The 143,636-nt window shown below is 43.1% G+C and overlaps 2 protein-coding genes across 6 annotated transcripts; both read right to left on the bottom strand.

Annotated features, from left to right (window-relative positions):
- Positions 1-52,370: 52,370 nt before the first annotated feature.
- On the bottom strand, positions 52,371-110,677 carry LOC147441829 (nucleotide-sugar uncharacterized transporter 2-like). Of its 5 annotated transcripts, none has more exons than XM_086528223.1 (8): positions 110,521-110,676; positions 75,718-75,971; positions 75,256-75,407; positions 53,989-54,194; positions 53,789-53,882; positions 53,552-53,718; positions 53,298-53,468; positions 52,371-52,985 (listed from the first exon to the last, which is right to left on the bottom strand). In XM_086528223.1, the coding sequence occupies exons 2-8, from the start codon at positions 75,797-75,799 to the stop codon at positions 52,703-52,705; spliced, it is 1,155 nt and encodes a 384-aa protein (XP_086384349.1). In that variant the 5' UTR covers positions 75,800-75,971; positions 110,521-110,676; the 3' UTR covers positions 52,371-52,702. The 5 variants fall into 5 exon arrangements, with proteins under 5 accessions (XP_086384349.1, XP_086384351.1, XP_086384350.1 ...); XM_086528225.1 differs by having other exon boundaries at positions 75,256-75,404; XM_086528224.1 differs by having other exon boundaries at positions 75,718-75,868.
- On the bottom strand, positions 101,052-104,576 carry LOC147441830 (uncharacterized). Its single transcript, XM_086529916.1, has 5 exons — positions 104,391-104,576; positions 103,116-104,324; positions 102,492-103,040; positions 101,477-102,398; positions 101,052-101,416 (listed from the first exon to the last, which is right to left on the bottom strand). Exons 1-5 carry the CDS (start codon positions 104,574-104,576, stop codon positions 101,052-101,054), a joined length of 3,231 nt encoding a protein of 1,076 aa, XP_086386042.1.
- Positions 110,678-143,636: the final 32,959 nt, after the last annotated feature.

Below are 143,636 nucleotides of genomic sequence, written 5' to 3'. Positions count from 1 at the left end.
CAACGTGCAATTTTCAGTGTGTTCATTAACAGCGTTCTCAATGTCAAAAATCAAAAAATGATAATGCTTACTCACCACGTGATTGAATGTCTATCACCAATGCACTTCCTTGCATCAATGACGTTGGACATCTCCTGCACTTAACCTATTGCAAAAGACGACATCCTAGGGAGGATGCGCTTCAAGAAGATTTTGTGCTATTGTGAGGACACCACATTTGGTATACAAATTGATCAAATACTACCAAGCATGACATTGTACCCCCAACAAGACCTGACTAGAAATCTCATTGTAAATTCTGATACCCATATGAAAGTCTTCAAGGTACAAGTATAGGTGAAAATAGCCTACAACTTTTTGGCAATGCTGTTGTTGTGCGCATCCTGCAATCGATGCATTCCAATGCTTTGCATCCACTGAAAACAGCCTAGAGCTTTTTGGCCCTGCTCTTGTTGCTAAATGTAAGCATGACCTTCAAGACAAAAGTATAGGTGATTGAATTTATGGAGATACACTTGCTTTGCATCCGCTAAAAACAATCTCGAGCTTTTTGGCCCTGCTCTTGTTGCGCACGTCCCGCAACCAGTGCATTTCAAGAGGCAACATTTAGCATTCATATCGACCAAGACAATGCCAAAGACTACATCCTTTTTTAATAAAATCTAACTAACAATATAATTGTGAATTTTTGCCCATATCAACATGTTACGTAGAGCCACATACCTTCAAGATGAATACGTAGGTGATTGCATGTGGTGAAAACAAACTAGAGCTTTCTCCTATGGGGCAAATCCCACAATCAGTACATTCCAAGAGTCCACACTCCAGATAGGAAGCTAGAAATAGCCTAGAAGGTTCTGGCACTTCTCATGTTGTGTGTATCCTACGACCACATCATTACAATGCTTCGCATCCATTGAAAATAGCCTAGAGCTTTTTGGCCCTACTCCTATTGCACACATCCCACAATCAGTGATTTCCAAGAGGTGACATTTCGTGATAGTACCATGCATACATATCAACCAAGCACTACCAAGCATGACATCCCTTACCAACAACGTCAAACTAGGTATCTTCTCGTTAATATCTCACCCATGTCAACAGCTTGCATAAGGTCAATAGCCTTCAAGGTGCAAGCATAGGTGAATGCATTTGTAAAAACGCCTTCTGTTTGCATCTGTTTCATGTTGTGTGTATTATGGGACAAGTGCATTCCAATGCTTTGCATCCACTGAAAATATCCTAGAGCTTTCTGGCCCTGCTCTTGTTGCACACATCCCACAATCAGTGCATTCAAAGAGGCGACATTCCTGGCAAGAAGCTCCTCAAGGACTTTTTGTGCTTTGTCAAGCGCACGACATCTGGCATACATATCGCCCAAGGCATTGCCAAGCACCACGTGACTAACAAGATCAATCTCAATTGTTGTGTCCATAAGAGCATCTTGCATAGAGCTACATGCCTTCAAGATGCACGCATAGGTGATTGCATAGGTGATCAACAGACCGTGACTAACAATATCAGTCTCATTTTTTTTGTGTCCATAAGAGCATCTTGCGTAGAGCTATATGCCTTCAAGATGTACGCATACGCGATTGCAATTGGTGTAAACAGACTAGAGTTTTCTCATGTGGAAAATACTACAATCAGTGGATTCCAAGAGTCCACATTGTGCGTAGGAAGTGGAAAACATTCTAGAGCTTTGTGGACCTGCAACCAATGCATTTCGATGCTTTGCTTCTGTTGAAAAGAGCAACCTAGAGACTGCTCTTCTTGCGCACATCCCACAATCAGTGCATTCCAAGAGACAACATTCAGGACAGGAAGTTGCTCGAGCACTTTTTGTGCTTTCTCAATGACATCACATTTGGCATACATCTCGACCAAGACACTGCCAAGCATGACAGCCTCTGGGGCTGCTCTTCTTGCGCACATCCCACAATCAGTGTTGGACAGGAAGCTCATCAAGCACTCCACATTTGGCATACATATTGACCAAGATAGTGCCAAGCACGACATCTTTTTTCAACAGCCTCTGACTAACAATTTAATTGTGAATTTTTGTGCACATATCAACATCTTGTGTAGAGCCACATGCCTTCAAGATGCATGCGTAGGTGATTGCATCTGGAGAGAAGACCTCTCTTTGCATACATATTGAGCAAGACAGTGCTAAGCATGACACCTTTTATCAAGAGCCTCTGACTAACAACATAGTTGTGAATTCTTGTGCAACTGGAAAGAGGCCCTCGCGTCGCATCACCTGAAAACAGCCTAGAGCTTTCTGGCCTGCTCTCGTTTGCGTACATACCGCAATCAGTGCATTCCAATTGTTGTCTTTGCCTATTGCTCCAGAGATGTCGCATGCTTTCAAAAGAAAGGTGAAGGTGAGTCCATCTAGAGAGACTCCCTGCCGTTGCATGCCTTCAAAGCCACAATCTTCAAGATGCATGCATACGTGATTCCATCTGAAGAGAGGTGCAACTGGAAAGAGGCCCTCGCGGCGCATCAGCTGAAAACAGCCTAGAGCTTTTTGGCCTGCTCTTTTTTGCGCACATACCGCAATCAGTGCATTCCAATTGTTGTCTTTGCCTACTGCTGCTCTACATACGGAAACATGGTTGCCCTGCAAAATACCCGAGATAACACAATATCTAGCACAAACGGACAAATCTGCATACCTGGCGATTCCCATAGCACATAACCACGACGTATGCAAATAGAGAGGATAGAGAACGGGAGAGAGCGAGATAGCATGTGCAGACGCACCTTCTAGAGTGGAGTGCTACGCCAACACGGCGAGAGAAAAGAGAGGAGAGGAGAGAAGAATACACAGACACTGGGTGCAATCTCCCCCCGTGCAAGAGTGACCATTTTCCTCTTGCACGTATTTGTTTTATAGATTTCTTGAATGATCAAATGTGAGTACATACTGGCCGGCCAGTTATAAATGGCCAAAGCTCATAAAAGAGCACTTGAATAATAAGATATACAATATATATTGTCATAAAATCTAATATCTAACTAACCCAAATGATTTTCTCATATTAAATTGATCACTTAATGTGGGAGAATAAACGGGAACAAGTGTTAAGATATAGGTATGTGCTTTTAGATCTATCTCAACACGGGGCCAATGTAAAGGGGCCCAAAAGGGAGATGGTCTATCAAAGAGCAAGGCTAACCAATGGAGCATAAGACCTTAGGGTTAGCTTCATTGAAGACCTCCAATAAATGTGTGTAAAAGTCCTTTTGACCTTAAGTAAGCTAGGGCTGAGCTTGAGGTGGGAACCCGGCCCAAACTCGAGGTGCTTGTCCTGCTTGAGGTGCTTGTCATGCTTGAGGTGTTTTTCATGCTTGAGGTGCTTGATTAAGATGCTTGAGGTGCTTGACTGGCTCCATGCTTGAGGTGCTTGACTTGCTGCATGATTAAAGTACTTGAGGTGCCTTGAGAAGCTTGCCTGAGATGCTTGTGGGAACCCCCCCTAGTTCAAATGCTTTGTCATGCTTGGTGAGTAAGGTGCTTGATCACCTAAAAGTCAAAAGCATTCCTACAAGAGGGGGGGCGAGCCCTTTTCCTTAGGGCCTAGAGAGAGAACACCCACTCACACACACAAGGGAAGCCCATCTTGAAGAGGCAGCAAGGATACATGTCAGGCCCCTACCCATGTTACCTTCATGTGTTGCTTGAAGCCTATTGGCTAGGCTTCAAAGGGGTCCAATGATAAATTACATGAATTATCTAATTGTTTTAGCATTTATCAAGTCCTCTCTCTCAAAGGGGAAAGGGGGACACTTGTCCCAAGGCTACCCATGTTGCTTGTAATGGCTCCTGCTTGTGATTGGCTAGGCCTGGAGGGGTCCAATGAGCTTCAGGCATGAGCTACAAGGGGGGGTCGACCCAAGCAAGCTAGGGGGGTGCCTAGGGGGTATACTCACCCACACACACTCACAAGCACTCTCATTGTGTGATATGCAAAGTGCAAGAGCTCCCTCTCCAAGCAAGTAGAGGTTGAGAGCCTACACCAACACTCTTGGCTATGGAGTGCAAATCCAACCAAGAGCCATGCTTCAATGCTTAAGCTTGCCATCTCCTTCTTCTTCATTACTATGCTATTATGTATGCTAGCAACAAGAGTATGATAAGTGAGGAACTAATTCTTTCTCCTACGAAATGTTTCTTCTTCCTCTTCCCTACCCTCATTCCCTGCTAGCTCTCTCCACCTTCGAAGGTGTTTGAGGTCTTGGGACTGAGGCTTGGGATAGTTAAAGCTTTCTTCAAGTTTATGTTATGTTTGTGGTGCATGAAGCCTTCCATCTTCATGGCATCACCTAGGTCACAAGGAACATAAAGACTGTATTGTAACAAGTCTCTCTTTATGGGAGAAATCATAATACAAATGCCTATTGGAGGGGGGACCGGCTCCACATAAATCCGGTCCTCAATTGTTGTCATGTTCTCTAAACTCTCTCTCTTGCAAAAGTATTGTCTATGCCAAGTTAACTAATTGCTATGATTATGTTGCTATCTTCAATTATGTCTACCCGCTATGCTCACAAAATCATTTCTTGTGAGCATAGCGGGTAGACATAATTCGGTCCTCAATTGTTGTCATGTTCTCTAAACTCTCTCTCTTGCAAAAGTATTGTCTATGCCAAGTTAACTAATTGCTATGATTATGTTGCTATCTTCAATTATGTCTACCCGCTATGCTCACAAAATCATTTCTTGAAAGTACTCTCATTAAATTCCGTTATTCTCAAATTGAATAGGCAAATTCCATTACATTGGTATCAGAGCATTTGGTTTCTCTTTTCTTGCTTAAGAAGAGAGGTCCTTAAGTAGCCTATAAATGGTTGATGTTGTTAATTATAATAGAGTAAGTGGAACTGGGATCTAATACCGGTTTTGTTAAGCCCACTATGTGGGGGATGGTGCACACCTCGGGAGCTTTAGACTTAATAATGGAGTCTTTTTAGACTTGCTTACGGCTTTACCATTATTGAGCCATAAGAAGTCCGAAAGGAGCTAGCCCTTGGCAACTCTGCTATGTTAGACCTACTCCTCTACTCTCTATAATTAACCACTTTGAGCCGTGGGTGTAGATACTTAAGAGCCGATTTTCAAAGGCTAAGAGGAGTGGCAACTAAGGTTTTGAATTGCCAAAGCATACACTAAGTACATACATAAAATTTTGTTAACATGGCTGACAATAATCAAGAGAGTAGAATGAACATTGATAGCTTTGATTTTGCACATGAAGGTGCTAATGATGATGCTCCCATGTTTGTGAATTATCTTGTGACTAGGTTGCAACAAGCTATGGGCAACCCTACCTTGCAAGCCGAAGTTACTCAACAACTTCGTGCCTATGGAATTTCCCTTCCTCTCCAAGAGGAGAGAGAGCTTAGGAGGCCTCTTGAAGAGACCCCCAAAAGAAGACTCTATACCATTCGAGAGGAGGAATCCAAAGAGAAAGAAAGCAATGAAAGTCTAAGTTCTTCTGAAGATGTGGCTCCACGAAGAAGGCGGTCTAGACGATCGCCTACTCCTCCCAAGAGGAAAAGAGCAACCCATAGTCCTTCTCCTCATCACTCTCAAAGGCAAGAGAGGAAACAAAGGAAGAAAAGGGCTAGGAAGAGGTCACCCTCTTCTCCTTCTTCTTCACCTTCCTTCTCTTCCGATGAAAGTTATGGCTATTCTCCTAGAGAATACAAGAGGGGAGGGCATCGCAAATCATTTCCTGCATGGCGAAGGTCACAAAAGCTAAAGAAGTTCAAGGAGGGAGGAAAGAGTATCTCTTTTCTCACCTACGATGGCACCTTTGGTGCTACCGACAAAGTGTTGGCCTTCATCCAGCAATTTGATGCGGCCTTTGGGGACGAGGGCTTCACAGAGTCCTCCAAGCTACACCATGTAGCTATGCACTTCCAAAAATCAGCTCGTCAATGGTGGGCTAGGCTTCGTGGCAATGGAGAAGCCCCAAAGACATGGAAAACTCTACGAGTTTCCATCATGAAGCAATTTCTTCCAAGCGATACTAAAGATAAAGTTCTTACCGAATGGCGCGGCTTGAAGCTCCTCTCTCATGAGTCTATCAACAAGTATGTAGATAAGTTTTGGGATTTACATCTCAAAGCTACTGTCTTTCAAAAGATAGACTTTGCCGAGCAAAGACAACAATTCTGTGCGGGATTACCTGAAGAGATGGCCGAATATATCAACTCTCAACGGCCCGGTACTATTACCGAAGTAATCCACCACACCATGGTTGCTTCACGCATCAATTTCCATCAAGGGGCTAGACGTAATGTCAAGCCCATGGAAAACAAAGATAAAAATGATGCAAAGGGGAAATCCAATGCTCAAAATAATTCCCAAGGCACTTCCAACAACAACAACAACAATCGGTCCAAGGAGAAGGGAGTTTACAAAGGTAAAAACAAACTCTCTCCTGAAGATCTTGAAGCTTTTCGCAAGGACCATAAGTGTTTCAAGTGTGGGGAGCAAGGACATGGCTATCGTTCTTGCCCCAAGAAGAATACTCGCAATGAGACTCCTAGGGCTTCCACCATCAAAGCTCCAAAAGAGGATGCTCATTGCAAAGGATCATCACTCTCCTATGCTTGGGGAAAGGTAAGAGAGCATGATGCCTTCATCTTGTTTGACTCTGGCTCTACTCTCAACTTCATATCAATAGAGTTGGCCACCAAGTTGGGCATTCAAGCTTTTGAGATGGGAGATATAGTAACAGCTGATGCAGCTTTCAAGGGACAACAAGCCTCCGTTACTCCCTTGATTGGGAAGTTGAGGCTTCATGTCCAAAGCTATGTCGACAAAGAAGACTTCTTCATCTCTCCCCTCCAACATCAGGATGTTATCCTAGGGGCACCATGGTTTGATCGCATGGCTGCCAACATGAAGTTCCCTGAAAGGAGAATTTACTTCACCTACAAGGGAAAGAACATGTATATAGATGCTAATGAGCGTGGTCGCACTATTCCACTTGTAAATCCTCTTTCTTTTGATAAATCAATGAAGAGCTCAGTTTCTGCGTACATGATTTATGTCAAAGAGTCTCTAAAAGCTAATAATGTTTCATCAAATGAAAATGATAGGAATCAAGAAGAGTTAGACTTGTCTACTTTTCTAAAAGGATTCCAATATGTATTCATCGATGATATCCCTATGGACCTACCTCCAAAACGAGGGGATGATGACCATCGTATTGAGCTCCTTCCAGGAAGCTCACCGCCTAACAAACCTCCTTATCGAGTCTCACAAGCTCAACAAGAGGAGATCATGAGGCAAGTACAAGAGCTAGTAGACAAAGGGATGGTGAGGCCTAGTTCCTCTCCCTTTTGTTCTCCAGTCCTTTTAGTGCAAAAGAAAGATGGTACATACCGTATGTGTGTGGACTATCGAGCACTAAACCATATCACTATCAAAAACAGATTTCCCGTACCTCGGGTAGAAGATCTGTTTGATAAGCTACAAGGCTCTACCTACTTCAGTAGGATTGACCTTAAGAGTGGCTATCATCAAATAAGGATAGTGGATGAGGATATCTTAAAGACCGCGTTTCGCACAACATTTGGTCTTTATGAATATCTAGTCATGCCTTTTGGCTTGACTAATGCACCAGCTACGTTCAATCGTTTGATGGAGAAAATTTTTAGACCATATCGAAAATTCACTGGAGTGTTCTTCGATGATATCATCATCTACTCCAAGTCTTTGGAGGAACATAAGCAACATCTCCAAGTGATTTTTCAAGCCTTGAGGGAGAACAAACTTTTTCTCAACCAAAAGAAAAGTGAATTCTTCCTTCAAGAGATTCAATATCTAGGCCATATTATCTCTCACGATGGTATTCGTATGGATCCATCAAAGTTAGAGGTAATAAAATCATGGCCTAACCCAAGGAATCTACATGAGCTAAGAAGCTTTATTGGTATGTGTGCATACTATAGACGCTTCATAGCAAAATTCTCTCAAGTAGCAGGACCACTACACGACTTAACCAAGAAGAACGTTAAGTTTGTATGGACTGCTAAGGAGCAAAATGCTTTTGAAAAACTCAAAGAGAAGCTTACTTCCCAACCAGTACTCGTGCTTCCGGATCTCTCAAAGCCATTTGAGGTCCAATGTGATGCTTGTGGTGATTGCCTCGGAGCGGTTTTGCTTCAAGAAGGGCATGCCATAGCATATGAGAGTCGAAGGCTCAATGGTGATGAACGAGTCTTGGGCATTTATGAGAAAGAGCTTTTAGCTGTTCTACATGCCCTAGACACATGGAAGCACTACCTATTGGGGACTCCATTTATCCTACGAACCGACCACCAAAGTCTCAAGTATTTCATGACGCAAACCAAGCTTTCCGACAAACAAATGAGGTGGGCAAATTTTCTTTCGCAATTTAATTTCCATATTGCTCACATAGCTGGTAAGCACAATCAAGTTGCCGATGCACTTTCACGACGACCAAAAGTTAATGCGGTGTCTATAGCTACTCACAATGATCTATCCTCTATGATAGATGAGTATGCTACTGACCCTGACTTTAGAGACATAATGTCAGCCCTTGCTTTGGGGAAGAAAGAGGAACCATTCACCTTGCAGGATGGTTATCTTCTCCACGGCAATAGGCTATGTGTTACCCATTCCCTTCGTGAGAAGGTTATGTATGAATCCCATGCTCCTCCATATGCAGGGCATAGAGGTATTCAACCTACTCTCCGAGGAGTAGAGACGTATTTCTATTGGCCTACCATGAAAGTGGACATACAAGAGTATGTTTCAAAATGTGTAGTATGCCAAAAGACCAAGTATGATAGAGGGAAGCAACCTGGATTACTCCAGCCATTGCCTATTCCAAATTCACCATGGGAGAGTATATCCATGGATTTCATCTTTGGATTACCCAAGTCTATCCATGGGAATACAGGAATATGGACAATAGTCGACAGGTTTAGCAAGCAAGCACATTTTATTCCTGTCAAAAAGACTATTAAGGCACATCAAATGGCAACTCTCTTCATATCTCAGATTTTCAAACACCATGGATTACCCACATCCATCGTGTCAGATAGAGATCCTAGAATGACCAGTAATTTCTGGAAAGGTCTCTTTGAAAATCTAGGAACAAGATTGAATTTCTCTTCGGCCTATCACCCACAAACGGATGGCCAAAGTGAGATAGCCAATCTTACGATACTCGATCTACTCAAGACTTATGTTACCGAAGTAGATCAACGCTCACAATGGGAAAAGTATTTACCGCTAGTAGAGTATGCTTACAATAATACTGTACATACTTCTACGGGCAAAGCACCTTTTGAGATCATAGAAGGAAGACCTAAAAGTCCCTTGCTACTGAAAGTACATGGGAAGATCTTCGCCGCCGATGAGTATAGCCGTGACCTACAAGAATCTTTTCAAAAGATTAGGGAGGCTATAGCCATCTCTCAACAAAGGCAAAAAGCTGCTGCTGATAAGCACAGAAGAGCCTTAATGTTCAAAGAAAATGATTGGGTCTTACTCAAGTTTCCTAAGGCTCGATTAAGGCAAACGACGGGCAAAAATCCTACGGGCCATCAAAAGTATTATGCTAAACTAGCAAAAAGATACTATGGTCCTTTCCAAATCTTGAAGCCTATCAATGAGACGGCTTATCAACTCAAGTTGCCCAACCATTGGCTTATACACAATGCCTTTCATGTAAGCTTACTTAAGCCCTACAAAGGAGAGCCACCAATTGAACCAATTATTGAAGACCCTCCCGAAGTTGAAGACCAAGAAGAGGTGCTACAACCCGAAGCTATCCTTCGGCATGAAGACAAGGTACTACGACATGGTAAGATTATCCGACGGTATCTTATTAAGTTCAAAAATTATTCTTTTGAAGATGCTAAATGGATGCAAGGAGTACAACTTAAGGATAGTATGAACCTTGTCAATGCTTACAATGCTACATTAGAGTAAGCAAATGTACAAATTTCTTTTAAATAACTCATGTTTTTGTCTTATATGACTAGTCCTCTTTTTAATTGTGCACAAATTTAACTAGTATCCATGCTTAGAATCATGTTTGTGATGACGACGTCTCTCAAACACCAAGTAGAATTTGTCACTCTACTTTGGGAGAATGAAATGGACTAAAGAGCAGACATGCTTGCGGCAGCTATGTCTCCCAAGCACCAAATGGATTAGTCATCCATCTTGGAAAGATGTCGTAGGGTAAAAAGGGATCCTTTACCCGCTAAGTACGATTGACTAATGACTAAGACTTTATCTCTTCTACCTCATAGTCGAGGACGACTATGATTTCAAGAGAGAGGTAATGTCATAAAATCTAATATCTAACTAACCCAAATGATTTTCTCATATTAAATTGATCACTTAATGTGGGAGAATAAACGGGAACAAGTGTTAAGATATAGGTATGTGCTTTTAGATCTATCTCAACACGGGGCCAATGTAAAGGGGCCCAAAAGGGAGATGGTCTATCAAAGAGCAAGGCTAACCAATGGAGCATAAGACCTTAGGGTTAGCTTCATTGAAGACCTCCAATAAATGTGTGTAAAAGTCCTTTTGACCTTAAGTAAGCTAGGGCTGAGCTTGAGGTGGGAACCCGGCCCAAACTCGAGGTGCTTGTCCTGCTTGAGGTGCTTGTCATGCTTGAGGTGTTTTTCATGCTTGAGGTGCTTGATTAAGATGCTTGAGGTGCTTGACTGGCTCCATGCTTGAGGTGCTTGACTTGCTGCATGATTAAAGTACTTGAGGTGCCTTGAGAAGCTTGCCTGAGATGCTTGTGGGAACCCCCCCTAGTTCAAATGCTTTGTCATGCTTGGTGAGTAAGGTGCTTGATCACCTAAAAGTCAAAAACATTCCTACAAGAGGGGGGGCGAGCCCTTTTCCTAGGGCCTAGAGAGAGAACACCCACTCACACACACAAGGGAAGCCCATCTTGAAGAGGCAGCAATGTGAGTTCCTTATGATTGTTGTTCATAGCTCTCTTGCTAAATTTTGTCATTGCTTGTCAGTTGTTTTTGTATACCATTCTTCGACTCTTTAATGGAGCTTTGTTGTTGTCCTTGAATATAAGAGTTTCTTTTGACAAGCATGTGGAGACTTGCAATTGTTTCTCTCTTTGACAATTGGTATGGGTAGCAATTTTCTTATTGCTGATGGAGAAGGAATATATACAAGAGTATAGTGATGAGTGTTTCTAGATTAAGGTCTACCACCTGGATGACCAAAGTAACCGGTGGGAAAAAAAAGTGCCTTTGGTATAAGATCTTATTGGAGTTGAGCAATTCAACTTGAAGTACCTATTCATGCAAGGTTAGAGCTTGGGAGAAACAAAGGAAAAGTGCCTAATGCAAGTATCAATTATGGGGCACTCTATATGCATGCAAGAATGTTAAACCAAAGCATGCGGTGTGAAAGATGGAGTTGATGGATGCTTGAAGGAATATATGTAGCATAGGTGACATCAAAGGATGATGCAATAACTTCCACATTTCCAAGAAGGGTTTTCAATGTAGAAGCTTCTCAACTCATACCTCACTTTGCTTAGTGCCTGAGTGTCTTTTGTACTTCCTCCTTCTCTTCACCAGACTTAAAATACATAGACTTTGGCTCTTATGCTCACATATACCAGCTTTGAGCGACAGAAACTAAATATGCTCAACTCTTCCAGCTTGAGCAGTACCTAGAATAGCTAAGACTCTTAGACCACATAGAATATTACTTGAAGCTTTGGGACTAACGGCTTGCTCATTTAGTGGCTTAGCTGCTTGACTCTGACTCTTATGCCATGTATTTTTAATGGTGACTTGGACGTACGTGTTCAAGACCAAAAATCCAACTCCATAGGTTCTTGAGATTTAGGTCTCTTTCATTATTTTGGTCTTTGGATGCCACCATTTTTTCCAGTAGGTTGGCATACTTTGACTCCTCTTGATTTATTTGTCGTATGTTGACATTGCTTTGTGAAACAGGTTATATGCTTGTAGAAGGACTGATGGAGCCTTTGTTGTGTCTTCCATGAGAAGTGATTGTAGATGTTTGTGGATACTCTGAGACTGAGTTTTCAATAGCAATTTTGAAACTTACCTTGTTTTTGGTCTCTGTGTGATTGTCTTTTGCATTTGCCCCTTTTGCTCTATGATTTGACTATATTGCTGTTGTAAAAGCCCTGCTTTCATAGTAGGAGACGAGGTATCCATGTGGAGGTTGTATCACCTTTGGTTGTGATTGGCTTCTCTTGGCTCTTGGTTGTGATTGCTTGCCTTTGGGAGGAGCCTTGTGCTACATGACTGATCTTAGTTGTTCCAAGTTGAGCTACTACTTTTGGTAACCATATTTAAGTGATCTTCATAAAATCCTTGTGCTTCAAGTAGCTTGACTGTAATTATCTGCTGCTTTATATGTCTTTGTTGGGTAGCTTGGTAGAAGTATGATTGATATCCATACTTGTCGCATTGCTTGTTTCTTTGAAGGCCTTTCTTTTACTTTTGTGGTGGTTGTTCTTTCTCTTGATTGAGGTGTTTGTCTTCCGTTGATAGCTCGGCTTTCCCTTTGTAGAACTTTTTTCTTGAGGTGAGTAGGTCTAGGCTATTACCTTAGGCTCTTTGGTCCAAACAGTAGTGTTTCCTTGAAAGTAGCTTTGAGTAGTGATTGACTCATTTGATGCTACCTACCCTATTACCTTTGGTTGTTGAGGTTGAACTTGTGACATATCCAAACTGGATCTTTGACTTTGATGTGCTCTTTGGATACTAACACTTGATTGATTCTTTTTGGCTTATTTTTCTGGAGGCTTTGTTGTGATGGAAACTTTAGTCGATAAACTTTTTTCTTAGGTTTCCATTGCATTGTCAATGGCTTGGATTTTGGTGTAGAGGCTGTGTAGGAAGTTTGATGGAGACTTGTTGAAGGTAAATTTGACTTGTGAGGTTGATTTGCTTCAGCATTTGCCTTAGCTTTACCTTTTTTTGCTATGGTTGGTTGTTTCTTTTTTGCACGGATTTGAGATGCTTTTGGGACTATGACTATTGTTGTTATTGAAGCTTTTTGTTGTTGTCAAAAGAAGATGTTCATCCAGCTTTCTTTTAGGACCAAACTCTCTTTGATGCGATGGGAGTTGATTATGTAGAAATGTCCTTGACCTCCTTAGTACTCAGCTTGAGCACAACTTCTACCACGCCAAAGATAGGATTTGGCATTTTAGAACTTGTGTACACTATTTCTTCTAAATCTTTGATTGGTGGCTTTCCCATCATTATCTAAGTGCCATAAGACATTATATTCTTTGTAGCATAAGGATCTATCACAACTGAACATGTAATTTTGAGTCTTGTTTCTCCACATAAGTTGAATTTGATAATTGTAAGAGACAATCAATCTTCTACCTTATCCTTATTCTTCTCTTGATCTTGAGTTCGTTGAACATCTGATGTGGTACTTGGACACACTGCTTCTTCATTTGACTTTGGTTGTGCTTTTTCTAGAGTCATCTTCTTTGAAATAACTATTGTTGATTCTTCAGGTATGTCGATGATGATATATTCTTGTGATTGTTTTTCTTCCTTCACTTGCACTTTTGCATCATGATTTGTGACATAATTGTTTGTCTCACCTTTTTTGTTTTCATACTCACAATTTTCATTAACTTTCTTCAATTCCTTTATCATAAAAAAGGGAGCTATGTCATGGCCTTCTTCATCACAAAATTTCGTAGGTGTTGTTTCATTTATGCACACATCTAGAGTAGCCAGTATCTGATCCTAGCCAAAACGCTCAAACAAATCTTCTAGAAATGGCTCTAGAATGTAGTCTTTGTCCTCCACTGTCTCTCTAAAATGCAATTCTCTCTAAACAGGCTCTCACATTTGTATGCTCCACACATCCAAATATATGCTTTGGGTATGTAACCATGCAGGTATTTGTTTTTCATTGACTGTTGTTGATTCAAAACCCTCTACAAGAGTTTGACTAACATCTATGTAGCTATGGTCTTTGACACTAATCCTTGTCGTAACCCCTTTGTGTCTCAAGTAGATGTGGGCATAGCCCCAATCTTTTACCATTTTAAGTTGTCCCAAGAATGGACATCCCAAAGTGATATCAAAGTTTTTGCTCTTGCCAAAGTCCACTATTGTGAAGATATGTTCATACTCTATCCCGCAAGAGGTTATTATGATATGTTTCAACATACCTACAGGTCTCTCAACATAACCATCTACGAGTTGCAGTTTCATTCTTGTTTTTTTGAGAACTGGTCTTTCCCATTTCTCCCATATCTTTTGGTGGAAATGGCCACTCCATCCCTGCTATCAAGTATAACAATCGTTTTGACTCCTTTGTGCTCCATTGGTAAGGTGGTGTTTCCTTTTCTCCTTCAAAATAATCTCCCACCTTGTTTACATGTACTGGTTTTGCCTTCGGTTTATTGTGTCATTTTACCATTTGATCATCTAAGGGAATATCTTGAAGAGGAATTTTCAATCCCATCTTGTTATCACTATTACTACTTTTGGACCTGTTATCAATCTTATGTTTTATTTTCAAAAACGATTCAAAAGAGGCAATGTAAATAGAACTCTCCTTTACCTACTAGTCTTAGATTTTAAGTGAAAAGCAACCACTTTTATCACTATTACTACTTGGACATTTTATCACTTTTTCTTATGTTTTATTCTCAAAAACCATTCAAAAGAAGAATTGTATATAGAACTCTCCTTTACCTACTATTCTCAGAGTTTAAGTGAAAAAGCAACCACTTCTATTTTTGGGCGTATGCATGAAGAGAGAAAGAGAAACACAAAAACATGTCTGCATGCGCACTTCAATTTTTCGGCAGGAATCAACTTCTTGGCTCTTTACGAGGAAGACGAGTGCTCCGAGAGCATCCTGAGTAGGTGACCTAGAGTTTGACCCCCTTTTCAAACCTATGGAGCCTTCATAATTCTCATCCAAGCAAAGGTGCAGAAGATACACGTTTACTCTCTTTTATGCTAATTTTCTCACTTAATCATGGCATACAGTCTCTTAATTGTGTAGCTCTTGCTCTCTCATCTTTAATACATATTTATCTTATTGTAGTTTATGCTCCATGAGATGAATAAAGAGGCGGAAGGCAAGTACTTGATCATATTGATTGAGGGGGATGGCTGGTACCCTGTATGGTGTTTTGCATTTTGATTCTTGTTTATGTTATTCTCTTTGTATGTTGAATTATTCAAATCAACTGTTTTGTAAATTTATTTTGGTTTAATGAATCAAAGTTGTGTTGAAAGTGTTGGAAATATTTTTGAAACCCAACACGTATTCTCTAGATTTTTGTCCACTTCTCCCCGTAGATGTGGTTTGATTTTCAACAACTCTAAAAGAGTAATCGTGCATTCTATAGGAGTTGACATCGATTTGTGCAAACTTTTAGTGTCCATCACTTTTGGTGTGGCTTTCCATTGAGATGGTACCACTCTAATCTCAGAGTTGGCTTCATGTTCTCCCATATATGATGGTAAAGTCCATAGAGAGTGTGGTTTACTCTCTTTAGATGCTATAGACCCAACATCACCATATAGAGATTGTATATCTCCTTGATAAAACTCATGATTCACGTGGATGTCAATGATAGGTACACACTTGAAAGTTGCACACCATCCTTTTTACTTCGTATTGTTTCCCATAAGGCTTGTGGCCATGTCTCTTCCACTTTCTAAATTGGCATCATCACTTGTGACTTTGAGTCATTTGTGGTATTAGCCACTACCCTTGTATCCAATGGAGTTTCTGTCTTCGACTTCATTTGATTGTTTGTTTCTTTTATGCTCAATTTTTGCATCCCTTTTATGGATCAATACTTGTTTAGGGATGTTTAGTTTTTCTAGCTCCATTAGAGCTTGAGCTGTCTCTATGAGCCTTTTGCACATTTCAAGTCTTTATTTTTCAATCTCAGGATGTGGATATGTCAACCATCATTGCTCTAGAGTTTGGTTGGTATTCAATCTAACCTCAAATGCTTGCAACATAGCATCTAACAACTCTAGAACTTTGTCTGCTAGCACTAATCCTCTTAACAACATCTTATATGATTTTTCTTTCTCCATTGGTTCCCTGTTTTTCTTTTCTTGTTTCAACTTCTCTTTAGTTTGTTGCAACTCGATTTCTAAGGCGGTTTTCTCTTTTAGCCTTTTGTTTTTATCTTGTCACATTTAACCTTCCAAGTTTTTCTTTGAGTTCTCATCCACTGATATGCTCTCAATTTTTGTTTGAACGAGCAGTTTTTGTTCCTCCTCGATAAGTTTGTCTTTGGTAGCTTCTTGAGCTTGAGCTTGAGCTTGAGTCACCACATTTATAGGAACCATGGGTCTACCTTAGATCCGCTCGAAGAAGATAACACTCCTACAACATTCATTATTGCTTTCCCCTTATTATCAAGATTTTTGGGATAGACCGAAAGAACGTGAGTGATTGCACATTCATCACAAAATCCAAAAATTTCTTTACGTTCACCCTTGTGTGGACAACTCCTTGCCCAATGATCACCTCCAAATTTGTAGCATGGTCCTACTTGTTGTGTAATTGGTGGTGTGTCATAAAATCTAATATCTAACTTTACCAAATGATTTTCTCTTATTAAACTGATCATTTAATATGGGAAGATAAAAGGGAACAAGAGTTAGAATAGAGACATGTGCTTCTAAACCTATCTCAGCAGGGGACCAAAAGGAGAGATGGTTGCATCTCAATAGGGGTCCAAAAGGAGATGGTCTACCAAAGAGCAACGTGTAATAAGTGCTTCTAGACTTATATCAACAGTGGACCAAGAGGAGGGATGGTTACATCTCAGTAGGTGTCCAAAAGGAGAAAGCTTATCAAAGAGCAACGTGCATCTAATGGAGCTTAAAAGACCTTAGGGTTAGCTTCATTAAATACCTCCAAAGGTTGTTAAAAGTCCTTTGACCTTATGCAAGCTAGGACTGAGCTTGAGGTGGGAGCCAAAGACTACCCATGTGCTTGAAATGCATGGTCCATGTGATTGGCTAGGGGGAGAGGGGTCCAATGAGCTTCATGCTTGAGCAAAAAGGAGGGCTCGCCCAAAGCAAGCAAGGGGTATGCTGGGGGGGTATACACCTCTCACACACTCATTTTTTTTCAAGTATTCTCACTTGGTGAAAGTGGAGGAACTCCATCTCCTTCTCCAAGCTTGTTGAGAGGTTGAGTGCCTACACCAACACTCTTGGCTATGGAATGCAAATGCAACAAAGAGCCATGCTTCAATGCTTAAGCTTGCTATATTCTCCATCTTCATTACTATGCTATTATGTATGCTAGCAAAAAGAGTGATGATAAGCGAGTAACTATTTCTTTCTCCTATGAAATGTTTCTTCTTCCTCTTCACTACCCTCATTCCCCGCTAGCTCTCTCCACTTTTGAAGGTGTTTGAGGACTTGGGACCGAAGCTTGAAATAGTTAATGCTTTCTACAAAGTTTATGTTATGCTCGTGATGCATGAAGCTTTCCATCTTCATTGCATCACCTAGGTTACAAGGAACACAAAGATTGTATTCTACCAAGTCTTTCTTGATGGGAGAAACTATAATACAAATGGCTATTGGCGGGGGAACCGGCTCCGCATAAATCCGGTCCTCTACAGTTGTCATGTTCTCTAAATTCTCTCTCTTGCAAAAGTATTGTTCATGCCAAGTTAATTAAGGTTAATGGTTATGTTGCTACTGCTAATTAAGTTCACAAAGTAGTCTCATAAAAATGCTCACTCTAATTCTCTTAATTCCGCTATTCTCAAAGTTCATGGGCCATTTCCATTACATTGGTATCAAAGCTATTGGTTTCTCTTTTCTTGCTTAAGAAGAGAGGTCCTTCAGTTGTAGTCTCAAATGTTCTCAAAGTAGTCTCCACTCTAATTCTCTTAATTCCGCTATTCTCAAAGTTCATGGGCCATTTCCATTACATTGGTATCAAAGCTATTGGTTTCTCTTTTCTTGTTTAAGAAGAGAGGTCCTTCAGTTGTCCATGAAAGGTTGGGCCTGTTTATTGCGATAGGGTAAGTGGGACAGGGATCTATTATCTTGGTTGAGAAGGACTTAGTTCGAGGTACACCGTTGGGAACTATAGTCTTAATAATGCCTCTTGGGGCTTGCCTTTGGCTTAACCATTATTGAGCTACTAGCAAGCTCAACAGAAACTATAATCAACCGAGCAATGTTAGACCCTCTCCACTAGTCTTTGAATCAACAGTGTCTAAACCACTGGTGTGGCTGCTTGAGAACTAATTTTCAAAGGTAAAGAAGAATAGCGAGTAAGGTTTATGAGGGTACCAAAGCACAAAGTAACTTTATACATAAGTTTAATTAGCATGGCTGGCAATAACCAAGAGAGTAGAATGAACATTGATAACTTTGATTTTTCACATGAAGGTGCTAATGATGATGCCCCCATGTTTGTTAATTATCTTGTTACTAGGTTGCAACAAAAAGATATGGGCAACCCTGCTTTGCAAGCCGAAGTTACTCAACAACTTCGTTCTTATAGGATTTCCTTTCCTCTCTAAGAGAAGAGAGAGCTTATGGCGCCTCTTGATGAGACTCCAAAAAGAAGACTCTCTCCCATAAGAGAGGAGGAATCCAAAGAACAAGAAAGAAGCGAATCACTAAGTTCCTTTGAAGATGTGGCTCAATGAAGAGGGCGGTCTAGATGGTCACCAACTCCTCCCAAGAGGAAACTGTCAACCCATAGTCCTTCTCCTCATCATTTCGAAAGGAAAGAGAGGAAACAAAGGAGGAAAAGGGCAAGAAAGAGGTCACCCTCTTCTTCTGAACTTCACCTTCCTCCTCTTCCAATGAAAGCTATGGCTATTCTCCTAGAGATACAAGAGGGGGAGGACATCACAAATCTTACCCTGCATGGCGAAGGTCACAAAAGTTCAAAGAGGGAGGAAAGAGCATCTCTTTTCTCACCTATGATGGCACCTTTGGTGCTACCAAGAGACAAAGTATTGGCCTTCATCCAACAATTTGATGCGGCCTTTGGAGACGAGGGCTTCACGGAGTCCTCCAAGCTACGTCATGTAGCTATGCACTTCCAAAAATCTATTTGTCAATGGTGGGATAGCCTTCATGGCAACGGTGAAGCCCCAAAGACATGGAAACTCTACAAGTTTCCATCTGAAGCAATTCATTGCAAGTGATGCAAAGGAAAAAGTGCTTACCAAATGGCGGAGTTTGAAGCTTCTCCCCCATCAGTCTATCCACAAATATATGGACAAGTTTTGGGACTTACATCTCAAGGCTACTGTCTTTCAAAAAATAGACTTTGTCGAGCAAAATAAAATATTATGTGCGGGATTACCTCAAGAAATGGTCAAGTATGTCAACTCCCAATGGCCCGATTCTACCATGGAAGTAATCAACCACTCTATGGTTGCTTCACACATCAATTTCAACAAGGGGCTAAAAGGAATGCCAAGCCCTTGGAAAACAAAGATCAAAATAAAGCAAAGGGGAAGAACAATGCTCAAAATTCTTCCCAAGGCAACTCTATCAACAACAATAAAGCTAAGGAGAAAGGAGTCTACAAGGCAAGAATCGACTTTCTCCTGAGGAGCTAGAGCGTTATCACAAAGATAACCAGTGCTTCAAGTTCGGGGAGCAAGGATAGGCCTATCGTGCCTTCCCCCAAAGAAATGTGCGCATGAGTTTCCTAGAGCCTTTATGTCTGAAGCTCCAAAAAAGAGGATGCTCATTGCCAAGGATATCTCCTTTCCTATGCTTGGAAAAAGATGCAAGAGCATGATGTCTTTATTTTGTTTGACCCTGGTTCAACTCACAACTTCATATCCACGGAGTTGACCACCAAGCTAGTCATACAAGCCCATGAGATGGGAGATACATTGAAAGTCAATGGAGCTATCAAGGGACAAGACACCTCATTACTCCCTTAATTGGAAAATTGAGGCCTCATGTCCAAAGCTATGTGGACAAAGAGGATTTCTTCATCTCCCCTCTCAAACACGAGGATGTTATCATTGGGGCACCATGGTGTAACCGCATGGCTTCCAACATAAAGTTCCTTGAAAGGAGAATCTACTTCACCTACAAGGAAAAGTGCATGCACATAGATGCTAATGAGTTAGGGAACAACATATCCCTGGTAAATATGCTTGCTTTTGATAAGTCCATGAAAAGCTCCACTTCTGCGTATATGATTTTTGTTGGAGAATCTGTAAATGATTCCAATGGTTTCACAAGTAGCAATAAAGGGAATCAAGAGGAATTAGAGTTGTCGAATTTCCTAACTGGATTCCAAGATGTTTTCATTGATGACATCCCTAGTGAGCTACCTCCAAAACGAGGGATGATGACCATGCAATAGAGCTTCTACTAGGACGCTCACCGCCTAACAAGCCTCCTTATCAAGTTTCCTAAGCTCAACAAGAGGAGATCACGAGGCAAGTGCATGATTTGGTGGAAAAAGGGATGGTGAGGCCTAGCTCCTCTCCATTCTGTTCACCATTAGTTTTAGTGCAAAAGAAATACGGCACATATCACATGTGTATCAACTATAGAGAACTAAATAAGATCACTATCAAAAAAAGATTTCATGTGCCAGAGACCACTCAAATTCTTTTGAGGAGTACAAGCGACACCTCCTGGTTATCTCTCAAGATGTGGGAAAGAATAAGCTTTTCATTAATCAAAAGAAAAGTGCATATTTCCTACAAGAGATTCAATATTTAGGTCACATTATCTCTAAAGATGGCACCTGTATGGATCCAACAAAGTTAGAAGTAATAAAAGGATGGCCTAATCCGAGTAATCTACAGGAGATATGAAGCTTTATAGGTATGTGTGCATACTATAGATGCTTCATAGAAAAATTCTTGCTAATAGTACATGACTTAACGAAAAAGAACGTTAAGTATTCATGGACTACAAAAGTGCAAGAATCTTTTGAGAAGCTTATCTCTCAATGTCTGCTCACACTACTAGATCTCTCAAAGCCATTTGAGGTCCAATGTGATGCTTGTGGTGATTATCTTGGAGCTATTTTGCTTCAAGAAGAGCATGCCATAGCATATGAGAGTCAAAGACTCAACTCCGACAAGCGAGTATTGGGCAAATACGAAAAAAAGCTACTAGCTATTCTATATGTCCTAGACACGTGGAAACACTATATCTTGGGGACTCCATTCATCCTATGAATGGATCATAAAGCCTCAAGAACTTCATGATGCAAACCAAGCTCTCCGACAAACAAATGAGGTGGGCAAATTTTCTTTCGCAATCTATATCTCATATTGCTCACATTGCTGACAAGCACAATCAAGTGGCCGATGCACTTTCATGACAACCAAGGGTAAATCTGGTGTCAATATCAACTCACAATGATCTATATTTTTTGATAGGTGAGTATGCTACTGACCGAGACTTTAAGTACGTAATTACAGCCTTTGCAATAGGGAAGAAAAAAGAACCATTCACCTTGAAGGATGGTTATCTTCTAAATGGCAATAGGCTATGTGTTACTCACCCATACAATAAGAAAGTCATGTATGAATCCCATGCTTCTCCTTATGCGGGGCAAATAAGGATTCCATAATCTACTCTTTGAGAGTAGAAATGCATTTATTTTTGCCTATCATGAAAATTAAACATACCATGAAGAGTATGTTTCAAAACGTGTGGTATGCCAAAAGTCAAAATTTGACTGGGGGAAGCAACTTGGATTGTTTCAGTTGATAGGCTTAACAAGAAAACACACTCTATGCCTGTCAAAAAGACTATTAAGGCACATCAAACGACAACCCTCTTCAGATCTCAAAATTTTAACTATCATGGCTTGCCAAAATCCATAGTGTCGAACAAAGATCCTAGAATGACCAGTAATTTTTGGAAGGGTCTCTTTGAGAATCTAGGACGTAGATCAACATTCTCAATGCGAGAAGTACCTTCCTCTTGTAGAGTATGCGTACGATGTCATTGTACATACTTCTATGGGGAAAACTGTAAACACCTTTCGAGGTTAAAGAGGGAAGATCCAAAAGTCCCTTACTACTTAAAGTACATGGGAAGATATTCATTGCTACTGATGAATATAGCGAGACTCACATGAATCTTTTCCAAATATTAAAGAGATTATATCCATCTCATAGCAAAGGCAAAAAGGGCTGCTCTATAAGCACAGAAGAGTCTTAGTCTTTAATGAAAATGATTGGGTCTTGCTAAAATTTCTCAAGGCTCATCTAAGGCATACTACAGGCAAGAATCCTACGGGCCACCAAGAGTATTATGCTAAACTAGCAAAAAGATACTATGGTCCTTTTTAAATTCTTAAGCCAATCAATGAGATGGATTAGTAGTTAAAGTTTTCCAACCATTGGATCATGCACAATGTTTTCCATGAGAGCCTACGTAAGCCTTACAAAGGAGCACCACCAAAAGAAGCAATAGTTGCAGACCCTCCAAAAATTGAAGATCAAGAAGAAGTACTTCAATCTGAGTCCATCCTATGACATGAAGACAAGCTATTAAGAAACGATAAGATTATCTTATTAAGTTAAAGAACTATCCTTTTAAAGATGCTAAATGGATGCAAGGAACCTAGCTTAAGGATAATATGAACCTTGTCAATGCTTACAATGATGCCTTAAAGTAAGCATATGAAATTGCATTTTAAATGAATAATCTTTTTGTCTTATAAGACTAGTTCTCTTTTTATTGTGCACAAATTTAAATAGTATGCATGCTTAGGATCATGTTTGTGGTGATGACGTCTCCCAAATACCAAGTAGAACTAGTCACTCTACTTTGGAAGTACAATATGGACTAAAGAGAAGACATGCTTGCGGCAGCTAAGTCTCCCGAGCACCAAATGGATTAGTCGTCCATTCTGGAATGATGTCGTAGGGTGAAAAGGGATCCTCTACCCGCTAAGAAACATGGACTAATGACTAGGCTTTATCTTCTCTACCTCATAGTCGAGGACGACTATGATTTCAAGAGAGAGGTAATGTCATAAAATATAATATCTAAATTTACCAAATGATTTTCTCATCTTAAATTGATCATTTAATATTGGAAGATAAAAGGGAACAAGTGTTAGAATAGAGAGACATGTGCTTCTAGACTTATCTCAGCAGGGGACCAAAAGGAGAGATGGTTGCATCTCAATAGCAGTCCAAAAGGAGATGGTCTACCAAAGAGCAACGTGTAATAAGTGCTTCTAGACTTATCTCAAAAGGGGACCAAGAGGAGAGATGGTTACATCTCAATAAGTGTCCAAAAGGAGATAGTCTATCAAAGAGAAGCGTGCATCTAATGGAAAGACCTCCAAAGGTTAGCTTCATTAAAGACCTCCAAAGGTTAGTGCTAAAAGTCATTTGACCTTATGCAAGCTAGGGTTGAGCTTGAGGTGGGAACCCAACCTAAGCTTGAGGTGCTTGTCGTACTTGATGACTAAGGTGTTTGAGGTGTTTGTCGTGCTTCATGACTAAGGTGCTTGAGGTGCTTGTCGTGCTTGATGACTAAGGTGCTTGAGGTGCTTGTCATGCTTGATGAGGAAGGTGCTTGAGAAGCTTCCCATGCATGGGGGGTAAGGTGCTTGACTAAAAAAGAGACCCTACAAAGGAGGGGGAAAGCCCCAAAGTTAGGGGAATCTTTGACTTAACCTCCCACTCAACCAAAGGGCTTAGCCACATGGTGTGCTTGAATCCTATTGGCTGGGCTAAAGAGGGGTTCAATGAGCTTCTAGTTCAATTCAACAAATATCTAGATATTTTCAAGCTCTCTCTCTCAAAGGGGTAAGGAGGACACTTGTCCCAAAGACTACCCATGTGCTTGAAATGCATGGTGCATGTGATTGGTTAGGGGGAGAGGGGTCCAATGAGCTTCAGGATTGAGCAAAAAGGAGGGCTTGCCCAAAGCAAACAAGGGGTATGCTAAGAGAGGGGGGGGGGGGGGTATACACCTCTCACACACTCACATATTTTCAAGTATTCTCATTTGGTGAAAGTGGAGGAACTCCATCTCCTTCTCCAAGCTTGTTGAGAGGTTGAGTGCCTACAACAACACTCTTGGCTATGGAATGCAAATCCAACCAAGAGCCATGTTTCAATGCTTAAGCTTGCCATCTTTTCCATCTTCAAGACTATGCTGTTATGTATGCTAGCAAAAAGAGTGATGATAAGTGAGGAACTATTTTGTTCTCCTATGGAACATTTCCTTTTCCTCTTCCCTACCCTCATTCCCCACTAGCTCGCTCCACCTTCGAAGTTGTTTGAGGCCTTGGGACTGAGGCTTGGGATAGTTAATGCTTTCTACAAAGTTTATGTTATGCTCATGATGCATGAAGCTTTCCATCTTCATTGGATCACCTAGGTCACAAGGAACACAAAGATTGTATTGTACCAAGTCTCTCTTGATGGGAGAAATTATAATACAAAATGCCTATTGGAGGGGGGACCTGCTTCACATAAATCCGGTCCTCTACTGTTGTCATGTTATCTAAACTCTCTCTCTTGCAAAAGTATTGTTCATGCCATGTTAATTAAGTATAATGGTTATGTTGCTACCGCTAATTAAGTTCACCCTCTATGTTCTCAAAGTATTCTCATAAAAATGCTCACTCTAATTCTCTTAATTCTGCTATTCTCAAAGTTTATGGGCCATTTCCATTACATGGTGCAGACGATGGTTGTTCTTGTCTGGTAAGGATGGTTTTTGATCCATACTCTTGATTGGCTATGAACATTAAGGTGTTCTCATTTGTGGAATAGTGATTCCTCATGGGTTGTGGAATCCACATAGGATGGTTGCAGTCTCTAACGCCTGGAACAATCCTAGTTTGACCCATTGGGAATCTTGGAGGTGGCAATTGATTCCTTGCCTGAGGTCCATATGGTCTCTCTCGTACATAGTTCTGGCCAAAATCTAGTCTCAAACATCATGCTACTTCATCTACTAGATCATCTAGATTGGACATTGCTTGAGGTTGAGCAACTCGTATCATGTTGGTTTCACTAGAACACAAGGATACATTGCTTATCGTAGTTTTTGCATCCTCTATAACCTGACCACAAGCTTTGCAGTTGTCCACAAGGTACAAAGCTTCTTTTGTGACTTGCTCAAAGGTGTTTCTAGAGTTTCATTTTTTAAGCCCTCTATAAAGAGAATTGACAATTTTTCCTCCTATGGTAACTCTCGTGTGGGACATCTTTCAAGGTATTGTTTGAATCAAAGCAATGCTTCCTTCACCTTTTAATTGTCCTTTTGCTTGAAAGCATAGATCTATGACATCGTGTTGTGCTTGATCCCCCTTTAAGAAAACTCCTCTGCAAATTCTTGTAAGAGTTGTTCAACACTTGAAAAAACCTCTATATTCAATGGCTAGATCCAAGTCAATGCTATCCCTTGCAAGGTTAAGCCAAATCCCTCATATGTGTATGAAAATCAAATACTTGTTCAGTCCTTAACACTTGTTTAAATAGTGACACATGTGCATATGAATCCCTTGACCCATTGTACTTTGTCTTGACACATTTGGCCACTTGAGATGGTCCCAATTGTAGTGGTTCAACCACCAATCTGACCAATTTGTGGTCTCCTGCAAAGTCATGTCTCACTCTCTCTTCTCGTCTCGAAGAAAATCCTAGTGGAATCCTCTCTGATACATGCTTTGGCATCATTTTTGGAAATCTATGTTCAAATTTTAGTCCTATTGACCCCATACCTTTAGTCTCTAAAACATGATTATATTCAAGAGACTCATCAAATCCCATTCTTCCCATAGATTGGGTCTCAACTCCTCGTGTTTGGTTCTCAAAGATCATTGGTGCACTCACACTCGACTAAAAGTATGTAGATATTGGAGTACCCTTGTATATATATCTTTTTAGTTCAAGTGGATCAACAAGTTTGTACGCTTGTCCATACTTATCTACCATCGAAACTTGCACTCCTTGGGCATCGGTATAAGTGAATGCATAGAGGTTCTTATGGTCGATCAGCTCTCTGGCAGTGGATGCTACACACTTGTAAAAGTTATGTTGATCCCCGTTTGTGAACCTATACAAGTCCTCCTGAGTGTAATCCATTAGAGATCTCATGGCTTGTTGGTTTTGATGAATCTCACACTGGGTTTGTTGATCATAGGATGCTTCTCATCTAGGTCTTCATTAATTTTTTCTCTCATATTTCTAGGGACACACATTTGAGTTGAGGTGTATAATGACTGGTGTGGTTTCCAATGAGGTGTATAATGACTTGGAAAAGATCCATGAGCCATTCCTTGTGGTGTGGTGTTGTATGTTTGATACATCTCCATATTTTCTCTCAATCCCACTATCTCCATCAACCATTCCTTGAGGTGTGGTGTTGTATGTTCGATACATCTCCATGTTTTCTTTCAATCTCATTATCAGAGGTACTGCAATATTTTTTGTGGTTTGCATATCTCTAAGTTGAGTAGAAAACCCTGGTGGTGGATGATTTGTCACGGTTAAAGCTCACTCAATACTCTCAAGATAGTCTTTGACAAACCTTCCTTGGCTTAGTGCAACTTATCTCTTTTTGTCCCTAGTCAGGTCTCTCAAAACTTAAAAACAACTGTTGTATTTCCTATTGCTCACAAACTTTTATCCTAGCTTTACCTGACTTAGTTTGGAGTTGTGTATCAAAAGTTAAAGCAATTTTGGTGAACTGCACTTGAAACAACACTCAAAACAGTCTCAAGACTAGGAAACAAGAACTTTTGCTTGTATCTTGGTCTCTAGAGGGACTTTTTAGCTCATGGATTGCAATCAATGACCCCCTGTCAAATTTTGATGGTAGGTAGACCAAGTCATTTATAGGCTCTATATCAATTTTCACCCATCTTGAGGTTAGGGGACATAGATCATGATTCATGTTCCACCACTCTTGGACTTGCTCTCTGGAGAGTTTGTTACACTCTATGACTCCATCTTGAGGTTGGGGGACATGGATCGTGATCCATGTTCCACCACTTCTGGACTTGATCTCTGGAGAGCTTGTTACACTCTATGTCTACAAGCTATATCTCAAGTCTTTTTGGATTTGGAATTTTTTTGATAGGTCAAAAGTCAAGCCTTAAGGTTTGCTCTACGATTTCGAGTTTGTCTTTTTCTTTCTGCCTTTTGACCCAGATGTTACCATATACATGTGGTAGTGATGTGTGTGAACACACTAGGACCGCCGGGGCATTTTTTCCCTCTTTAGGAGGTTTTCCCCCCCGTGCATTGTATATACGCCCATCACTCTATGGCTATCCATCTTTCCATTGCACACTAAGTAATACACTCTTTATTGTGTGCCTTGAGCTTCCTTCGTCTTCTCCAAGCTGTGTGCGTTTCTGTGCAACACTAACGCACGCACGAGCTTCAAAGGTTATGACACCCTTTATGGCTCTAGTTTTTTTGCAAAACTCAAAATGAGAGAACATATGAAAAAAATGCAACATATTTTGTTTTATAAGTCCTCAACATGCTTGGCTGCAACAAAAAACCCCTTGACAGCACATAGAGGACGCATCAATGACTAAGATGGAATTTTGAAGCTTTACTAACATGTTGGAGATGATGCTTGAATGCGGCTAAATTTCAATGAGATCAACGGCCACTTAATGCACAAGCCTTGCACTTGAGTAGTCTCATACAAAGAATGCTTCTTAGCCAACGAATATGATCACATGCCTTGCATGTATCCTAACAAAAGTAAAGTAACATGACCAAGCCTTGGAAATGTGGGTAAATATATTGTACAAATAGCCGTGCTAAATGTGGCAAGCGAGGCTGTTTCATTGCAAAACAAGCTCAAAATTGAGTTAAAAATAAAGAACTTCAATAACCCTCGACCTTGTTACCTGTAGCCTTGAAACTTCTTGCTCATAGCCATCAACCTGTTGTGCCTTCAACATGATGTGTACCCTTGTAGATACATCTTGATTGGAGCACTATGAATTCTCTAAGCACACTCTTTGCTAGAATTCCCTTGGCATGTAACCTTGAAACTCCAAGCTCAAGCCCTTGCTAAAGTCTATTGTGATGCCCAACTACCTTATTGTTTGGTGATGCACAAAAACCAAGCTTTGATAATCTCCATGCCAAACTAAATTCCCATAAGGTTGAATTTCCTACACTGAACTAAATACCCAATCTGACTTGCCTTGCCGATACCATGGTTTTTGCATTCGAGCTTCCATGAACCTCAAACTCTTCATCAAATCTTTCACCTCTATTTGCACAAATGTTGAGCCCGCAATGGGGCACTGTCCTAGGGAAGGGTGCCCAAAATAGGGCACCCTTTTTTTGGCTTGACATTGGCCCAAAGGAAGCTCATTAATGGCATGATATAGACTACTCATAGTGTGCAAGAGGAAGATGAGGCTTGCACAGACCGCGCTATTGTTTTCTTCCCCCCCCTCCAAAAATGTGAAATGGTCAGCACATTGGGGTGCTCCTATTTAGAGTAGGCCTTGTTCATTTTCATGCAAACCATCTCTTTCCCTTGATGTGTGCAATGACCTTGTCGCACATAGCTCCTTGCTTGCCATGGAAGCTTTGATTGAGAGCGGGTACATGCCCATGCAATTCCATGCAAAAATCATGCAAGCTCTCCACAACTCCCTTCTTGCCACATAAAGAAAATTGGCTACTGGTCTCCTTTCAACCATCTCCATATATAGGTTCTAGTCATGCCACCTACCTTCTTTAAGAAACCCTTAAACCTTGTAGCCGCTCCTTGGCCTTGCCTTTAGGATCCTCATTGTGTAACATTGATGGCCTCCTTAATGGTAGAGACTTAAAAAAATTCATTTGTTCAAAGATGGCATCTTCCCAAGGGGAATACGATGTTGAGGAACAAGGGAAGGGGAGTTTACAAATAGTAACAAGAGAACATTGCAATTACAGAGAGAAAACACCAAAAAAAATTTCAATGACTAGAATATAACACAACCATCCAACCTATGAAAGATAGCAATGAGAAGAGGAAGATGGAAACCAAAGAAATTTCATTGTATATCAAACATGAATTCTATTACTCATGCTATTTAAATGAGTGACTCTAGTGTTTAGTCTATTGAGTTGCACTTTTAAGGATGCAACTCCTTTGCAAACATAGCACTTGCTCCTTTAATTCAAAGAGTTGCACATCTATAACAATTTTTTTGTATTTGCTTCCTGATCGTTTTAATGCTTTCTATGGATCTATTGATGAATGTTCAAAGTGGTGAAGCATCTTGCCTATCGTCTCTACATCATTGGCACCACATTTACAAAAGTATCTCTTGAAGTCTCTCCATCATTGCATCCTTCTCTAAAGCCTGTGCTTCTGGGTGTTGTGTCTCTTTATTCTCGTGAGGAGTGGAGGACTCCATCAATGCTGCCAGCAATACAAAGGTTATTAGAAAAAGGAAGTGAAATGAAAGCATCACATTTTGAGTAAACGTTCATGGAGACTTATTTACATTGTTCTAACTAGAAATATTAGTAATTCATCTCCTAGTAAGGAGAGGAATGAAATTGGCGACTAATTCAATGTCATGTTCATCATCGCTATCCTATAACACAATTGTTTCCTTGCCCTTCATGACTACAAGGTCCCACCCACACTATTAGGTCCATTTAATGCTGAGCCAGCTGCATGCACATCTCCATTCGCAACATCCATAACAAACCCTTCATGTGCCACGTCAAAATCAAAGGGTCGGCGCCTTTGATTTTGACGTGGCAATGCAATCGATGTTCCTGCATTCTCTCCATGCTTCACTTGTTCCTTCCCTTTGCAGCCTTGCGCCCCTCCTCCTCTCTGATCACTCACAACACAGGCTCTTTTAGTGAAAAAAACCATAGCTTCCTATCGAACTCTGCTACTCTCCAATTACTGATACAACCACCTCCAATAGCAAACACCACACATTGTGAAGCTGGCCATGAGAAGCGGCATAGCACAAAAATGTAGGCCACATAAAGGGCCTACGTCTATCTCACTGGTGATCTCTATCACCGAGAGAGAGAGAGAGAGAGAGAGAGAGAGAGAGAGAGAGAGAGAGAGAGAGAGAGAGAGAGAGAGAGAGAGAGAGAGAGAGAGAGAGAATCTCTATCCAACTAGCCAAACCGTTTCAACTTCTACCATATTTCAACCATCCAAACTATCCAATTTGTCCATACAATTTATTTGAATGGATTTTTATTTTCTTGAGATTTGGGAGACCTACTTGCCTCAATAGAAGCAACAAACCAACAACTCTCTCTGCTCTCACACCATTCTTATGGTGCTATTGCAACCTCCCCTCCCTATCTTGTTACATACACCTACCCTCGCATAGTCTTGTAGCAAATAGCAACTTGCTCTCTCTTCTTGCTACGTAGAAGTACCCTCTCATAGTCTTCCAGTAGGCTGCTAGCACATTGCTCTTTCACAAAGCAAACATGACCGCTTACCTGCGTTCAACCACACACATAGCACTAGTGTGTGCTCAACCATGCACACTGTTGTTGTGACACTCAGTAGGCTAGCACATGTGCTCGCAACATGTCCTTGATGTTCACATTCAAAGAAATGCTACCCCATCTAAAAGTGCTGCCATGAAAACTCTAGGTAAGACATTTTCCAAAAAAAAAGCACCTCGCCGCACACAATCCAGCTTTTGACTAATCCTCATATTCCTACCTTAGTAATGAAGACGTGAGTTGGAGCACATGAAGCTTGGAACATATTGGCTCACCAGAATGACTAATGCTCTATTTTTTGAATTAATTTTGTTTGAGAATATCGTCATAGTATTAGCTCGTTTCAATTTTTATTAGCTAGAACCTTCTTAGGTTACTCCACCCACTCTACTCACAATAGCATAACCATGCTAAAATTCTATTAGAACAACCATGCTAAAATTGTACAAGAAACATCCCAAATTGAGCTCGAGCATGTGCACGCATGAAAGCTTTAAAACTTTTCATGTAACCATAACAGTGTGTTGCTTTCAATACACAACGGGCGACCCCTTGAGGTTGAACAAAAGCAGAGTCATGTCTGCTCCCATAATCTCTTTCCTTTATCCTCTTGGCAAGGCTAGCTATCTTCTCTCTCACCTAGTGGCATCATCCCATCACTTGTCAGCCCACATCTGCCCATGTTGCTTCGACCACCAACAACTGTCAAGCTCTCTCTTTTTCCTTTCATTTTGATTCCCTATTTGGCAGGGACCTGCGAATAAAAAAATTCCAGGATCGTTGGGACATACCCTGAATAGACCTATTAAAATTTTGACGACCATACAACCAAAAACATGCCTTAAGAATGGAAGATGTGGTCAATGGAATCGGACCCATAATGGATCTAATGATTTGGAATCCCAAGCTTTTAAAAAAATTCCATGTGGCATTTTTAAAGAAGCTATCAACCTACCAGCTAACCTCATCGTTTGTGTTGTCTAATGGCTCCACAAAATGAGTTGGTCACTTGAAAATTATTCCAGGTTGGTTAGACTTTAACGTCACATATTAGGTAAGATTAGATAGAATGAACAAATTCAAACTTTAGATGAACATAAAGAAACCAAATAAACAAATGAACTATAAGAGTAGAGTCACATATTGGACAACTAGATACTAAAAGTGATATGTTCAAATGGTGAAGTCAAAAGTACAACTAAATGAGCACTGAGCGCTAAATTACAATAGATCTTGATTACAATTAGAGCAGCAACTCAATGACTACAAAAGGACATAAAAAATGATCGACAAGTGATAGAGTCCCCAAAATGAAAGTAATGGGGTCCTATATGTAGGTGCCTAGGCGTACTGGGTTCTGTTTGTTAACTATGCATTGTTCAGTTATTGCCTGGTAACTACTACTGGTACTTGTAATCCAAATATGCATTGGTGCTTGTAAAAGGCGAGCTCCCACTATCTACATACTCCTCCCCTTTCTTTGAATTTTGGCATATTCCAAAATTATAGATCTTGCACTAACTAGTATGTGACCCGTTCACTGTTGTGGCCAAGAAAAGCATGTTTATTGGATCTCTCTCTCTCTCTCTCTCTAATACACACGCACACACACACACACACATGAAGTCATATATAGGTAAATGTGTGTGTGTGTGTGTGTGTGTGTGTGTGTGTGTATCTGTGTGTCCACGTTTGAGGAGAATGAAAATGTAGTCCTTGGAATCACTATAGGAAGATAAAATCTCTCTCTCTCTCTCTCTCTCTCTCTCTCTTTCTCTCTCTCTCTCTCTCTCTCTCTCTCTCACACACACACACACACACCAATGCCCCTTTTTGGATTGTTCCTATGTTGTTTAAAATTCTCCTCTCTCTCTCTCTCTCTCTCTCACACACACACACACACACACACACACGCCTTGGATGTAAAACATCTACAGCTTCTCCAAATATGTGAAGCTAAAGTAGTCAGCGGCAATGGCTTCTAGAAGCTAAAACAATATTGCTAGCCATAGAAGAAGCCCAACTACATCCAATGCTAATATGCTCTGCATCCTTGCATCCCCAATTAAGGTCTTTTTGTATTCACCATTGCAAGAAAAGGACCCATTTTAACTTTTTGCTTCAATTACTACATCACCATGATAACCTGTAGATAAATATCTCTCAATACGTCAGTCCCCATAGTGCTCTAATGTACAAGGAAGTGCCATCATTTTGCTGATATGGGGGTGAGAGAGCGCATGGAGAAGAATGTGTCCCCTAAGTTTGGACAATGAAATGGGCTCCTACATCTCTCTCACTCTCTCTCTCTCTCTCTCTCTCACACACACACACACACACACACACACACACACACACACACACACACACATACATACACAGAGTCTATATGAGTTGTGGCTACAATTGCTCCCACCTAAGCCATTAGCTACCAAACCAAACTCTTAGTGGCTCAAGCAAACCCATGCACACCTATTGCCTTTAGACCCATCTTCTACTACCAATCACTCCCCACCAATGGATAGTGCTTGTCTCCAGTTTATCTCTACATGATATTAGTAGCTATCCTGATCAAGGTCTTAGTCTTGGTTCTGATGACCCACCTCACTCTTTCTCTTTCTCTGTCTACTTGCTAGTGGTGGATCTCTCTCTCTCTCTCTCTCTCTCTCTCTCACACACACACACACACACACACACACACACACACACACACACACACACACACACACACAGGGGGGGGGGGGGGGGAGAGACTAAGGCACAGAAAGAAGGAGAGTGGATTGGGTGCCAAGAAAAGGGTCTCTCTCTCTCTCTCTCTCTCTCTCTCTCTCTCCCCCCCCCCCCCCCCCAAATCCATAGGAAGGGCCACATAGTCGTGATTTATCTCTAATTGTGAGTGTCTTTTATCAAGTAGGAGGAAGTGGCTTGCCGAGAAGAAAAAGATAGGACATTGATAGAAATATAGTGTACTTGTGAAAATGTTTGGGTATGTTTCTGGGTCACAGTGTGTATATGTTGTATTGGTTGGAGACTCCAGTGCAAAGGATATGCCAAGATTTGTATGTATTCTTTTTTACTTAATTCAAATCAAGCTCTTAAGATTATTTATAAAAAAAAAGGAACCTACAAAGGTTAGACAACAAAAAAGTAATGTTTAGAGAATGTACAAAGTGCGTAGAAGTTTAGTGCAAAAACCTTCAAATATAGTAAATTTGCCTATAAAATGTTTAAAAAAAGATATGGTATAGCCAAATGCTCGAAAATCCTCAATTTAGTGTAATACCACCTCCAAACTTTAAAATTTATCTCTAAATTATAGATTTGAAGGTGAAGAAGCCTATAAAGTATAGAGAAATTGAGTGTAAAAGCTTTCAAATATATTCAAGTTGCCCATAAAATTTTCCATATGTCCGTTTTCTAAGTTTTTAGGAAAAAACACTATGCTTCAACTTGATTTAATGTAACCCCATTTACAATTTTTTTTTTGACTCAAAATTTTTAATTTGTTTTTAAACATTCTAGAAAACCTAGATTGAGTGCAATCCCAGTTACAAATTTTGAGATTCACCTTTGAATTCCAAGTCAACCCAAAGGCAAGAGCATTAACAAAGCTCAAAGAAATTTAACGTAAAAACCTTCAAAAATAGCTGAGAATTGTTGAAGTTCCCTCCCATCATCCACCTTTGTCGTTTGTTGAGGTCTACTCCTACCTTGGGCTTGCACATCTTCTATCTTGGATTTGTTAGATTGAACTTTCCAAATTGCATCGACTCTCAATTTTGTCGATTCTCAATTTCGTAGATGTCGATGTAGATTTTTTATTTGTGATTCTCGATTGTGGATTTTGTTGATTATCGCTTTGTCGATTGCTGATTGTAAAACCAATGCTTATTCTCCCTCCCCCCTCTCTCTAGTGCTGGTGTGAGAGCCCTCTCACCCTCTCTCTCTCTCTCTCTCTCTCTCTCTCTCATAGACACACACACACACTCACTCACACAGCTTGTCGTGAATGGTGCTCTCTCTCTTACTCACTTACACATGCATTTTCTCTCTCTCTCTCTCTCTCTCTCTCTCTCTCACACACACACACACACACACACACACACACACACACACAATGCCTACAGGACATCCATAAATAATTGTTGGACTCCTATGTTGAATTGTCGAGCTCAATCCACTTCATTAATGCAATGCAAATGTGAAAAGCCTTCGTGCAATGTGCCAACACCTCTGGGAATGGCACATCAACTCTGTCTCTTATATGCGCACACGTCAAGAGAATGGGTCTCTCTCTCTCTCTCTCTCTCTCTCTCTCTCTCTCTCTCTCACACACACACACACACACACACACACACACACACACACACACACACACACAAACAAATACATGCATCTAGCTTTTGAACTTCGAGCATCGAGATCAAAGATCATTTACGACATAAAATTCTAGTGCAAACCTCAAAGGGAGGTTCATTGAGCAACACATAGAGAAAAATTCTTTATGGCCTTCAAAATGTAAAGGAAAACCACCCTTCAAATGATTTTCAAAAACAAAATTAGTTAGTGGTCAGCTTTGAAATTGAGGGCCGGAGTGAAATGGCCTCCCAAAAACTATAGGCTTAAGTATTATATATTTAGATAGAGTACTAAGGACTTTTGGACTTTCCACTGCCAAGACTCTCTCGGAATTCTTTTCATTTTCTACCATCCTAGTACGTACCCTTCACTTTTGCATTTTCAATTAAATGTTTTTTATTAGTTCCTTTTGAATGAAGTAGAATGTAACACATGGAGGGTCTCTCCTTCCTTGAAAATTTTAAGTGGCTTCATATATAGTATAGATGTTAGTGTTTGCTCTTTCATTTATGTAGAGCCTTCTTCAAAGTGGCCTCTTGAAGTGTCTATGGTGGTATCCAAAGGACTCATGAATAGACATGACCTAGAGCATTGGAAGCACTGTTCTCCTTTTGGATGACTTTACATATAGCTTTTTGCTCCAATTGCTCTCTGCATTCTATCAGTGTCTCAACTTCGTAGGGTGTAAGAGCATTCAAGGTCTTGGTGTCCAGGTCATACAAAGTTTTCTTTCGTTTTGTCAGCCTTGCTTGAGCCAACCTTTGACAAATTGAAGCCTTATGGATCCACCCTATTGGATCTGGTTGGTTGGCTATGCTCCAAAATTTGAAGAGAACTTCAACCATCGCTCTGAATTGTGGTTCAAAGCTAGCTTTATTGGCCAAATCTTTCTTAGGGATTTTGGGCAACGACTTTGCTTGTGATATTGTTGGTGCAGGTGACATACATTTTAGGTTTGTTAATGGTTCTCCATTTGTGCTCAACAAAGTCAGACACATGCCTACTCTTACAAGAGTTTGATTTCTTTTGTACAACTAGATGATTTTGGTTATCATACATGCTTTGGAAATGACACTTGGAATGTTCAAAAGGGATCTTTAGTCTTGGCTAGAGGAGAAAATGTGGTAATTGTTACCCTTTATATGTGCCTACAATCCAAGATAATGTTGTTAATATAATCGAGCAGCCAAGTATCTTTGTGGCACAACCACTTAGACCATTTGAGCCAAAATGAAATAAAGCTCTTTCTTCTTTGGGTTGTTTGCTTGTTTTCAACTTTCTAATCTAGACTTCAAATTGTGTGAGCATTGCATGTATGGTAAGCATGCTAGATCAATCCACTCTAGTCTATCAAACAAAAAGAAGCTTGAGAAGTTAGATCTAGTGCACCATTACAGAAATGACAAGTCTTCTTAGAGGTAGAAGATAGTAAGATTCAAGCCATGAATAATATGAAAAATAAAGAGCAATAAGTAGGTTTAGGAGCAAAAAAGTATTTTACCTTAAAAAGAATGAGGATAATGTGGCTTACATACCTAATTTTCCACTAACTAGCCATTATAGCATTTTTAATTGATTAAATTTTTTATAGCAAATTTCTACTCTCTCTCTCTCTCTCTCTCTCTCTCTCTCTCTCTCTCTCTCTCTTTGTGGTCCCCCTTTCCCTCCCCATTCCCTCGTTGCTATGGTCTTGGCCCCTCGTTTGTGCTTGTCTCACTTACTTGTGCTCCCACACTTGGCTTACACTCTCACACTCTCACTTGATCTCCTCCCTCGCTCTCTCACACCCTCACTTGATCTCACACTCTCACTTGCTCTCCCACTTTCTCCTTGCACCTTTGCACCCTCTCTCTCATTCCTCCTTGCACCTTTGTCCATTTTCCCACTCGCTCCTCATGCCTCTTGCACCCTCTCTCCCTGTCCCTTCATCTATTTTTGCACTCTCTCCCCACACCTCTTGCACCCTCTCCCCTTACCCTCTTAGAACCTTCATTCACACATTGTCCTGTCAATGTGTACTCACAATTAGTCAAAAGGTACCGAGTGTCTTGATAAAATCCCGCTCACCATGACCCACCAAGAGAGTGGGTTGTCTCCCAAGCTGCAAGCTCTTTAGATCATGTGGCCACTTCCATGTTCACATTGATTGTCGCCGGCGTTGCCCCCACTCCATTCATGGCATTAGCATCCAATGATATCATCTTCTCTCTAGTGGTACGAGTGGTACTAGCAATCCTATTAGTGAGCTTTTTGGGTCCATGGTGGATAGCCATATCTTGACAGGTTGGATTGATGCACACATAGTGCCATACAACTACGTTCTACCACACACCCCTAGGACTATGTCAACTCCACACACACAAATTTTGATTGCTCATTGAGTTAACAACCTTGATTGCTGAGAGACATTACAAGATTACTATGGATCATTTCATTGTAGATGATTCTAGAGCAGGAGTGCATAGAGTTTGATTGATGTGGTGTGTGCACATGGGAATGCATTTAGTTTGATTGATGTGATGTGTGCGCCATGGGAGCTATCCACTTCTACACAATTTGACGACGAGCTTCTAGCCATCCCCAAGCTATGCCACATGGAGGAGAAGATGTTCATTTTTTGGGATGGCAACCACCACTTGCAGGCTTGGAGGGAGTGGGCATTTACAGAGTGATTGGATGAGCATACCACACTACTAGTGGAGTGCACCTTGGTCAAGTTTGAGCCACAAGACATGGCAGAGTTTTTGTTGGTGCTTGGGATAATCAACAAGCGTTCTCTTGTGCTATGCTTTAGTTAGTCTCTTGAATATGAGCATAATGTATATTGAGATGTTATTCTTTTCATCACTATGCTACCAAAGTGACGCAGGTCCATACTACGGGTGTAATGCACCTTGATCAAGTTCAAGCCACAAGACATGGCATATTTTTTTTGGTGCTTGAACAAGTGTTCTCTTGAACTACAATTTATTTAGTCTCTTGATTATAAACATCATTCATATTGAGGTTTGTTTTGTTCATCATTATTCTACCAGCATGATGCGGTGTCAGAGTGTGCAACTCCCTAGGGGTGATCAGAAAGCCATGGGGCCTCTCGTTGAGAGAGAGAGAGAGAGAGAGAGAGAGAGAGAGAGAGAGAGAGCGCCACCGTTTCTTCTTCTCTCCTTCAATTTTCTAAGAGAGAGCTCCAAGATAGTCCACAAAAACTCTTCTTCCTCCTCCAATTCCCAGTGACAATCCAAAAGAAAATCAAAATAGAAAAAGTGAAATATTGTTTGAATGGTGCAGAATTTGACTTTGTGTAGCATGAGAGGTAAAAACAAACAAAACGCCCTTTTCCTTTCTCCTTTATTGTAGTTTGTCAAAAATGGGTTTTTAACAAAAATTTCCCTAATCAATTTTTTTTTGTGCATGAGAGATCCTTGTCCTTTCATGCAAAAAAGCTACCCACTCATTAGAATAGATTCCCCCCCTTATTTTTAGCTCTCTTCCTACTCCTTTTTGCTTGAGCATCTTCATCAACCATCGTAGCACATCTTACACACAACATAGGAATGTCCTGCAAGGAGATACTAAGCACTAAACTCTACCAAATATGAAAGATTGAAAGTTTATTGTCCAATTATATTTTTCTCATCGTGCGCGTAAAATGGCACAACATTCACCCCCTCTAAACTTGCACACCTTTGGGCATTTGCCAACTACATCGGGATCTACACACATAAAAACTATAAACCCCAATCATCTCCACATTGTGCACATGGTAGTAGTAAACACCATCCAATATTTGTATGCAAAAACACCTTGAGGATTGTATGGATAGCTCAAAAATATATTGCCAATAGAGCATAAGCACCCAATAACCAAGAAATATCCCTTCAACCTGTATGGCATCCCCCAAAGCATTATCCTTTCTGACCAGGTCTATTAGAAGAGATGCATCTTTCTCTACTTCTGGCTTTGCACAAAGTTTTCCCAAAGTTCCTCATAACTTGGTGCATTCTCATCTTTGTATCATATATCCTTAGCCATATACTCGTCACTTGCAAGCAAAATTTCTTGTTTAAGAGAATCCCAATAGTCTCCATATTTCCTAGCAGATCTTCTACCTATTTGGATAGATTTGGAATAACTAGCCACACAAATGACTCTATCATAATCTCCTCTAGAACTCCTCGCCTTTGCATCTCCATCTCGTAACATGTAAGGTACCCCATCAGCTCATAAATTCAAACATATTGTACTTGTTATGCAGCACAACATCTAACGCTGCTTCCACATCATCCTCCAATTTTTTTTTGCTTTGATTCCTGTACCTCTTTGTTGATTGACAAAGTACCAATCAAATGCATCAAATTTGCAAAATTTGTGTCTTTTGTACCTCTATGGAGAAGTACATCGTGCTATGAAGAAGTACATCGTGCTAATTTTTGAAAAGTTCTATAGAATGTATTGCATTTCTCTCTACGACTCTATTTGCAATCTCACCCCAATCAGGTTCACATTGGGTGTAATTTTAGATAATCTAGCACTAATTACAAAAAGAAGAAGAAATTTAGATTGATTTTAGAGAAATAGCAAAGAATTGATATGTAGGGTAATAATAATCATATTTCTTCTTTTTAGCTCTCTTCTTCCTTTTTGCTAGAGCATCTTCATCGACCTTCGCAACACATGTTATACACTGCACAGGAGTGCCGTGCAAGGAGATACTAAACACTAAATTGTACCAAATCTGCAAAATAATAAATTTTTGTCGAACTTGTGTTTCTGCTTATCGTGCCCGTAAAATGGCACGACATTCACCCCCACGGAACTTGCACATCCGTGGGCATGTGCCAATTACATGGGGATGTGCAAACATAAAATTTATAGATCCCAACCATCTCCACACTGTATACATGGTAGTAGTAAACACCCAATTGTAAACAAAAACACCTCCAAGATCATATGGATTGCTCAAATCTTTTTGTTAGTGAGCATAGGCACCCAATAACCAATAAATCTCCTACTCCTAGCTCATAAAGGTAACTTGCCACAGACCACAGGCATCATAGCACCCTTCTAGATCAAACAACATCTAGACCAATTGCCCAAACTCTTGAGCAACATCATACCCTTTTACATCAAATAAACATAAAGAAGCATGTGTGCTCTACTTCACTCAACATAATAGCATGTGTATTCTACACTCAACATAATAGCATAGCATGTCTTAATACTACGCAACCTTATTGAAAACTCTTCCTTAAACCTTTGGATCCACATGGTTCAAATGTCATAGCCAGCACATAGCATCAATGAGCCATGCAATGCAAGAGAACCTACCATGAATAAAAAGAAAGCATCCACCCTCCATCGATAATCAATAACATCCATAGTATCTTGCACAGTTTTCAAATATAGCAAGCATCTTCTATCAGACTCAAATGTTCTTCACACACTTGTAGACAATTGACACATATGGTATCCCTTTGTGAACCGATCATAGAACAATAGGAATCTTCATCAACATCATCACCTAGGTTGCCAATGGTACAACCATTAGCTTTAGAGATCTCTTCTAAAAAGCCTTCATTGCCTTCAATTTCAACTTATGATGGCCATGCAATATAACTTGTTTGAAATAATCCCAACAGTCTGCATAGTCCCTGGTAGAATCTTCTACTTGTTCAAATAGATTTTGAAACCTATCACAAATGCCCAGTGATTGTTTTTTGGAATAGTTTATGCGTTTTTGAGTTGAGTTTTGACTCCTCATAATAAGGAGATGTGCCGGACTTTTCCCACGAGTCCGTTTTATGCGTTCTTGGCACTTCTAGCTATTCTTACACAGTGATTGTACTACATTTTGGTTGAGTTTTCGCTCCTATTCTAGGGAAAACTCTGCTGAAATTGTCCCAAGAAATTCACCATAAAGTTTTTGGCTACATTATCTTAATCATGGCTACGAATAGTGCTTTCAAAAGAGAAGAGTACTACATCAAAAAGTTTGATGGCTCAAACTTTGTCATTTGGCGACAGCGTATGCAAGATGCTTTGATCAATAAAGGCTTGATCGCACCCTTGCGTGAAAGAAGAGAGAATGTCTATACTAATGATGAGTGGGATGGCTTGAATGAGCGTGCTATGGCGACCATTCACTTGCACCTTGGTGAATCCATTTACTTTACCATTATGGATAAGACCAATGGCAAAGATTTGTGGGATGCTCTATATCATGCTTGGGATGGCAACAATACCTAGAACAAGGTTTTCTTGATGAAGAAATTGATGCACATGAACATGAAAGAAGGCAGTAATGTTAGTTCTCATTTGAATGAGTTCAACAACGTGTTTTCATAGCTTACTTTAAAAGGTCTCAATTTTGATGATGAAATGAAGGCTATTTTCTTGCTATGTTTGCTACCATCATCATGGGATAGTTTCAACACAGCCATAAGTAATTTTGCACCCAATGGAAAGCTCGATTTTAGTAGTGTTGCTTGTGTGTTGCTCACTAAGGAGATTCGACGTAAATATCTTGATGCGAATGGGCATGGTGATGCATATGTGGCTAGTGGCAATCGTGACAAGCAAAAGAAGCGTGGTCGTAGCCGCAGTCATTTACAGGATCGCAGGTAAAGTCACGGCAAAGACATGCAAAATGTAGAGTATTACTACTGCCATGAAAAGAGACACTTGAAGAAAGATTGCCGCACAATGGAGCGTGATAAGGGCAAAGAGAAAGCAAAGTCTGACAAACCTAAAAGCAACAAGAAAATTGAAGAACTTAATGTGGGTGAGTCTCTAGCCATTGATTTTTTTTTTTGAAGTGTCAAATGATGTGTTGACTTTCACATTGGATTTGAGTCCTGATGCATTGTTAGCTCATGATGAGTGTTATGCGCAGAATTGAATTGTGAACTCAGGTGCTAGCTTCCATGTGACTCCTCACAAGGAGTGGTTTTCTACATACACTGTCACACATGGCACGGTGAAGCTAGGTAATTCTTATGAGCTTGATACATGTCGTGTGGGCAACGTCAAGTTTTCTATGCGTAATGGCACTGAGTTTATGCTGCACAATGTCAGACATGTACCCAAATTGACAAAGAGTTTGATGTCAGTTGGACAACTGGATGATTTGGGTTACACTACCATATTTGTTCATGGTTCTTGAATTATCAAGAAGGGAAATTTGGTCATTCTTAAAGGCCAAAAATTTGGCTCATTGTACTCACTTTATGTCTCTTCTGTGAAAGAGAATTCTATTTGTGTAGCCGAGCTGCCGTCTACAGAGTTGTGGCATAGCCGGCTAGGACATATGAGTCAAAAGGGAATGAAAGTCTTACAACGTTCTGGTTATATCCCTCTGTAGATTACTCTAACTTCTCTTTATGTGAGCATTGTATCTATGGGAAACAGATTAGGTTGACATCAACACCTTTGGAAAAAGAGTTAGGGAGTCCTCTAGATCTCATTCATAGCGACTTGTGCGGACCTATGCCAGTCGAGTCTCTATGGGGAGCGTTATACTTCCTAACATTCATAGACGACTCTACTAGAAAGGTGTGGGTTTATCTCTTGAAGCAGAAGAGCGACGTCTTTAAATGTCTTTCAAAAGTTCTTAGCAGTGGTAGAGAACTAATCGAGTAGAAAGCTTAAAGCTTTGCGCAATGACATTGGAGGCGAGTACATTTCCTTCGAGTTCAAGGACTTTTGCAGTAAAAGAGGCATTAGAAGACAGTTACCACTCCTTACACACCCGTCCAAAACGGTGTGGTTGAGAGAATGAATAGAACCATTCAGGAACGGGTCACTTCTATGTTGTCTACGGCCAAATTACCTCAAGAATTTTGGGGAGAAGCTGTTACGACGGCTGCTTACTTGATCAATCGATCACCTAGTACACCACTAAAATACAAGGTTTCTTAGGAGATGTGGACGGGCAAAGAACCTATTTATGACAGATTATGTGTATTTGGATGTGAGGCATTCTCACACGTGCCAAAAGTGCTTAGACAAAAGCTGGACCCAAAATCACACATGCATCTTCATTAGATATGGTGTAGACGGAGAGATGGGATATCATCTCTGACACCCGGAATCTAAGAAGGTCATATGTAGCTCACATGTAATATTATTCAATGAGTCTAAGATGCATAAAAAGCCATTGAAAGACATCATCAAAGAGTACGGTTTGAGGATGTCTCCTCACCGCTAGTTACACAGAATGTTGGACGTGCTAGTGATGTACCTTCCACTAGTACACACACACACACACACACACACACACACACACACACACACACACACACACACACACACACACACAAACACACATGTTGCTCCGGAGAGAGAGGAATCCAGCAGTTAGGCACTTCGGAAATCTGCTCGTACATCTCATGCACCTGAGCATTTTGAGCCAGGATTAGACTACTTGCTAGTCCTGATTGCGATAAACCCACTTGCTACAAAGAGTCCATTCAAATGGATAATAGCGTGAAGTGGGAAGAGGCTATGCAATCTGAGTATAACTTGATTTTAGCCAATGAAACTTGGAAATTGACAGAGTTACCTACGGGAAAACAGGCATTGTCATGCAAATGGGTGTACAAGAAGAAGTGTATCACATATGATCCCGAGCCTAAGTATAAGACAAGATTGGTTGCAAAAGGATTCAAGCAAACGAAAGGCATGGATTTCAATAAAATCTTTTCTCGAGTAGTCAAGATGACTACATTGCATCTTGTGCTTGGTCTAGTAGCCATCGAGGACTTGAATTGGTCCAAATGGATGTGAAGACATCGTTTCTTCATGGGGATCTTGAAGAGAGTGTTTACATGAAACAACCAGAGGGTTTTGCGATAAAACATGAGAAGCCAACACAAGCAGAACTGGTGTGTAGACTCAAGAAAACTTTGTATTAATTAAAGCAACTCAAGGCAATGGTACATCAAGTTTGACAAGTACATGTACATTCAGTCCCAAGGTTACATACGGAGCCGAGAGGATCACTGCTTGTACACAAAGAGGTTGAACGATGGTTCCTTCATCATTTCGATTTTGTACGTTGATGATATGCTCATAGCCGAGAAGTCAAAAGATGAGATTGCACTTCTCAAGGATGCCTTAAGCAAGCAGTTTTCTATGAAAGATTTGGACGATGCACATCACTTTCTTGGTATATGTATCAAGAGAGATTGCAAACGTGGTATACTTGAACTTTCATAGAACTTAAGTGAACCTTGCGGTTCATTAGATGCAAGCAAGGAAACAAACCTCTTTTGCATTGATTTCACAAAAACCCGCCAGAAAAAAAGCAGAAGTATTACCTGGGCTTGGCAAGTCAGTCTTTCCATTCTTTTGCTCTATAGGTTGCTTTTTCATGGTTTCGCTAAAGTCAAAGGAGCTAGTGCATTCTTTTGTTAAGTGCCCTTGGTCCTCTTTAAAAAGCAAGTGTCCACAAGGTCTTGCAATGTTTTAATATGCAAGGGGGGAAAAGCATTGAGTACCCCAATGACATCATACGAAAAACTTAGCAAGCATGATTATCCCAAATTGGATGCTGAAAAGGCAGAGATGGAAAAGGTGCCATATTCTTCGACAATTGGTAGTCTTATGTTCGCCATGGTTAGAGCACACGGCCAGACATTGCATATGCAGTGGGAGTAGTCAACACGTTTATGGAAAATCCAAGCGATTGGGAAGTAGTCAAGCACATCTTGAGATATGTCAAGGGCTCAGCTGGCAAGTTCTTACGCTTTGGGAACAGTGATGAAGCCTTAGTTGAATACACTGATTCGGATTATGCGGATTGTGTGGACACTAGGTGATCCACATCTGGCTACGTTTTCTTGTTCGCTGGAGCGGCAATTTCTTGGAGGTCATGTATCCAAAATTGCACTTCATCTTCCACCACTGAGGCAGAGTATGTTGCAGCTTCTGGTTCCAGTAAGGAACCAGAAGCTGTATCCAAAATTGGAGGTCATGTATCCAAAATTGCACTTCATCTTCCACCACTGAGGCAGAGTATGTTGCAGCTTCTGGTTCCAATAAGGAAGCTGTGTGGTGATCTCGTCTAGTGGGAGAGTTTGGTATACACCAGACTCTAGTGCTACATTGTGACAGTCAGAGTGCCAATGCGTTAGCAAAGAACCCCGTGTTTCACTCCAAGTCGAAACACATAGAGGTCAGGTATCATGTGGTACGGTAGCATGAGGCAGAGGCATAGCATGGTAAGTGTAGCTATAGAGTCTCTTTTAGATGATGGATGCAAACATGGTTCCACACATTGTTGCTAGAGTAGCTCTGTTTCACGTTACTATACATGGAATATTAACCATTCACGTTATGTGCTCGATGATTGGATGATCACACTTGAGTAAGTGTCTAATCTATGTTTCATGCTTAACACTAGTGTGCAAAGTTCATTGTAATGTTTCATACTTTGTAGGAGTCTACGAGATGTCTGCCGGTCTTTAATATCTCTATCTTACACTGGACTCATGTGTTTAGTATGGATGGACTTCTTGACTCAATGCAAATTATGGCATACCTGCATAAAAAATACTCCTCGGGACTTGTGGAGAGTATGTTCATCTTGGCAATGGAGTTTCTCTTTCTCAATGTCATCATTGTAGCATCCTGTCTATTTATTGTCACACAAGAGGCTCAAACATGTCACTCTCGACATCTAGGCACGACTTTTATGTGCATGCTTGAGCGCACATATGCCACTATTGGTGATTTCACTAATGTGGTATATATCCCAACCATACTCGTGTCCTGTTTTGTGCAGAATGTGTCTTACATTATGGCCTCATGATGTTTGTTTTAGCATGATGACTCTAGTACTTGCCATGGTCTTTCATGAATTTGATGGGCCTTAATAAGTGCCTTTTTATGATCGGGGAGCTAGAGAGGTTGCTGTACATGGGGAAGGATTCAACACCAATGATGACATGCTTGGAGAGCCACTTCAAGAGTCTCCATGGATAGTTGAAAGTGGCAAAGAAACATTCCATCTCGGAGTAGATAATAATGAGTTTCTTGCTTTGGTAAGTTTTCTTGTCATCCTACAAAACATCACACATTACAAATATTGATTGCATTCATTGTAATGTGCATGTCCTCATTTTGTAGGTGGATTCTTAAGAAGTTTATGAGAGTCGGTGACATGGTACTAGATTGCATTGCTAGTTACAATGGCTTGCTGGCGGATGTCTACGCTTCAAAGGCATTGCATCAACATCGAGCTTGATACCACGGTTTTCCATGGACTTATTGAGCCTTAGTAGTGTTTGCATAGAGAATTGGGTATGACACCATTCTTTGGTGAGTGTCATAGTCCATCAACATGGAAAGTAAGTGGATTTAGATACGTGCCTCTCAATCGTAGGTCCATCCATGCCTGTTGCTACTTGATTATCCACCATCGAGTGCACACCACTCTTTAGGGGCGTCATGGTCAATTTATGGCTCACCATAGCTGCCACATTGCATAATCATGGACCCACCTCCATTGATGGTGGAAATCTTACCCTTAGAGGCACATCATCCACTATTGCAAAGGCTACTTTTCCCCCTGACACCATAGCTATCGCCTCACTTTCCACGGCCAAAGCCTTGACCATGGTATATTTGATATTGTTATGGTTTATGAATTATTAGATGCATTTTGTCTCATTTATGATGCAAACTCTCTTGAGATGTTCAACCTATGACTCTTTTGTTGTTTTCAAATTATATGAAGATATTTTGTCACGGATTATTGGAATGTCATTCTCAATTTTCTATTTACTTTTTATTTTAGTGTCTTTCATTTGCTGTCTACAAATGCCACATCAGAGGTTTGCCTTCAATCTCTATACATCTCTCTCTCTACTGGCACCTTAATTGTCCCCCATGGCAGTTGCATCATGTGGGTAGAGATCATTCTTATTAGGTCTACGTTTGCGGATGCCTAGAGGTAGACCTTGTTTTTAATAGATGTAATGGCCATGATGCATTGGGCCTTTGTGGGTCATGGGCCTTTGAGGGTCCTCCTTGCAAATGCAAATATTTATTATGAATAAAGTGGTTTTAATACGTTTTCTTCTGTGTGCTTAATAATCTATATGTGTTGTCAATATGTAACCATATTCGACATTTCAGCTGTCGGCTCAAAAACAATATTTATTTTGAGAATAAATAAAGAAATAATGGATGCACCTACCAAGAATAAAGTAATAAATCACATTGGCAAGGAGTACTAACTAGCCAAACGATGTACCTTGCATATTTCTATGTAAAGCATAGTAGGTGCACCTTTAAAGCATGGCCATCCTCACACTTGATTTCTTGAGGCTGTCCAAGAGCCCTTTCTCACCCTGAACTTCTGCACATTCATTTTTCTAAACCAACATAATCAAGAGGAGGTAGATAATTGAATTGCACTTGCCTAAAACGCCATTCAAAATTGGGAGGAGATGTTATATTTTGACGCCTACAAGTGCAATGCACTTTGCATACATGTGGAGTGTTGGATTCAGGTGGTATGAAGGGAGTATTTTGTGTCCCAGCCGCAAGTGCATAATGTGACTGTCCTTGAGGAAGGTAACGATGGGGTCAACAAAATTAGTAACATCCTCTATGATTGTTTTTTTGTTGTTATAGTCTTTTCACACTATCGTTTGTTCGATGTATGCTTTCTTTTGTTATTGTAGATGTCTCCACCTCTCTTTGCAACAATAAAATGCTCTAATGGAGTACAAAAGGTTGAGCATCATAAATGTAAATGGTGCTTTACTCTATGATTAACAAAATGTTTTTGGCTATTCTGAAGTGTGCATTATGTGTAGTTTGTTATTATGTATTGACCTAAATAGAGTCAGTGGATCAAAAGAATCTTGGGGGGGATCTACTCGTCAGAGTCCAAGATAGCACTCATTGGAAAATTCTCGCTAAAGAACACGTCCTTTGGGCACTATACATCAATGCTCACCAATCTACTACAATTGGAAGACCAAGCAAGAGGCAGGAACACTCTACTACTCAGTGCCATGCTAATGGAAGTACCACTTGCTAATCGCTGAGCCTTACAACCGGCTACTCTTTTTATTGCCAAGCCATATGAGGGAATTTAGGTCCACTCAAGTACATTGGTAGTACCATTGCTACATTATTTATCGTGGGCCAAGAAACTCTGAAATTGGTATTCAAAGCCGCTCTATTTTGACAACCCTTTCATTGCTTTATCTTGACAACCCTTTCATCCAAAGTACTAGTGTATGCCCTGTTAGATCCATTTCAATGTGGGGGTCATTGTTATCCAATCCTCTCAATAATGTTCACATTGCACTAATAAATCTTGATGGAGTCATGTTTCTTGAGCCTAACAATTGCACCCTTACAAATTTTTGAGCTGCTGAAGGGGACCAATGCTCTTCGCATGTAACCTTTATCATTTAAAACTCCAAATTTTTCTATAATGACAAACAGTGAACTCAATGAGAACCCTAGGTATACATATCAATGTTAAGGAATCTCTTAGGGTATTTTTGGATTAGAAATTAGTATCTTGCTATAGAAAGCTACCATAAACAGAAGGGAGCTTTCCTCCTTGTACCTCCAGTGCTCTATGGGTTGTCCCTTCCACTTAGGCTATGAAGGTGCCAAACCCCCTACTTCTTCTTGTTGATCCTCTTGTAGAATACTTTGTTTGTGCATTATGAAGCTTAAATGTGTAAGTTTTGAGGTGTAGATTGCATTGCACACCTAAGGGATTAAGGAGATCATTTGCTTCCATTTGATGGAACTAGTTTGTTGATGTTTTCAAACGTACCTCAACAATTCAAGTGTTGACAATAAGGAAAATGGCTGGCTTGAGGTTTCTGCGCATGAATGAGTAGAAGTCTCTTAAAATTTCAAGTCACTCAAATGTCATTTGGCCATCTTCACCAACAAATAAGGTAAAGTGAATGGCTCTCTAGTGCATTTAGGATTTCTTGATTAAAAAAGAATAAACGATTAACACCTTCCACAAAACCTGATAAGCTTGTGTAGTTTCTGTGATCTAATTGAGTAGACTCTCCATGTCTTGACATTTATATGCTAGTGCTCACCAAGCTATCTATAGTTGTCCATTACAGTGCCTCACTTGCATTGGCACCATAATTGCGAAGGCTAATATAGATTAGTGAGAAGGACCATCCTTTGTAAGTAGAGATTGGTCCCTCTATGATGCTTCTAGAATATAATCAACTTAATCTCATTAAGATTAGAGCGATAATTTTTTGCAGTAATTTCTATAAAATGCACACTACATGCATTTGCTAATTTGCGCATGGATGGATATAGATAGCATGTGTGAACACTCGTCCATGATATGGAGTGTGAATGCTAGATACATTTATGGTTTTGTCATATTCTAGGTTGCTGTCATATTGGGCCAAATGTGCAATATATTCTTAAGATGGTGCATCAAGTGACAATGTGCAGATGTATGCTAGCGTGAGCTCAATCAATTCTAGATTGAATCTATGCACCAATTGTGAAAGTCCCTAGGGGTTCACCAAACTTGCACTCATGGTCAGTCTCTCTCTCTCTCTCTCTCTCTCTCTCTCTCTCTCTCTCTCTCTCACACACACACACACACACACACACACACACACACACACACACACACACACACACACAAAATACTCAAAGATTGAAAACAAACTACAAAGACTTTACATTTAAATTTGAAAAGGAGAGCACATTGATGCTCTTTATATATAGGTTGAGGGACAAATCCCTATTGATACCATCGGTGATAGCTTTGAGTGGCAACTAATGTGTAGATACATGGTAAATATATGTTCTATGAATAGACAATGACATGACTAATCTAGAGGGATTGCCCACTACTTGATAAGGAAGAACTTACCAACAATTCCTCCCCTTAACCTTTTCTTATTAAGCCTGAAACTTGATAGAGGATGTGAGAGCTACATGAACTGTCCCTCCCTTGGAATTGATGGGCTTACACAAGAAGATACCAACCTATTGAGCTAATATGAACTTCTATTTCTCGTGCGTCCCATGAAGTAGGGTGACTTAGACTCTGCTTTTACATTATGTCATCATATGACATACAAAAAGAGGAATTTTTTTGCTTAACTACATGTGCTTTACCTTTGTCCTTGTTTTTTGTTGGCTTCTCCTTCTTGTCCTTGAACCAACATTTGTCTGATTGATAGTTCTTTTTCCAACATTGAGTGCATCCTAAATGAGATTAAAGCAATTCTTAGAAAGTTGATTTGTGTTATCACAATAAATACACTTTGACCCTTGATTAAATTTTCGGCTTGACTTAGTTAACCTCATGGAGATTGTTGCAAATTTACGTACACTATGCTCCTCCTTTGGTGGGCCTTTGATCTTCTTCTTCAAGTCTCTCCTCTTGGAGAGAGTTATGAGATTCTGGAGGTCAAGAATTAGCTTCTTGTCCCTCAAAACAAGGACAATCTAATTTTTCTCCTTAGGTAGAGCTTCAAGTTGGATGTCTACCTTATCATCTTCATCCATTGGACCTTCAACATAGACTAACTATGTGCAAATGCTTTAAGGCCTATCGATTGCGCTTGAGAGCTCTTCACATCTCCTCCATGGTAAGACCATACAATTACATCTGGAGGGATATCTTGAGTGCTTGGCCTTTGCACTAAAGAGGTTCCCCAAGGTTTACCATGCTCGAAGGAAAATGTCATAAAGGGAGACAATAATTGTGCTCCAGGCTTGCTCATCCTTCACTTGGAATTCGGTAGCTTGGTTCCTTGTAGCCACGACATCTTGATTGTGGAGGAGGGTTGAAAATCCCCCCAAATTCTTCATTAGGCATGTTTGACCTTGGGCTTGCCATGCATGGAAGCCTACTCCCTAAATTTGGCAATGATCTCAATGAGAGAAATGTGTAGGGAGGAGAGGTACTAATAGTACATGGAGCATCTAGCTCCTTCACAATAGGATAATCACAACACCATCACCACATAATTACATACATGTTAGAGAGGGTGGCTATAATTGATAAATATATCACAACAATCAAGGATTTATATAAAGTTCGATTTCCTAAAACTATAAATAAGTTACCTTTGTTACAGACTCCCCCTTGGACCTTGAGTATGATAGGTTTAAGTGGAATGTGATGGAACCACCTAGAGCTTGAATGTCTTGAAAAAGTAAAAAAGAATACTTGAAAAATACTATAGTGTACCTCCTTTGTCCACCCTTTGAAGCTTTAAAATTATAACCTTCAAAAGATTGAATCAATCTCTTGAGATTTGTTGCTATGAAAGAAACAAGGTTTCAATGATTGAGTGCTAGTTCCTTATGGGTAGCTCTTAAATTCCTCAATCTTGGGGACTGATTAAGGACTTAGGAGAATGCTTTAACTAAGAGACCTTGCCTTAATTACTTGTGTGTGAGGACAACTTCCATAGCCACCACTCCCTTGCTATTGGCACTAGTCATCGAGCCTTAATGGGTCAAAATTGGGATAACGAGAGTTGAATTATAGCAACTGATGATGCAATTGGGTGTCCTAACCTAAGGGGCTTCTATCATATTTAGAGCTTATGGGGCCAAATCATAAGCTCTTAGCTTCCAATCTTATTGCTATGGCTCACAAGCTTTGACCTCATGTTTGTTGCAAGTGCTCAAAACTCAATGGCTTTAGAAGTGGTATTTTAGTTGGCCTCGTTTTGAACTTTGAACGCCCGTGCATACATTAAAAGAATTTGCACATTCGTTCAAAAGCCAATTGCCATGCCAATTGTGTGTGATGAAAAGCTAAATATTCAAGATGCACACAAGGACATATGTCATAACCCTAGTGAAATTAATGGATATGTACTAACTTGGTGAAGAATTCACACGTGAATGGCAAGGACCACCTATGCATGAATCACATGAGCACAAGTTACTTGAATACTAGTGAGCATGCTCAAAATGAAATGTGTAGTTTGTTGTATTGAGAAGCATAAATCCAAAGCAAGTTACAAGCAAGGTGTGCCATTTTTCATAGGAATGCAAAAGGACATAAGTTGACTTATCTATGTATGCAGAGGTGTCACATGCTCTATTTTAACAACGGGTAAACCTTTATAAGCCCATTGTACGTTTGTGGATAGCATTGTCTAATTGTCGGAGTAAACAACTGCGAAATTCTACAACTACAAAGGATTGTGGATTGTGATAAATTCAGCCCACAATCTTAACAAGCTTCCGTCCATCTTTCTCCACTTTTCAGCACTGCAATCTTAATAATAAGCGTGTCCCTATGAATGAAACATTCATATTCCTAATGTAGATTAGAGCAGGGTCCCCCTATGAGCTAAGGATTTTAGTGATTTCATTGTTAAATTGTATTATTGAATGGTAGCACTAGTATAAGAAAATCTACCTTGATTGGTTGCACGATGTTAGACTTTCTATTTTAAAAGACTGCACTTTTGTGAAGTGAAGGCCATGATGTGAAAGTCTCCATTTCAAGACACTACACGCTTTCTGTGAGTGAATTTTGAGTCGTTAGTATTCCACAAAAGGTGCTAGTACAAAGAAAACGCTTGATATTCTTCGTGAGTTCACTAGAATTAAGGAACTTGTCTCCTAAAAATGAGACCCGCCGGCTCTTACAGGCGTAAGAACGAACTTGTGCAAAATCCCTATTTTCCAAAGCCAAACCACTACACATTTTCGTCTGCTTTTGCAATTTTTGGTCTGAAAGAACGTCGTGTAGACATTTGTGTCCATTGCTTCGTCAGGGCTGCACAACAAAATGATACAAGAAGGGGTAAAATTCACGTGTCATAGGCTACATAAGTCAAAAAAAAAGTTTAAACCAAATCCGATGCTTGGTTTTCCACAGTAGACAATTTGTTCCCCCTGAGGTGGGGCCGAAGGATCGACTGCTTATGTAACACCTGCTTTCCACTTGTTTCATTGTTCCCCTCTAGTTGCAGATTAAGGAATGTGTACATTGCCATTCCACTCAATGCCATTGTAGCACCGCACAAGCTCTGAGCACCGGGGTTCGCCTCAAATAGCAGGAACCCACCCAGCAGAATGACACATGTTTTGAATTGACCTAGCACCACATGTGTGGTTGCACATGTTGCCCTGCATTTAAGGCAACACACGCTCTGTGAGGACCCAAATGCTTTCTTCTCTTCTGTGTGTCAAAAGTGGACGTGGGTGAGTCTGATATCAACCATCTGCTAATGCACAGGGTTCCAGATCGCTCAGCGAGTGATCCCGCGCTGTGAAATATGACTCAGTGACGTTTAGTGAGAGCGAGACTTGGAGTGCAAGTGAATGCAAAGTGAGTGTGAGACTGATGAGTGTGTGTGTGTGTGTGAGAGAGAGAGAGAGAGAGAGAGAGAGAGAGAGAGAGAGGTCAGACAGCTTCTAGTTGAACAGTTAGTATCTCACCCCAAGGCCAATGCACCAGACCATTGCAGCAAAAAGCCAAAGATGGCCGAGACGAATATAGCAATTGTATTCGTGAGACTCCAAGAGAATGAAAGGAGCCCAGGTGGGTCCAGGCATGGCATAAGGGCTACCAGTGACAACACAGTCAATGGAGTCGTGCGCCACATCAGCCTGACACCACGCCTTCTAATCATACATTTATACCTCACAAATCCAATGCAAACAACCTGATGAACAACAAGCATTTGACTTACGCAAGAGCAGTCCAGTTATCCCTTTGCTGCAATGTAGACCACAGAATCTTGTTGGCAGCACTAGGCACTATCCAAGCCAATGCAACCATGGCTCCAAATAGGTTGAACTCTACATCTGTGACTGTGGCAATAGCTACACCAAAAGAGACGACAGCTAGTGAAAGTGCCTGTATTGAGAAAATGTCTACATCAACCTTTGCAAGGAGGATAACAGTACGACGTAATAGTGAAAGTCACCTTCTGGAAAGATATGCGCTTCCTAAAACATGCCCACTCAGTAAAAACAATAGTTGGAGTTACTGAAAGCTTTGCCATCTGATAGAAACCTACACTGGGTCAATCCAACTCACAAGTACCATGTCAGCAAAACAAAACCAAAAGAAATAAAAAAAGGTATCTTGTATTTAAGCAGAAAACGGACCGAGTTGATATTTTACCTGTTATACTTCAGGCTTACATTAGCAAGGCCACTGGCAAATGACATGATAACTCCAAGAGCAACTAAGGAGGTAAGTGGGGTTTTTGAAGCTGGTGCTCCCGGTATCAAAGATAGAGCGTTGAGGATGGCCATGAAAATCCAGCTCACCACATAGTGTGCAAGTGTCAGCGCGATTGGAAAATTGAAACCCACCTTCCCTAGCAACTAAAAAGCAAACCTCTCTCTCTCTCTCTCTCTCTCTAAAAATGTTGGGCTTGCCAATTTACAAAGCATGGCTTAAGACAAAATTCGCTATGTAACCCTAGGTAAAAAAAAACCCTCAAGATCTTCAATGGAAACATAGCCGAGGAAAAACCCTCAGGATCAAGACAAGATAAAGATACATGTTGAGGGGGCAAAAATGGAACATCGAGCTGAAGATCCACAAGGTAACAAAAATCTTCCTGAAAACCTCTTCCAAGCGATGCAGCACTTTGAAGACCACCACGACCTGCTGAATTCCCGACTGACCAGTGGCTTAACCACCCTCCCTCCACAGACCAGACCCCGTCCATCCACCAGCCAACCCAGCTCTTTCAACAGATCCACAAACAGGTGAATTAGAAAGAGAAGCAAACAGTAGAATAGGCCAACACGCAAACACAAGCATGCACAAACATTCCACCATGCAAAGCAGACAACATGCAAAACAAAAACCACAAGCAAAAACAAACCAACCATGCAAAAAACCAAACAAAATTACCTGGGTGGAAACCAAAACTGCAGCGAACAAATAACATCGCAGGCAAGCCAAGCAGAAAACAGAAACACCAGGAAAAGAAGCGGGGATTAGTATGGACAGGCTGCCCCCTTTTCAGTATTCCCTGGATGCACCATCTCTCTATTCTCACACATTCAGAAATTAGCAAGATTATCAGACATGATCTCATTCAGCTGGATACTAGGAGGACTTGGCTGTCTCCGTCACATGAGTTGGGAACGGAGATGGCTTTTTCTCGAGATCATCTTCTCCGCACGACAGATGATGGGTTTATCTCACGCCCGAAGTACATGGACAGCCACCTATCTCATGGCATTAGATGTGTTATTGGTCAGCTACGCATCTCACCTCACCAATTGAGGATAGAGACTGGCTGATACAGAGGTATACCCCCAAAGGAGAGATTATGCCAGGTTTGCCAGAGAGAGCCAAAGACAGAGGAGCACTATGTCTGCCAATGCATAGCATACTATGAGATCTGCCGGTTTCATTGCTTAATCGTGGATTACTATAATCAGAGGTGCCTAGGTCTCGTCTTGCTAGAGATCCGTAGACTCAGAGAGACTACCCTTAGGAGCAGAGGACCTACACATAGAGGATCCATACAAAGGCAGATCACTACATTTTATAGAGGGCCATACTACAGAGAGCCATGAGAGAGTTCATGGGATGATCACTCTTGGCTACTTTCCCCACTGTGACTGTGCACCTCATTAGCCCTCATGTGATTGTACCCCTCCCATATGTTTAGAGCTTAAGTATTCTGTGATGAGGATGTGGATGATGATGATGATGATGTAAGTTAGGCTTACATACCTACCCACTCTAGGTACCCTCATTTGTTTTTATCTTTATGTTCCCTTGACACTGTACTAGAGTCACACATGGATGTAACCTTTTGGTCTCATAGGTCATTTTGGCACTTTGAAGACGTTAATATAACATTTCATTTCATTTCATCTCCCCCCCCCCCCACACACACACACATACACACACTTTTTTGTAAATCGATTTGATTAATTTACCAGTGGGAAACCTCAAAGCGAGGAAAATGCACCAAAAAGATCATGTACAAGGGAAGGAACAAAAAAGTGTTCGGCTGTATAGAAAAAGGCTAAAATCATTCATAGGAAAGCTGATGTATCTTTGGGGTGACATCACCAACTTCCAAGGCTAACTGCAAAGATTGCCTCAGAGAGAGCTTGAAAAATGGGAAGGGATCTGCATGAATGCAATGGAACATATAGCCATTACGCTGTCGCCATAGGGTCCAGTAAGCCCAAAATCTGACCCACATGAAGAAGACTGCGAAGCGTTGCAACGCCGGCAAGAAAATGCCAAATGCCCATAACCGTTTATGAAAGATAGTTGTGGGTAAACGGAGCTGCATGCACGCCAATACGCGGCGAAGGAAATCTCGAGTAATGCAGCAATCAACAAGTGACAAACATCCTCTTTCGTAGTCGAGCAACAGACACAAGATGAAGGGCGAATATGGCATGCTCTAAGAAAAGTGCCCACCGGAAGCACACCAAGCAAACAACCGCTCCTTCAAAGGCAAATGGCTTTTCCACAAAGCAGAAGAAGCTTTCTCCACCAGATGTCAGATTTATGCATGTGCCAAAGAGCATTACAAGGATCAACAAGCCAAGGCTGAGGGAGAAGAAGAGCATAAACTCAACCAGTAAAAATATCCTGAAAGGGCGTTTCCCGGAGATTCCAATCCGACATGCGATCGCCATCGAGCAAAGGCGAAACGGGTAAAAAATCAACCAGCATTTGCTGCAGTTGTCTCCAGAACAGACGGTAATGCATGCCCGATCCAAATCGGAGAGCGGCGAAGGGAAACTCGAAAGTGAATCCGGCTGCATCCACCGCATCCTCAACCACCCAAATGCCATGGCAAGAGAGAGAGAGAGTATGCCTGGCGAGGCGAGCGGTCAACCAAAGTAAGAGAGAAAGCCCGGCTCCAATGAAGGCTCTCCAAACGAAGCAAATTTCCTTTGTGCCGTGCATTCCACGAAAGATGAACTGTAACCTCTTTCCAAGCAGAGAGCAAAGTGGAAGCGAACAGGCATCCAGGGAATGTGTCCGTCCATCTTACCAAACAAAACCTCCCAAATAGTCAATTGCTAGTGACCAACTGAAGACGTAGCAACATGCTGGCTCAAGTATGCAAACATAAGAGTCCAGGCAATAACATAGCTTTCCGCGCAAGAACATGCCTCCGCGAGTCTAAAAAATTCAGACCACCAAAACGTTTAGGTGTACAAAGCTTCTCCATCGACATCAATTGCAACCCTTTTTTGTGTGCATGAGTTCGCCACAAATAAAATAGAATGGTTGACATAAGAGAATCAAGACAATGGCGAGGCCAATGCAACAGTGGCAGAAAGAACTGAACATATCCCATCAGAATACTTTGAACGATTCGCAGGCGAACATGCAACGTTGTTATGTCCCACTCACAGGAGAGGGGATCTAGCCCAGATGCCGTCGGGATGGGCGTCCAGTGTCCGGGCGGACGTAGTGTGAACCTGGCCAGTGTGGCCGGCCATTATTATAAAAGGGAGTCCAAGGCCTCATTTGCAGTTATCGACCCCCACTGACAGAGTGCCAGTGGTTAGCCCGCGAGGCTAGGAGTGCGCGAGGTCACCTCGAGGAGATGAGGCCGGGTGGTATGGGATGCCTGGTCTTACAGGTGCACGCCTACGTCCTCGGACGCTGGCCCCAGCACGGGGGAGCTGCTGGATGGTGGCTATGGTCGAGTGGTTCGTCAGACGCGTGTCTGTAGGCGGTCCGTGTGGCCGGGAGATCCTTTCTCCGCGTTCGTTTCATGGTATCAGAGCCGGCTTGGCTGCACGAAGGACTGTGTGCACACCTACAGACTGATTTAAGTCGGATAATTACCATTTCATGCAATTCTTGATGAATTAACCGTTTACTCGATTGTTTTCTTCTCATGAATATGTTTGCAGGTGAAATTTGATGTGCTTTTTGCTGATTTTTGATAAAATTCAGCAATTCGGCAAGCGGGAATGCTTAAAAATGGAATTTTTCAATGAATTCTATTGATTTTTGACAAAAATTGAAGGATTACTTATTAAATCGCTGGTTTTGGATTAAAAATCAGCATACTATATCCTTTTGAACTACCTCTCTCTCTCTAAGTCTTTCTGTGCGAAGCATATATATATATATATATCTATATATATATCTATATATATATATATATATATATATATCTATATCTATATATATATATATATATATATATATATATATATATATATATATATATATATATATATATAGAGAGAGAGAGAGAGAGAGAGATGCAGATACCTCTCTCTGTGGTGCGGCTTTCTCTGTAGGTACCCTTCTCTTGTAGCGTGAGTTTTTTTTCTGCAGGGAAGGAGTTGCTGGAGTGGAATTCACTTGCAACGCTGGCTCCTACCTGGCGCTCCTTGCGTATGCTAGCCACGGGCAACCACACGCCCCCTCTTTCCTTCGCAATTTCCACGCGGCAGCCTCAGCGCTGCACCTTTTTTTTTTACGCTGGGAAGGTTGTGTTGTTTTTTTTTTAAGAAGGGTGCCCATTAATTAATGTGACCAAGGCCACTTATATTAAAATATAGTCTGGACACTTTACTTTTTTAAGTTAAAGTGTTCATGAACCCTGCCCATTGTTAAAAAAGTCACTTAGAGAGACTTACAAGTTACGGAGAACTCATTTCTCAAGTCTCCTGCTTCTCTCTCGCGCCTCCTCTCTCTCACCTGCTCCCGCGCTCCCGCCATCACCTGCTTGCGTTCCGACGCTCACGCCTACGCATAGAGATCTTCAAAGTTCCACTTTTCGCGACCGAAAAGTGCAGAAAAGGCTTGGTTTTGCGTGAATTTTCCAGTTTTTCACGCACTTCGCCATGGATTCCTCCAACTCAGATGTGCAACGTGACGACGCGCCAGGTAACATCCAAGTTCCATTCACGCATGCTCTCTATACATGGATTACAACTACTTTCCAGAGTTTCGACCAGCGTGTTACCACTCTGGAAAACGCGAATGTTCAGACGAACCTTCGCTTCTCAGTTCTCGACTTTCTACTCTCGAAAATATGGATCAGTCGACGACTGCGCGTATTTCTGAGGGCGAAACCCATCTCCAACTACTTTCCAGAGTTTCGACTAGCGTGTTACCACTTTGGAAAACGGGAATGTTCAGACGAACCTTCGCTTGGCTTCTCAGTTCCCGACTTTCTACTCTCGAAAATATGGCTCAGTCGACGACTGCGCGTATTTCTGAGGACGAAACCCATCTCCAACATTTGCGGACACAGATTGCTGCTTTTGGGCGTTCGCAAGGTGGTCCGACTGCTACAATTCCGTGCAAAACTACAAATTTCTCAGGTGAAGAGGAGAATACGGAATTGGCCGTAAATAACTGGCTACACCAATGGACCACATACTTTGATCTCCATGGGGAGCATGATGAACGGAGGATTCAAACGATTCCTCTCTATCTGCGCAGCAAGGCGCTTACCTGGTGGCGTGACATGACAGAGAAGCCTACGACGTGGGCTGACTTTTGCGTGAAATTCAAGAGGGATTTCGCCAAAATGGACCCTTTGAAAGCTTACGCCAAACTGCAGAGTCTTTCGATGAAAACTCTATCTTTTGATAAGTATACAACAGCTTTCAAAGAGGTGCTCACCTTCTGCAAGGTGGATTCCACACACGCCGTGCACATGTACTTGCTGGGGTGATATGAAGATTATTGTTGGGCCTTAATCAAGGACAAAGCCCCGACTGATGTCGAGGATGCAATGGCCAAGGCCAGGACGTTCCATTTTTAAATGGAGCGAAGTATGAGAAGAAAAGACCATCAATCCGGTGAGGATGCTTCGAGGAAGCGACCCTGATTCCAGCATAAGTCCAAATCACCACCGAGATCTTCTCAGGAAAAGAAGAAAGCCAGAAATGCTTCAGTTGCTGATGCGGTGAAGAAGGGGGCTTGCTTCGGATGTGGCCAGACGGGTCACCAAATCAAGGATTGCCCTAAAAAGAAAAAGACGCAGAAACCGCAAGGCCGTCCTTCGGTTCAGATTTACGAGATCTCAGGTAACTCTGATGTTGTTCAAGTTGAAATCCATCATTTAGTGCACAATACATGCACTAATTGTACTTTTAGCACCAAAGTGTTTAGTAAGCACGATCTTTTCCGTTTCCCCGGGAAGATCAATGGTCACGACGTGACCGTACTCCTTGATAATGGAAGCTCACACAATTTTGTGGATGTAAAATTGGTGCAGAAACTGGATCTACGGACGCAGGACAGTGACCATGAGTATCGCGTGAAGATGGCTCGTGGCGTGGATACGGATGTATGGAATCGGATGGTTCCAGACTTGTCCCTCGAGCTGGCTGACTACAAAGAGAACCTGGATTTCCACATCATGCGCCTGGACAGAGCAGATGTTATTTTAGGAATTCCATGGTTTTATGATAAACAAGACTCATTGTATATAGACTATGTATATCACTCTCTTGTTTTTGTTAAGCAGAATATGCCTCATGTATCTGTGTCGCTTTGTAATCAGAACTCTGTAAATAATGGTTTTGCAATACCAGTTGTTACTGCTTTGGAAATGTATAAAGAAATAAAGTCTTCTGATGTTGACTTTTATCAATGTGTACCATCTGCTTGGTTTGATTCATTAGTGCTTGGTACTTCTATCACTGAATTTCGTAAAAATGTTTCATGTTCTTCTGTTGAACTTGGGGATTCCGGCGAATCCAATCTTATCCGAGAAATCATGACTGATTTCAAAGATGTTTTTCTTGATGATCTACCTCCTAGCTTGCCGCCTTCGAGAGGAGTAGATCATGGCATTGAGTTGGTGGCTGGTAGTCAGCCCTTCTCAAAGCAACCCTATCGGTTTAGTAAAACCGAGGAGGACGAGATTCAGTGACAGCTGGAGGATTATCTCGACAGGGGTTTTGTTCGGCCTAGCAAATCCCCGTGGGGAGTGCTAGTGCTACTTTCTCGAAAGAAGGATAACACTATGCGCTTCTGCGTGGATTACAAGGGGTTGAATAAGCTCACTGTCAAGAACAAGTATCCGCTCCCGCGTATGGACGATCTGATAGATCGGCTCCATAGAGCGTTGTATTTTATGAAGATAGACCTGCGATCAAGCTATCATCAGATACGATTCAAACTGGAAAACGTTCCTAAGACAGGCTTCCATACGCGTTATGGTCACTACGAGTTTTTGGTCTTGCCTTTTGGTTTGACCAATGCTCTAGCTACGTTCCAGCAGATGATGAATGATCTGCTGAGACCATTTTTGGGCAACTTCGTTGTTGTATTTCTCGATGATATCTTGGTCTACAGCCGAAGTTTGCCTGAGCACCTAGTGCATATACGCACCGTTCTCTGAGAACTGAGAAGCTTTATGCTAAGGCTTCTAAGTGTGAATTCTTTAAGAAAGAGCCTCTGTACTTGGGTCACATCATTACTCGCGATGGAATTCGCGTTGACCCTGAAAAGTTGGATAAAGTGCGAAATTGGCCCATTCTGAAGAATGTACGCCAAGTAAAGTTCTTTTTAGGCTTTACTAGATTCTTTCACAAGTTTATCAAGGATTACTCTAAAGTTGCTGCTCCGCTTACGCAACTTTTAAAAGGAGGGGTGACTTCGGGTCCTCATCGTAAAAGTAATCCCCCTGTTGTCTGGAATGAGCGTCGCGACGAGAGCTTTCGGACACTAAAGCACTTGGTGACTACTGCGCCAATATTGCACATTGTGGATCCTAGCAAACCGTTTGTGGTTGAAACGGATGCTAGCGATTATGCTATTGGTGCGGCATTATACCAGGATGGACGTCCTGTTGCGTTTGAAAGTAAGAAGCTTTCTGACGCTGAGATGCGTTATCCAACGTATGAAAAGGAGCTTTACGCCGTAGTCCACGCCCTGAGAAAATGGCGGCACTACTTGTATGGCTCTACGTTTGTTGCATGGACAGATCATCATTCCTTCGCTATATCTGTGATCAGGGTGATCTCAGAGGCCAGAAGGCTAGATGGGTTGAGCTTATGCAAGAGTTTGACTTTGAGATCCGTTATAGAAAAGGATCCAGCAATCGAGTTGCCGATGCGCTCAACACGATTCCTGAGGTCAATGCCTTGTCTATGGCTGAAATCTCGACGGATTTCTATCTCTCTCTCCGAGGGCTATGTCGTTCTGATGGCCATTTTGGCAAAGATATGGAACGAGGTCGAAGCGGGGCATGACTCGCATACAGGCTTGGGTGGTCCGGAGACCCAAGTGAGTCGTGCTAGAGAGACGAGACAGCGACAATATTCCATTAGAGGTGGACTATTGTTCAGAAATGGTAAAGTCTGCGTGCCGGAAATCGACGAGATTCGACAAAGGATTTTGTGTGAATGCCACAATGTTCCTAGCGCTGGGTACCCAGGCATCCAGAGAACTTTGGCTTTGGTCAAGCGATATTTCTATTGGTCAAGAATGCGCTCTTACATAGAGAGCTATGTGAAGAGATGCGCTCAGTGTCAGGTCAATAAGGTAGAGCGCCTTAGGAAAGCTGGCCAGCTACACCCATTGGAAATTCCAGATGCCAAGTGGCAAAGTATTTCCATGGACTTCATCGTTGGTTTGCCAAATACTAGTCAGGGCAATGACGCTATTTGGGTTGTGATCGATAGACTCACAAAAATGGCGAAGTTTATACCAACGAAGTCGACAGTAAAAAGCCATGAGTTGGCGGTTTTATTTGTCGATCAGCTTTATAAGCTGTATGGTCTCCCAGAGGACATTGTCAGTGACCGAGATACTAAGTTCACTGGCCGATTTTGGCGAGTTGTGTTCGCTCATCTTCAAACGAAGTTGAGTATGTCGTCTTCTGACCATCTTGAGTCCGGCGGACAAACTAAGAGGATGAATCAGACCTTAGAGGACATGTTGAGAGCCTATGTCTCTCACAGGCAATCTGATTGGGAAAGGTATCTTCCATAGTTAGAGTTTGCGTATAATAGTAGCAAGCATTCTGCTACTGGATTTAGCCCGTTCATGCTGATGTATGGATTTGAGCCTAAATCCCCAATTGCTATTGGCTTAGAGAAAGTCAAGGAACGCCAAGCTCGTGATTTCCTGTATGACATGCAGGAAATGCTCGAATTGGCTAAGGATAGTATAAGAACGGCTCGTGACCGAGTTACTACTTAATGCTAATCAAAAGAGATCTCCAAGGACTCTAGATGTGGGACAATGGGTCTATCTGAAGATACCCAAGGATTCCAAGACTATGCGAACATGAAAGCATTATAAGCTTTCAGCTAGATATTGTGGTCCGTTCTTGATCACAAAGAAAATTGGCCAAGTTGCCTACAAGCGGGCTCTTCCTTCGGATGTTAGTGTACATCCAGTGTTTCATGTCAGCCGCTTAAAGTGAAATTGGGCGAAGCTGATGTTGTCGTGCCTATCGAGGAAAATGTATGGCAAGATATGCAAACTGAGTATATTCCTTGAGAACCAGAAGCAGTTTTCGATCATCGTACCCGTCATTCTCGCCAAAAGGCTTATGACGAGTACTTAATTAAATGGAAGGGTCAATCTGAAAGGTTTGCTACTTGGGAACCTATTAGAGCTTTGAAGGCTCAGTATCCCCACTTCATTGATGAGGACATCAATGCTTCTTAAGGGGGGAGGTATGTTATGTCCCGCTCACAGGAGAGGGGATCTAGCCCAAATGCCGTCGGGATGGGCGTCTAGTGTCCGGGCGGACGTAGTGTGAACCCGGCCAGTGTGGCCGGCCATTATTATAAAAGGGAGGCCAAGGCCTCATTTGCAGTTATCGACCCCCACTGGTAGAGTGCCAGTGGTTAGCCCGCGAGGCTAGGAGTGCGCGAGGTCACCTCGAGGAGGTGAGGCCGGGTGGTATGGGACGCCCAGTCTTACAAGTGCACGCCTACGTCCTCGGACGCTGGCCCCAGCACGGAGGAGCTGCCGGATGGTGGCTATGGTCGGGTGGTTCGTCCGACGCGTGTCTGTAGGCGGTCTGTGTGGCCGGGAGATCCTTTCTCCGCGTTCGTTTCAAACGGCCAAGTAGATAGCTTCCAGTAATGCATAACCCAATCCACTTTTTGAGTGTGAGTGACGTTCCATCCAATTGGATATCCCAAATACCTGGTGATCGCATTTGGAGGAGCAATCTTACCTGGCCACAATAGACTGTGCCAATCGCAAGAACGAAGTGGCAAAAGCTTCGATTTACGAAAGTTGACATTTAAGACCGGCCGCAATCCCAAACAATTCCAAGATCATAGACATCCTCTGCTGGTTGCGAGGCGCAAACAATGAGTCATCCGTATAAGCCTGCCCAATAAAGGTATGACCCTAGGGTAACTGCAAGCCATGAAGATGCTCCGCAAAGGTCAAATGATCAAGATACATCAACAAAGGGTGAGTGGCCATAGCAAACAACAAAGCACTAAGGGGGCAGCCTTGCCTAACCGAACAACCAAGTGGCCACAATTCTGTCAATTCACCTTCTAGCATCCCCGAAGACGTACTACAAGCATACAAGAATAAACCACATTGGCCAATTTAGGACCAAATCCTGGGCACCTCATCGAGGTAGCAATGAAGTCCCACTGCACAGTGTCAAATGCATTTTCAATATCCACTTGCATGACCAACACATCTTGCTACGTGTACTTAGCCTACTCCCTGCCAATCATAACATTAGCCAAATTTTCCATGATTTGACGATGTGGAATGAAACCATATTGAGCCTGACGTAGCCCTACAAACAAATGGTCCTTAATGAGATGCACCAACATTTTAGCCAATATCTTGTAAACCACCGACATCAAAGTAATAGGCCGCCAATGAGTAAATTGTTTGCAAAGTGCTTGCTTAGGCAACAATTTAAGAAGACCCTCTTTCCATGATAGTGGCAAATCCTGTTTCTCCCATGCCACATTTAACAAAAGAAGTTGTTGTTTGAGAGCATCCCAAAAGGAGAGGAAAAATTCCACAGTAAGGCCGTCCCAACCGGGAGATCGCCAACGGCCCAATGCAAGCAACGCACTATGCAATTCAGAATCAGTGAAAGGATCCTCAAGGCATTGTGCATCTTGTGAAGATAGAATCGGATGAACACAAGAAAGTAACAATTGACGCGCTTGGCAAACAGCTGAAGAAGGTAGAGAAGGAGCAGCAAACACCTATCGATAGTGTGAAACCAAAACATTAGCAAGTTCTTGCTTCAAAGAAGTCCAAGCACTCCAGGGAAGCATAACCCGCGCGATTGCTTGAGAGACCCTTGTATGATGCAGATGCTTGAAAAATTGCTTCGAAGCACAGCCTTTATCCATAAACGCATGCTGACGACCATGCGTCTGCCATTTAGCAACTTTCCGCTTATCATTTTTTTGAACACACACATTAGCTTCACATAACTCCCCCATTTTAGAGTCAAAAAGAGGCTGCAAATAAGCCAGATCTTGCAGTCGTTGATAGACCTGTTTCGCATCAACGACATCCCCCCGAGTGCACCGCATATAATGTGTGCCATAGTCATGGATAACACTCTGTACCCTCATGACAAAACGATACCAGGCAGTATCCAGATCAAGATGCATATGAACAAGGAGTGGGGGAATGACATCCGCAATCATGTCTCGAAAAACCTCATGAGTAAGATAGGCATTGTTAACATGCAGCAAACGTTTCCTAGGTAGAGGCCGATCACAAAGAGACTGCCCAAAGCACAAGGACAACAAAAGAGGGTAATGGTCCGAAAACAGCAGTGTGTAATCAATCCTCATATCACATACAAACGTTTCATAATGTTGCCCACTAAGCAAGTACCGACAATCCAACCATTCGCGATAAAAAGAATGAGCAACATGCTGAAAGGTAAATCTAGAAGCATTTGGATGCAAACGAGGCCATAGATCAGTCATTCAAGCACACGCAAAGAGATGATCCCATTCTTGCCTTTCCGCAAGTAACATATGTGAATTGCCCATGGTACTATCTTCGTAGTAGGGGAAGTCACCACAAAAAAATGCATTGAAAGTCCATGGGTGAGAAGAGATATCTCACCATAAAGCCGCTCTATGCCCGAAGGCTGTATATGCACCTCCAAATTCATATACTAGACCATTTAACAAACATTGCACAACCATCCACCGGCCATGCGGATCATTATGCAGTAAAACAGGCTTAAGTTCATGACAAACTAGCATTAGTAAACCTGAGAAATCTTGCAAGCCAGCATATGCAATCCAATAACCGGCAAACTAAGAACATTGACTGGCACTCGTGTTGATTATGTTCTTGCAAAACAACCATGCCTGCCCTACATGTATGTACATAGTTGCCAGGTCAGTAGCCATTTATCAAGGTTGCATAACCCACGCATTGTATGAGCTGCATTTAATTTGACTTTGCATCGGGAATCATATGTACAAGAGGCAACAAACATAGGAATCAAGTAGAGATGCCCATAGACACGTCTCCATCCACTACATCCATGCAAGAACCCATCCTCTGAGTCAATACATGAAACGTGTGCACAGGATTTACATGTGAGGTGGAAGTCTCACCAAGAAGTACATCTTTGTAAGAGTGCATCGCTTTTTCCCATGCGTCAATCAACGTGCGATTGTCATTACAAGAAAGTTTCTTGAACAACGCATTCTTATTGGCATTAACAGGGGGGACATAATTACGAGAAGAAGGTGGCGTATGAATCTTCAATGACTTTTTAGGCACCACTGACCACCAAGGAGCCAACATCAGTAGGCCCAACATTTTTGCCTTTCACAACAGTCTGATTCCCAGGATCATTGCACTGCGATGTCTTGCCTTTCCCTTTCTCCACATTCGAACCACCTTAACAGTAGAGGCTCCATTCTCCTTAGCTTCACCAGTTGGTTTACATGTAGGGATTCTCCTTACCTTCACCAGTTCCAGGATATTTCCAGCTCCATTCTCCTTAGCTTCACCAGTTGGTTTCTGCTGGTGGACGAAGGAACAACCGAAAGAGGGGGTTGCAAGACTGGCTCCAGACATTCACATTGCATATGACCAAACTTGCCACATCGAAAGTAGGAATTCGCAAATTTACCCCATTTGCAGCTTTCGGACTTTGTGAGGCCCCCAGACAGCTTGTCTTTCTCTCGAGTCAGTGATTGACTGATTGCAGAGTAGGAGTAGTGAATCTATTTCGGAGATCGCTTCTATGCCAGTGACCACATCTCTGACATGGGGGGATTTGTTTACATCCTGGCAGGGACTACTTTTTCCGACCATGCGCCAGTGATTCTCATTGTGACAGACATAAAGAGGAGGGGGGATGCATCCCTGAGCGGATCTTGCTGGATCCAGAGCTTAGAGAGCGACTGGAGGCACTTTGGACATCCTCATCCAACAGATCTTGAGACAGGCCATTGGCGGCTTTGGGATTGGGAGAGCTGCTCAGTGCAGTGGGACCCTGGAGAGTGTTTTTGGTGAGACCCTTTCTCTTCAGCCGATCACCCTCGGATCCCCTTCTTTCAGTACACTGTTTGACTGGGGCGACACATACTGGCAGCAAGAGGAGAGGCTCGTCCTGCTGCAGCACTTCATTGGCAAGAGGAGGGTCTCACAAGGGAGTTCTTGTCAGGTTTTTGGGAGCGGTTGTGGGACTCTTACCTCTATATCGGCAAGTCTCTATTGCCAACTGATGAGATGAGGTGCGTAGCTGACTAATAACACATCTAATGCCATGAGATAGGTGGGTGTACATATACCTGGGGCGTGCGATAGCCCATCATCTCTCGTGCCGAGAAGATAGTCTCGATAATAAAGCCATCTTTGTTACCAACTCATGTGACGGAGACCGTCAAGTCCTTCTAGTATCCAGTTGAATGAGCTCCCAAAGAACTGACTATGGAGGACATTGAGGCCATACTGTAGAGACCCATGAGAGAGTGCATGGGATGATCACCATTGTATACTTTCTCCATTGTTACACCTCATTAGCTCTCATGTGAATGCACACCTTCGCATATGTTTTAAGATGCTTTGTATTATGTGATAAAGGTGGTGATGATATTGATGATGATGATTATGAGGATGTAGGGTAGGCTTACATACCTACCCACTCTAGGTATTCTCATTTATTTTTATGTTTCCCAGACCTTGTATTAGAGTCACACATGGATGTAACCTTTTGGTCTCATAAGTCATTACGGACTTTTGAAGACGTTACTATACCATTTCATTTCATTTTCATCTCTCTCTCTCTCTCTCTCTCTCTCTCTCTCTCTCTCTCTCTCTCTCTCTCTCTCTCTCTCTCTCGTGAGGCATGGCGGCTCTTTCATGAGCACTCCCCTCCCCCTGCCATCACTTCTACAGAGGCCTGGGGCCAATATGCATCATCTCTGTACACAGCTCCTGAGCAGCCCCCCCTTCCCGACCCCCCCTATCCATGCCCACACACATGTGCTTTTTTCACCGATGCTGAGAAAGGCCATTGACAGGATGAGGACTGGGAGAGCATATGATCATGATGGCTTAGTGGCTGAGCATTTCACGCATGCCAGAGATTTACTAGCAGAGCTTCTAGCAGTTATTAACCGTGCCATGTGTGAGGGCTTGCCTGATACTTGGAGCCTATCTACTATTGTACCTATCTTCAAGTCGGGAGACCCTATGGAGCCTGGGAATTATCGCACTATCATGATTGGACACACATTGGCACGGTTGTACGCATCTATTCTTGAGCAACAGCTGAGTAGATGGGCACAAAGGGAGGGGATACGCACAGCCGGGCAGGCAGGTTTTAGGAGGGGTTTTTCTACTCTTGACCATATCTTGACACTCAGAGCCATATCCTAAGTGCCTGACCACCACATGCGAATCCAGAATCTCACCAGGCCACAGAAGATGATGCCATCATGATACTTTGTACAATATGAAGTCGAACATGTAGCGGCCATGTAGACAATTTCCAATAGTGCAATTTGACATTCAATCGTTGCATGACCCAATCGATTTGTTGGGTATTAGTTACCTACCAACCGATAGGATATCCTAAGTGCCTGACCACCACATGCGAATCCAGAATCTCACCAGGCCACAGAAGATGATGCCAATCACAACCCCCCCCCACACACACACACACACAACCACCATGGACGCTCCCCCTTTGAGCCTCTTCAAGCTCTCGGCCTTCCTCTCCATGTAGCGCAATGATTCCGCTCTCGTGCATCTCTCCCCCCCTTACACAGATGGTAATGCCCCACTAGCATGGCTTCTCAAATGACTGCACAGTCTTGTGGGTTTTATGCACGTTTGCCAAGGCAAGAGCCTTTTGAGCACGAACTGGATTAGCTAATTGCTAATCTCCCACAAGTACGCACAGTTCCATCCAACAGATTGTGAAACAGGAGAGATTTCTCGCGTGAAAAGTCGTCCAAATCAAAGGAAAAGTGTCTCATTGCATGTGGGAGCTCCTGAGACACTCATAGACGTATTTGCTCTGCTCAAAATGATCCAAAACAAAGAGCTACAGCTTGCTGCATTTATTTGCAACTTGCAGGTTTAGGGTTTCGCACCAAAACTCCAAGATAACACTTGGGAAGCCTCAAGGAAGCTTTGGGGTGGTTATACAAGAGTCTGGGCACTTGTCAGTGACCAAAACAGAAAATACCGCATGCTGAAATTGACTAATAGCTTCCAAAATGCAAGAAAATCTGTCCTAGATGTGTACTTTTGGCATGCAGAGATTTTGGTGCCATTACGCTGCCACAATTGGGTCAAAAACCTACCACAAGGTGTCGGTCTTCGTGTGCACAATGACAATCTAGTTGCTGGACACATCTATCTTCTCTTTCTTTTGAGTTCTCTATGTATAATTAACAGGTAATTGAAATAGTAACGCCCTCTACTGTGTACTGGCCAGTTTCATGGTTCCATCGACGGGATGGTCACTTTTTTTTCAAAGAGTGCAGCGAGATTATTGTGGGTGAAAGCAACAAAGAGCATATTATTATAGCACAGAGGAGTAACCAGGTCCTTCAAGAGGGATCTTCCTCACATGGCACAAAAAAAACTCCTACAACTCTTCAAGAAGAGGACAGGTTGTTTAAAGCTCAACTACTTAGCTTCATGGAAAGTTTTCAACAGTTAGCTAAGAATCCAAGGATGCATGAGTTCTTACAGGCTCCTACACAAGGTTTACTGTCACGAGGAGGTGTTTTTTCTTGTTGCCTCCTTTAAAAATGTATTACCTATTTTAATTTAGTTTATTATTGCTTGTTTTTTCCGAAAACCTTGAAAATGTGCAAGTGGACATTGCATGGCCAATGTGAAATGGCTATAGCCAAACACGTTTCTCACCCAGTGCCATCTAGGAGCCCCATGGACCATGGTGTAGTAAGACCCTAGACGCCAAAGCCATAGAAATGCCTCACAGCCCTCCCGCATGTGGTCGGAGCTGCCCTGTAGCCTCTCAAACTGACCTCAAAGTGTGCGGATCAGCTCCAACCATATATCACGTATAGTCTCCATCGGGGGGGGGGGGGGGGGGGGGGGTGGAGAGGACCTTGAAGATGCAGAAGCAACGTACTCTCCATATGAACCAGAGAGTCAGGCTCCAAATAAGTTTCCAGCAAAGCTCTCTGTGCTCCACTCTTGGGGCGTAAGCTCTGTGACAAGCTGGAGAGTGGGTCGGCCCTCCTATATCACAATCATCTGCTAGCCGAGGACAGCTCAAACCGAAGTGCTAGGCCCGTGAGGGTGGACAAGCAACAACACCTGAAGTGTACTGACGAGAGGGCCGACATCGGCCATAGAATCCGAAGCCAAACCTGTTGCGCCATGGGGCAGTCTCATAGAGAATGCCTCTATGACTCAAGTGTGTGTTCACACGCGGCACAGCCTGCATGATGGGGCCACTGTAGACCAACTCTCCATTGCGGTAGCTCGATGGCCCATGGGCGACGAGCCACTGGAACATGGTGACTCTCCTCGGCTGCCTACAGTCCCACAAGCACTCCCAAAAGTCTGTCAGGAACTCAGTTGTGAGACCCTCCTCCTGCCAGTGACCTGCTGTAGTAGGGAGAACCTCCCAGCGATCAGCCAGTATGTGGCACCCCAATTGTGCTGTGTATTGGTAAAAAGGGATCCTTGGGTGATCATCTGAAGCAAAAGGATCCCGCCAAAACCACTCTCAAGGGTCCCACTACTCTCGGGAAAGGGCAGCCCTCCCAAGCCCAAAGCCTCCAATGTCCAGTCTCAAGGTCTGTCACGTCGGGATCAAGCATACGTATCCTCCCTCTAATGCCCACAACTTGAATTTGTTGAAAGAAACACTCTGCTACCTCTGGTGCCTCAATAGCAACCCTGTGAAGGTGACCCTCTCGTTGAACCTCAAAGAACATGCAAAGGCCTAAGTCGGAGCATGTGCAAACTGCGATGAGGACCTCAAGGCGAGTAAAGGCCCCCATCCAGCTGGAAGACACCGACTCAAGAGGCGTGAGCCACTCTGCTGGTATAGCCTCGACGAGGTCCTGACACAAGCTCTATACTTATCTCACGCCGCACAGATGGATGCTCTGACTCTCCTCAGGAAGTGCTGTAAATTGCAACCAGTCTCCCAAAGTGCGTGCTGGATCTTCTGCCGTGGGGCCCCATGAGACATGCGGTCTACTGCCAACCAATTGAGCTCGCCGTGTACTGACCAATGGGTTCCATGTAAGAGGCTGTCTCAAGCGCTCTTCAATGCATGTGGGCTCCTCCAAGTGGGAACCTACTGCTACTTGCCTGGTTCAGACCGACCTCCAGGGACGCCGAACTGGCGTGTCTGCCCATGGCGACGATGGCCATGAACCTGTTGCCAACCCTCCTCTCTCCGGGTGCCTGTCTCAGATGAGGAACCCCTCGCGGTCTCCTCCATGGGAAAAACTGCACGAGATGGCCCGTCGGTCTACAAATCAAGCACTAATTCGGGAGCCCCAAGTACTCCACGCTCTAATGAAGCCAACCACCACTCACCCAAGGTAGTAAAACTACCTTTGGGAGGGTGTGGGTGTCCTAAACCAAAATGCGTACCGTAGGTATGCCTACTGCACTGCAACGGAAGCTACCGTGCGTGGTGCCTCCAAAACAGTCCCAATCTTGGTACCAATCCTAAAGAGAAATCGGAGGTACTCCCTCCTGACGCTAGGGAAGCTGACTGAAATGGGTAGATCTGCTTCCTCGGCAAGAACATCTGAAGAAGGGTCAAAACCATGACACCACTGTAGAAAATGAGCTCTTATCGCTCGAATGGCCAGCGGCCTCATCGAGATGACCTTGGCAGCCATCTCAAAAGTCTCGACTCTATCTGGTAATATCCTCGCCTGAAAAGATGTCGATAGTCGATGATCTTTCCCACCTCTGCTAGGAGACGGGCCTCTAGGAGGTCACTTACCTCACCTCTACTAAGAGAACTGCCAATGATCTTGCAGATGACAGAGGTGGTCTAAAGGCACTCCACCTCTGCTGCAAGGCTCGCTTGCTTTGATGGCGATAGAGCAAGTTGGATGATAGGCTTGGCAAAGTTGGACGAGGGGGCTTCATATGAGTCCCTCTAGGGCGGAGCACAAGCCTCCATTTGTGTCTGCTACTGCGAGGGAAAGTGGAAGGGGCCGAGCTCCCATTGAGTCGAACACGACGAACGTGGCCGAGAAGCAAGGGATGAGCCCCACGAGGACCAGCAAGGGTTTCTTCAGCTTTACTTTCTCTATTTGCTTCATCATCGGCTGGTGTGGCTTCCCTTGGACTTTGTGTTTTGTGGTCCTCTATGTCATCCTTTTGCTGATTGAGTTTCATATCCATAGGTATCGGGGACAAAGCAGACTGCTTGTCTGCATTGCAATGTTTGCTGATGGTGTTGCTACCGCTTCAAGTGTTGTTGCTTCTAAAACAGATCCTTGGGTAGTCTGTGTTTAATCTGTGTTTTTTTTTCCCAAGAAAAAGATCCTTCTATTACTTAATAAAACTACCCATTGGGCTACAATCTTCCCTAACGAGAGGAGTGGCTACATCAGAATGAGGTCCCAGTGAAAAATTGAGATATAGACAATGAAGTTTAGATGAGGAATTGGGAGGAGGAAACAACCACACAGGTGGTCGATAGTTCCATTTAGGCGCCCCACGGACCAAGGTGTAAAAGGCCCTAATGCCTCATGGCGCTCTCGCATACAGTCGGAGCTGCCCTGTGGCCTCTCGAACTGACCTCGAAGTGTGGGGATCAGCTCCAGCCATATATCTCGTACAATCTCCATTGGTGGGATGGGGCGAGCCTCGAAGATGCGGAAGCAACGGACTCTCCATATGAACCAAGGAGTCAGGCAGCAGATAAGCTCCCAGCAAAGCTCTCTATCACTGCTCTAATCCTGAGGCGTAGACTTTGTGACTGGCTGGCTGGAGTGTGGGCCGGCCCTCCTATATCACGATCATCCTGCTAGCTAATGACAACTCAAAACGAAGTGATGGGTCCGTGAGGGACCGAGGGTGGACCAAGCAGCAGCACCCCAAGTGTACTGAGGGGCTGACGACAGGGTTGGCATCAGCCGTAGGATCTGAAGCCAAACGTGCTGCGCCATAGGGCAGTCCCATAGACAATGCCTTTGTGACTCAAGTGGGTAGTCACACACGGCACAGCCCACCGGACGGCCACTGTAGACCAACCAACTCCCAACTGCGATGGCTCGATGGGCGACAAGCCACTAGAACATGGTGACTCTCCTCTGTTGTCCCATAAGCGCTCCCAAAGTCTGACAGGTACTGCTGCAACAGGACGGGCCTCTCTCCGAGCAACCAGTATGTGGCACCCCACTCGTGCTGTGTACTAGAAAAAAGGGATCCCTGGGTGATCAGCTGAAGCAAAATGATCCCGCCAAAACCACTCCCCAGGGTCCCACTGCACGCGCGACAGTCTCAAGATCTGTCCGGTCGAGATCAAGCACACAAATCCTCCCTCTGATGCCCACAACTCAAATCCTCAAGAAGCAACACTCTGCTACCTCCAGTGTCTCACTAGCAATTCTGTAGAGGCGACCCTCTTGCTGAACCTCAAAAAACATGCAAAGACCTGAGTCGGAGCAAGCTCGAACTGCGATGGGGACCTCAAGGCGAGTAAAGACCCCCATCCAGGTGGGAGCCACTGACTTGAGAGGCATGTGTCACTTTGACATGCATTGGCTATCAACCATATGCAAAGAGTTGCGATAAGGATAAGATCATCCATTCCTACCCAAGTCGCAAGTGCCCAAGAGTAGGTGCACGTTTTTATAGAGTCAACTCATACTTAGACATACACTTAAGACCAACGAACTCAGTTACTAATACACTATGGAGGTCATGGGCAAACTCAGCCATGATAAAGGCTAGTGCTTGCCAAGTAAGACAAAACAATTTGAAAGTACTAATGACCACCATGGAGGTGATGGGCAAACTTAGGCAGGATAAAGACTAGCATTTTCCAAGTAGCACAAAAAATACTGATAGTTCTAATGACCGCTAAATACCAAAACAGCACGTCACTAAGCTAAACAATAAGTGGGCTTTTAAGCTCCCCAAGGGGGGCAAATGGAAACAGCAATATCTGACTGTGCAAGATCGGGCAAAGTAAAGGATGGGCACGAGCAGGCATAGTACAGGTCAATGATTGTAGGGAGGGATTAGATAAGGAGGTCACCATGAAGAAGTCTGGAGTATGAAGATTTTTATGTAAGATTTTTGCCCAAGAAGAGCAAGACTTAGTTATGAAAAAAGCATACAACTTAGGATGCTTGCATGCTCAACTAGCAGCCTTACCATGCCTTTCTATTCCAATCTTCAGAAGCCTCATTCCAGTTCCTTAAGTCTCTAATAAAAGGTAGAGTTTACAAAGCCAACATGAGTCCTCACCTTGTCTTAAGAGAATGCCTTGAAATACGTGCACTATCTGTATTTTCCTCAAATTACAGAGTTGCCTGTGCTTTAGGGCGTGCTGATAAAATAAAAAATGATGCCATACTATCAAGATTGTCGAGCACATATGTTAACTGCACCTAGCCTTACAGGTCATCCCTTGGCACTAACAGATCATTAGCCAAAGATGAGTATTGACCTAAGGATGTTGTATCATCCTCTTCATAATAAAATTCTTTCTGCATTATAAATAAATAAGCGCAGTAATAAAAGTGCACGTGCTACTTAGTACATTGTAACAACCTTTTACCAATAGTGTGTTTTGAGTCTTGACAAGTAGCAAAGAGCACAACCACTAAACTTGACTCATCAATTTTGCTTCAAGGCATAGTAGGAAGATTTTAAAACAAAACGCGATTCTCTATTGTGCAAAAAGGGTGATAGGAAATCTCAAGGTTTTTGCTAACAATATGACTCATCTACACACTGAAAACTGAGTATTTGAGGTAGTAATTGGGTTTATGAAGTTACCAATTTGTTTGTGAGAATGATCGCAACAGCTATGAAAAAATTAAATGATAAAGCAACCCATGGACCACATAAGCGCTGTTGCTGACGTTTGGCACCTTCAGCTGTGTGAAACGCAGATAAAAATGACACTTGGAGCTCCTCAAGTGCTCCTGCTGTTTATAAAGCATGACAGTGCGTGAGAATATGAATGTTACATTTGTGACCAAGAGTGCACTGGTGCAAACAAACAATAACAAGGGCAGAACATCTTGGACATGGCTTATGGTGCTGAAGTAAAGGCGTATTACAATTGTGAAAAAAATGCCGTGGTGCAAATACTCAATGTAGAAGCTGAAACAAGGGTAAAACATCTATCTAGGACATAAGCTGAAACAAGGGTAAAACATCAAGGACATAAGCTTCGCTGTTGAAGTCAAAGGCAAACAAAACAACGTAGTGCTTTAAAGAAGTTTCGGTGCATACTGCGATCGCCAGCGTCACTGTCCTTCCGCTTTAGCAATTTTTGCACATCCTTGCTGATAAAATACTTGAAGACCTTGTCCATTGTCAGATTAGATTGGGCCAGCCCAATAACAAATAGGCGGCTGTACAGGCTGTTATATTGTATGTCTGCCTGCAGCTTTTACTTAAAACAATCATGATCATGTATATATTTATACATTTATAAAAATCCTACTGAGTAACCAATCAAACATTGCAGCCCATGGCCAGAGCACCTGCATGACAGCAGTTACAAGGGTGAACGAGCTTGAAAAGACAAGAAAGATGACAATTATATGTTAGCGAATTCATTGAGAGAAGAAATCCCACAGCTAGAAAAAGGAGCAAAAACATAAATGAAGGAGATGAGTGCAGGGCATTGAAAGCAACAAGCTAAAGACACAGCAAATGTTAAATGCTAGCTCTCTCTCTCTCTCTCTCTCTCTCTCTCTCTCTCTCTCCCCCCCCCCCCCACGCCCAATAGACTTAGAGAGACTACCCTTAGGAGCAAAAGGCCTACACATAGAGGATCTATACAGAGCCAGATCACTACGTTTTACAGAGGGACTACTCCGGATGGCCCACCACAGGTTACCCAGTCACACCCTCATCGGGGCATTCCTCAATATCGAGCCATCCAGCTTGGCTGCTCACGACGCCGGAGGATGCAAGGATCTTCACACCGTAGACGAGGTCTACATTGGAGGTTGCAGAGCATCATCGAGCACGCCCCCCCCTCCCCCAAACAAGAGCTGACCATGGAGGACATTGAGGCCATACTAAAGAGACCCATGAGAGAGCTCATGGGATGATCACCATTGTCTCCTTCCCCGCTTTGCACCTCATTAGCCCTCATGTGAATGTTCCCACTCCCCACATATGTTTTTTTAGTTGACGCATTATGTGATGAGGACATTGATGATGACAAGGATATAGGTTAGGCTTATATACCTACCCACTCTAGGTACCCTCATTCATTTTTATCTTTATGTTCCCTTGACACTATACTAGAGTCACACATGGTTGTAACCTTTGGGTCTTATAGGTCAGTTTGGCCTTTTGAAAATGTTAATATAACATCTCATTTCATTTCATCTCTCTCTCTCTCTCTCTCTCTCTCTCTCTCTCTCTCTCTCTCTCTCTCTCTCTCTCTCTCTCTCTCTAGGATTTCACAGTTGGACCCAGGCCCATTGGCATAGCAGTGGATCATGCTCTCTTGACATGGACTGTTTCCTTTCAGTCCACTACTACCCAGTAGCCTCGAGGTGCAACACCTCAAAATATTTTTACCACAGAGACTAATTCTGATTACATTGATGGGATTTACAGACACTTATGCACTGAGGATCCGGGCCGTCCTCTAGATGAGCTTTCTTACATATTGACAGAGACTTTGCAGCACGAGAGGCATACCCACACACACAGCCTAAGCAGAGACGGCTTCCTCGGAGTATGCCCCAGATTAGCTGGTACAATGAGGAGTGCATAGACATGAACATTGAAAGCACGGCTCCAGAAAGAGGTACTCTTGGGAGTCATCACCTATCGACGATCACAGATTGCCTTCTGATGCCTAATGCAACGGAAGAAGCGGGTTTTCTTGGCTCATGATCTTTACCAGCTGTTATTGAGCTAGGACTCAAGGGAGGCATGGAGACTCTTCCATGAGCACTCACCTCCTCCTAGCATCACTTCTACGGAGGTCTTGGGTCAGTACGCGATACAAGCAGATAAACACATACGCAGACCCACGCACAAAGCTCGAACTAAAACCAAACACAGAGGAAAAACACACAAACACACACACTGACAAATCCTCAAACAACACACACACACACACACACACACACCGCCACCGTGGAGGCTTCCCGCTTTGAACCTCGTTGAGTCTCTTTGAGCGTCTTGGGCTGTTTTTGAAGGTTTTCCTCTCCTTCCATGGCCTCCCTACATGACGAGCAAAGTGGCTACATTTGCGGCCACCAACAAACGCCTCTCCACATTCGAGGCGGATATGAAAGAATGGAGGAAGGAGATAGACGAATGGAGAAAGGAGGAAGTGACCTTGCTCAAAGAGTGGATGAAGGATAGAGAAGAATGGAATAAAGAGAGATGCACAATAAAGGAAGAGATAGGCGTACTCAAGGCAGAGATCACCTCCCTTCGAGAACGCCCATCATGTGAAGAAGGGGAGATTGTAGAGGCGAACAAAGAAGCCATCAAAGAAGAGCTTACAAAAGCAATCACTGAGAGCATTGAGGGCAAGATGGAGGCCACCAAGGATGGATGGAGGAAGTTAAGCGGAACATCAAGAAAAACGTCAAGGAGGCGACGGAGCAAGAGGCTAAAGTGGATGATAAGAAGACGAAATCCCTACTTGCACACACTACCCTTGAGGAGGAAGAAATGCGACATGCCCCTCGACTCAACATAAGAGTCACCGGCATAGTGGAGAAGAAAGACCCCAAACCCAACATGGATGGTAGAGAACTATGTACCAAGCTTGGGTGAAAAGAAGAAGAGCCACTGCCCTTCAACAAGATTTGGAGAGCAAGCTGTAATTCCCTGTTTTGCGCTCCGATTCGCGTGCCGATCACTTTTGTGGGTAGCCCTCAAGCTCCCGGACCTGTGGGGTCACTTGCCCTTTGAATTAGACGAGATTCCTTGCAGGAAATCCAAAATCTCTCTAAATTGTCCTGTACAAGCACCCAAGGCTTTCCGGAGGCTCCCCTTGCAAGTTTAGGTGCAAAACCCTAAACCTGTAGAAAAACACAGCGGGCTGTAATTTTCTGTTTCGCATCATAATTGAGCGGAGCAAACACGTCTATACGTGTCTCAGAAGCTCCCGCATGAAATGGGACAGTTCCCCTGTAAATTGGACAAGTTTTCATGCGAGAAAGCTCTCCGTTTTCGCGTTCCTTCGCGACGAATTTGTGTGTACCTGTAGGAATTAGCTCTAACTCCTGTACAAAAGGCTCTTGCCTTGGCAAACGCGCATAACCCCCAGAACTATACAATCATCTGAGAAGCCCTACTAGTGGGGCATTACCATATGTGCAAATGGGAGAGAGAGATGCACGAGAGCAAATCATCGCGCTACATGAGACAAGGGAGAAGGTAAGCTTTCCATTAAAGCTGTGAGCACTTGCACCCACTACTCACACACACACACTGTGGAGCACACTTCCTCAAAAATCAACCTCAACCTCAATTTTGGGCGCCCCCTCCAGTTTGCTCCTTTTTGGTTTGATTCCTAGTAGCCACCAACTTATAAAGTCTTGTCGAGGGGCCTAAATGACTTTAATTGAGCCTACCCACTTCTTTACTAGTCAGATTCCAGTGTCGATCGGCCCAACCATCTCGTGGCTGCCTAGCCTTGGCTCCTGCGGGTGAAACTCTTGGCCAACGATCGTTTCACACTGGCCATGCAATGTCCGAGCATTTGTGATTTCAACAAGAGGATCCCAATAATTAAATAAAAATCAAGGGAAAGAAACCAACAAATATATATAGTGGTTGTCACAGTCTCGTGACATAACCCCCCTCTTGAAATCGCAAACGTCCTCGATTGCATGCATCTTGTACATGCCCCAGATGATTTAGTGTGTTTAGCACTCTTTTATCATCGCATGTATCAGCAAGAAAGACTGTCAAACATGTGTACAAATGACTTAATAAGACCTTCATACTTTTGTCAAACAATGAACACTTCTATTACACTAAATCCTTATGTACATGTGAAGTGCTAGCTCTACCATCACTGCTCTTTTGAGCACATGTCAAGCCCTTTGACCTTTGCTTTATTAAAGTGATCTGAGTTGGAGGATACGTGGGTTGTAAACCAAAAGCTTCAAGGTAAAATTGCAGTGCATTTGGTGACTCTATTAGTTCACTTTCTTCCATCCCCTTTGCATCCATAGGTGGATAGTTGTTGAACTTCACGAAATGACGTCTTGCAACTTTTCCCTTAACTTTATCTTTCTTTTGGCCTGTCCTCCATAAGACTGGGCTGAGTCATTAGCTTTCTCTACATTTCTCGACCCCTAGGAAGCTTCAGTAGTCGCTTTTGCAAAGGACCTCTTTGTTGTATTTTTCTTTGACCGATCCTCTTTCACGTTGCCCGTGAATGGAATGTCTTCTCCCTTCAACAAGGCATGACCAGTGTTGGAAACTTCTAGAAGCTAAGTAAGGATGGCCACTTTATCCTTTATACAACAATTCCTGAGCTCTTTAGGCAACCCACAACAATACTTCTCTATCTGCTCTGTCAATGGCACAAACCTATATGAAGTTACTGAAAGCAACACTTACCAAAATTTCCGGTTGTACTCCTCTAAGCTTTTGCAAGTAGCCGCATTGAGTTGGTGCCAATCCGTTATGACATCAGCTTCAAATTCATTTGACAGCCATGCAGATGTAAATATTTTCTTGAAGTAAACCCATGTGGCGGGTGCCTGTCCTTGCATCAACAAAGTCGTCCACCATGAACGCACACTTCCTTTCAAGAAAGCGGCAGCTTTCTTGACCTTGGAGGCCTCTATAAAAGACTCCCCTCATAAGTTGTATCAAACTGCTAGAGGAAAGTAAGAGCCTTCGTATTGTCCTCAACTCTGCTGAAAGTATCAAACGTAACAGCTGCACCACCTTCTTTGTATGGTTTTGGCTTTTCCAACACTGCCAAATTATCATAGGGAAGTGTTTGCAACATGGGTACAATGGTAGGGATCTTCTGTGTCCCTTGGCCGTTAATATTTTATTCCTTGGTGCCATATTTGCATGTTGGTCGGAAAAACCAGCCATACCAAAAGTGGCTTGCGGCACCCCAAGCTGGCCTTGATTGCACTAAAACCCTTGTTGTAAGTCGATATTGCCATATGTGGGGTTTGGCATCATGCCTTGCATACCCCCAAAGAGTATTGCTGGTTTCCAGGCCCATAACTAGCCATGCTATGAAACACAGATGCACCCCCAAAATACTTAGAATGTACCGTGGGTGGTGGTAAAACCTGATGCATAGCCTGGAAATCAGTTCCCTATCCATTTAAAGAAGCATTTGGACTCCGAAAGGTGGCTGGCTAAACTGGTATAGCCTGAGGAATTGGCGTCCTAGCCACTTGTTCGTGCACCAAAAAAGGTTCCCTTGGAGCCCCAACTGACTCCGCAACTGTAGACGTCTTCTCGTAGATCCCCACAAAGGAAAGCCGTCTTCACATCCATAAGGACAAGTTCCATGTCCTCAGTGGCTGCTAGTCCAAGCACAAGACACAATGTAGTCATGTTAACTACTGGAGAGGAAAACTCATCAAAGTCCACATTTTTCCTCAACTTGAATCCCTTAGCAACCAATCTAACCTTGTACACCCATTTGCAAGGTAAGGCTTGTTTGCCCTCTGGCAACTCTGTTAGTTCCCAAGTCTTATTTACTATAATTGAGTTGTACTCCGATTGCATTGCTTGTTCCCAGTTCACACTATCTTCCATCTGAATAGCCTCTTGGTAGTAGGTAGGCTCTCCGTATTTAGTGACCAACAAATAGTCTAACTCTAGTTGAAAACACTCAGGTGCCCACAAGAGACTCGCGTAGATCTTCTCACTGCCTGATTGCTGGACTCTACTCTCTTTGGAGCACTACTAGTGATAGGAATGTCAAAGGTAGACTGAGTTGTTTGTTTGATCTCACTCGAGGCTACATCCTCAAATCTGACCTTGCAATACTCAATCTCTTTGATAGGCTGTTTGTGCATCTTCGATTCATTAAAGATAACTTGTGAGCTGTGAATGAATTTTCTAGATTCATCTCTTCATCTACACCATATCCAATGAAGATGCATTTGTGTGATTTGGGATCTAGTTTCTTGCGTAGCTCTTTAGGGACATGTGATTATGCCTCACACCCAAAAACACGTAATTTGTCGTAGTTTGGCTTCTTGTGAGTCCACATCTCCTGTGGAATCTTCTAGTTCAATAGCGTACTAGGCGATCGATTGATGATGTCTACTGTTGTCATAACAGCCTCTCCCCAAAGCTCTGGAGGTAAGTTAGCCATAGATAACATGGCTATGACTCTCTCTTGGATTGTCCTATTCATACGCCATTTTGAGCAGGTGTGTACGGCGTAGTAAATTGTCGTCCCTTTTGCTACAGAAATTCTTGAACTCAGTGGAGACGCACTCTCCGTCGTTGTCAATGCGCAAAGCCTTCAGCTTCTTGCCTGACTAGTTCTCTACCATTGCAAGGAATTTCTGAAACGTAGCAAAAACGTCATCTTTCCTCTTCAAGAGGTAGATCCACACCTTTTGAGTCCTAGAGATTTATGCGGCATAGGCCCACATAGATCACTATGTACTAAGTCCAAAGGATCCCCTAACTCTCTATTCAATGGCGAAGAGGTAATCCTAGTCTGTTTGCCATAAATGCAATGCTCACACATGCTAAAATCAAGATAGTTAAGATAAGTAGCCAAAACGTTGAAGTTGCTTCATTCCCTTTTGACTCATATGACCAAGCGGGCTATGCCACAACTCAATAGAAGGCATCTTGGCAACATAAATGGAATTCTCTTTCATAGAAGAGACATACAAAGAGTACAATGAGCCAAACTTTTGGCCCTTCAATATGACCAAATTTTCCTTGCGAATCATCCAAGAACCATTGCCAAAAATTGTAGTATAGCCCAAAATCATCAAGCTGACCGGCTGACGCTAAGCTCTTAGTCAACTTTGCCACATGTCTGACACCTCAAATCATAAACTCGGTGCCGTTACGCATACATAACTTCACATCTCCAATGCCACAAATGCCAAGCTGATACGAGTTACCTAGCTTGACCAAACCATGCACAGGAGCATAACTGGAGAACCATTCGCTATGGGAAGTAACATGGAAACTAACACCTAAATCAATGATTCAGTTTTGCGCGTAACACTCATCAAGAGACAATAATGCATGTGGACTCGCATTAGCAGTGAATATCAAGACATTTGATGGCTACGACACGTCAGTGCTTCCGGTAATCCTCCTCTGTCTTCGAAAAGACGAGTATGTCATCAAAGAATACTCCTGTAAAAGCTCGGTTCAAGCTGAAAATCCGATCCATCATGCGATTGAATGTGGCAGGAGCATTGGTCAAGCTGAAAGGCATTACCAAGAATTTGTAAAGTCCAAAGGTATTGCGAAACACAGTCTTATGGATACCCTCAGGAACGATTCATTTTTGATGACTTGCACCCAACAACTTATCGAAAATATCATCAATTTGAGTCCTTTGTCTGACTATAGCAAGGAGAAAAAGAAGCGGAGAAAGACTTCGAAAAGCAAGAAAAGCAGGTCCCAAAATAAGTCTAGAAAGCATCGCAAGCATTCCTCTAACGTTCAAACACTGATTCCAGCTCATATGGAACTATCTATGAGAGGAAATGAAAACCCCTAGTGATTCCGGCTCAGTATGACCATCTTGAGAAAAAGGGCAAGAAGACCAAGGAGTTCCAGGATGGAGGACAAGCAGTCAAGTTTGACACTTTTCACGCTTCAAGAATATCCCTTGAGCCCTTACATTTATACAATAGTTCGACATCGCTTTTTCAAGATGTGGTTTCTCGGAAGCCTCCAAGGTACAAACGGCGGCATCTTTTCGGAAAAAAAAAGTCCAGGCATGGTGATCTATCCTACTCTTACACAAAGAAGCACCTAATAAGTGGATTAAATTCAAAAGAATCTTCAATTCAGCATGGTTAAAGAAAGAGTATGAAGAAGATTTCATCACAATTTGGCATCATTTGAAGATGACAAAGGAAGACACTTTGGTTGCCTGTTGCCAATATCTTCTTTCTGCATGATCACCTCTAAGGAGTAAGTTGAGTTGTTTTGTTGCAAACTCCCAAAAGAAATTCAACGGTATTGCCTGAAGCAAAAGTCAAAATCCATTCATAGGCTTATGGGACATGCCAAGAAAGGTTTTGGTATGCATGCAGGCTCTTTGACCTATCCTACAGACAAGCCATTGTCTGCCTCAAGGGGGCAAGATTCTTCCGACGGCAAAAAGAAGAAGGGCAAGCAACAAAAGAAGAAACCCACCGACCTGAAATTATCAGTAGGTAGCGTGCAGAGTACTATAAAGAGGGCAAGCGTTACGGTTATGGGGAACAAGGGCACATTCTTGCAAAGTATTCTAAGAAAGCACCTAAGGAGCAAGTTGAGGACAAACCAAAAACTTCAAAATCAGTAGAGGAGCCTACGAAGAAGGGAAAGACAAAGGTAGGACTAGCTCCACATTTTGTGGGAGCGAGCCTAGAGCACAAGGATAAGAGTACCGAGCTCTGCAGTACGTGATCAAGAAGTCTTTATATTCTTCGATGGAGGAGCCAAGGCTAACTTCACCTCACCCAAATTGGCAGCTCGACTTGGAGTAATGCCTGAAGAAATGGGACCACCAATAAAGGCTATTTTAGCAACACCGGAGCATGACATCGCCATTACACTTGTCATAGGCAAACTTCGGTTACATTGCCAGTGGTGAGAGCTTTTTTACTCAAGAGAGGTGTGATGTACTAGTGGGGATCCCTTGGTACCACAAGAACCATGTCGTGGTCAATTATTGGGCAAGACACGCCACATTGAAGAATGAGAAAGGCAAAGAAATTGTCCTTGATGTAAAATTAAAGGGCAACTTCGGTCATTTCCAAATCAATGAAGTCTAGTCTTTTTGTTTACTCGATCTATTTGAAAGAATTAGACGAACGCAACAAATCAAATCTGTCATGATTAGAACAGGAACGAGAAGAATTTTTGTTTCTCGAAGGGTTTGCCGGGAGAGCTACCACTACAGAGACCTAAAAATCCTACGATTGATGAACGACTACCTTACATAGTAAGCAAAGCCCAAAATGACGAAATTGTCAACCAAGTAAAGGAACTTCTCGAAAAGGGTCTAATTCAACCCAATAGATCACCTTGTTGTTCAACAATGCTTCTAGTTTTGAATAAGATGGATCTTAGAGAATGTGCACTGACTATAGATCTCTCAATAAAATCACATCAAGAATAGGTTTCCAATACCTAGGACCAATGATATACTTGACAAACAACAGGGTTCTACATGTTTTAGTAGAATCGAACTGAAAAGTGGCTATCAACAGATCAAGATAGCTCTTGGAGATCAGAGTTTAAGATACTTCTAGTCCCAGAAGCAGCTTTCGGATAAGCAAATGAGATGGGCAAACATTTTGTCTCAGTTCCATTACCAAATTGTTTATGTTACATGAAAGAAGAATTTGATGGCGGATGCGTATCTCAAAAGCCACAAGTATCGGCCATCTCGGTGATACATCACTACAACTTCGAAGAAATGCTTGATCGGTATGCTACATATCCCGATTTCTTCTTGTTAGTTGCAAAGTAAGCATTAAATTGATGCAACCAAGAATAAATCAAAAAATCATCCATCTTACTATCATATAGAAAATCAACTTCTCAGTGACTAGGTGGTTGGAGTCGTCGTCTCTTCTTGCGCTACGTGATAACTTGTCAACCTCTTCGGAAGGATCGACCCTCGAGAAGAGGAATTGATAGACCATATCTTGTCCGCCTTGATCTCTCTGGGCCTCACGCTCTTGCTCCATAGCTACCTTCTTTTCTTTAGTAGCTATAAGTAGAGCTTCACGTTCCCTCTCTAGAGCCATTCTTTCTTATTCAATTGCGGCCCGCTGAGCCTCGTGCTGTAGCATCATCTCCATCATGTACTTCATCAAAGCCTCCATAGAGTTTGGTACAATCCATGGTGTAGATGGGGATGGAGGAGGATCCAAAAACGGCCCTCCTGGCATAGGGACTTCTTCTCCACCTTCAATCCCATCATCTTCACATAAAGTATCCATTCCGCTTCTAGTGACAACCATGCACTGAATACAGGGGTTCTTCGGTACCTAGGGTACTTGGGATACTCGGGTTACTTGGGGTTTTTGGTACTTGGTACTGCTCGCAATCTACGTTGAAGAAGGCTTTCCTCTTACCCAAGCTCAACTCCGTGCATGCACCCCTCCGCGGCCTTGCGCTCACACCAAGGTCACTTCTTCCACCTCACGTCGATTGACCTACTGCAATGTGCAAGGTGCGTTCTCAATGAGTGGAAAAGAGGAACGAGGGGAGGCCAGACAAACCCTTCTTTTCTAGGTCACCTACCACTGCTCTACAAATGCTAAAGGTATTATGCTCACTTCTGTCGTAGATGAAATGACAAAAGTATGAAGGTTTCTAAAACCGGCCCGTAGGGCGGTAGACTTTAACTTTCACCCGATCTTTAAACTGTTAAGCTTTACAACTTAGAGGAACTTCACGAATAAGCCTATGACTGGAAATTAAACTTCAAACAAAACAACGGCTTGGCAGCTAGAGCGCTTCGAAGCAAATAGCAACACCCTGTTGGCCCCAAAGACTGGCGCCGCTGTCCCACTTTTATCGGGCTGAAATTCCTCTACTCTAACTTGATTTCGACAACATAACCACAGTAAAAGTCTCCAAGGACAAAATCCCAAGTAAACAGTGACTTTCCATGCACCTAGCTTCCCCAAACCTCCTGGGACGGTGGGCATCAAAACAAGCCAAACCCCTAAACCTGCAAAAAATTACAGCAAACTGTAATTCTCTGTGTTGCGCTCCGATTCGCGTGTCAATCACTCATGAGGGTAGCACTCGAGCTCCTATGCTTGTAGGGTCACTTGCCCTTTGATTTAAACGAGATTTCTCGCGGGAAATCTCTCTAAATTGTCATGTCTAACAAGGCTTTCCCGAGTCTCCCCCGGCATTACCTTGCAATTTAGGTGCAAAACCCTAAACCTGCAGAAAAACACAGCAGGTTATAATTTTCTGTTTGGCATCATTTTGAGCGGAGCAAACACGTCTATGCGTGTCTCAGAAGCTCCCGCACGCCATGGGACAGTTCCCATGCAAATTGGACGAGTTTTCACGTGAGAAAACTCTTCGTTTTCGCATTCCTACGACATGTAACTGTGCATACGTGTAGGGATTAGCAATTAGCTGATCCAATTCCTGTACAGAAGGCTCTTGCCTTGGCAAACGCACATTAAACCCCAAAATTGTACATGGTCATCTGAGAAGCTCTACTAGTGGGGCATTACCATATGTGCAAAAGGGGGAGAGAGATGCGCGAGAGCAAATCATCGTGCTGCATGAGACAAGGGAGAAGGCAAGCTTTCCATTAAAGCTGTGAGCACTTGCACCCACTACTCACACACACTGTGTAGCACACTTACTCAAAAGTCAACCTCAACCTCAATTTTGGGCGCCTCTAGGGATGAAATATTTTGGACTGAGTATTGACCTACAGGTTGCTCTTCTACTACCATGTGTCCAGTTTGCTCCTTTTGGTTTGATTCCTGGTACCCACCAACTTATAAAGTCCTATTGAGGGGCCTAAATGACTTTAACTGAGCCTAGCCACTTCTTTACTAGTCCGATTCCAGTACCGATCGGCCCAACCATCTCGTGGCTGCCTGGCCTTGACTCCTGCAGGTAAAACTCTAGGCCAACGGTCGTTTCACACTGGCCATGCATTGTCCGGGCATTTGTGATTTCAACAATAGGGTCCCAAAATATAAATAAAAAATCAAGGAAAAGAAACCAACAAATATATATAGTGGTTGTTACAGCCTCATGACAGTTCCATTAAGTCATTTATATCTATGTTTCATGACCCTTCCTGTGAATACATGTGATGATAATAGGGTACTAATCACACTAACATGTATATTTGGCATGCAATCGAGGACATTTGAGATTTCAAGAGGGGGGTATGTCACGAGGCTGTGGCAACCACTAACCTTAGTTGTTGGTTTCTTTCCCTTGATTTTTATTTAATTTTTGGGACCCTCTTTTTGAAGTCACAAATGGCTAGACATTGTGTGGCCAGTGTGAAATGGTCAACGGCCAAGAGTTTCACCCGCAGTCGGGAAGGGCAGGTCACCACGAGGTGGTCAGGTTAGTCGGCACTGAAATCCGAGCAATAAAAGGGTGTCTAGGCTCAGTTCAAAGTCATTTAGGCCAGGATATTAACTCAAAAGAGGTAAAGTGGACATATGGCGGCTCTAGGTGATTTTTCCAAGTCTCCATGAAGAGCGCCGCCCAAATTGAGAGGCTGATTGACTTTAGAAGTGAACCACAATGTGTGTGAGTAGTGGGTGCAGGTGATCACAGCTTTAATGGAAAGCTTGCCTTCTCCCTTGTCTTCTGTAGCGCAATGATTCCGCTCTCGCGCACCTCTCTCTCCCTTTGAATACAGAATCGTAATGCCCCGCTCGAGGGCTTTCCATCCGTATGTACAGTTGTGTGGATTCATGCGCGTATACCAAGGCAAGAGCCTCTTGTCCGAGTACAGGTGAATTCGAAGAGATTTTGTTAGACTTACACCACTCTGCTACATCACAGGTTCTAGGGCATACATGTACGGCTAGTGTGCCTTCGGGCTGGCCACCCTTTGCATATGCATTTTCTCTGCACTGTACAACCGCCCACTCTGTCCAGGCGCCCATCTTATATTTATTTTTCTTGTTGGGTCGTGTGGGGTTTTATCTAACATTGCCCTACCTCCCCCTTGGGCACCTATATATGGAGCCAAGGGTGTTAAGAGTTACACCACCGTTGCTTCGCCATTTTATACAGCTAGTGATTGTTCCGGGTTGGCCACCCATCGCACATCATGCAGATTGCATGGGTGGACACTTTAGCACGTGTCCAACCGATCATATTCTAAACCTGGCTGGGTGCACACATTTTTAGCCATTTTTGGGCTTTTATGTTTTTTGCACCAGTTACACATTTTGCCCTACGTCAACCTAAGATTCTATATAAAGAATGCTTAGGGTTTTGTAGTCATTCAAATTGTGTATTAAGAGCATCACTTGCAAAGCACTTGTGTTTTCTCACTCTCTCCCTCCAGCGTTTTCGGCACGGGTGGCTCACACCCTCTCCAATGCTCACTTTCACGTGGTATCAGTCACCAAGTTTTGAAGGATCTTCATCGATCTCATCACCAAGGCCTAGCGCTTGCATCTCTGGCCCTTTCCATCGTGGAAAACTGCAAAATCAGCTTAGCATTTTTGGAAGCCCTAGCATTTTTGCATTGTGAGCATTGATCTGCATCCCCTACAGGCAACGCTTCCTTCTCAGCAGTAAATCGCAGCAAAACAGCCCCAGATCAGCCTTGCATCTGCTGGTGATTTTGCACTTCCTGCGTTTTTTTTGAAGACCTGCTGTGTTCTTAGTATACCGCCGAGCTTGTGCACCCAAGGAAGCGATTTTCACTCGCCTGGAGAGTTCTCTACTGCCAAGAATGTCACGTGACACATCCCAACCCTATATGTCTGTGGACAAGCTACACCACAACAGGGTTCAGTCAGTTCAGTCAAGTCAAGTTTAGATTAGCAGTGATCTGGCACTTTGTGAGTCTATTCGTAGACCGTGCATGCCCAGTCACTTAGCATAGATGCATATCCTCCGGTTGCACACAGCATGATCATCGGAATTCCCATCAGAATCCATTAGCATCAGTTAGGGGAATTTTCCAGTGCATTTAGCCTATTTTCCTATTTATTGGTATTTTCACTTATTATTTTTAAGTGACTTTCCTACAAAAGTAGGTAGGGCAATTTTGCTAAGTTAATATATAAGCAAACCAAAGTTCACACTTTCTGGCAGAAGAGGCAGCAGGAGCTTCCCGCTCAACACGCAACTTCTCAGCAGTACCCCCCAGCACCCCCAGCGTTTTTGGATTCCCCATCCTCGCCGGGCAAGTCCCATCCTCAACGTTTTCCCAGCATCAACCATCGCCATCAAGCCCCCCCTCTCTGGCGTTTGTTCCCCCTTCAGGCAGCCTTCAAAGCCAGTGTTTTTGGGATTGCAAAGCATCAGCAGAATCAGCGTTTTGACATCAACAATTTCAGCCAAGCTAGCGTTTTTGCTGGCGTTTTTGCCTTGCTGCAGCATTTTGACTTTCAGCCCCAACCTGCCGCAGATACACAGCATTCTCAGCCTTTAGCAAGGTAGCAGATACATCCCAAATTGGTTGCAGAAGTTCCCCCATCTTTAGCCCAAGAAAACGCAGCCAAAACAGTCATTTTCAGCCACCAAAACAGTCCCGAAATTCAGCGACTAGAAGATCACAGATTTCAGCCATCAAGTCGTCGTCGTCATCACCGTCGTCGTCATCGGCATAGTCCAAGTTGCATCAGTCCATTGCATACGCATTGTACACCTTTGTGCAATCAAAGAATAGACCACTCTCGCCGACGAGAGTGGGGCCTTCGGAGGAGGGTTTTACAACCTCTCAGTGTCGTATCTCTTCTCTCTCCTTCTCTCAGTCTCATTCACTTGCACGCACAATATCCACTCACTTTGTTCGTGATCATAGCATTCTCCTAAAGACGGAAAGCTCTCTCTTTCCCTAAGAACTAAAAGGAACCTTGAGCAATAAAGATCACTAATCTTGAGAAAATACAACATTCATTCCGCTGCACCTAACATTGGTATCAGAGCTTTGGAAGTGTTCTGCATTACTCAAGGAAAGAACCACAAGAACCACAAGTTTTTTTTTGCTTGTTGCGATCGCACGAACCCAAGTTTTCTTGGGCGTGGCGATTCCTAATCATGTTTTGTTGAAGAGTGACAGGAATTCCAAGAAAGAAGGGCTTGTCCAGCCTCCCCTTGTGTCTCTTTTCACTCATTGAGAGCGGACCGTGCACTTAGCGGCCGGCCAATCGACGTGAGGTGGGAAAAAGCAACCTTGGTGTGAGCGCAAGGCCGCCAAGGGGTGCGCCCGCAGAAAAGGGTAGAACTCCGGTGAAAAGAAGATCCTTCTCCAACGCGATTTGCAAGCGAAAGAAAACCTCAAGAAACCCAAGATTCTCACGAGTCAAGGACCTCAAGAACTTCAAGACCCCCAAGAACCCAAGTTCCTCGTGAACTCAAGAACCCAAGACCCCCCACGAACCCACAAGAACCCACGACTTCAGAATGATCATCACTCGAAGCGTAATGGATACTTCGCTTGGAAGTGATGAGCATGAGAGAGGCGAAGAAGAATTTTCCCCACGAGGAGGTTTTTCCGGCCCTTCCCCATCTACGTCAAGAATTGCACTAACTCCAATGGAGGCTTTAGACCATATGTTTCTGGAAAGGAAGTTAGAACGCGAAGCAAGAAATGCAGAAAGAATGGCAGAATTTGATCGTGAATGCAAAGAAAGAAAAGCAGAAATGGAACACAGACACGCAGAAAGAAAAGCAAAAATGGATCGCAGGCACGCAGAAGACAAAGCAGAAAGAGAAGCAGAAGAAAAGCAATACAAGAACAGAGCGATCGACAAAACAAAGAGTTCTGGCGACTTTTTTCTCAAGTACAGGCGTACTTTGTACAGAATCACTGAAAGGAGATTGTCTCAGTCTCTTCTTCTCCAAAGCATGACACACAGGATTTGCATGATTGTGTGGAGCATCATGATGATTTGATTGACAATTACTTGCATGATGATTTGAATGACAATTACTTGCATGATGATTTGAACAAAGAGTTCTGGCGACTTTTTTCTCAAGTACAGGCGTACTTTGTACAGAATCACTGAAAGGAGATTGTCTCAGTCTCTTCTTCTCCAAAGCATGACACACAGGATTTGCATGATTGTGTGGAGCATCATGATGATTTGATTGACAATTACTTGCATGATGATTTGAATGACAAGGATAAGCATGATGATTTGGATGCCAATGATTTGCATAATGATTTGGATGACAATGACAAGCATGATGATTTGCATGATCAAGATGTGATTTCTTACAAGCATGATGATTTGCATGTTGAAGATGTGATTGTTCACAAGCATGATGAGTTAGTAGATGCTTTTCCTAGCGAAGCTAACCCTGTTGTAGATTCGATCAATCACCAAGAATTGATCTTGGCTTTCGAGTCAAGGTCCACAGATCCCCCACAAGAAGATTCGATAGATCCGGAAGAAGCGATCTTGGCTCTCGAGCCTTGGTCCAAAGAACCATCACAGGAAGTATTATGTGTTTGCCTGATTGATACGCACGCATTGTTCGAGTGTTTCATTCGTGAAGGTTTCCTATATTTTAGTCAGCATCGTTATGTGATCCCTTTTACTAGGCATGACATATTGTATGTTGAGCACGTTTCTATCATGGATGAGCACGAATGTATGCGGATTGTGCATGAAAAACTAAAAAGTTTGTATGTAAGGAAGTCACATTCCATGTCTCTTCCTTGGCATGACACAGTTTCCGAAAGAGCACATGATAGTGTGAGCACCAACCATGGGCATTGTGATTTGCCACAGTTGATTGATTTCGATCACACAGAAAAGATTCGATCGCATTATTTGCATGTGTTGGATAAACGGTTTATCACTCCGTCTCTATGTTCATCTACATTGCATACACAGTCTTTAGAGAAGACAAGATTTTTTTCCTTCACTTTACATGGAATGGGTATGTTCATGGTTTTGTGTTGGAGATGGTTTCAGGAATTTTCAGCCATGGAGATTCTTGAAGACGAAAGAAGCAAGACTCTAGACGAAGTTGAAGCATCGAAGGAGGCACACAAGACTTTGTGTCGCGCTTTCAGCCCGGCCCAAAGAAGCAAGCGTTGCAGACCTTTATGAAGTTCAAGTACCGCACGACCCACACATCAGAGTGGGCCGGCGAAGAGTCCCTTCCAGGATTCCGGATGCTCTTGGCGATCTCCCTCGACGCCATACAGTTCGGTACCAATACCTCACTTTGAAAAGGAGGGGATGTCACGTGACACATGCCAACCCTATGTGTCCGTGGACAAGCTACACCACAGCAGGGTTCAGTCAGTTCAGTCAAGTCAAGTTTAGATTAGCAGTGATCTGGCACTTTTGTGAGTCTATTCGTAGACCGTGCATGCCCAGTCACTTAGCATAGATGCATATCCTCCGGTTGCACACAGCTTGATCATCGAAATTCCCATCAGAATCCATTAGCATCAGTTAGGGGAATTTTCCAGTGCATTTAGCCTATTTTCCTATTTATTGGTATTTTCACTTATTATTTTTAAGTGACTTTCCTACAAAAGTAGGTAGGGCAATTTTGCTAAGTTAATATATAAGCAAACCAAAGTTCACACTTTCTGGCAGAAGAGGCAGCAGGAGCTTCCCGCTCAACAGGCAACTTCTCAGCAGTACCCCCCAGTACCCCCAGCGTTTTTGGATTCCCCATCCTCGCCGGGTAAGTCCCATCCTCAACGTTTTCCCAGCATCAGCCATCGCCATCAAGCCCCCCCTTTCTGGCATTTGTTCCCCCCTCAGGCAGCCCCCAAAGCCAGCGTTTTTGGGATTGCAAAGCATCAGCAGAATCAGCGTTTTGACATCAGCAATTTCAGCCAAGCTAGTGTTTTTGCTAGCGTTTTTGCCTTGCTGCAGCGTTTTGACTTTCAGCCCCAACGTGCCGCAGATACACAGCATTCTCAGCCTTTAGCAAGGTAGCAGATACATCCCAGATTGGTTGCAGAAGTTCCCCCATCTTTAGCCCAAGAAAATGCAGCCAAAACAGTCATTTTCAGCCACCAAAACAGTCCCGAAATTCAGCGATTAGAAGATCACAGATTTCAGCCATCAAGTCGTCGTCGTCATCACCATCGTCGTCATCGGCATAGGCCAAGTTGCATCAGTCCATTGCATACGCATTGTACACCTTTGTGCAATCAAAGAATAGACCACTCTCGCCGACGAGAGTGGGGCCTTCGGAGGAGGGTTTTACAACCTCTCGGTGTCGTATCTCTTCTCTCTCCTTCTCTCAGTCTCATTCATTTGCACGCACAATATCCACTCACTTTGTTCGTGATCATAGTGTTCTCCTAAAGACGGAAAGCTCTCTCTTTCCCTAAGAACTAAACGGAACCTTGAGCAATAAAGATCACTAATCTTGAGAAAATACAACATTCATTCCGCTGCACCTAACAAAGAACTTGCAGATCTACACCTTGGACATGTATCTACACCCAATTGGCACCATTTGGTGCTGTTTTTTCTCTGTTTTCATCCCCTCGACGACTGAGAAGTGCGAGAACTCCCTCCTCTGACACTCTGTGACGCTCCCGTACCGATCAGTGGCGTACAGGCACACTGAAATCTCTATTACAGCAGCGTTTTCAGCACCCTTTGCAGCGTTTTTAGGGCGGACAGCACGCTGAACTTTTACCCTTTGTGCGGTTGATCACTCCCTTAATCGGTGGTTGTCTGAGCGGTTAATTTGGACTGCTACAGCATTGGAGACGGTACCTTCATTGACGACTTGCGATCTGATCGATCTACCTCTGGGACTACTCTTTGAGCACGCGACATGTCGACTCCGAAGCAGGACAACAACAACAGTCCCAAAAGGGGGCCACTACACATTCTGCATCTACGGCCACTTCCACTTTTGCGACTACATCGGCATCTGCTAATGCAACATCCAACAATTATGCCCTCACCCAGTCTGCTGAGGAAAAGAAGTTGGATTTACACAACTATTCTGTGTGGAGGACACGAGTCCGCACAATCATTTCCTACCATCGACTCTGGGAATGGTTGAATGATTTCACCCATTCGGCTACTTAGCCTTCCCTTCTCACCGCCACTCAAGCCCAGATCGATGAGTGGGTGGATCGAGACATACGAGTCTTCACCTTTCTGATGATGAACCTCTCGGAACGCATCACGAAGGAAGTTTCCAAAGAGAAGCATGCACATCCATTGTGGAGATGGATTCTTGACCAGTTTGAGGACACCTCGTTTGCCAGACGGATCACACTTGAACGGGAGTTGTACAACGTCCAAATCAAGGATTTCAACTCACTTGATGGGTTGACCCGCCCCATGCGAGAACTATGGGACGACCTTGTCTTTGCCGGAGGCGACATCACCTCGACACGCGTGGCTGGCCTCTTACTATTCAAACTTCCCCCACGCTATGATCCCTACTTTCAGAGTTTGCTCACATCTGGACGTACCTCTTTTCCCACCTGGGACGAGATTCTCCCTTTCCTCAGACAGATAGAGGGGCACTCCGCATTTAGAGCCGGAGATGTTGTTGATGCAGAAGAAGCTTTGATAGCTCAAGGGAGGCAACAAGAAAGGTAAAGGTAAGAAGAAGAAGAAGAAGAAGAAGAAGAACAAGGACATTGAATGTTACCACTACCACAAGAAAGGACACAGAGAATTCAAAATGCAAAGAGAAGAAGCAAGACGAGGCCAACAGGGAGAAACAGACAGCCTTGACTGCAGTTGTAGCCTCTCACGAGACGGCCGGGATCGCTCTTGTCGCGACGACGGACCACACTCTTGCTACATCGCAATCAAGTACTTGGGTTGTGGACAGTGGAGTCATCACTCACATGACTAGTCTTGGTTTAGCTCTCTCAAGGAGACTCATGGGCAAACCATCACTATGGGTAACAACCATCAGATTCCAGTGTCTGGCACGCGCCAGATTACCCTCTTTCGTTCTACCTCAGACCCGAAGTTCAGTTCAGTGGAGGCGCTTTACGTTCCAGACGTGGCCTTCAACCTCCTCTTTGTATCGAGTTTGGACTCTCAGGGAGCTGACATACACTTTGGGAGTGGCACAGTGACCATTTCTGATTCTACGACAGGTACTATCCTTGCACGCGGTGAGCGCGATGGTTCTCTATACCGTCTCACTGCTCTTCCGTCTCGGACCACGGAGTCTTCTTCTCTATGGCATGCATGATTTGGACATCTATGCTATCAGCAGCTTCAACAAACTACTAGGACCTCTATGGTGGAGGGTTTACCAACGATACGCTCCTTATCAGGCGTATGTGAGGCTTGCTAGATGGGCAAGCAACACAGGGTTGCCTTTCCGAAACAGGCATCCAACAGAGCTTCGGCACCACTGGCACTCGTTCACATTGATCTATGTGGCCCAATGAGCACTCCTTCATTTTCTCGCTCACAGGTTTTGCTTGTGCTTGTGGATGATTTCAACAGGTACACTTGGGCTTTGTTCTTAAAGCTCAAGTCGGAGGCTTTCACTTTCATTCGGAATTAGAAGATGATGGTTGAAAAGGAGAAGGACTTGCACGTCAAATGTATTCGCTTAGACAGAGGGGGTGAGTTCACCTCGAAGGACTTTGCACAATGGTGCAAATCAGAGGGCATCCAGTGCCACCTAACTACTCCTTACACTCCTTCCCGGAACGGAGTTGTTTAGCAGAAGAATCGGACTATCATGGAGATGGCTCGTGCGATGCTTGCACATGCTTCTTTGCCCCGAATTTGCTCGCAAAGGCGTGCAACACGGCGGTTTGCATCCAGAACCGTTCTCCTACCCATGCTTTGCGGGACATGACTCCTTACCAGGCTTACAACAGGCGCAAGCCCTCGGTCTCACACTTTCAAGTTTTTGGGTATCCGGCCTTTGTCCATGTGCCAAAGGAGAAGCGACAGAAGTAGCTCATCTTTTTGGGCTATTCACGAGAGTCTGATGGATACCGGCTTTATGATCCTGACGCCAAGACCACCCGGTTAGTTGTGATGTGACTTTCATGGAGCTTTTCAACACACTTGCAGAGGGGGCAGCATCCAAGCCTATACCTTCCCTACCTCCTCCTCGTTCACCTCCTACACCTGATCCTACCCCTATCCCTGTTCTTGTTCCTGTTCATGTACCCTCTACACCGCAGCCAGTTACTTCACCGGATCATGCCATGTCAGATTCCGATTCTGATGTGGATGATGGTTCTCCTTTGGTGGAGGCGGTCCCACCTCGCAAGGAGAAGTTAGTACCTCGTTGGCTTTACTCTACGGTTTCAAGTTACCAGACTCGCCAAACCGTGGACAGCCTCGACGTTCTGCATGCCTCAAGGAGAGGCAAGTTTATGACGGTGCAGAGTTCATGAGCTTTGCACTCATGTCCCACATTCAGGCTTCACCAGTTGAGCCTTACTCGGTGGAGGAAGCACTCCAGTATGATTGCTGGAAGCGTGCCATGCAGACACAGCTAGACGCTATCGAGTGGAATAAAACCTGGACTTTGGTTCCCAGGCCCAACAAGCGGAAGGTGGTTTCTACGAAATGGATTTTCAAGACAAAGTACAAGGTCAATGGTTCCCTCGACAAACACAAGGCCAGACTTGTTGCTCGGGGTTTCACACAGCGACCAGGCGTGGACGTTGACAAGACCTTTGCTCCCACCGCTCGCATCACAACCATACGCACAGTGTTTGCTCTCGCAGCCAACTTTGGTTGGCCTATCTTCCAGATGGATGTCAAAAGTGCTTTTGTGAATGGAGATTTGGATAAAGAAGTTTATGTGGAGCAACCTCTTGGGTTTTGTATACCAAGCAAGGAGGATTGGGTCTATCAGCTGTGGAAAGCATTGTATGGATTGAAGAAAGCTGGACAACACTGGTACCTCACACTTGACCAGTTTCTTGTGAACCTAGGGTTATGTCGTACCTCATCAGATTCCAACTGTTACGTTGTCTCTGATGGCTCTTTGGTTGCGATAGTGATTGTTTATGTGGACGATCTCATTTTCACTGGCTCTTGGACCAGTAAGATCAAGTCGATCATGAAAGCTATGAAGACACGTTTCGAGATGACTGATCTTGGGCTTCTTCACTATTTTCTTGGATTCGAGATCTTTCAGACACCAGACGGCATCTTTTTTTCTCAACGGAAGTATGCGAAGGCCATCCTGGAGAGATTCCCCACGAATTGACTTGGAGCAGTAAAGGAATGTTGTTGGTTGCCTTGTATGGCTGACTTAGTCCCGACCAGACATATGTTACACAGTTTTTGTCCTAAGTTCCTTCAACATCCGACCTCGTCAACGACATTGGCAACGTGCCCAACGTACTTTGCGGTACATCAATGGCACCTTGGACCATGGTGTGTTCTATGGTCGCTCCAAGGGTTGCACCGTACTTGGTTGGTGCAATTCAGATTGGGCAGGAAATCCAGATACTTGGCGCTCTACTACAGGAGTTGTTTTCACACTCGGCTCGAGACCCATTTCATGGAGCACAAGTGCCAACCCACCGTTGCGCTATCTTCCACAGAGGCGAAGTACAGAGCAGCTTGCTATGCTGCTTGTGAGGCCATATGGCTACGGAGATTACTAGGAGAGGTGTGTTTCCCACAGACTGCTACGACTCATCTTTTGTGCGACAATCAGAGTTGCATTGCTATTGCCAAGAACCCTATCTTTCACGCTCGGACAAAGCACATTGAGGTGCAGTACCACTCTGTTCGGGAGCGGGTTTTGGCTGGAGATCTTCATTTGGAGTATGTCCCTACAGCGGACAATGCAGCAGACATCTTCTCGAAGGTTGTACCTCAGCGGACTTTGGCTTCTCACCTTCGACTCATCTGCGTTGTCTCAACATCCAGTGCTAAGGGGGGTGTTACACCACCATTGCTTCGCCATTTTGTACAGCTAGTCATTGTCCCGGGTTGGCCACCCCATCGCACATCATGCAGATTGCATAGGCGAACACTTTAGCACATGTCCCGCCAATCATTTTTTGAGCCTGGCATTTTTAGCCATTTTTGGGCTTTTATGTTTTTTGCACCAGTTACACATTTTGCCCTACCTCAACCTAAGATTCTATAAATAGAATGCTTAAGGTCTTTTAGTCATTCAAATTGTGTATTGAGAGCATCATTTGCAGAGCACTTGTGTCTCTCTCTCTCTCTCTCTCTCTCTCTCTCTCTCTCTCTCTCTCTCTCTCTCTCTCTATATATATATATATATATATATATATATATATATATATATATATATATATATATATATATATATATATATATCGTTTTCAACACGCGTGGCTCACACCCTCTCCGCTACTCACTCTCACAAAGGGGGCACCCACAGTTATGTCAAAGTGAGCAACGGAAGGTAGAGAGAGAGAGAGAGAGAGAGAGAGAGAGAGAGAGAGAGAGAGAGAGAGAGAGAGAATGGCGATGGACACACAAGAGACAAATGGAAAAGGCTGGCAAGCTCCAATAACTCCAGATGGCAAAAACTGTTGTATATAAGATGGCAAGATATGAATTGGAGAGTGCATCCACCCCCTCCTATATATAAGAGAATAGGGAGTAGGTAGGGTAGATCAGAAGCCCCAACGACCATGCACAAAAAACCCATAAATGTGGAAATAATGGAAAAGGACCACAATAGATCCGGCCGGGCAAAGTGCTGAGCAAACCCCTAAATGTGCCTGAAGATCCCTGTGGAGCAGACGTACAGGTGGCCAGCCCACAACCAAGGGCCAATGCACATGATGTGCGTGAAGCCTGCAGGCAGGGTGCGAAGCATCTGGAGATGAAGAATCTAACACCTTCCCCCCCCCTCAACGACAGATGTGGAGTCGCAGAGTGTCACGTGACACATCCAACCCTATGTGTCCGTGGACAAGCTACAGCACGACAAGGGTTCAGTCAGTCCAGTCAGTCCAGGTTTAGGAGTGTTCTGGCACTTTTGTGAGTCTGTTCGCAGACCGTGCATGCCCAGGCACTTAGTGTAGATGCATATCCTCTGGTTGCACACAGCATGATCATAAGCATTCCCATCAGAATCCTTCAAGGGAATTTTTCCAGTGCATTTAACCTATTTTCTGTAAGGATTCTAGTCGCTAATCCTTAATTAAGTACTTAAAACTCATGATTAAGACTTAAGAAACTGAAACTGAACTTAGAACAAGACTTAGAAGACTCTATGTTTGATTCCTTGAAAGTGTGATACAAGGGTTCCTTTTATAGGAATTGAATAGTCATCAGTGAAGAGGCATGTCTCTTTGTGAAGAGACATGACTTTAGGCGAAAAGACACATCCTTTCGGTGAAGAGCTGCAACCATTGGGTAAAGAGTCGCATCCGTACGGTGAAGGGGTGTGACCAGTCGTCGAAGGAGTGTGGCTTTTGGCGAAGAGGTATGTCTTTTGGGGGAAGGGGTGTGACCATTCGAGAACAGGAGTCCTCCTAGGTTAGTCACACTTCGCATCTGCATCTGTAATGAATCAAGAAGAGTGTAACAAGTCACAATCGTGACATTCCCTCCCATTTACATTAAAACTCCGTGTTCAGATGAAAGTCTTCCGTTTTCCAAAGAATTCTTGAAGGAGGTTTGGGTACTGCTGCATATCTTCATCCGTCTGCCAAGTTGAGTCTGACTCATCAAGATCCATCCACTTGATAAGAAATTCTGTTGTGATCTTTCGTCTTGTTTCTTTTTGTCTTGCATCAAGAATCTTTTCTGGAACAAGAATTATGTGTTCATCTTCAATTTCTGGCACATAAGAAGATAAGTCTGGAATTGGCGAATCTCCTTGTATGTATTGTTTGAGCCAAGAAATGTGGAAAGTTGGATGAAGTTTTCCCATGAGAGTGGAAGTTCCAACTTGTAACTGACAACTGAGTACTTCTTGATTATTTTGAAAGATCCATAGAAGCGAGGGCGCAACTTTGGAAAGACCGATTTCACAGTTTTGTAGCGATGAGGTGCTACATATAATAAAACCAAATCTCCCTCTTGGAAATCTGCATGTCGTCGATGCTTATTGGCTTGTTTCTGGTACTTTTGTTGGACATGAACTAACTTGTCACATACTTGAATAAGTACATCTTGCATTTCTTGAACCAACTGATCTGCTAGAGCTACTTTGTGTTGAAGAACAAAGTTTGTTGGTATAAGAGGAGTATGCCTATAAGCTGCTTGGAATGGAGTCATGCCCGTTACTGAATGGATAGAGTTATTGTATGCGAACTCTACAAGTGGCAAATACTCTTCCCATGATCCCAATCGAATTTGTATGTAATGTCGAAGCATTTCTTCCAAAATTTGATTCACTCTTTCTGTGTGCCCATCAGTTTGAGGATGGTATGCTGAGCTGAATAACAAATTTGTACCAAGGGATTTGAAAAGGGATGTCCAAAAATGCCCTGTGAATTTTGGATCTCTGTCTGAAACAATAGACTTTGGTAATCCATGTAATCTGAAAATGTGTTGCACAAACAATTGCGCAACGTCTGGTGCCAAGGCAGCTTTCTTGCAAGGAGTAAAGTGTGCCATCTTTGAAAACCGATCCACCACTACGAGAATTTGTGCATTGCCTTTTTGAGAACGAGGCAATGTAGTGATAAAATCCATGCTGACACTTTCCCATCTTTCTTGAGGTACGGGCAAAGGATGAAGTAACCCTTGAGGAAGTTGTCGAGAAGCCTTCATTGTTTGACAGGAATGACAAGCTTTGACAAACTTGATAACATCTTGCTACATTTGTGGCCAAAAATATGTTGCAGATAAAAATCTGTATGTCTTGTTGATGCCTGGATGAGCAGCAAAAGGGACTTCATGATGTTCTTGGATCAAAATTTTCCGCAATGGTGTATTGTGTGGAACACAAATGCGATCAATGTAATACAGCAAGTCATTGACAATGGTGTAAGCTGCAAACATATTCATCTTTGTAGGAGTCGGAGTAGAGGATTTAAGAGCTTGAAATGCATCCCCAAAATCTCGATCTGTCAAATACTCATGCTTGAAACAAGCAGGTATTTCCATCTGCACACCGGAAATGGCAAAGTTGATGGCTCGAGGAAGACGGCTTAAGGCATCTGCAACTGCATTTGCAAGGCCTAGCACGTATTAAATAATCATATGAAAATTTGCCAAGAACTCAACCCATCGTCCTTAACGAGGATTCATCACAGGTTGAGTAAAAATGTATGTCAATGACTGATGATCTGTCTGCACCACGGAATCTGCGCCAAGAAGATAGTGTTTCCAAGTGCGGTAAGCATGAACAATGGCTAAAAATTCCTTGTCATAAACTGGGTATCTCATTTGTATGGCTGAAAATTTGCGGCTGTCAAAAACAATGACACGCTCATTCTGCATAAGAACACCTCCAGAAGCACGATCTGACGCATCGGTCATGACCTGAAAAGGTTGAGTAGGATCTGCAATAGCCAAAACTAGAGTTGTTGTCAAGGCATGTTTAAGGGCTTTGAACGACTGTTCTGCTTCTTCAGTCCATTGAAGTTTATCCTGCTTGGTAAGCTCAGTCAAAGGAGCTGCAATGTCGGAGAATTTATGGACCTTGATATGATAAAAGTTTGCAAGTCCCAAAAAAGAGCGCACATCTGAGATAGTGAGCAGTAAAGGCCAATCCACTATGACCTGTATTTTCTTGGGATCGACTGCAACGCCACTGGCAGAAATAATGTGACCAAGGTATTCCACCTGATTCTTGAAGAAATCACTTTTCTTCTTATTGATGTATAGCACATTGGTTCGCAAAACTTGGAAGACAAGCTTCAAATGTTCCTTGTGATCAGCCATCGTTCGACTGAAAACTAAAATGTCATCCAAATACACGATCACGAACTTATCCAAGTATGGTCCGAATATTTCGTTCATCAACGTCATGAAAGAGGCCGGGGCATTGGTTAACCCGAATGGTAATACCAGAAATTCATAGTGACCATACTTTGTGCGAAAAGCTGTCTTGTACTCATCACCAATGCGAATGCGAATTTGGTGATACCCTGATTTTAGATCAATTTTGGAGTAGATCTTTGCTCCCAGTAACTGATCAAATAACTCGTCAATGCGAGGCTAGGGAAACTTGTTTTTTATCTTCAACTTATTCAAAGCACGATAGTCGATGCAAAGACGCATAGATCCATCTTTCTTTTTGACCAACAGAACAGGAGCTCCAAAGGGACTTTTGCTTGGGCGAATATGACCTTTATCCAACAAATCTTCTAGCTGCCGCTGTATCTCTTGAGACTCTGAGTATAAAACTCGATAAGGGGCTCGAATTGGTGGAGGTTGGCCGGGAATCAAATCAATGGGATGATCCACGGGACGCCGAGGAGGCAAAGTTGTTGGTAGCTCGTCAAGAAACAAGTCCAAATGTGGTTGAAAGAAGGGTTGCTGCAAATAGGCAATATTTGAGGAGGATTTAACTTCTGCTTCTTTTGCACCGGGTTTAACATCTCTTAACATGATTAAGGCAGTAGCACAATCACGTTTTCGAACCAGCCGTTTGACTTGTAAAGCAGAAACCAATATAATGGGTTTGGCACTGAAAAGACCACGAAGCTCTATTTCCTGTTGCTTGTGAAAGAGCCGAATTGAGTGATCTCTGAAACTGATTATTGGATCATACTGAAATAACCAAGATTGGCCAAGGATCAAGTCGTAATGTGACAAGGGCATAACTGAAAAACCAAGCTGATCTTGGTAATCCTGTATCTGAAAATCCAGCTTTTCAATCCTTTTGTTTCACTCGAGGAAGGAACCATCAACAAGTTCTACTTGGTAAGCTACCTCACTAGGTTGAGTTTGAAGGCACAATTTAGTAATCAAAGATGTGCTGACGAAATTAGTAGAACACCCACTATCCACAAGAACATTGATTGATTGCTTGCCAACAAAGCCAAGGAGGCTGAGAACCTGATTCGAAAGATCCACTGGAGCAGTAACGTGATTCCGAGCATTCATCATTAAGGCACTTACAACCTTGGAAACTCGAACACAACGTGCTACCTGTTTGCCTTTGTCTGGGATAGGAGGTTGGTTGTGGATAGGTTCTGAAATTGTGGTCTCCATGTGAGAATTCTGGCGAGGATTTGAAGGATTTGGCTTCTTGGGGCATTCATACCACCTGTGATCTCCATGACAAATTGTACATAATCCTGTACGGTTGGAGTTGGAGGTTGAAGGAGCTGATGAAGAGGATTGCTGTCCAGAGGACGTATTCGGCCGAAAATCACGACGACCATTCCTTCTATGATTGGGACGATTGTTTCGTCGATTCTGATTATTTGCCAAAGAGGAGGCTCTGGAAGTGGCTGCTTGTCCAGAAGATTGGGGTCGAAAAGAAGTTTGTCCAACAGAGTATTGTCTCGAAGAGTGAGCTCCTGAGAAAGAACGCTGATTCTGACCACCTTGTCCTTGGTAATTACGTTGTGAAAAGCTTGCAGAATTGGAAACTCGATCACCAGAAAGGAAACTTCTGAGTGGGCGCCGATTGTCACCAAGACGCTCAACATAAGCGATTGCAGCATCCAGTGTGGCAGGGTTAAATTTATGGACATCATCTCGCAGGGAAGGCTCAAGTCCGTCAACAAAACTGTGGAGTTTGTCGGAAGGACTGAGAGTCTCTATCTCAAGAGTTAATTTCTGAAACTCTGAGATGTACGCGGCCAAGGAACCAGTTTGGCTCAGGCGGCGGAGAGAAGACCGGGTGTGGAAATCGGCATTTGCAGGCTCAAAAGCCTTGCAAAGAACGCGCCGGAATTTGTCCCAAGTAGCGGTGATTTTTCCATCTTTGATGCGGCGACACCACCAAAGTAATGCAGTATCCTTTAGTAGAGAGCTAGCCAAAGCAGCTTTCTTGCTTTCAATGAGATCAGTATTTGAAAAGTAAACCTCCATTTTGAAAAGCCAATGGTCCAGCACGCGCTTATCGCGGCGACCGTTGTATGGCTCGGGCAACTTTGCATCTATCTTCTTTTTTTGTGTTGTGTTTATTATCTTAAAAAGATATTTCAATTCAGGATTGTCTACCTCTGGTTCCAGAGCGTCGACTTACTCAGGAACCGATTCTGCTACCGAAGAAACTGAATGGGTAGCTGGCTGCGTCCTCGAAGAAGAAAAGGCCTGCAGGACATCCAAACGTGCGGTCATCGATGCAAGACCGGTGGAGAGGGCCTCCTGGAGGACGGACATCTGTTCTCTGAGGATGGCTATCGGATCATCTGGTGCAGCACTACCTGTCTCTGACATTCTGACGGCTCAGAGGGAATATCTCAGAGAAGCTGGAGAGGTGTGGTTGCCGTAAAAGGGTGAAGCTGCTGCTGATGCTGCGTCCCACTCCTCTAAGAAATCTGGTCCAAGATCCGAATCCTCGATATCTTCCACCTCGTCGATAGGAGGTGTGTCGTCTGGCGTCAAAGGCGTGTAGTCCGGAAGCTGTTACTCGTTGTGAACCCGAACTAAAGGCTGGTGGGAAATGATGTCATTTATTGAATCCACGCAACACTCCGTCAGAGAATAGGCCAAGTGGGGGTACTGGCTCAGTATGTGCTCGTAGTGTGGCAAATGAAGAGGCTCGCACGTAACGATGATATGCCACACCACCCAGCCCTGTGAGCGCGAGGCATGCCGATGAGTGACATAAACCAAGTAATTTTGGGGCAACATTGCTGGCTGTAATGCAGGTACAGGAGCAGGTTCGGGTGCCGGAATGAAGTCGGGAACCTGTCTTTCCTCTAAAACTGGAACTGGAGATGGGGAATCCGAAATGAGAATGACTTCTGGTTCGAATGCGGGTTCCAGTTCGGGTACGGATTCTGCTTCGGGGGTATCTGGTATAATTATCACTTCGAGAGCCGGAGGAGGATTTTCTAGCAATATTTCTTCGGGCACCTCGTCTATGTATGAGAGAAAATTGACGGGAACATCGAGGGCATCGTCTTCCATGACTCTGAACAAGCCCACATGCGCGTCTGGCGATGGCCAGAATTGGTGGCGCTGGGAATTAGCAGAAGAGGGGGCAATGAATTTCTCACGCTGGCGTTGATTAGTCATTGCGCTGGCTGCAGTTGGCCTTCTGTTTTTTTTTTTTAATTCCCCAAAGGGGTGCCCACTTAAGAGTTGGGTTGGGCGGCTGGCCAAAAAACCCTTCTTTAAAAGTCCAGCGCTGGCCTTGTTTTTTTTTAATTCCAAACGTTGCGCTGCTGTTGATTAAACTCGAACGCTACTGCCTCCAGCGAAAACAGCCAGCGCTTGCCAACGTGGGCTGCCGTGTGTGAGTTGCCGGGTGAAGGGGCAGCCTGGATGCACTGGCTCGCGTCAGATGCGCAAGGGGGGGTGCGACTCTTCATGGGAAAAAATCGCAAGTCGTCCACGTGAAGAGTCACCTACTGTTGGGGAGACTTACTGCTGGAGAGACTTACTCCAGGAGTGCAACCGGTATGCCGCAACACCCACTCTTTCTGCTATCTTCTGCTTATCTTTATGTATGTGTTTGAGAAAAGATTACCTCATGCTGACATGGGTCCTGGCCATCTTTCTTCTGCTTCCATACAATTCCGGGAAGGGGGAGAGTAGCAGCGAGGGTGAGAGGCTCACAACCTTCGGGTCCCGGGAAAAATTTGCTCTGATACCACTGTAAGGATTCTAGTCGCTAATCCTTAATTAAGTACTTAAACTCATGATTAAGACTTAAGAAACTGAAACTCAACTTAGAACAAGACTTAGAAGACTCTGTGTTTGATTACTTGAAAGTGTGATACAAGGGTTCCTTTTATAGGAATTGAATGGTCATCAGTGAAGAGGCATGTCTTTTTGTGAAGAGACGTGACTTTAGGCGAAAAGACACATCCTCTCGACGAAGAGCTGCAACCATTGGGTGAAGAGTCGCATCTGTACGGTGAAGGGGTGTGACCAGTCGTCGAAGGAATGTGGCTTTTGGCGAAGAGGTATGTCTTTTGGGCGAAGGGGTGTGACCATTCGAGAACAGGAGTCCTCATGGGTTTGTCACACTTCGCATCTGCATTTGTAATGAATCAAGAAGAGTGTAACAAGTCACAATCGTGACATTTTTCCTATTTTTGACATTTTTCACTTATTATTTTAAGTGACTTTTGTTGGGAATTGAGTAGGGCAAATTGGGTAAGATAATATATAAGCAAAACTAGGCTAGCACTAATTGGCAGAAGAGCAAGGAGAACACAGGCCACAGGCAGTAGGTTCCCCCTCTCTCTCTCAAGCAAGACCCTTTCCCTCTTGGTGGCATTTTTCCTCCAAGCAAGACCTCCCACATGCTGGTGTTTTTCAGCAAGGCCTCATCGCCATAAGCACCATCATCCTGCCGTTTTTCAGCCAAGCTTCATTGCCATAGATGCCAGAACCCCTAGCATTTTTCAACATCATCATCATAGCCCTTTTTCCCTAGCGTTTTCAGCAGCGCTATAGTCTCAGCAATTCAGCAATAAGAACATCAGAAATTCAGCAGTTTGAAGCACCAGAAAACGCAGCCAAAACAGCGTTTTTCCCACAGCTTGATCAGCGTTTTTGGACGGCCTAAAACCAGCGTTTTGCAACAGTAGATTTCAGCCCATTGGCGTTTTTGGACAGTAGAGAAAGTGCATCAGTTTTCAGCCATAGAGTCGGTCTCGTCATCCCCGTCGTCGACATCGACATAGTCCTAGACTTGCATCAGTTCTCATTCATCCACTTGTACCAATTTGTGCAATCAATAGTAGACCACTCTCGCCAACGACAGTGGGGCCTTCGCAGGAGGGTTTTACGTCTCTGGTGTCGTATTCTCTTCTCTCTCTATCTCAGTCTCATACACTTTCACGCACGGTATCCATTCACTTTGTTTGTGTCCATTGCACTCTCTCATTAAGAACGGAAGGCTCTCCCTGCCATAAGCAAAAGGAACCTTGAGCACAGTTCGGAGCACTCATCTTGTTAGGTGCAGCGGAATGATTGTTTGCGCTTTGCTCAAGATGAGTGCTCCGAACTGTGCTCAAGGTTCCTTTTAGTTCTTATGGAAGGGAGAGCCTTCCGTTCTTAATGGAAAGCGCTATGATCACAAACAAAGTGAATCGACACTGTGCGTGCAAGTGAATGAGACTGAGAGATAGAGAAGAAGAGAGATACGACACCAGAGACGACGTAAAACCCTCCTCCGAAGGCCCCACTCTCGTCGGCGAGAGTGGTCTACTATTGATTGCACAAAGTGGTACAATGATGATGCAATGGACTGATGCAACCTGGGACTATGTCGGTGATGATGACGGGGATGACGACGATGACTTTAGGGCTGAAATCTGCGGTCTTCTATCTGCTGAAAATCTGGGACTGTTTCGATGGCTGAAAATGACTGTTTTGGCTGCGTTTTTGAGGGCTGAAAATGGGAATACTCTGCACGAGGCTAGGGCTGAATCTGTTGTTGTCCATGAAGGCTGAAAACGCTGACCATCTGCTGCGGAATGGCTGAAAACCAAAAACGCTGCCAGATCTGGAAACGCTAGCAAAACGCTGGGCTGATTGGGAAGCGTTAGTGAAAACGCTGGCTGATCTGGTACTGCGGCGACACTGCAACTGAAAACGCCAGGGACTGTGGAAGGTGTGGCGATGATCTAGGCTGAAATCGCCAAGGCTAGGGGGGGATGCTGATGGAGACCAAAAACGCTAGGGTTGATGGAGCTTGAGGGGTTCTTGTTGAGAGAGAAGGGGTACCTGCTACCTGAGGGTCTGTTGTGCTCCTTGCTCATCTGCCAAGAGTGCTAGTCTAGGGTTGCTTATATATTAACTTAGCAAAATTGCCCTACCTACTTTTGTTGGAAAGTCACTTAAAAATAATAAGTGAAAAATGTCAAAAATAGGGAAAATAGGCTAAATGCACTGGACAATTTCCCTAACTGATTCTAATGGATCTGATGGGAATACTGATGATCATGCTGTGTGCAACCAGAGGATACGCATCTATACCGAGTGACTGGGCATGCACGGTCTACGAATAGACTCACAAAAGTGCCAGATCACTTCTAAATCTAGACTGACTGGACTGACTGAACCCTGATCATGTTGTAGCTTGTCCACGGACACATAGGGCTGGATGTGTCACGTGACACATCTTGAGCAAAGTTCAAACATTTATTCAGTTGCACCTTACACTGGGAAGGAGATGCAACACGCCTGGCAAATCTAGAGTGTGAAAAGAAGAACCGTCCAGCACCAATGTGATGATGACCGAAGCTAGGTCAGGCTGATCAAGTCGCACAAGGAAGCTGATGGAGAGGTCGGCAGAAGAGAGACGGAAAAGAGAAAACCCCCCCTGAAGCAGAGCACTCTGACACAAAAGGATAGAAGGCCAAGCCCGGCAAACTCCAAGTCAAAAAGTGACCTCAATCATAAGAGGGAAGAAGGTGGATGAAACTAGAGGGTGAAGCCATCTGCCTGTGAAGGGCTAGAGATGGTGGTGCAGACGTCTGTCGAGAAGCCATCCCATCCTCAACATTTGAATCCTTCTTGCGGTCCCGCCGTCGTTTATAACATTTGGCTACAAAATGACCTTTCTATCCATAATAGGTACAAGTAATGTCAGGGCGAGAAGGTGTACAACCAAGTCCAGACTATCCGGGAGTACTACCACCCCTACTGGATGTAGAAACCAATGCAGTAGAACCCACAAAGGCGTCTGAGGTGGCTCTGTCCTAAATGCGCGAAGCTATCTGCTGCACAACAGGTAAGAGCTCCTCCCAAGTGATAGGACTAGGGCGCGTGGAGGTAGTAAGTGACTGGAACAAGGAATCATTAAGTGTCGGGAAGCTTGAGCAGCAACCGAGTTGCCATGCCCTCGGAAGAGATCTGGTGACCACAAGCTGCTAGCTCATCACAAGGCAGAAGCATGTGGGATATGAAGTCCTTGATAGTCGAAAATGACGAGACCTGTAAGTCCATCAAAGTCTTCTCCAGAGCGAGGATCCTTCCGGGTGTCTTCGCCTTGTACATGTTGCAAAGGAAACCCCATAGCTCATGTACAGTGGTGTGAGAGCGTAAAGACGTCAGCACGCTATCCGCACAGTTGATGAGTAAGAAAGAGTAAACTCTGCGATGGTTCAGATTCCACTGATCCACCATAGCCTGTGTAACCACATTACCTGATCCGCTAGAAGCAGTACCATGAGAAGAAGTAGATGAGGAGCCAGCACGTGTAACTACAGAAGAAGTGGTAGCAAGGGATGTCTCTACAACAAAAACACAGCCACAAGTTGCCCTCCAGCTGGCTGAAAAAGCCTTCTCCCGTCTTCTCCAATGCTCCTGATCCACTAGGCATTGTCAGGCCTAGACTCTAATACCATGTCAAAGTGCAACGGAAGGTGCGGTGACAAAAGGAAGCATTGAAGAGAGAGAGAGAGAGAGAGAGAGAGAACTCCACAATCACAATTGAATACAAGGCTCTCCACAAAACCAGAATGAGGGCGCCCCCCCTCCCCTATATAGTGGATTGAGTAGCCACATCCCAAAAACCCCACTATTCTAAACAAGATCTAGAGGGGTATACCCAGAAGATGATCTCCAAAACTCTAACATGTACTGGTGCCTTGGTCTGTAGCTGCCTCCTTAGTACCCAATTATGACCAGATTTGGTCTATTTCTCTTCCTATTCAATTATTCCCACTTTCACGGAACGTGGGTGATTATGAGGGGGTCAGAAAACCACCCTAGCCTGGGGGCAAGTGGCACACATTTGTGTCATCACCTTCAGAAAACCAATGCTGGCAAAAACCTTTCCCCTTTCCACTTTAGCTTCTTCACCTTACTCGGCATTGGGGTGTCTTCTTTTGCTGCTTTGTTGTGAAGGCAATCTCCCAATTTTGAGGGCTACTATTCGTCCTAGGCTAAGAATCTTTTTCAAACATGCGATCTATGCACAAAGCGCACCTTGAATGCACTCTTAATGCCATTTGATTTACATAGCGACTTTTCACATTTAAACACTATTCTTCGCAAAAATTAGGTGTGGATTTCCCTTATCCTCTTGCTCTGGACCGGCATTATCGAATATCCCAAGTAGCACGATTTCAAGCTGACATACACTTTACCCAATCTCTCTCTCTCTCTCTCTCTCTCTCTCTCTCTCCTAATGGCCTGCATTGTACCGTGAATGAGAGCTAAACCATGAACACGACTTAAATCACACAGGCCATACCTGCTAGAGTGGCTGCTCGTCCGCATTGCACGAGCTGATGTGCCTGCGCGCTCTGGTCCTGGTTGCAAAAAAGGGCGAGTGTCTTGAAGAGAAAGCGAGGTGGGTGCAACTTCGACATCCAAGGAATGCTCTTTGTTCTTTTCGCACAAACTATGTCGACGATTCTTTAAGTTTTGGTGTGCCCCAGTTCATTATAAACAAGCCGTCCACAGGACAAGTGGCACTGCCGGTTGAGAGAAGCATTAGATAGTGCCAAAGGAAAAAAAAGGGAAATTTTACCAAACCACCCTCTAATTTGTGGAAATTCTCGAAATACCTCTCAAATTTCAAAAAATGCCCTTCAAATTTTCCAAAATACCCTCGTTTTGAGATTAAATTTCTCCAAAGATGAAAAATTTATAGCTTTTCATAAGAACACTGATTGTCTATCGATACAAGATGCTAAATCTAGAATTTGAGTTGGTTATGTAGGCTTTGGATATGAATTGCTTCATTATTTGAATTTTTTTTTGGGTGAGAAATTACATGCTAAGCAATGTAAGAAAAAAACCGGGGTACAGTGTATTTTAATCGGCTAAAATCATAAAATCCCGGTTAGATTTTGAGCTTGCCTTCAAGAAACCCGGCAAGGTTTAGTGTAAATACCGGCAAAAGCTTCAAATTTTGACCTGGAAACCGGTAGAATTTCAAAATTTCCCTTATTTTCTTCGGTTAGGAAAAATGTATTTTTCTAGCCCTGACATTGCTAAGCATGCAAAAACGGATCTCAATTGTGAAATGTGAAAAAGGAATAAAGATCCGAGGAGCAACGTTGCTGAGCGGTTGGAGAAGTTGGCGCGCGCAGCGGTTCTCTCTTCCTTTGATTCACTATTAGTAAAACAGTCGGCTTGCATGAGGAGCTCTCAATGTTAAAAGTGGTCGTTCTTTTAGACACATGATGAAGCCCAGCAGGTGCTCTACTCTCCGCCTGCCAGTTGGAGGAGGAGCACAAGCTCACAATTTCTTGCTGAGAAAGAGCACGCAAAGAATTTTGATCTTCTGTACATGTATCTCATGCAATTTGATTCACCCTCAGGACATTGAGAAACGCTTTCAACACTTGGTTAATGAGATATGGCTTTGACATCATCTTGAAAACACAGCATGTTCATAAAGCATCAGGTTTGAAAGTAGAGGTAATTCTGTATACTCATCTTAATTGAAAAGGAATTTGCATGGGGCTGAGGTGAAGGAATGTGGTGAATGTGTTTATGGAATGAGGAAAAAAAATGCAACTCTGTGACCGCAAGAAGGCATTTTAAGGAATGGAGAAAGCACCTCAAACATGAAGGAAACAAAATGCAACTCCGTGACCACAAGAAGTTATTTTAAGTACTCTAATGAGTGGCTACTCTAGTACCATCGACTTGAGAAGGCATTTATTGGCGAGTTTCATGGCGTTAATTTATACACAAGACTACATAATAAAATTTCTACATCCTGGTGAAGATGGATGGTAGCACTGTTGAAATAAAACACAATTGATGTGAATGTTCTCCCGTTGGATAGGCAAAGTGGGATGTATAGGTGTCTATTTATGTGCAAACACTCAATTGATGCAAGGGAGTACAAATGGAACATATTCAATTCACTATATTGTTACGAGCTAGAGTACGAGACATGCTCGCAAAAACCCTAACCCTAAAACATGTCACAAGCTACTTTAAAAGGGTCATGTACAAACGGTTACACATGGTGTGTCATGTGACTTTATGCCACATAGGCTCCAACTCTACTAGAGACAAGATATGGAAACTCTAAGAAAGTGCTTCAGGGTAGGGTTGTCCAAGGGCCATAGGGCATAGCCCATACCCGACAGCTTTTGTTGCAAAATACGGTGATATAGTATTTATCAAAGATCACTAAGTATTTGTGTCTTCAAGCAATCATAATATATATTTTGTACAAAAGATGGGGGTGCATATCAAATGAATGGGACTCCTTGTGTGACAAAATATAGGGGGAGTGCTTGAATTATGTGCATCTTTTCTGATTTAGCTCAGCAGATCTTCTGTTGATTATTGACTATATTACTATGCACTGGTTCAGTTTTCAAAAGCGAGCAAAATATTTCGGGTCCAATAAAGAGGTGATGTTCAGCAATCTACTAGGTCTTTTTGCTTTCACTTGTTTTATTTCTTCTTTGAAGCTTCACTTCAGAATTTTGGCAAAGAGCTACTTTTGTTGGTTTTTCATCTGTAGATCCAAGACTATAATTCATCTTGAACACTTTTTGCTTTAATATTTCCTAATCTTCAAGTATTTAGATTTGAAAGTGCTACTGCTACTGCAATTTAGGCTTTGTGCTTGCCTAAAAAAAAAGGGCTTGCTATTTTGGTGGGCATTGTGGACAAATAGACATTCCTTTTGCTTAGTCATAGGTGGATTTCACTTAGAGATCTTACAATGGTTTTACATGTAATTCATTGCTAACTTTCAACTTGCATGAAATGTAGAGCCTAGTTTAGACGCTTCTATTTATGACATGGCATAAAGCTATTTTGGAGTTTTTTAGACATGATATTTTGGGTGTTAAGGCTATTTGTGGGTGCTCTTTTCCTTTTTCTTTTTTTCTCTTTTTTTGAGTTTGGGGGGGGGGGGGGGGAATTGAAAAAACATATTTTATTATATGCAAAGCATTTGCCGAAGCATTAGAATCTGGAAGTAAAGAGAAGTTATGTAGACATCAATCATGTGAAAGGGTTGAAGACGAGTCTTGGTGCAAACTTTAGACTGCAAACCACTACCACATAGACAGCTGCCCATTGGCAATGGAGTGTGCAAAAAAAACCATGAGCGCCATGCACTGTAACAGAAATTGGAGTGAGAAATTGTGTGTGCACATTAGAAGAGCAATTTGTTGGCAAAGAGTACAAAGAGTACAGGGAGGTGATTGAGTCCTGATTGACTTCTACATGATGTGCACCCAAAAAATTGAGATGAGGATGAAGCAGCCAATAAGAAACTCCAAAGTGAGTAGAGGCAGAGATCGGACACCTAGCTCAATTGCATTAGTAGTCACCAATACCAAAGCACAGAAGATGACAACTGCAAACTATATCCAAGGACATCTCAAGATAGATCAAGTTAGTAGTTGTTGCCAAAAACAACATTAGAATCTTGAAAAGAGTGTCAAGGGCCAAAGAATGCAAAGGGTCGTCAGAACCTAGCATCCCAAAAATCATATCACCACCAAAAGAACCAAACTTTGACTCTCCAACCTCGTTTGTCCTTGGAGGTCGTTTCGATGCAACAAGACCCAATGGAGCCAAGTTAAGGTAGAAGGACCTACGTTGTTGTTGTTGTTGTGTGTGTGTGTGTGTGTGTGTGTGTGTGTGAGAGAGAGAGAGAGAGAGAGAGAAAGAGAGAGAGAGAGAGTCAATCACATAGCTCACGTGCACAACGAATAAGGCATGTCATTAACTCTAAAAAGTATCCTGCTACTAGTAGTGGCCCGTAATATAGGGCCACACTTTTGTACTAAAAATCAAAACGATGTAATAGCAAACTGCTTATGGCAGTGCCAATAAACAGTTCATCAATAAGTTGTTGAACAATGAATCATGATGAACCTGTGAGAGTAGTAAAATGAAAGAACAAAGAGAAGGATAACTAGAGTGCTTCGTTAGCTGAGTTCACATCGAATTGAGATTGAGCAAAGTATTGTAAATTGCATATGCCATTTCAACACTTTTCAAATGAAAACAAGCTAAAATCATGAGGCTTGCCTACTACTAATGGAGACTAAAAAGAAGAGAAGAAGAGAGAGAGAGAGACAGAGAGAGAGATTCAGCTATTATTGCACATTCTTTGATAGGTTATGTACATTCCCCACTACATGTTTTAGTCATGCCAGACACTTCCTTCTCTTACCATTGTTATTGAAGATTTCTTCAAAACCCACTTTGGCATGTCATGAGTTATGGTTAACAGAGATATAATTAGCAAACCATAAGGGAAAGTAAAAGTGCTCTCTCTCTCTCTCTCTCTCTCTCTCTCTCTCTCTCTCTCTCTCTCTTTAATGATGCAAAAGAATTGGATCACTACGGAAAGTCACTTCTACATATGTGCAATAGTACCGGAATGCTCATTGCAAATGGTGTATCTCTATGGCAAGACACCAATGACTTTACATGTAGAAAGCACAATGGTGATAGCGTGATTGACTATATGTTGTTCTCGGAAGCCACTCTAGAATGCATACAAAGCTTTACCCTTGGTGAATGGAATCCGGAATCGGATCATAGGATGTTATGTATTGACCTCAAGTGTGGTAAATGGCCCGAGCATGTAGCCTCCAATCATGATGTGAATCATTTGTACCTACGTCTAGACTTCAAACGAGCACTTATATATGCTGATATGGTGGACCAAATGTTAAGCATGATAAAGCATCAAGAGAGCCCAACATTAGAATGCAAGTGGAAAGTTTTCAAAGAAGTAATTTGCTCTTGTGCGAAGGAATGCTTTTCAGTGAAACACATGTCTTGCAAAAGAAGAAATGGTTTGACATGGAATGTAGTCAAGCCCGAAAACACTTGCTAAGATTGGATGCAAGCAAAGACAAGAAAGTTCACTTGGAATCTTCACACACATACAAAGCACTTGTTCAAAAGAAGAGGAGAAGGTGGAAAGTCAAAAAACAACTTCTTTTAGCGCAAGAGAAAGCACATGCATGTGGCAAGTTTTGGCAAAATGTAAAAGGCAAGCGCATTGAGAGCTTTGGTGACTTGACTCTTGAGGACATGTATATGCATTGCAAGAACCTCTATGAGCAACCCAATGTTGATAAGATGGAGTGTTGTAGCTCCCTTCCATTTATTTTTCCCTTCTTTACCATTGAAGATGTATGCCGTGCGCTTGAGAAACTTGCTACTCGCAAGGCAGGGGACCTTCAAGGTGTCAAGGTTGAAATGATTAAATGGACAAGCAAGAAAACATGATATTGGATATGCGATATATTCAACCTTGCACTTCAGCATGGCATGCCTCATGACTGGAGTGAAAATTGGATCAAACCTTTACACAAAGGAGGAGATGTAAACAATATGAACAACTATCGCACTATAATGGTTGGTTCTTTTATGGCAAAGTTATTTGGATGTATCATGGAGATGAAGATAAGCGAATGGACTGAAAAGAATGGCAAACGTGTGCTTGGCCAAGCAGGTTTTCGAAAGCATCATAGCACTATTGATCACCTTGTCGCTCTTTGAGTTCTTATGGAAGTGTCTCGATTGAAAGGAAAAAAGTTGTATTGTTGCTTTGTGGATTTCAAGAAAGATTTTGACATGGTACCGCGAGGAAATCTTTGGAGACGTAAGCAAAGCCTTCAAGTGCCGAGAGAATTTATGCATGCAGTCTTTCGCATCTACCAAAAAGTACTATGTCGACTACGTATGGGAGATGGAATTTCAGAATTTTTTGCAAGCACCATTGGTGTCAAACAAGGATGCCCACTTTCCCCAACCCTCTTTGGGCTACTCATTGATGAATTGGAATGCATGGTTCTAGATTTTATGTAGCAAGAAGGCATAGAAGAGGTTAAGATCGGAAATGCGGTGATCATGCTTTTGCTTTATGTCGATGATATAGTGCTCTTGGCACATACCTTAGAAGATGCACAAAAGCTTATGAGTGTCTTGGAACGCTTTTGCCTACATAGCGGGCTGACCGTAAATGGATCCAAAACCAAGGTTATGCTTGTAAAGACCCTCAATGATGAAAATCCATGCATTGTATACAACAATGAGCAACTTGAAGTGGTAGATCACTTCAAGTACCTTGGCCTTGAGGTTCCATCCAATCATAAATGGAAGGATTGTGCAATCCGTTGCTTGTAAGCCGGAAAGAGGGCTTATTATGCATTTGAGAAAATGTGCAATGTTGGAGAGATCAAGTGTTGGACTCTCAAAAAGTACCTCTTTGACACATTGGTGACACCGGTGCTTCTTTATGGAGTGGAGGTGTGGGGTGGAAGCATCGGGAAATCTACTTGGAAAGAGTTTGAGAATGTCCAAAAGCGTTTTCTCACCAAGTTTCTCCAAGTCAAGACACAACTACATGCTCTTACTTCTTGAGTCTGGATCGCTTCCCATTGAGGTCTTGGGCATGCAAAAGGGTTGTGGAGTACATGCTTAAGACACAACATAGCCCTTTGTATCAACTTCCTAGAATCGCATATGAAGCAAGTCAAAAGGTCCAAAAGACATGCAAGAGCAAAGTACTAAGTTTGGAGTGGATGCTTGACATCAAGAAATGGTTTGGAAGATGGGATGCATGTCACTTGGTCAAGGATGCGTCGATCGACTCCCAAGTTAATGAGGCCTTCTTACAACGCCAATGTATCACGGCTTGGGAGAAATCCGGAGGTTCTCTCTTCAGCCATTACACCACACACGTTGCCCCAAACTACAAATCTCTCTTCTTCTCTGAACGAGGTAACCGAACCCATCCCTACATCCTTGAGCCCATCCCGTTGAGTGCGATCCACACCATTGCCTCCATTCGTCTTAGTTCCCATTCTGTACGCTGCGAGACAGGATGTTGGGGTACTGGCGAGGAGTCTCATCGACTTTGCACCTTATGCCCTCGTCAAGTGAGAGAGAGAGTACCACACACTACTTGAGTGCTCAGCTTTTGACCACATTAGGTCCTCTTTTCCCCATCTCTCTCTCTCTCTCTATCTATCTATCTATCTCTAAGTGAAAAAGACGTTTTTGAAAGAGCATACATACACCCTCCTTAGTTGAAGCCTGCCAATTGCTATTGTGCTTCAGGCTGCCTTGGCCTCCAAGTTGTGTCCCTCCCTTAATGCATCGCCTATTCAGTTTTTGCTAAGTTGCTCATAGCTTTTCTCACAATAAGTTAAGTAGAAGCTTAAAGGCGCACCTTTAAAAAACTGAAGATAACTGTTGTTGCCCTAACGGTGAGAACAAATTAACTCGACAGCGGCCTTCATTTGTTTTGAGATTCCGAAAGGTGCTTGGATGGAAGGAAGATCCCAGTAATGTTTAAGACAACAACATCATCCAATTGCCGGGGCAATTCTCTCTCTCTCTCTCTCTCTCTCTCTCTCTCTCAACTCTTTACTCTCTCTACTTCGGATTTGAGGAGGAATGCAGCAAGTCCAATGCCGAGGGAGGAACCTTTCTTTTTTATGGCTCTATTGTTGCAAAGTTCTTGCATCCTTCACCTATGAGCTCTTCTAAGAGAGCTTTAGAGAGAGGGCTTGCAGGAGGAGAAGACACAGCTCAGCTCGCCGAGAGGAGCTGATGTGAAGGAGGGCATGGCGATGACGATGATGAAGGAGGAGAAGGAGGGCACAAAAGATTTGCATCTCTCTCTCTCTCTCTCTCTCTCTCTCTCTCTCTCTCTCTCTCTCTCTCTCTCTCTCTCTCTCTCTCTCTCTCTCTCTCTCTCTCTCTCTCTCTCTCTCTCTGGCTAGGGTTGGTGTGTGGTGAGGTTGTTAAGAGTTGGGTCCATAGGAGCTCGAGCGCAGGCGTGAGGCATGGTGATGGAGCACGAGCATGGTTTGCGTTCCCCCCCCCCCCCCCATCTCTCTCTCTCTCTCTCTCTCTCTCTCTCTCTCTCTCTCTCTCTCTCTCTCTCTCTCTCTCTCTCTCTCTCTCTCTCTCTGTGCATGAGGGCGACAAAGGTGGTTAAAAAAAGTGTGTGTTTTTTAAAAGGGCTTTTAGACTAACTTGTGGGAGTAATAGAAATAGTTGAAAGCCCTCCGTGTGAAATAGGGCATGAGCATCATGAATGTGAGTAGGGCACACACAATAACCATGCCTTTTCATGATTCAATCTTGTATGTGCAATGAGTATCTTCTCTTTGCAATGAGTATCTTCTATGTTGTGTTTGATCAATAAAAAATTATGCATTTTTTAAAAGTAACCTCCCCTTGAGGAATCACTAAGGCATTACCCCTTTGGGGCGGTCCAAAACATTGACAAGTTTCATTATTTGATGCTATAGAGTATTATTAACTGGGAGGAGAGACATCAAAATGAAGGGGAGAGAGTGTGTGTTTTCATCAAAGCGTGTTAGATTTTTTTACCTAAAAGTGTGTCATGTTTCAAACGTGTACCTCGCGAAAAACCACAAGGAGGGTTAGAGATTTGTCAAGCTCAATGTTCGTAATCATACAAGACATCAATGTTATTAATTGTTTGTTGTTTTATTTTCATACCAAAAAAAAAAACATGCAAGTTTCCTTGCATGGGAGAGTTTGCATAGTCCTCCCCAAATCATCATTATATGTGGGATCTTGCCATTCCCACGGTAGCATGCAATTTTCAGCTCGTTCTTTAACTGCATTCTTAGTGTCAAAAATCAAAAAATGGTAATGCTTACGCATCGCGGGATTAAATGTCTATCACCGATGCACACATGTTGTATTCAACCTTTTGTGGCCGCACTACTTGAAACAAACATGATAGTGGAGGCGGAGTGGACATTGCAAAGGTTGAAGTTGTGTTACCAAGCTTTGGTATGGAAGAGCCAAAAGGGCTCTTTTACAGTGGTAGAGGACCATTTGGAGCACGATAGGTGCATACTGGAGGCGGGTTTTGGCAAGGGTGAAGGCTGTAGTAGCATCACCAACGCTTTGGTATGAAAGAGTTGAGTCGTCCTTTTGTAGTGGTAGGGGACATGCATGAGCCCGGTAGGGGCATATCATATCATGTAACTAGATTTGTTTGCCTTGCAAATACTTGATATCTTCATCAACAAACCATTGAGACCTTCCACATGCCTCAGTCTGGCAAATATGTGGACTGCTTTCGAGCACCATTGTTAATTCTCATATGAGCATTCAATTTTTTTTGTTGTCTCTAACATGACAGTAGCTGCATAAGAATCCTCATTAACACATGCTACAACTGCTTTTTGTGCTTTTGTAGAAGGGCACCACATTCGGCATACATATGAGCCAAAAAATTGGCAAGCACAACATGTCCAAGAGCCTTTGGGCAACAATCCATGCAATGAGCACACTGAGAAAGAATATTGCAGTAGGAGAGTTGTCCTGGTGTTGCATTCCAACAAAAACAATTCAAAGCTTCCTCGGCTTGCGCTTGTCAGGCATATTCTCTTATAAGAGCACTCCTAGAGACTTCATTTAGCAAGAAACCTCACTTTGCATCCAATTAAAATAGCCTAGAGCTTCCCTTCCTTCAATCAGTGATGTTGGGCATCTCTACTTAATCCGCTGCAAGAGACATCTCAGAGAGGATAATCTTCAAGAAAGTTTTCATGACATTGTGAGGACACCACATTTGGCATACATATTGATCAAATGATTAGCATGGAATCATACTCCCAATAGCCCCTGACTAGCAATCACATTGTGAATTTTGATACCCTTGTGAAAGTCTTCTATAAGGTTATAGGCCTTCAAGATGCAAGCATAGGTAAATGCATTTGGAGAGAGACGTTTTGATAAAACAGTCAAGAAATTTCTTGCGATAGGCATATTGGGCATATCTTACAACCAACACGCTGCACGTAATGACATTCCTCTGGAGAGGATGCCCATCAAGAACTTTTCATACTTTTGCAACAGTACCAACATTTGTCATACATACCAACCAAAGCACTACCAAGCATGACATCCTTCACCAACAACATTGGACAAGGTATCTTCTCGTTAATTTTCTCGCCCATATCAATAGCTTGTATAAGGCCACTAGCCTTCAAGGTGCAAGCATAAGTGAATGCATTTGGAGAAAAGCCTTCCATTTGCATCTAGTTTCAGAGCTACCCTAGCACAACAAAGTTGGGCATATGTGTTAGATTTACACCACTCTGTTTCTTCACATGTCTAGCGCATGCATGTACGGCTAGTGTGCCTTCGGGCTGGCCACCCATACTCTAAATTGATTCTAGTCTGCGATCGCCCGAGTTTGGGGTTGGCTGCCCGCTTTGTGAGCGCCCTTATATATTTCCCATATATCATTTTTATGTTGGGTCGTGGGGATTTTTTTCAGGACTTGCCCTACCTCCCCTTGGGCACCTTTTTATGGGGCTAGGGGGGTATCGACTTCCATCATCTGGTTATTGTGTATTGGGTCTTCTGCTCATGGTAGTCATGGGGGGACTAATCACCCCCTCTTCACCATATCTTACATTTTTGGTCTCTCCTCTCTCTCTCTCTCTCTCTCTCTCTCTCTCACGCTTTCGCACATGTGCACTCTCACATGGTATCAGTCTTGCCAGTGTTGTGGGCGCATCATCCGCATGAGGTTCTCTCCCAAAAAGATCAGATCAGCCAACGTTTTTGGAAAGCATCAACGTTTTTTGTAGATCTGCCAGCGTTTTGCAAAATCCATGCAAGCGATGGAACTTGGAGAGTTTTCATCACGGGGGACCCTCTCCACCTACTTTTTTGTCTCCACACTTGGCGTTTTTGCTTTTAGCTGCTAGCGCTATCCTTTTTGGGACTTTTCGTCGTGGGAAAACCCCTCGGATCAATCTGCATTTTCAACTAGATCTGCGTTTTTGGGAGCTGTTGCATTTTTGGACAGTAAGGTAGCGTTTGCTACACAGAGGGGGAACAATGGGCTTACTACCCCCAATCTTGCCTTTCGACACATCGACTTGGCATTTGGTGTCCTGCCGGCCAGTATCCTCTCCATTTCCTTCGGATTTCAGTCATTAACCCCTTTTGTTTTCTCGTTTTCAGCCCACTTGGGGTTGTGACTTTGATTCCCCGCCTTCCCATACTCCTCTGCACTACTCTAGACCCTACTGGGAGAGTACGAGCACGCTGAAAATCACTGAACAACAGCGTTTTCATCACCTTGTAGTTGCATTTTTGGGTGAACAACAACATCTTGGCCTGTGTTTTTCACAGAGGATGAGGTTATCTCCTAGGAGGACTTCATCCGGTGGTGGTCCAACGGTCTCTCTGTGACTGCTGCAGTGCAGGGTATCTTCGACATCGGCTTTATCATCTATGGCGTATGATCCTTGGGAGATCAATTTCATTCCAACCATCATTCGGCCGTTGTACACTCCAGAGGTGGTTGTGACTTGTGGTTTGCTATGGACACACCTATGCACTCATCAAAGGAGTTCACACAAGATATGGCCATACTCATGGCATATGGGATTCTGACATTCCCAGAGAAGACACCACCATCTTGGGTGGATAAACACCTACCACTTGACCTCAACACGTCAGATCACTTGCTTACACATGAGCATCTACATGGACTTCGAGAGAGGATCTTGTATCTCTTCTTGGACATGTTCATTGCTTGGATCTACAGATTGGAGTCGGACTTCAGTGCTTTGGACTCTCTTGAAGAGTTTACCTACGAGATGCGAGAGATCAAGCATCATTACATGATTACATCTGGAGTCACCCGGAGCTTGGCTTGGATGGTAGTGCAGTTGCTCTTCTACACTCTTGATCATTTGGATTGCTACCTTCAGAGCTTCATTACACTCACCCTCGGTAACCTTACATCAAACTCATCCCCTGACCTGGGCAGTAGGCCACTCCTAGCTCATCCACATTGAGAGCCACAAAGAGTTGCGGTTTGGTGGCATTGTTGGAACGGATTCTGTTTTGGTTAACACAGCAGGATTGGAGGCAGGAGATACAGGCAAGACGGCGTAGACATCTTGGTCTGGCATTTCTTCTTCTCAAAGGATCTTCACAATGCAGACTGCTCAGTCTGGCTTCCCTTCTTCATACATGATGATTACGGTGTAGACAGCTTGGTCTAACACACCTCTTCTCAGAGGCCCTTCACATCGTAGACTGTTGAGTCTGGCTTTCCCATCATCTTGGATTACCCTACCTACTGTGACAAGACACCATCCGGTGGCCGTGTGGTCTCTTGGTGACTGCTGCAGCTTACGGTAACTTCTACAATGCAGATTGCTTAGTTTGGCTTTCCTTGCTTTGAAGGACGTTTACAATGCAGATTGCTACATCTGGCCTTCCTGGAGTTTTACATAGCTTAGCCACCTTGCCACACTGGGTTACAAGTTCATGCATTGACAGGCTTCCGGTCATTCTCATGATGGTTTTTGGGCTTCCCCATTTTCTCCAGAGACGGCTTGACTATAGACACCACATATCCTATTGGGCAGGACACTTGCAGGCCTATTGGAACTTCTTTTACAACAAGGAGTTGTTTTCACACTCAGTTCGGGACCTTCACACAGTACCTTCACACTGTATCGACGGAGTACAATAGTTTGATTCACTCCTCATGACGGCACTTTACCATGGAGATCTCTTGGAGGTTTTGACACCCAAGACTGCTGCCTCTACACTCATGGAGTATTGTCCTTTAGTGCACATCGCGGCATACATCTTCATCATTTGCCTCACATCTTGGCTTCACACGGTTTGTTTAGCATCAAGTGCTGAGAGGGGATGTTAGATTTTTCACCATCTGCTTCTTCACAGGTCTAGGGCATGCATGTATGGCTATTTTGCCTCCGGGCTGGCCACCCATAGTCTAGGTTGCTCCTGGTCCGCCGGTCGCCCGAGTTTGGGGCCGGCCGCCTCCTTTGTTCGGACGACCTCATGTATTTTTCGTATATCATTTTTATGTTGGGTTGTGGGGATTTTTATCAGGCCTTACCCTACCTCCCCTTGGACACCTATTTATAGGGTCAGGGGGGTACCCACTTCCATCATCTGGTTATTGTGTATTGGGTCTTCTGCTCATGGTAATCATGGGGGGCTGATCGCCCCCTCTTCACCATATCTTGTGGTACTCTCTCTCTCTCTCTCTCTCTCTCTCTCTCTCTCTCTCTCTCTCTCTCTCTCTCTCTCTCTCTCTCTCTCTCTCTCTCTCTCTCTTATGCTTTCGCACACGCGCACGCTCACAAGACATAGCAATCAACGCGTTCGAGGTGATGACATTTCAAATGTCAGAGAATATAAAGCTTACTTTTAGATTCAACGAGTTTTAACTATGAAAGGAGAGAGTTTTCCTTAAGAAAAAGATAGCAAGGAGATTATAGGTTGTGTGATCTGAATTCTTTATTACACATAAAAAGAACTATAATCATGCATCTAATTCAAAGAGAATATACAATTAAGATTGACAAGTCAATGAAGATCGGATTTGCTTGGAGATGGTCCCCCCTCCAGAAGGACTTGTATTATATCCTGTCATAAGAGAGCTTTGTTACAATGCATGTTTGTGCTCTTGCAGAGACTTTTGTTGAATCGAGAAGATGGTGTTCTTCAAGTATCCATGGTATAACCCTCCTTCCCAAACCCTAACACCCCAACGGGGAGAAAGGAACTGCGGAGATAGAGTAAGATGAGGGTGAAAAGAATTATTTTTCAAGCAAGAGAATTGATAATCTGTATTCTCTTGCTCATGGGCAAGCTCTTAGCACAGGTTAGTAATAGAATAGTAGAGATGGGGAAGAAGGAACTTTCATTGGCTTGAATTTGCATCCATAGCCAAGAGTTTGAGCATAGAGACTGTCTCTAGAGCTCCCATGAGAGAGAGAGAGAGAGAGAGAGAGAGAGAGAGAGAGCTTGCTTTGCCAACTTAGGCACTTGAGAGAGTGTGTAAGAGGAGCAAGAGAATTTGTGACAAGTTAGAATTTCACCCTAAGGCTTCCCAGACTTCATACTTGGGGTCTAAAGAGTGATTCTAATGACTTGAGCTTAGTACAATCACTTTCTATTTTTAGACTCCTATAATTGCTCTTGATCATCTCGTGTCTGGTACCTTTGATCAAGAGTGTCCGAGATGTATTTGTCAGGTGCAACAGAAGTGTTGAAGGATTTAGCTTGGATCTAGTGTTCCACACAAACACAAGGGACACTTTACCTTACCTGAAGGGACTGGATTGAAAGAGAGACAGAGAGAGACGACACAAGGATGTCGGGTCCCAAACCCCCAAGGCATCCCTTGCTTCATTGCCAAAGCAAGTGCTTTCTTTATTCTTGCACAATGTTGGTACAAACTGGCTAAATGTTGAGGTACTGATGCTACTACTAATGCTGGGTACTATAGGGTACTGTGGGCATTGAAGTTCTAAGAGGTTCCATGTCAACGATGATGGGTCTCGATGACGATGATGTCAACGACGAGGTATAGATGGGCCTATGTCAATGACAATCATGTCAATGACAAGGTAATGATGGGTGACGACGATGATGTTGATGATGAGGTACTGATGGGTCTGTGGTTGAATATTGAAAATTGTTTCGCCGACTTGGCCGTGATGGGATGACCAACTGCAACGAGGGAAGGGCTGATCTCCTCAAGGTGCTGCGGTGGGAAGCCAAGAAAGGAAAAAAACTGGCTGTCTTTGCTGAAAACATTGATCATCAAGGCTAAAAACGCTAATGGAGAAGAAGGCTGAAAATGCTAGGTGCTCGCCTGCGATTCTCAAGTATGTAGGTTCCTTTGTTGCTGCTGCCTCTTTTGTCTTCCACTAGTGCCCAAGGAGTTTCTTTTGTAGGTCCTTTAGCATTTTCCCTACCTACATTCCAACAAGGGTAAATGAAAAGTCACTTATTAATAAAAGAGGCAGTTCGTATATGGTAAAATTCCTATATGCTGAAATGTTGTCCTGTGCAAGAGAGGGTATGCAACTATGACCGTCATGGACATGCACGCCCTGCTAGAGGCTCACAAAGTGCTAGGCTAGGTCCTAAGCTAGAGGATTGACGCTAGACTGTAGCAGAAACATATCCACGTAGCACAAGTGAAGTGCACACGTGACAATATTTATCCTTCCTTGACCTATACCTATGATTGAGATAACTAGTTAGCAATTACCCTTGCTCTTTTATAAACTTATCTCCTTTTGGTCCCAAGCCTTGACCCGTTGGTCCATTAGCACTTAATCAATTTCACTTTGTTCTGTTTTTATTTCCCCTAGACTTAAGTGGCCAATTTAAGCTGAAAAAAAACTTTTAGAAGGGTAGAAATTAATATTCATGACATTACCCCTCCCTTGAAATCATAGTTGTTCTCGATTATGGGGTAGGAAAAATAAAGTCATAGCTAGTCATGTTGCTTTGGGTAGAGGATCCCTTTTTACCGGCGACATTCTTTCACAGTGGTGACTAATTCCACTTGGTGCTTGGAAGGCTTAGCTGTTGCAAGCATGTCTTTACTTAGCCATTATCATCTTTCATAGTAGATTGGTAAGGTCTACTAGATGCTTGATAGACTAAGCTACCGCAAGCTTGATTTATGATATGCATATACTTAAAACTTATGAATATTTATAAGAAATCTTAAAGTAAAAAAAGACAAAATTCTTTATAAAATACTTATGTGTACCCGATTCTTACCTTTGGTAGAAGTAATTGTAAGTATTTACAAGGTTTACATTATTCTTTAGCTGAATGTCTTGTATGCACCACGCATCTTCAAAAGGATAGTTCTTAAAATTGACAAGATATCATCGGATAATCTTACCACTTTGTAAAACCTTGTCTTCATGTCGTAGGATGCTCTCTAGCTGCAAAATCTCTTCTTGATCCTCAAACTTAGGTGGTTCTTTGATTACTTGTTCTTTAGGTGGCTCGCCCTTATAAGGTTTCAAGAGGCTCACATGAAAAGCATTATGAATGAGTTTGGTACTTGATAACCTTAACTTATAAGTTGTTTCATTGATAGGCTTAATAATTCAAAAAGGGCCATAGTATCTTTTTGCTAACTTAGCATAATATTTTTGGTGATCTGTTGGACGTCCTTGTGTTCCCTTGCAGGTACGGTAGCTTGAGCGTGCTTTTGGAAACTTGAGCAATACCCAATCATTTTCTTTGAAGGTCAAGGCTTGTTTATGCTTAATAATAGTACCCCTTTGCTTCTATTGCATGATGGATATAACTTCTTTGATATTTTGAAAAGATTCTTTAAGATCTCTACTATACTCATCAGTAGCAAATATGTTCCCAAGTGTCTTGACTATCAATGGGATCTTGGGTCTTCCTTCAATTACCTCGAGGGTGCCTTTCCTATAGAAGTATGGACATGGTTATTATATGCATATTCTACTAAGGGTAAATACTTTTTCCATTGATCTTTTTGATCTACTTACGTAACATAGGCTTTAAGTAGATCCATGATGGTTGAATTTGCTATCTCACTTTGGCCATCCGTTTGTGGGTGATAGGCTGAGGAGAAATTCAACTTAGTATCCAAATTTTCAAAGAGACCCTTCCAAAAATTGATGGTCATTCTTGGATCTCTATCAGATACTATAGATGTTGGTAATCCATGGTGTTTAAAGACCTGTGAGATAAAGAGAGTTGCCTTATGGTATGCTTTAATAGTCTTCTTGATCGATATGAAATGGGCTTGCTTGCTAAATCGGTCTACTATTGTCCATATTCCCATATTCCCATGTATGGATTTTGGCAATCCAAAGCTGAAATCTATGGACATACTTCTCCATGGGGAATAGCGTATAGGCAATGGCTAAAGCAAACCAGGATGCTTCCCTCTATCATACTTTTTCTATTAACATACAATGCATTTGGCAACATAGTCGGGTATGTCGGCCTTCAATGTTGGCAAAACAAGTACATCTCTACTCGCTTGAGAGTAGCTTGAATCCCTCTATGTCCCACATAAGGGGGAACATTGAGATTTGTACATAATTTTTTCATGTAAACTATATATAACACATAGCTATTGCCATAGATTAAATAACCATCTTGCACATTGTGAAAGGGTTAGGAAGGATATTTAAGAGATTCATTCATGGTAATGACATGCTAATTAGAATGATAATAGAAACTTAGACAAAGTGGAGACACAAGTAGAGAAGATAGATTGATTCATTTGGAGTGAATACACAAGATCCTTTAATAGCCTTGATCCAGGCATATTCGCACACACCGCTGATTATGTCACATGAATTGCCAACTAAGTTGCACACATGGATACATGACTAGGCTTCATCCACATCACATTCACATTGTTTTGGCTTACATGACTGACACATAGGATTGCTTACATAAATAGGAGTTTCACACATGAGGGGGCAACAATGCCCACACCACAACAATCCTTCCCTTGTGGGTATTGTTGCACATAGTAGAAAAGCTATCGCATTCACACAAATAGCCTTCCCTCAAACACAAATCTACCTCCCCTAGACATAAAGGGTGTAGACACACAAAACATTAGGGTGTAGGCGTACACACACACATACACACACACACAAACCTCCCATGGCACAAAATTGTAAGCACACAAGTCTCCCAAACACAAGGGTAGACACACAAAGCTTCCCAAACACAAACAAGGGTGACAAACAATTGAGTGCATACATATTCATAGGGTTGTTATGTTGTTGTTTATCTTCGAGGATTTTGTCCCCCACACAGATTTGCAAAACTTGTTGTACTTTGTTGTCCTTGCCACATCTTGGTGCTGTTGTCGTTTGTTGATCTTGGTTGTTCTTTTAGTGATGTTCTTGGCCTAGTCATAAGTGGTGCATCATAAGTGACCGATACCTTAATGGGCATCGTTATGTATGACATCAACATGGTGCATAAAATTTGCATACATTGCTTTGCACTTCTTCACCTTGTAGCAAAGCGGCAAAAATTGGGTGATGTGGATCTTGCGAAGCAAGGCTTTTGGCGTGAAGTGTGCCCTTACAAAGAAAAAACTTTGATATTTTGAGGTTGCAGGGCTGGTGAGCCATCGGAATGACTTCCTTTCAAGGCTTCAAGAGATGCTTGGCTCGTGTGGAGAGCTACTTAACTAGGTCAGCCAACAGTGGGAAGGGTCCCTTTGGTGGGTTGAGTACCAAAGGGCTCAAAGGGGGAGGCTCGTGGACCCCTTGCTATCGGACTCGAAAGGAGCATCCAAAAGAGTTTAGGGCTTAGTTTTAAGCTCTGACCCTGGCCAATGCGAACAAGTTGGATTAAATTTTGTTTTGAGATCTGCCCAAGGGTTCAAACTGGCTCATGAGAATTGACTCGACGACCCCACCAAGACAGAAATAGAGTCACCACCCACCCTAAGCTGACTCGCCTTTTGCATGCTCTTGTAGCTTATAACCTCATTGCAGCAAATGATAAGAGAGTTGAATGCTCAAATGAGTTCCAAAATGACCAAGAGAGGGCTCATTTGAGAGCTATGAGGAAGAGCTATTAGTGGCACGGCAAAAACTATAGAGAATTGGAAATAGGGTGGGGCCAAAATTGAAGCACAAATCAAATATAATTCTCACACACACACATACACACACACACACAGACATGCTGTTGTTTATACGCAGTTAACTCCTTCTGGCATATAGGAGTGGCTTGTTGCCACTTCCTAGGTATAATTTATTGGGGACTAGTCTCAATAACTTGTATTGGCTTGGGAAATCTCTTGTGAGAAATGGTTTGAATTCACTAGGTGAAATTCTAAATGGGAAATTAGTGGGTGGATTCTTAATGTATGGTACCTAACACTTTAGGAGTTAAGTGGGATAATGGGGTTTTGGGCGGGCTGGCCTGACTCTATATACGTTGTCCTCATCCGCTTGGTGACTCGATGGTCCCTCCTGGCGGCATCTGCTCTACAGCGCGCTTTCTAGTGCTGTGTGTGTGTGTGTGTACGAGGCGGTGTTGATGGTTCTTCTCCCTCATGAATTCGGACCCACCATATTGCTATGGAAGGAATGTGGCTATTGGCACTGAACCCTATGAAAGGTGAGCTTCTATGCTCACTTAGCATTGGTACCTATGTGATTTTGTGGTGTGTGTGTGTGTGTGTGTGTGTGTGTGTGTGTGTGTGTGTGTGTACTAGTGAAAGGTTGTCTATACCTTGAGATTGTGAGGGTTTTGCCTGCAAGGGTGTGTATTACTAGAGTAGTTGGCTCTTTTGGCAAAAGGAAAAGACAAGCAAGCTATTGTGGAGATGGCTGCTCCAACTCAATCTCAAGTAACTTAAAGACACTGATATGGGACTACTGTCCGAGCTGCTTGGTTGTGTTGTGATTCACCTTTGATATGGTAATAGAACTCATGCATATTCTTGGCTATACTAAGTCGATGTATTACTGTTATGTTATGCTGATGTTTGGCAATTTCTACTGACCCTTAGGTATTTACGACGCTAGGTTTTGTTTATACTCTTTTTGAGTTTAGTGAATTCTTTCAATATATGTCTACTAACCTGTCATAGGCGTGTATATGAGTAGTGAAATACATTGAAAGGTTTCTTCAATGCAAGATAATGGTTGCCTTGTGATTTTTTAAAGTTAAGAAAGTAATGATTGATGTTTTCTCTTACAACTTGGTGGATGACCCTATACTATATGGTAGGTATTGGCTTACTTTGGGGGTTTAAGATAGGTGGCATGGTCATTTTTTTTGGGATAGCCACTGCGGTTATATTGATGAGGTGCCTCTGGGGTTTGTTATTGAGCTTGCCTTTCTTGCTCAGATACGGTCTATGCGTGTTGATCGTTGTGTGACAAATCTTTGGCAAAGCTGCTCATGTGGCCAAATATGGTTGTGAATGAATATGGTTAAGAATGGTTGTGGCCAAATATGGTTGTGAATATGGTTATGAAGGGTTGTGAAATGCACCCGAGTATGGTTGTGCATGGTACCTTATGGCTGCTTATGTGACCGAACATGGTTGCTTATTGCATCAATTTCATGTTATTTGATGGGCCTTGTCGGCACACTCCCTTGGCTTCTAAAACAACTGGGGGATTTTAGAATGTCCATCCTCTATGTGTTTATGATTAAGAGGAATTGAGCATTCATACTTACTATTTTTTATGTGGTTTTTCGACTCCATCTAGGAAGGTGTAGTACATACTTACTAACATATATTTGTGTTACAGACGACTCCAACGTATAGATTGACTGCACGTATGAGCACTATTACTGACCCATAAAAAATAGTGGCAATTAATGCCAAACTCTCTAAAGTTAAGAAACATGTATATGTGGCCCACTTCGGGGCTAAAAAGCCTCATAAAACTCATCTCCGGCCTTATCTCATGAGACCTTGCAAAGCAAAAGGGGATTCACTTGGTTTCCTTGCAACCCCTTGTAAATGAAATCATCTCTGAATATATGTTATGGTTAGCTTTACCTTTCTTACTATTCGTCTATGAAAGCAATCTAGTTGGGTGACATCTATAACATCAGGTGGGATACCCATGCATCACCTGCATATGGTGCTAATGCTAACTATATGTTTGTGTTGTTTCCATGGGTGCAGGTGAGGGTTACCTTCTCAACTATGGTTTTCAAAGTATCTTGGCTTGAAGATGGTGGACTTATATATCTTCAGGCTCTTGATTCTCTTGTACTTGTTTATAAAGACTGTTTTGTACTATGAATGAGAATTATATCACCTTTTCATTGACATAGTTTCTAGTGTCTTTTGTAATTTGAAAGGATTCTTTGGTGTATATGTTAAATTGTTATTGGAACACACACACACACACACACACACACACACACAAACATTCAATCTTACTACCTAAATGCAATGCAAAGGAAGTATGATTCCAATCAAATGGTGAGAGAAGAGGGCACCATTTGATCTAGGGGAGAGATAATAATGCCTACCTAAATGTTAAGCCTATCAACCAAAGCTTGGGTACCACTTGAAAGGGTTAGGGAGGATAACTAAGAGATGTGTTCATGGTAGTGACATGCTTATTAGAATGATAATAGAAACTTGGACACAAGTAAAGAAGATGGATTGATTCATTTGGAGCGAATACTCAAGCTCCTTTTATAGCCGTAGGGATATTAGCACACATCACTGATTATGTCACATGGATTGTCAACTAGACTGTACACATGGATACATGACTAGGATTTCTCCACATCACGTTCACATGGTTTTGGCTTACATGGCTGACACATAGGATTACTTACATGGAGAGGAGTTTCACACGAGGGGGAAACAATGCCCACACCCCAACACATTGTCTGGTTCCTCTTTCTTCCCGAGTGCAATAGTTGACATTACATCTTTGAAGTCTAGATCCGTAGCATACTCGTCTAGCATAAAGTATAGATCATTGTGAGTAGCTATTGCTACAACATTCACTTTTGGCCTTTGTGAAAGTGCATCGGCCACTTGGGTGTGCTTACTAGCTATGTGAGCAATATAAAAATTAAACGATGCAAGAGTGTTTTCCCACCTCATTTGCTCATCACTTAATTTAGTTTGTGTAAAAAAGCGTTTAAGACTTTGATGATATGTGCGTAAAATAAATGGAGTGCAGCTAACATCTCTTTTTCATATATGCCTAGATTCTTTTCTTGGTCATCCAGTCTCCTACTTTTGTATGTTATGGCATGCCCTTCTTAAAGCAAAACAGCTTCAAGGCATTGCCCACAAGCATCACAGTAGACTTCAAAAGGCTTTGGAAGGTTTGGTAATATTAGAATGGTTTGAGAAATAAGCTTTGCCTTTGAATTTTCAAAAGCTTCATCCTCTTTTGTAGTCCATACAAATTTAAGATTCTTCTTAGTCAAATCATACAACGGGCCTGCTAAGAATGAGAATTTTTATATGAGCTGTTTATAGTATACACACATTCCTATAAAGCTTCTTAATTTGTGTAGATTTGTTTTGGTATAGGCCATCCTTTTTTTACCTTCAACTTTTCAGGCCCCATTTGGATCCTCTCTCAAAACTTGAAATATTGCGTGAAGTGTTGCTTATGTTGCTCAATAGTCTTTGAGTAGATGATAATGTCATTAAAGAACACTCCCGTGAAGCTTTGATGAGATCTAAAGAGCCTTTCTATCATTTGATTAAAGATAGTCGGTACGTTGGTAAGTTTAAAAGGGAGTACCAAGAATTCATATAGGCCAAAAGTTGTATAAAAGGATGTATTATGAATTTCTTTAGGTACTATCTGTCACAAACTGGCGACGTGGCTTCCCAATACACACACACACACCCGTCCGCAAATTGCGGTGCAAAAAGCACTGGCAGGCAGTGTACGGCTGGGCTGACGTGATAGTTGTTTTTTTCTACGCAAAGGCTTTGATCTGCTTTATCCTACGCAAATTGCAAGAGAAAGAGAGAGGGCTTTATTTGAATTGCTTTATTTTACTCAATAAGGCTTGAGAGTGGAATTGCTTTATTTTTGAAAGCTTTTGGGGCAGCTTTTGGCATCCCTTGTAAAACTTATAAATTAGTGGCTTGGGCTCCCACTTCTCAGAGCATCTGGACGTAGAGTCTGAGAATGAGACCCTTCCACTCCCTTGTACTTTGAGTTGTATATTATTACAAAAAGAAATACCGAAAGGGGTGCCAGTCTTTGGGGCCAATATCTCTAGGCACAGAACTCCGCCGGGCCGTGTCGAATCAATTGTGAACTGTGAACTGTTTTGAAGTGAATTCCTGTCCTGTCACGGTAGAATCTTGACTTGGAGTGTCCAAGTTTGTTATAGTGGTATCAGAGCGCAGCCGATTTCTCTTCTACCGAGAAATACGATCCTTTTCTACTAGCAACACTTATGGATTTAGATAGAGATCAGTCGACTTCCTCTGCATCTTGAGATGCAGGAAGAGATCAAGAAGAAGATTCTCACGAGGAGTATGGACCACCTTGGCCTACTCAGGTGGAGATTGAAGAGATGGAGCGTCGACGATTGATTGACGATGCAGCAAAGATGATGTTAAATTTTGCGAAGGGTCCAAAATTTGCAAAATTTATGACCCAGACCTCCTTCAATGAGCTGCACGCACAATGGCAGCAAACCACAAAACCACCCCTCAAACCAGCACTCAAGAATCCTCCTACTCCAAGGATGTTTATAAAGCAAGAATTAGAAGAGGTGGTTGATACACGGATTTCTCAGCTTTTTGATGCGCAGAACAAAGTTGAAAAGCACGACAAAAAGCAGAAGAAGGAACTAACTTCCCGGGTTATTTGGGTCATCAATCCTTGGCTAGAAAGCAAAAAAAGCATGTCAAATTTGAAGGAGTATCCAGTTCTTCTTCTTCTTCTTCTGACAGTTCTTCTAGCTCTTCCAACTCGAGCGAAGAAGACAAAAAAGGGAAAAAGCGAAGCAAAAAGAAACGCTTTGGAAAGGGCAAGAAAAAGGCAAAGAAGTCTAGATCTCGCCCAGTTTCGAATAGTTCTATAGAGGACTCATCTTCGAATAGTTCGGACTTCGACAACAGTGGATTGTATGCAAGCAAGAAGAATTTTTATAGAGCCAACCAGTATGACTTTCTGGAAGATAAAAGCAAGAAAGTCCGAGAGTTCAAAGAAGGTGGACAATCAATTAAATTTGACTCGTTTCTGGATTTCGAGATGCTTCAAAGGCTTTGGCCTTCATACAACAGTTTAACATAGCTTTCTCTAGAGGACATTCCTTAGAGCACTCCAAGATTCGGAGGGCTACCTCTTTCTTCAAGGGAAATGCTCGAACTTGGTGGTCCACTCCTTTATTAAACAAGAAAGTGCTACTTAAATGGCTGAAATTTAAAAGGCTTTTTATTTCTTCATGGCTGACTCTGGAGTACGAGCGCGACATATGAACTGCTTGGAACCATCTTTGGATGACCAAGAAGGATACATTGGATGCATATTGCAAGAGATTCTGGAGCTCTTTTCTACCAGCTTCTTTATTTAAGAAGATCTCGGTCAAATAACAGATTGAGCGGTTTACCTTGGGACTTCCTACAGAGATCCGAGATCACTGCTTAGAGAAAAAGTCAAATTCCATTCAAGAACTGATGAGTCATGCGAAACGGGGTTTTGCCATTCATTCAGGCAATTTGACCCACCCCATAGATGAAATCATGACGCAAAGGACCGAACAGACTTCGAACAATGAAAGTAGAAAGAAGAAGAGCAACCTAGAAAAGAAAGAAAAGGATGCACGACCCAAGCTTACTCTTCGAGAGAGATCAAAGAAGGGAAGTGCTTTGGATGCCGGGGAAACTGAGCACATCTCCGCGAAGTGCCCTAAAAAGGCACCGAAAGAACAAAATGACAGAGATGAAGATATGCATGAGGGTTCAAAAGTAGCTGAGGAACGTGAACAAAAAGGAAAGATGAAAGCATGACTGGTTCCAGATTACATGGGTACTGACCCAAGCACGATTGACAAGAGTACATAACTTTGCCAAGCTTGGCGGAAAGTGAAAGACCAAGAAGCCTTGATTTTCTTTGATGGAGGAGCCAAGGCCAACTTCATTTCACTTGAATTGGCAAAGCGACTCAAGATCACACCCGATCGGATGGGACCACTAGCAGAGGCAGTTCTAGTGGCACTCGGCCAGGGACATAGCCATTACACGTGTCATTGGAAAACTTCGATCGCATTGTCAGGGGTATTTGGGGCATGAGGACTTCTACATAATGTCCTTGGAAGGTAGTGATGTCCTCTTGGGAATTCCTTGGTACCATAAGAACAATACCGTGGTCGACTATCGGGCGAGGAAAGCGACTTTGACTATAGAGAAGGGCTAGACTATTATACTTGATGTAAAACTTAAGGGCGAGCCTGTCCCTATTGTATTGGCTTCCGTTGTTTCCTGAAATCCAGTCTGTTTGTTTACTCGGTCTTTTTGAAAGAGTTGAATGATGAGAATAGGACAAATATGTTTGAACTTGATAAAGAACGCCAAGATTTTCTCCACACTCATGTCGATTGTTTTTCAGCGGGCCTTCCAGGCGAGTTACCACTCGCTCGTCTTGAGGATCATACCATTGATCTGATACCTGGAAGCACACCACCGAATTCGCCACCTTACCGTGTGAGCCGAGCCCAGAATGAAGAAATTATGAACCAAGTAAAAGACCTCTTGGAAAAGGGTCTTCTCCAGTCTAGTACTTCACCGTACTACTCTCCAGTGTTGTTGGTTTTGAAGAAAGACGGATCTTGGAGAATGTGCATCGATTATAGAGCTCTCAACAAAATCACCATAAAGAGCTTTCCGATTCCTAGGATCAATGATATTCTTGACCGACTACAGGGATCCTCGTGTTTTAGCAGGATCGACTTGAAGAGAGGATATTATCAAATCCAAATGCGCCAGGAGATGTCTACAAGAAAGCTTTTTGAACGACTTTTGGGTTATTTGAGTTTTTGGTGATGCCTTTTGGCCTAACCAATGCTCCTGCGACATTTAATCGGATGATGGACATGATTTTTTGAGAGTACACACTATTTGTTGGCACTTTCTTTGATGACATCATTGTTTTCTCCAAGGATGAGGCAGAACATAGAGAACATCTGCTACAGGTCTTTCAGGCATTACGAGATCACAAGTTGGTGATTGATGAGAAGAAAAGTGATTTTTTCCTACCCAAGATACACTTTTTGGGACATATTGTCTCAGCAGCAGTAGTGCAGATGGACCCGGCCAAGGTAGAGAATATTCATGATTGGCCCGATTTGAAGAATGTCCATGAAGCTAGAAGCTTCTTGTTCTTGTGTTCGTACTACAGGCGGTTCATTAGAAAGTTTGCAGAGGTTGTGTTAACCCTCGCGGCTCACGCACACCCCATCACCTACGACGGACGTGTATTATGTATTTGGTAGAGTCAGGTACCGGGCTTGTCGGACCAATAGGAAAAGGGTAAGAGTGATCGCCGATGAGAGGCGCACTCTAACTGGGACATTCAAGGGATTAGTTGGCTAAGCATGGGCACTCAAGTGTGAATGGGGTGAGCTCATATAAAAGCCAACTAAACCTAAAATTCACTCATTCTCTCATTTGTGCAATAGAAGAGTGCTCTTGCTCCATCTCCATCTCCATCTTCTTCTTCTTCACCTCCTCGTGTGTGTGTGTATGTGTGTGAGAGAGAGAGGGAGAGTGTGTGTGCGATCGAGCATTACGAAGGCACGACGACGGCGAAGCGGTTGAGCGCGGCACGACTGCAGCTTCTTCTTCATCGCGGCGAGGAATCCACCACGAAGGCGAGCGCAGAGCGGTGAGTGACACACCCTTTACTCTCTTGAGCTTGCTAGATTAGTCTTGTTGTGTGCTTGGAGCCATTTGTGGCTCGTACACGGTGCATCGGCAAGTCCCTTGCTCCGATAGTGCGGCAAGGAGCGCACATTTTTGGCGCCGCTGCCGGGGAATCGCCCTGCACTAAGCCCAAGAGGCACTTTGTGCTTCTCCTATGAGTTGTTTGTAGTAGGAAAGAAGAGGAAGAGGAAGAGGAATGAGTTGTTTTTCTTTAAGTTGTTAATTTCTGTGTTGTCTGCAAGTTCTGTGATTTCTGCATAATGTTGTGTTTTCTGTTTGCACACAGTCTTTGCACAATTAGTAGTCGTTAGCTTGTTTGCAGTGAATGAATAAGTAGGAAGGCAGTTAGCAATTTCTATTTGCACACAGTCTGTACACAGGTTTCTGTCAAGGTTTGGCTGCACACAGTCTTTGCACAGTAAGGTAGTGAGAGAGGAAGTAGGTGGACAGTTAGCTCACTGTCAGTAAGCAGTTAACAGATTAGTCAGTGGTTAGCAGCACTATCAGTAAGTAGATAAGGGTAGTGAGCTGTTGATTGGGAGGTTAAGCAGGTGACAGTGTGTGTGACCAAGAAAGGGTCACCTAAACCGGCGCGGTCATCGCCAAAAAAAAAAATTAAAAAAAGTTAAAAAAAACCAAAAATATTTAAGCGTGAGTGGGGGGCTACACTAAAATTTTGATCGGGATCATTTGCCCAAGCCCAAGCCCAAGCCCAGGCCCAGGCCTCAGTCCTCAGTCTTATGATATATACTAGACTCACTCTTATATATATACCCTACCCCCTCAAGAGGGAATGAGAGCATGTGGGGCAAGTCCTCCACTCTCCTCCCTTCTCTTCCCACTTGCACCCTTAGACTTTCTAATTTGGGCCTAGTTCCCTACTAGAAATTGACGGTTTTAGGGATTCCGAGGGCATAAAGTGACCAAACGGAGGGTTGTAAAGCACGGCATGTCCCTCTGACCGAGACGCTCATTTTGAGCTATCATACGTTCTATTCTATAGCTGGGTCAGAAAAAAAAGACCAAAAAAAAAATAAATAAATAAATAAGAAAAGACTTGGGTTGCAAAACACGCAAAATTACTAGGTGAGCAGCCTTCACGGGCCCTCACTGACACTTCTAGGGGATCCAAGTCATATGAACCTACGCTCTAGACGAGTGTTAGGGCACGAGCATATTGGTAGTGCCTCCATTTACGCGGGCACCCATTATTCCTCCACCCTAGGTTCTGGACCTTCGGCCGGGACTCAAGGTAGCGCGACCCAAGATCCTCATATCGCGTTTAGTGATTCTTCCTCCGACTACGAAGTCATGGAGGGGTATCCTACACCAAACCCTGATAGTTCAAGTCAAGACATGCATGCCATGGGCCCACGGCTCGGGTCCAGCGTGTTTAGCCGCTTAAAAGAGACCCTTAGTAGAGCTACTCGCTCCGAACATGCGGTTAATGAAATAAATGAAGGGAGTGGGGAAGTAAATTCGTCATTCATGCCTAAAATGGACCCTATGCTTCTTGAGAGTGTGCATGTGAATGTTCCATCCACTGCACCTCCTGATCCTTTAGGACTATCTCCCTCTGAGGTTTTTCTACCCAATGGTAGGAGTCTTGCCGAAGTACAAGAGATCGAACGCTATATGCAAGCAACAAGGGAGAGGGAAATTGAGAACCTACGAAAGCTAGAACAAAGTCGAGCCTTGAGAGCAAAGGCTCCTATGACAACAATCATGCCAGCCGAGCAACCGAGTGCTCCCAAGGTAGCAGTCACGGAGGGGCAAGCTATGGGGAGCAATAATGCTTCCACTTCAAGGGAAACCTCCAGCACGCCAGGCCTAGATGGGATATTCCTAAACGAAAATTGGGAGTATGACCTACAAGCAGAAGCTTTAACTGATCGGTACACAGGACACACCTATCATGTGGGTTGGTTAGATGTTCTACAATCCACAACGGGTGCTACTAGCATAGATGAGCAACAACAGAAAGTCTGTGATGTCCTCCATAGGATTGTCGAGTTAGAAATACTTCTACAGGGATCAACATGCCTTCAACAGGCCTAATGAGATTCTTGGATACGAGAAAGGCCAACCAACCAACCCTGTCACAAATGGAGACTCCCTCAGTGAGCCCCATTGATCCTCCATATGTTGTTTCGCCAGGAGCCTCAGTACAATCTGAGCCCACAAGTGGCAGCTTTACCTTCCCAGATCTAGCTCATCTTTCTCTTAATGACACTACGGCTACCATGCATATCCCAATGGTGAGCATGACAAGAAGTACACCATGGAGTTCATTTGTTAACACTGCGCCGATGCCTAGTAGCACAGTGCCCCCAACTATACCTACATGTATGTATCAATCATGTGCACTATCGTACCTCAGCCTCATGTAGCTCCTACACCTCCGATTATTCCAAGAGCTTACAATCCACAATGGAATTATCCAAGATCTTATACAAGTGGAGAGATGCCATTTAATAATAACATGCCATATCAAGCACCCCCTATGCCTAGGGCCACGCCTGTAAACTTTGGACCACCGTCTGGTACACCACCATACGAAATTTGGGACCCAAGAGCCGCGCGTATGCCAAGGCCAAGTCCAACTCCCATCTCACATGTGGTTCCAGGAGCACATACACCCATTATACCTCCTCAAATAGGAGATTTGGCAGCATTTGCTCAAACTATCAGTCGCTCTATTGCGGAAAACATGCGTAGTGCACCTGATAGAGAGCCTAGGAGCAAGGCAGTTCAAGTAGCTAAGCTCACACAGAAATTCAGTGGAGACGGAGATGCTAGAAATCTTATGGAAGTCTTTGAACATGTGTGCGATTCCTTGGAAGAGCACAATGAGCTACATAAGTGTAAGGCTTTGAGTTTGACCCTAAGCGGAAAGGCTGGAGATTGGTATAGAACCTTAAGAGTAGAAGAGAAAACGATCTACTCTACTCTTAGGAGACTGTTCTTAAAAGAATACATACGAGAGGGAGTACTTTGGGGTGTAGCCTCTCAGCTCCAGAAAGCCCAACGAGAAGAAGGTGAATCCGTGAGAGACTTCATTAGTCGCCTAAAGAATTTGAATTCTCGATGCAATCCAAACGAGCGATTCAACAACAACCAATTGCTCGATAGATTCATTAGGGGACTACGACATGAAAGTATCTATAATGGCCTAGTCATTAGAGGTATCACTACTTGGGAAGTAGTCACCATGAATGAAATCCAATTGGAGGATAATTTAATGATTGCAGGAGAAAGAGTGTTTGTCGAGCCGAAGTCTAGTAGCTCGCAAGCATCAGGGCATGAGCCAATGAAGATAAAGCCAATCATGAAAGAGCAAACGATATCTGAGATGACTTTGGCAGATCTCACAAAGGCCATCCAAGAAAGCCTTAGGGGTAATCGTGCTCCACAAAACACTCATATGTATCCAAGAAGGGAGCAACAATGGTGCTCAATTTGCTTGGGCCCACATACTACGAGTGAATGCCCTACCTTCAGAGTAAAGTTTAACGGGACTTGTAACACGTGTGGTAGGTATGGCCATCAAGCGAAGGATTGCCTAATGCTTAAACGCATTATGGAAAATAGACTGCCTATAGCTTGGGCAGACTCACCTCGAGTTCCTGCATTGATGCCTACCCCACCCATGGAGCAACAGTTTCCATTACAGCACATGGTCCAAACCACACCGTTGCCACCTCCAGTGCTAGGACCGCAACCCCCTCATCCAAGAGTTACACCTATGAACCAAATAGGTTGTGAGTCATCTAGTACTTATGTAGATTGCGAAGAGGACATAGACTCTAGTATCACCTATGGAGTCGACATGCTTGAGGAGTGTCCCATGTACTATATGGAAGACCATTGGGGACAAATCAAACCGGTATATCAAGCTACTGCGCTAGCAGCAAGAGGCCAAAACATTAATAGTTTTGCCAGGAGACCACCTCTTCAGTGCTACGAATGTGGTGGACCACATCGAGTAGCTAAGTGCCCCATTAGAATGCAAAAGAATGCTGCACTAATGCAAACAATTCAAGGGAGTGCATTGGCAATGCCAATACTCACTTGTAATCGTTGTGGCATAGATCATTTGATCGCACAGTGTCCTAACAATCCAAACGCACCGAAAATCACACCATTGAACATAATAGAGATTGTTGATGGGACACCACCAACTATAAACATAGCACCAGTGAATGCACTCACACGGTCGATGCTCCAAAAGCAAAATTACATCCTTGAAGAGAGAGATGCTGCATCCATTGGCCGAGTGAGAAAGAAGAAAACACGAAGAAAGAAATCCCTTAATGCTTCTAGCTCAAAACCTAGTTCAAAGACTAACATAGGGACAGGAGAGGATCCCGTGTATATGAATGACCCTGAGGATGACTCAGATTCGATAGAGACCACGGAGACCAAAACTGTTACTACAAAGGAAAAAGTGAGTGAGGAGGATCACGAGAGGGAATTACGACGAACACCAAAAGAGTATTCAAAGTTAAACTACCCAGTTGCGAACCCCCAAGATAAGCCACGAGAGACAAAAAATGAGGATTGCAAGAGAAAGATTGGAACCTATCCAAACCCAACAGTGGAAATTGAACGAGTCCAACAACTGAGGGGTTTGGTGGAAGAAACTCAACGAACATTAGAACCTGAACCCAAACACATCCAGATGTCGGACACAGTGTTTCCCACACAAGTTCAACCTCACAAGAACTACAGGCTGTTAGCTATACCCAGTATCATTTGGGAAGAGAGTGAGGGTAGGACATCTGAAAGTGGACACACACCTTTCCTACTAGAGAGAATGTTTGGTGAGGGAATACCCAACCCCCTAGAGGAAGTGGAGATTCCATCTTCACCATTCTCTTGTCAGGGTCCTATGTCCCACAAGATGCCATTAAATGTTGCCAAATTGATGGATTTCATGTCTTCAGAAGTTAGAACCACCATCATGTCCAAACTATATAAAGACCCCGAGCTAGTCTCAACTCTTCGAGCCTTCCTCAATGGAGAATTACAGGCCGGATTACCACAGTTTGCACATATGAACAAACCTGACTCGGTAATGAATGATGAGGAACATTTAGCACCACCATCTGACCTAGCGGGACATGAATCTGTAATTGAAGTACCCGTTAACAAGTTGGGGCAATACTTTGAAGGTGATGAATCTAATACTACTCTGCCAATCACTACTAAAGGATTAACTGTAAAGGGAGTCCTTGACGGTGGTGCGGGAGTCAGCACGGTGACAAAGAGTTGTTGGGAGTCTATGGGGCGACCTCACCTTGAAGCCACAAGCGTAGTGGTAAAAATGGCTAATGGATCTATTGTTACGCCTATTGGAATGCTTAAGGATCTCAGGATCAAGGTCTTGGGACACAAGGTAAGGCAAACTTTCATTGTTATGGATTTTTCCAAGCATCCTATGTCATTTGAGATGATCTTAGGGCGTCCATTCATGAGGGAAGCAAAAATGGTGCATGACTGGTCCAAAAACCACGTCTACTTACAGTTCCAAGACTCTGTCATTCGAGTTGATCTTTTAAGTGGTCGAACGCATCCTCTAGGAAATAAATTCATCATTGATAATCGATCAGACACAACAATTCACTCAGCTCCATTACAGTATTGTTACACGTGTAACGAAGACACGGATATTGGGGAGAACTCTCCTTATATGGATATCCTACCCAGAATGGCTGAGTCAGACAATGTAGATTGGGTACACCTAGCGGCAACTATAGATACATGGGGAGCTAGAGGAACAACCTGGGTAACACCAGATGGGGAAGAGATACCACACATTGCACCAGTAAACATGTTAGGTGTAGCGCATGTAACATCCGATGATAAGAAAGAGGCACACCTACCTGAGAGTGAAACCGATGATTCCTCAAAGGCTTCAGGCCAATACACATTAGAAACGGAATCTCAGGGAGAAATGGATTCAGAACCTGAGGAAACATCGAGTGAGCCAAGTATAGAAACTGAACACTCAAGGTCTAGTACGACCATCTATGGTAATTTATATGAGAGTGAAGAAGATACAAGTGAAGACCTATCAAGCGAGTCGAGTTCAAACATTTACCAAAATCAAAACCTTAACAAGAAACAAAGGTCATATAAGAGACGACGATATCGAGCAAATGTGAGAGCTAGGATAAACAAGGAAAGATCTACTGCAGAATGGCTTAGCTATCTAGGGGCATGTGATGCTCATCAAAAGCTAGTAGACAATTGGGGTGAACATCTCTAGAGTGTCATGTGGTGTAGCCCGCGACCCATTGACCTCGCTCAATTGGAGGTTACAGAGCCGAAATTGAGTCGAACTATAAGAAGACGTCAAAACCGAGAGTTAGCACAACAACAAAAGGAGGCAGAACTAAAAGAAAGGTCTCCGTCAGGCCAAGAGCCTGCTGACTTACATACGGCTCCTGAACATTTTAAATCTTATACCACGGGGGAGCGAAAGGTTGTGTATGCCAAGGCCCAACGAATACCTACCAATGAAAGCAGTGGAGTCTATGATGGTCCAGCGGTAGTTCAAGAGATAGAATTAGCAGAACCAGGTGAGGAGTCTAAACCAGTCTTTATTGCTCAAGACCTTACCGAAACTGAAGAGGCTGTACTTAAGGAGCTCCTCAAGGAATACAAGGATATCTTTGCTTGGACATATCATGACATGAAGGGCGTTCCACCTTCTGTGGTGCAACATACAATTCCCATGATCAACACTGCTAAACCCGTCCAGCAACGACCCTATCCAATGAATCCTAAGTACGCCAAAATTGTACAAGAGGAGATTGAAAAACTTATCCAATGTGGATTCATATACCCTATTGAGCACTCAGAATGGGTTTCTCCAATAGTCATTGTGCCAAAAAAGAATGGGAAACTAAGAGTGTGCGTGGACCTCAAGAAAGTCAATGCAGCCACTAGGAGAGATCATTATCCCTTGCCATATTCAGAACATGTGCTTGAAAGAGTTGCGGGCAAGGAAGCTTATAGCTTTTTAGATGGGTACTCTGGTTACAATCAAATCACAATTGCATTAGAGGACCAAGCTAAAACTGCTTTTATCACAGAGTTTGGAGTGTTTTCATTTCGTGTTATGGCTTTTGGCTTAA

The sequence above is a fragment of the Adiantum capillus-veneris genome, chromosome 14 (genome assembly GCF_014529385.1).
Source record: "Adiantum capillus-veneris isolate H3 chromosome 14, ASM1452938v2, whole genome shotgun sequence".
NCBI classification, from domain to species: Eukaryota; Viridiplantae; Streptophyta; class Polypodiopsida; order Polypodiales; family Pteridaceae; genus Adiantum; species Adiantum capillus-veneris.
The sequence above is the reverse complement of the archived record's forward strand: the minus strand, read 5'-3'. Positions and strand labels throughout refer to the sequence as shown.

What these genes read in the sequence shown, in the direction of transcription:
- LOC147441829 (XM_086528223.1), bottom strand. Translation starts at nt 75,799, where the DNA reads ATGGACAAGGTCTTCAAGTATTTTATCAGCAAGGATGTGCAAAAATTG. An exon ending in AGCGCATATCTTTCCAGAAG is followed by an intron (nt 53,719 to 53,788) that starts GTGACTTTCACT and finishes TTCTCAATACAG; the next exon opens with GCACTTTCACTAGCTGTCGT. An exon ending in TCTGGTGCATTGGCCTTGGG is followed by an intron (nt 52,986 to 53,297) that starts GTGAGATACTAA and finishes CCTTAAATGCAG; the next exon opens with GGCAACATGTGCAACCACAC.
- LOC147441830 (XM_086529916.1), bottom strand. Translation starts at nt 104,576, where the DNA reads ATGTCAGAGACAGGTAGTGCTGCACCAGATGATCCGATAGCCATCCTC. An exon ending in TTTCTTCGGTAGCAGAATCG is followed by an intron (nt 104,325 to 104,390) that starts GTTCCTGAGTAA and finishes TATCTTTTTAAG; the next exon opens with ATAATAAACACAACACAAAA. An exon ending in AAAGTCCCTTTGGAGCTCCT is followed by an intron (nt 102,399 to 102,491) that starts GTTCTGTTGGTC and finishes AAGTTTCCCTAG; the next exon opens with CCTCGCATTGACGAGTTATT.